The 144,179-nt window shown below is 37.0% G+C and overlaps 1 protein-coding gene across 1 annotated transcript; it reads left to right on the top strand.

Annotated features, from left to right (window-relative positions):
* Positions 1–36,449: 36,449 nt before the first annotated feature.
* Positions 36,450–97,690, top strand: LRIG3 (leucine rich repeats and immunoglobulin like domains 3). The gene is made up of 19 exons (XM_043969065.1): positions 36,450–36,830; positions 42,982–43,053; positions 43,387–43,461; positions 72,874–73,005; positions 73,749–73,892; positions 75,024–75,167; positions 75,538–75,681; positions 76,128–76,271; positions 77,603–77,683; positions 79,652–79,723; positions 82,016–82,087; positions 83,034–83,197; positions 88,372–88,692; positions 89,554–89,835; positions 91,204–91,656; positions 92,501–92,656; positions 94,118–94,261; positions 94,381–94,656; positions 96,209–97,690. Exons 1-19 carry the CDS (start codon positions 36,565–36,567, stop codon positions 96,439–96,441), a joined length of 3,375 nt encoding a protein of 1,124 aa, XP_043825000.1. The 5' UTR covers positions 36,450–36,564; the 3' UTR covers positions 96,442–97,690.
* Positions 97,691–144,179: the final 46,489 nt, after the last annotated feature.

Below are 144,179 nucleotides of genomic sequence, written 5' to 3'. Positions count from 1 at the left end.
ATCAATGGGAGCACCAAGTCTGGATTCTCTCCAGGGGTTTCATACAAAGATAAGACAGTGGCCTATTAATTAGCAAAGGTCATGCTGGTGAGGGGAAAATGGTTTCCCTATTGCTCAGGCTCCTGCCTTCTCTCATCACATCATAAAAGCCTCTTAAAAATGAAAGTACATCCATTAATGAACTTTTAAATAGGATTGGGGCTGGAAGGGTGTTTTATGGATTTTGTGTGGAGATTTTTTCTACCAATGTGAAATATGCATTTAGGACTAGAAGAACATAATCTGGAAATTTCTTAATAGTAGTCTTCAAGTACTTAGCATAGAATGATAATGCCTAAGTGTAAATTCCTTCGATAATGTCCAGTAGGCATTAATATGACACAGGCTAAACTTTTAATGCACTGATTGTATCTGATAACATCTTCTTAGAAAGACATGAGTTTTCTCAGCAGCTGAGCTATAATTTAAACCTGTTTTGCCTATATAATTGATTAAATCAGAATAACATCAGTCCTAATTGTAGTATTTTATTTATGTCTTGCCTTTGAGGAAACACCCACATTCAATATATGGTAGGCAATGAGGATTAAACATCAATAAAAATGGAACATGAAGAGCCATGAGTCTTCCAATGTTGGAAGCAAACACATTTATCCCATAGTAACATGCTGGTCTATCACCAAGAAAAGGAAATCAGGGAAGGGGAAACCTTGACAAGGCTTAAATGGCTCTACTGAAACATCTTAATCTGTTTTACAAGCTGCCACCCACTCCAGTCAGTGTAAATGAAATTCTGATACTCTACAAGCTTTTTGAATCTCCTATTTATTTGTCCCTCCAGTTCAAGCCCCTAGGACTCTCTAAAGAACTCAAATTCATACCATGTGAATACTTTCCTGCTTAATTCAGAGTTCTAAAAGGAACTTAAGGATTCAATCTCAAAGAATTTTTTTATCTGTCACATTTAAATCTATACAACACTCACCAAGCAGCATCTGAAATAAATAATAGATCATTTTTCAAGGATTATTTTGTTTAGTCTTGTATCATTGAGAATGTTGGGTATTGTACCAGGCAAATGCACAAGATAGAAAGGGATTTTAATTTTAAAAAAATACTAATCTTTTTGACAAAAGGGATAATTAGAAAATAACCTTCTTGATACAGCTTTTTTGAAATTCCCTCTAAAGCAGGATGGGGCTGTAAGTATCCACACATAAACACATAACATCTTCATTTTTTAGCACCCAGATCATTTCCCCTAAGCAGTTACCAAATCTTTTGCACATGCATAAATAATATCATCCTCAGTAAAAAGGGAATCATCTCTTCTACAACATCAAAATCAAGCAAAGTACATACTTTCAAAATGAAAATGGAAAAATCCCCCAAAGTATCAAGGTCAAATAATTGCAATATTTGAGAAAGAAGACTGGACAGTGAGAAAATCTGGGTTCAAATTCCATCTTTGCCAAAGTTTCCTGGAGTAAGCAAATTCATTTATCTGAACTGAAGTTTCCTCACTTGTAAAATAAAGAGATTGAGCTTAAACAAGAATTTGGTTTTCTCTGGATGAGGTGGCCTTCCTAACTTTCCTTTCTAGTACTGGTTCCTGCACAAATGTCCCCTAACACATTGGATCAGGAGGTGTAACTAGCTCTCCCCATCCATCAATTTCTCAGATAGGAGCCCCTGAAAAGACCATGGAAACCATATTTAAGGGGTGACAAGCCCAAAGTAATTCATGCTTTATATGGTATCCACTCACAGCTGTATTGAATTTATAGAGATGAGGTGGGGGGGAAAGGGAGGCAAAAAAGGCAACTGGAAATGTGAGGGTTGAGGAAAGCATGAGGACAGTCTCAGTTCTCTGCCTAGATAGCTCTTACCACTTAATAAATAATGACATTTATATAGCACTTCAAGGATTACCAAACACTTGTCTTATTTGAATCACACAACCCTGTTAAATGTGTACTAGAGAGATAATTATCTTCATTTGCAAAGACAAGAGAACTGAGTCTAAGAGAAGGAAAGTGACTTGTAGCTGGTGACATAAAAATTAAGTGTCAGATTCAGCCAAGTTCTGAACACTATCAACTAGACTACCTGATTTCCTTGACTCCTACCTGATATGCTACATGACACGCCAGAATCTGGGATCAAATAATACCCTCAGAAAGGGAATAAAGATCCATGAAACCATGAGTCAAGTGATATCCTAGCATCCAGGTAGTCGGTTTCACTTTTGTTTTGGTATGACTTTATACTAGTAGTTAGCACATAAGCAGCAGGCTTTTACTGTTATTTGTCCCCAAGCCTCATAAACTATGTTCCAGTAACCAGATCTCTGTTTGTTCCCCTCCCTTTACCCCAAGTTCCTTATGTTGAAGTCTTTGTATTGTTATGTGCCCAGTATCCAAGTTCCCTGATTTGTTTTCTCCAGTTCTTCCAGAGACTAGACCCCCAACCCTACTGCCAAATGTACAAATGGCTCCTTGCTACTTGGCATCTGGTCCTCCCACTGGTGGATGCCTGGACCTCTATGCTGTGTCTGTCACAAGGTTATCCAATGCTGTGTACTCCTCATTGGGTTGGATTACCCTTGCTGCTATCTCTCTGATAACAAATACTTCTTCCTGTTACTTACTTTTGGAATCTTCCTGGACCACCTGCCATACCTACAGCAGTCTGTCTAGTTTAAGGACCCAATTCTGTTCAATGATCACAAAGCCCTGGTACTGACAGAAGGGATTCATTGTTTACCAGTAGTCAATCCTAATCCCCAACCCTCAATTTATAACCATAATACTATTTAAAAAATTATTGTTTAGAGGAATACAAAGGCCATTTGCCCATATTTTTCTTTTTTACATATATAATAATTGAGGCTAAAAATGGAATGTGGGCTAAGGTCAGGAACAGAGCTGAATTATCATCAAACTAATAAACTGGTCTTCTGTTTACATTTAAATCCCTTAGGCTAATTTGTGGGTTTAGCTAAGTGATCGTGTCCTGATTATAAGTCATTTGTGGCCCTTAATAAATGAAATTGTGTTTAGAGTTCACATGTGTGTTTAAATTACACACATCCTGTATTTCACATTAGAAGCTAAACTCAGTCAACATTTTCATATGGTTAGAGTAAAAAACCCTTAGCTGTAACTCAAAGCCTCAAAACACTGTGTAGCTGCTTTATAATAGTGTTGGGGGACAAGGCTAACACCTATATTATAGACTATCTTAGACTTGGCTTTTATAGCATATAGTTGTTATTTCAAAGACATTACTTGCCAGACTTTTTATTTCCCATGGAACAATAATCTACCTTATGAGAGGGTCCTACTATATCAGCCTGTTCACTAAAACTAGATAACAGCTCATCCTCTCCGTACAAAGCAAAAGAAATTAAATCAGCTCTCTATTCTCCAATCGTAAAACATTATTCAGTCTGGAAAAGCAGGATAGAAGATTTTTCTGCCAGACTAATCCAAAAAAAACCCACCACATTTTAATATATATAGTTTGGAATGCCTGATATGATCTCCCTCTCCTCCAATAGGATTTTAAGGATTTTCCATCTCAATAGTTCTAATTAAAAGTGAAAACAGCAACTGTCTTCATAGCAGTAAAATGAACAATGGAGGGAGGCAATCTATTGCTCCCTCTGACCACAGAAGGCCTTTTGCTAGACAACATGGAGGCCTGTTCAATACTAAAAATATTTCATTAATGTATTTTGAGTCACCATGTTATACTGTTCATTGTAACTCTCTTTCTCCTAAGTATTTCCAGCAGTGGGTGGGTGAGGGGCCTAGTTACCTTGGCAGAAATATCAACAGTTCACATGTGGCAGCTAGCGCCCATGGACTAGAGGCAGTGCCAAGTCCCCAGCAATGGTAACAACTACAGCAGTGCTTGGTCTGGCACTGGTGGGCAGTGGTGATGCTCTGCTGAAACATAAAGACACACTGAAGGATGGTCAGGTTCCAGCAAAGGGAGGCAGTGGCAATACAAAGGTCTTAAAATAAGTGGGCAATACTTAAGGCCTGCCATAGAAAGCAATGTGCAAGGCTGTAGTACTCAAACTATGGGGGTAGAACTCAGGCCCTGGCATGGGGGCAGCGAGGGGAGTGATGTAGCCATTGGGTATAGCCACCCAGCAGCATCGATCCAGACCCCAGCAAAAATAGAATGGGTAGCAATATAGGCCTTGCTACAGTGGGATAGACAATGCAGTAGTGTCCAATGGCAAAGGAATAAGCACTGAGGAGGGTCCAAGTAAGAGTGGAATAGGCAGCAAGGCAAGTTCTAGTGGCAATGGACAGTGGCTAAGAACCCGGCAGCAAAGATCGGCAGAGTGGACAGGAATATGGATCCCAGAAGAGTAGACACTGGCAGGGGAAGTGACAAAGGCAGGAACCAGTGTAACCGTTCATTTTTATTAATTGGAGCTGATGGAGCTCTTCTCCATTGTTACCATTATAATACTCAGTAGTCACTAGAAAACTTCTTCCTGGGGAGGGTTTGGAGTTCCAAAAGATGGCATTGTTGGGAGGTGGCTTGCTTTTTGGAGACAGAGTGAGATCAAACTATCTACCCAACTCTCATGTAAGGAGAGGGGTAGTCCCTCAGCATAGGACTTCAAAGGGACAAAGATTTTATATTGTCTTTCCATAGGGTCCCCAAGGAAGAGGAAATCCTGACTGGTGGGATGGGGAGCACTGGGTGGTGAGTCATACAGCACATTTTATTAGCGCCAGCCTTGACACTGCTATAGGCTACATGAAAGATGATAATGACATTGCATCTCCTTTAAAACAGATAACCCCAAACGATAATGAGGATCAGTAATGATGCTGAAAATGTCATCATCTTTACTGTGGCCCTGATATCTTGGTGCTGTCCCTGCTCTTCATCGCTACTTTTCACAGAAGACTCACTACAAACTACAAAGATTTCATGTCTCTCACCACATGGACCAGATCATTCAGATGTGAAACTCAGTTCTGCCAAAATGGGGAGGAAAAACCTAGGAATTCTGGCCTTTATTCTTCATATTCTGGTGTTCTTTCAGGAGGCCATTACATTGCACATTGTCCTTTTTGGTATCTTTCTATTTTTCTTTTTCTTTGTTCTCCCCCAGTGCTGCCTATGTCAGCTCTTTGCTTCCCTCAAGTCATGGTTGTCCAAGAAGAGCCCTAAAGCCCTCTGAGGAATGGAAGGACCTTTAGAAGCCCTTTAGAAACTTATCCCAATGGGCTGAGATCTGGTAGGAATAATATCCAAAGACTCCATCTCCTATGCAGACTAAACTTTTCTTTAAAAGGTATTCAAACTATGCCTAAGAGGACCAAGGATTGAACCGTTGACATAGTTCCCTGGGGAACTAAGTACAAAAGATAGCACAAAAGCTTCTCCTTCATATTTCTATCAGATTGACAAAGAGAAAGGGAAATTGATTTGCTTCTCTTTCCTCACTGGATGCCTTTTTAAAAAAATAAAAGTATTTTATTATTTTTCAGTTACATGTAGAGATAGTTTTCAATATTTGTTTTTATAAGATTTCAAATTTCAAATTTTTCTCCCTCCCTCCCCTCCCTCCCCCCCTCACTGCATGCCTTTTGAACAACTCTTAGACAATATATAGGAGTCTCACTCTGTTTTGATTCAAAACCTGAAGCACCAGATCAACCCGAATGAGACCTGGCTGACAATAATTCACTCTTATTTCTTATTCCTAGGAGTAGACAAAACAAATACAACTCCAATTTCAACTGATAGCCTTTCATCTATTTGAAAATGGCTACCATGTGCTTCCTAGGTCTTTCCTTTTGGAAGCAAAACATCTCCAGTTTTTTAAACTGGTTTTTATATGGTCACTAGTGCACTTCACCATGCTGGTTGCCCCTTTTTTGATTGTGCTTCATCTTGGCAGTGTCCTGAATATTAAAGATCATGTCATAAGAAAAGAAGAAAAGCAGATCATATAACTGTAACAGCCATGGGTGAGGGGTGATTCTTAAACAAGGGATAGAGAGGATTACAAAAGATAAAATAAAGGATCATGAAACTGAAAAGTTTTTGCATGCATAAGATCAATCCATCACTCATAAGAATGGAAGCAGTCAAGTGTGGAAAAAAGTCTTTAAATCAAATACCTCAGATAAGGGTCTTACATCTATGATACATGGACAACTAACAGAAATATGAAACCAAAAGCCATTCCACAAGAGATAAGTGATCAAATTATATTTTAAAAGTTCTCAAAAGAATTATAAATTATTACAAAAGGATGCTCCAAATCTCTAATAAGAGAAATGAACATCAAAATTACCTTTAGGTTTTACCTCATACCCAGAAAATTGGTAAAGATGACAAAGAATACCTCCTTATACACAAAGCCTTTGCTGATTCCCCAACTACTAGTGTCCTCCCTCCCTAGTTACCTTGTATTTATGTGTACTTATTTTCCTCATACTTATTCTGTGACTATTAAAGTATCTTTCACATGGTGAATACTTAATGGATATTAACCAAATGAATGAATGAAGAGGGAGCTTATCATAATAGGTAGGAATTTTAATTTGGAGACTGTATTGTTTTGAATCTAGACTTTTCTGGTTTTAACCTGTAAGATCTTGGGAAAACCACATATTTTCTTTGGGTTTTATTTTTTTAAATGAAGGGCTTGGCTATAGAGATCTAGACCTATCTGACCCCCATTTTCCTCATTCATAAAATGAAACTAATAGGTAAAATGTAGTATGTTAAGGGTTGTTGTTAGGTTCCAGTGGGGTAATGAATGTAAAGTACTTGGAAAAATTTAGAGTGCTCTATAAATGTCAGCTATTCTCATATCTATTCTCATATCTCATATCTTCTAGCTCTAATTCTATGATGCTCAGGAAATATGACCTTTTACCTGATGCCATATTGAAAATGAGAAAGTATTTAAGACCATTCAAAGTATATTTTTAAGGTGACAGGACTAGCTTATTATCATCATCATTATTATCATTATTGTTATTATTATTATTATTGGTAATGGCTTAACTCACCTTGAAGAAAAATAAGAGAAAGTCTTTTTTCTAGTTAATAAAATAGAGGCAATATGGATGTTATCCTTATTTTATCTTAGAACATTACTAAATTTTATTCTTTTAGTATTTTTTTTGGCTAAAGCCTCAGGCTTAAAAAAAAACTAATTCTAAAGTCATTAGATCAAATTATCTTCTTTGTGCAAGATGATTAATAATTGAAAAGTAATATTTCACATTTCACCTTGAAAGGCGTATGCGTTTTTCTCTTTAGGCAATGCACATATAGGAAATCTTAAGTAATTTTCCATCTCCATTGTTAAAATGTGCCTTCATAGCTTTTACCATGGAGGCAGCTCAGCTGATGTTATAGGTAGAATAGTGGATCTGGAGTCAGGAAGATATGTGTTCAAATTCAGCCTCTGGGCCTAACTAGCTGTGTGACAATGGGCAAGACTTTCTGCCTTGGTTTCATCATCTGTAAAATAGAAAATGATAATACTAGTTCTTGCCTCATGGGGTTGTTTTGAGAATCAAATGAACTAATATAAATTTAAAGTTCTTTGCAAGCTTAATAGTGTTCTCTAAGTGTCAACTATTACCTTTAAGTTAGAAGGACGCTTTTAGGCTGTGGCATTGAAAGCGTGGCACTCATGCTGAGCAAAGGAGGACTCAAAAATCATTCATTCAATCCACCTGAATGATTGGATTGAATCCAAATAAATTGTCTATCTAGATCAGGGATTCTTTTAAAAGTATTTGGAGGTATCTTGAGAAGAGCTCAGGAGAGTCACTGCGTTTCCTCCACCATCTTGGCTCTGCTTCCTAGATCAGGAATTCTCAACCTGAGGTCCATGGACCTAAAGGGTCTTTGGATAGATTTCAAACAGTCCATAAACCTGGATAAGAAAAACAACTGTTGTTATGTCCCTATGATTGGTTTCTTTTGTAATCTAATATATTTTCTTTTATGCATTTGAAAATATTATTCTACAAAGAGGGGTCCATAGGATTCACCAGTCTGGCAAAGGGAGCAGTGGCATACAAAAAATTATGAAACCCTTATCTGGATTTTCAAGACCAAGGACTCAGCCCTTCCACTCTCTCCCTCTCCCTCCATGGCAAAGGGTTTTTGTTTGTTTGTTCATGTTTGGTTGTTGTTGTTGTTGTTATTTGGGTTTGTTTTGTTTGTTTCTACATCACTCTCTTTTAGATTAATCATCTGATATCCTCTATATAGGCATTCACTTTCCCACAAGAAAGGGAAGCTTGAGACTCAACATGTAAATAGACAATATAAGCCCCCGATTTTGGCTCTTTTCTCTCCTCGTCTGGGAGAAAAACAGATGTCTAGGAGTGAGCTGTGTGCATTTGGTCCTTTCTCTCTCTCTCCCCTTCTAATGAGGCCCCTACAATGGGAGGAATGCTGGCCAAGGCAGTGTGAAATCTTAATTTGCTTAATGAAGTGTTCTCTCTTTTCAAATGGAAACTTAGAGAAAAAGCAAATGATTTATAGGTAGTGAATGGAGGCCTCCACTGACACTTAAATGATAAAAGACAAAGAATATCAGAGACACAGAATGTCATCTGGTTGATAGCCTCTACCTAGAAATTCATGCAGATAGTAAGATGCCTTTTATAAAAACAGCCCCATTTCCAGATGTATTTTCCTCCAGTGATCATGTCACTTGTTGCATTATGAGGAAAGAATATTAATGTAGTGGCAATGATTCCTGTAGTTAGACAAATGCATCGGCCCCTTGTCCAGCGATGTAAAGGATATTTTGGTGCGATGGTGCAATAGCTCCTTATTGGTTCCTCTGACTGGGGATTGCATCAAAATGGACTCCTGTGGAGAAATGTCCTCCCTTTAATCCCCTTTACTGGATGTCACCATGGTATAGTAAATGGAGCAGTAGCCCTGTAGTTAGAGGAACTATGTTTAAATCCTACCTCTGACATTTTACTACCTATGTGACCTTGGGTAAGTCATTTAACTTCCCTGAGCCTCAGTTTACTCATCTGTAAAAATGAGGGGAGGGATTTTAATTAGATCAGGGCTTTTTAAACTTTTTCCACTTGCAACCCCTTTTCACTAGTGAAATTTTTATGCAACCCCAGGTATATAGGCATATGAAATAGGTATACAAATCACACATTTACTGCGAAATTTTTCGTGACACCCACATTCATCCTACTGAGACTTGCAACCCACAGTATAAGAAGCTAGGAATTAGATGACATCTGAAGTCACTTCCATCTCTAGATCCATTATATTATAACATAAAGATTATATGAATATGTCTAATTAATATATACCAAATAATACCTAATATATCATATCATGTACATATATAGATTATACATATATGTATATATAGAGATAAAATATAGAATTATATTTATTATATATTATTAAATATATTTATTAGATAGAGATAGAGATAGAGATAGAGATAGAGATAGAGATAGAGATAGAGATAGAGATAGAGATAGAGATAGAGATAGACATAGAGATAGAGATAGAGATAGAGATAGACATAGAGATAGAGATAGAGATAGAGATAGAGATAGAGATAGAGATAGAGATAGAGATAGAGATAGAGATAGAGATAGAGATAGAGATAGAGATAGAGATGGCTTCTGTCAGTTGCGAACAACCATGGATCATGCCTTGAAGAGCCACAGGCCACAGTGTGGCTGTGTTTTCTATTGTATCTACCCCATGAGGAGTAGCTGGAGTGTCCTCTCCAGGGCACTGGCCTGTGCGGATCAAAATGGAAAACAAGCTGTTGCCTATGCAGCAGGTTTTCCCTCTCCGCAACATTGGTGGATCCAAAGGCGAGGCAGAGCCAATACAGTCTGGCACCAGTGCCGCCGCAGCAGTTACCAGAGGGATGTGATGTCCAACATCCAACTGCCTAAGGGACTCCAACTAGTAGGATCGATCGATCGATCTATCAATCTATCTATCTATCTATCTATCTATCTATCTATCTATCTATCTATCTATCTATCTATCTATCTATCTATATTTTAGGAGAACAATACTAGAAAAGTCAGAAGGAAACTATCCTCCAAAGAGCTGATTCTCTTGAGATCCACCTAGAATCTGTGGAGAGGAAAGGATTCCTTTACCACAATCCATTCCTCATGACTCTCAGTGGCCAATCATCTTTGACATGACCTCTAGTCACAGAGACCACTAAAGTGTTGCTGTACAATCTTAGCAGAATGTGTCCAACTCTGGTGACTCCCTGTTGTAAAGCTATTTCTAGAAGATAGATCATGAATTTAAGTATCAGTCATCTGGTATAATTGCCTTTCTAATATAGAGGATTAGCTGATTTACAAAATCCTTTTCAACTCTAAAAGCCTATACATTTACCTTTAATAATTTTATATATTTTATATCTCTCTATTAACATACTCGTTCCAGACCATCCTAACATTCCCTTGAAATGGTTGCCATTTTGTATTTTTTCTCTATTGTACTTGTTATTAGATTAATTAGAGGAAAGAAGATAGAATGTTTCACTTCAAGTTAGAAAGAACCAGGTTCAACTACTACCTGACACTTATTAGTTTAAGGTCCCTAAGCAAGTCCTTTATCATTTAAGTGTCTATGAAACACCTTAAGACTTAGATCTACTAAGTCCCAGGTTGTGATCTGTCTTGCTTATACACTGACAAACTCTTCAAGGATTAAATTAATCAATTTAGGCTTTCTGGAGAAAAAAATTAGGTGAATTCACTAAAAAGGTGTCTTTGATACCTGGTTGTATACCTTTTTGTTTATTTTTCCTTCCATAACTGGTTTGTTAAACATAGAGCTATGATATCTTAGTATTTATATAATTCAACCCCCTTATTTTACAGAGGAGGAAACTGTGGCTGGCTAAGATAAATGAATTAGATGATACAAGTTCTTTTTTAAAATAATTTTTATTTATTTCATCAAACATATCCTATTTACATGTAAAAATAACAATTATTTTTTAAAGTCTGGAGTCCTAAATTCTCTCACTTTCTCCTTCTCTACTCTCCTCCTTGAAAAGACAAGCAATTCAATATTGATTATACATGTGAAGTCATTCAAAACAGATTTCCATATTAGGCAGGTTGCAAAAGAAAACAAAAACAAAATAAAACAATAACAATAAAGAGAATAAAAAAGTACACTTCAATCTGCATTCAGAGTTCATCAATTCTCTCTTTGGAGGTGAATAGCATTTTTCATCATAGGTCCTTTGGAAATGTCTTGGAACATTATCTTAATCAGAATAGCTAAGTCTTTCACAGTTGATCATCCTTAAAAATTGCTATTACTCTGTACAATGGTGTCCTGGATCTGCTCATTTTGTATGAATTCTTCTATGTTTTCCCAATTTTTTTCAAACATCTTGCTTGTCATTTCTCTTTTAAATTTTTAATCTTTCTCAATTACATGTAAAATTATTTTTGAGTTCCAAATTTTTCTCCCACTCTCCCATTGTCATTTCTTACAACAAAATGGTATTCCATCACAATTATATACCAGAGCTTGTGAAGCCGTTCTCCAATTGATAGGTACCCCCTTGATTTCCAATTCTTTGCCACCACAAAAACAACTGCTATAAATATTTTTTGTACAAATAGGTCCTTTGCACATTTCTTTGATATCTTTTGGATACAGACCTAGTAGTGGTATTGTTGGATCAAAGGGTAAACACCATTTTATAGCCCTTTGGGCATAGCTGGTACAAATTCTCACAGACAGTACATAACAGAACCAAAAAGCAACCCCAAATCTTCTGATGCCATATCTAGCACTTTCTCCATACCATACTACACATACTTTGTTTGTTTGTTTGTTTGTTTGTTTGTTTTGGGTTTTTTGGTGAGGCAATTGGGGTTAAGTGACTTGCCCAGGGTCACACAGTGAGTAAGTGTTAAGTGTCTGAGGCTGGATTTGAACTCAGGTCCTCCTGACTCCAGGGCCAGTGCTCCATCCACTGCACCATCTAGCTGCCCTGATACTACACATATTAAAGAAGTGATCTGCATGGAAAGCACAAATTAATTCAGTTTCTTCTGGCCTCTTCCTTTCCTCTCCTTTGTTTTCTACCTCCAAATCCTTACTTTTCATCAAAATGTCTGTCAAGTCATCTCATCATTCCCACAGCCATGACCTTCACCATCTTGTTCAATAGTCTTTTAACTGGCTTTTCCAATTCTAATCTTCCCCTTCTCATATTTTCCTGTATATCACAAACAGATAAATCTTTCTAAAATACTCCTTTCATCATTCAGTTCCTCTTTCCAGGAAGTTACTATGGCTCTCTTTCTAAACTGATCAAATTGGATTTAAACCTCCCTCTTGCCCATAACCCAGATTATCCACCACACTCTAGAGTAATAAAATCTTGGAGAAAGAAGGAATATTAAAGGTCACCAAGTGCATCTCTTATCTGAATCATGGTTCTTCTCCATATTACTGTCATCACCACTCACATGGATATAAAACTTTTAAGTTCCTTCTTTCCAAACCAGCCAGTAAGGTAGGTAGTACAAGTATTGTAATGCAGTTTTATGGATGAGGATCTTAGGCTCAAAGGAATTAAGCTATCTGCTTATGTTCTTAGTATATACTACACTGGTAATAGCCACAACACTCTCTTTCTCTTTAAGCTTTGCCTATGGCATGAATTAGGAGAGCAGAGTCTTGTTAACTCTTTGGTGACATTTCTTCTTAAATTCTCTTATATTTATTCCTTTAAAATTCTCCTTCCTTTACCAAGTCAGTTTCCAACACTCTCCAACCATCACCAGAACAAAGGTTATTTCCTGACACCTCTAAACAGGTACATGAAAATATCCAGGAAATCAGTGGAAACTGGCTAATCTTTATAGCCTTGGGAACACAAGTAATCTCCAATTCTCAGAATTCTGCCCATAGAAAAGTGAAAATAAAATCAAGTATGGTCATTTAATCCATTCAAATTGACCTGACTCTAATCCAGCAATATTGATCATTCCATGTTTTTCACAAGAATATTATGCAATGTTTTGCTAAATGTCTTACTCCAAGTCTCTGTCTAAGGCATTCCTCTGCTCTTTAAATACTTCACCTTCTTACTCATTTTGAAAAATGTTTGCCCCTAGTCCTGTGATTCTCTCATTCTCCTGGACTGGCAGGGGTTAATCATGTAAGTTCATTGAAGCCACATAGAGACTCACTTCAAAACTCTTCTCACTTTTCTCAGATTTTGATTCCCTATTTGTTTTGTTTTAGATAGTGCAAAGAAGTAGGAAGAGTTGTTGAATTAGAACAAAGAGACCTCGGTATGAATCTTTGGTTTCCAAGGAGCAATAACAGTCAGAAATGGCTTGATACAATGGAAGGTCAGTGGACCCATGTTTGAATTCCTCCTCATCATTGTCTCTTTGTGGCATTAGCTAGTTAGTTAATCCTTCTGAAACTCAGTGTTTCCTCCTATATATGGGGGGATTGAAGAAGCAATCTCATTATGACATGCAAAGGAAATGCCTTGGAGAGATGAGCACATGTGGATATGTACTGATTAATCTTGACTAACCTTGTGGTTGAGACTTTTTAAATTTGCCTGTAGAGCCCCAACTGTTGCCATCTTTAAAAAGGTTTAAGGAAGTTTTGGCTTCCTCTTTACTCCATTTATATCTGGGATAGTTTGGTGACTTTTTCTCTTAGAAAGTGAGAGACTGGGCAGTAAGTAAAAAGTAAAAAGGCCTTCCTTTTTTACTTTCTGAGGTCATAGTATCCTGGAGAATTGGTTCTTGTATTTTCTTTTCTTTGTTCTTTTCCATTTTAGGTGTAGGGAGTGGAGTTTCCATCTGGACTGTGGAGCCACCCCAGGCTCAAGTTACAAGAAATGACTTTTGGGAATTATCTTCAGGATCATAGTCCAGTGAAAGGTCCTATCTAGCAATTGTGCTAAATCAGGTTATGAACTGGGTAGTACCAATGCTATTTAGCAACTGAATAATGTTTTGAGCCTACTCCCCCAAAGAGTAGTGTAGGGGAAATCTTAGGTGGTTAAACTGTGATCATTAAAAATGCTCAAGAGGGGCAGCTAGGTGGCGAAGTGGATAGAGCACCAGCCCTGGATTCAGGAGGACCTGAGTTCAAATCCGGCCTCAGGCATTTGACACTTACTAGCTGTGTGACCCTGGGCAAGTCACTTAACCCCAATTGCCTCACCAAAAAAAAATGTTCAAGAGACATCGTTTCTGGGTAATTTAATCATTTTATTAATAAAGCCAGCAGCTTATTAATAAAAGGATGATCATTTGGCCATCTCTTTTAGACCAAAGATAATCATAGTGGCAGGATCACAGTTTACCCTTCAAAAAGTAGGTGTTTTGGAGTAGTGCCAATCAACTCAGTTGAATAACACAATTGGAGGTGAGCTATATTAAAATGAAAAACTAAGAGTGACATCATGTCACCCTCGGACAGAGAAACTATCTCTACACCAGAACACACACAGCTTTGGACTATTTGGGGGGGGCAATGAGGGTTAAGTGACTTGCCCAGGGTCACATAGCTAGTAAGTGTCAAGTGTCTGAGGCAGGATTTGAACTCAGGTCCTCCTGAATCCAGAGCTGGTGCTTTATCCACTGTGCCACCTAGCTACCCCTGGACTATTTATTAAAAGAATGAAACCCTACCCAAGCCTGAGCAGAACATAACAGCTTCCACCAGGGTGGAGTCTTGAACAAGAAAGTTAGTCTAATCTCAACATCAGCAATGCCCTTCAAGAAACAGAACTTTTAAAATCAGGACTTTGGAAGAAATGGAGAGCTCTGAATCTCCCCAAATTATTGGCTATTAGAAATCATTTCTCTCAAAACAGAACTAAGGTATTAGTCCCTGGCCACCTAACAATAGAAAGAACACAGTGGAGGCTGTGTGGAAGCCAATATTCACAAACCATGCAGGGTACTTGGACCCCTTAAAGGTATGTAGCCTCATTGGCTGTGATAGTGAAAGTCAGAACAGTGCTACATAAAATCAGTGCTGAGGCTTGAAGGACCCACAGGGAGGAATGTTGAACTGCACATAAATGGAATTAGACTCTGAAGAGCATCTCTTTGTAGAGTCACCATGGAATAGGTCCCTTGCAGAGAAAGTCTCCTCAGCACATAGCTCTCATCTGAACATCCCAGTCTGAATCTAGTGTTGGTAATGATAACAATCTGATTTAATCCAACCACTGGTGACCTGAAAGTAAAAGAGCTTATCTGAGCCTTGCCTTTGACTCAGGCTATTTATCTTCAAAGAATTAAATCTAAAAGCGCTGTGTGTCTATGCTTTTATTCTGAAGAATAAATTAACATTTTTTTGTTTTGATCATTCTCTTATTTTAATATTTGAAGCCTTTTGCCATTTAAATGAAGCATATGCAGTTCTTTGGAGAGGCAACAAGAGCCAGCAATGTACAGCTGACCTCAGAGTGAGGAAGACCTGAGTTCTAAACACACCTTATATACAGACTGGATTGCCCATAGGCAAGTCTATAATTTGCCTTATAGTACACTAGGACTGTAAGTTGCAAAACAGTTATTGATCTGCATTGATACAGGGAGTTTCCTCATTGAGATATTCCTGTACCAAAGAAGTCACAATTCTTTACATATCTCAAAAAAGTAACATTTTATTCTCTAAAATTAAGCACATTCCCACAGTTTGAGGGGTTTGTTTCAAATATTATGAAATTCGAAAAGCATTCAGTTTGCTGGCTAATGTCTTTAGCATTATGCTAGAATGACAAGACTTAGCATGATGTACTAGGTAGAAAATTGGCTGAGGATCTAGAAAGAACTGGGTCAAGATCCACCTCTGACATATTTGCTGAGTGACCACACAGTCACACACAAGTGGCAAATCATCACTTCTCAGTGCCCTAGCCAATTTTCTAACATTACAGAATGCAGAGTAGGTGTCCCTCGGCCTTGGGAGAGAGTTTCTTCACTAAGCAGTTCCCTATAATCCTACTCTAGACCTAGGGATGCAAGATTCAGGTTTTCATATGGTTCTTGGTAGAATTATACCACTCTTTATAGGCTACATTGCTCAAAGTTTCAGGAAAACATCTATCATGAAAACTCACAGCTGTTTTAATTCTAAATCAATGACATCACTGGGAATAACTGAAATGTTTTTCACATGTGGGAAACAGTTGCTTATATAAGTGAACTTATCAATCTTACTGGCTCAAAGAAAAAGTATAGCAAAAAAAAAAAAAAGCAAAAGGTGAGTTTTTAGTCATCATAAAACACTTCATTTTTCTAAAACCAATTTCAATAAGATTTTCAGATGCCAACATGCTTTTCCTTCACTAGCAGAAGACTTCATTTCTTTAGATGTTTAGAAGAAATAAACATTCTAAACAGACTAGTAAACCTCAGGGAAATTTCTTCAACAATTGGCTAATTTTTCCACTTACAAAAATCCAATAGGTTTTGCTTCAATTTAATATTTTGAACTCAGGCCATGAGGTAGGGCAATAGTCAGCATGTAATTCAGTGCCCTCTGGGTATTCTGAAAGAAATCTGAAATTGGTGCTAGAAAAGGTTCCAACCGTCACAGGCAAAGGCTGGCTCACTAATGGAAGCAATTATACTCAGATATTCAGAGGGGAAGAGGAGAGGCTCTAGATATGGGCTTCATGAGAAAAGTATAGAAGGGCCTAGTGTATTCTGATAGGAATAACTGGGACATATGAATATCATACACTATATAACTGCTTTTGTCCAAATACATCTTGTGATTTCTTCAACAGTATCTCATAAATCAAGTATCTTCTGCGAGTTGATGCATACAGTCCAACTCCTTTCCTTCCTTCATCTCGTAGTATAACATAAGTGAGAGGGATGGAAGAGATTATCTCTAAGGTTCCTTCCAGGCCTGGATCTTATACTTTTGTCTCAAGAAGTCTCTCATGAAAGGACTTTCAGATGTTCGGTGAGAGCTATGTCAGGGCTCCAGCATGAAGGGAAAATGGATGCAATTAGGAAGTGAGAGGTACTTCTTGACCTAGGAATTTGCTACACCTTCTCACTTAAAGGGTTCCCTCCAGTGTGCCCTCATGCTAAAAATAAAAATGGCACTGGAGCAGTGTTGACAAATGGATAGTACTGTATTTAGCATTTGTGCCATCTTTTTGGTTCATGCAGACTGGATATATAAGTTACCTTGTATATCAGCACCTGTCTTGTTCTTCTCCCGTAGAATCAGACTTCAATATTTTGATCCAGTTTGTTGGTGCAGAGAAAGCACTAGACTTGAAATTAGAAGATGTGGATTTAAGTCCCATTTCTGCTACCTCCCATCCTAAGTAAATCACTTTAAAATAATTGGTATTTATATTTTTGTTGTTTAGTTGTTTTAGTCATGTTGACTCTTCATGACCCTATTTGGGGGTTTTCTTGGCAGAGATACTGGAGTGGTTTGTCATTTCTTTCTCCAGCTCATTTTATAGATGAGGAACTGTGGCAAACAGGGTTAAGTGATGTGCTCACAGTCACACAGCTACTAAGGGTCTGAGGCCAGATTTGAACTCATTAAGATGAATCTTCCCGATTCCAAGCCCTGTGCTTTAGCCACTGCAAGCACCTAACTGCCTGATTATTATATAGGGGGTGAGCCACAGAATTTGAGAGTAAAAAGATAGCACAGTGCTCATTTAGCCCAACCTAAACATGAAAACAATTCCCATTATAACATACTCATGGAGTCTCACAGCTAGAAATTGTTAGAGGCATGATTCATACTCTTCTTCCTTATTTCAAGGTCAATACTCTATCAATTATATTATGCTGCTTCTCCTCAAAGGTTGTGTGTCCATCTCTTTAACCATTCAACTAGATAACGTCTATGTTTGTGCCCTCCTTTCCACTTTTGATATTCTGTGATTGAAGTTCAAAGACCCAAGCTTTTGTAAGTTTTGCTACTTCCTCCACTCCATAGAAACAAAACTATAACTATAATCAGACAAATTTCGCTCTTTTCCCTATTTTTAAAATAATGACAAACATTTTTATTTAAACTTTTTTAGTTCCAAACTCTATCCCTCCTTCCCTCTGTCTCCTCCCCTCCCCAGGCAACAAGCAATCAGATATAGGTTATAGATTTGAAATGATGTAAAGCCTTACCATATTAGTCATTTTGTATAAGAAAACTTGAATAAAAGAAAAACAACAGCAACAACAAAAAGAAAGTGAAAAATAGCCTGCTTCAGTCTGTGTTCAATCAATATCAGTTCTTTCTTTGGTGGTGGATAGTACATTTCATCAATAGTCCTTTGGGATTGTCTTGGATCATTATATTGCTGAGAATTCTTACATCATTCACAGTTCTTCATCAAAAAATATTGCTGTCATTGTGCACAATGTTCTTCTGGATCTGTTCACATCTCTATACATCAGTTCATATAAGTTGAACATATATAGCTTTGCTCCAGAGCACTGATCATTGGAAGTACTTATAATATATCAGTAGAATTTAGCCCCTAGTTAGTAAATAGCAATTAGTAAAAATGAGAAATTATCAGTAATTGTGAATTCCATATTCTGCCTCCTCTCTTACAAATGAATTCATTTTCAGGTTGATTTTGGAGTTCATTTCATGCTACTTAACATAATCTTACAATCGCTAGTAAGGATTTTGCCAGTATATAGTTTCTTTTTATTTTATTCTATTTTATTTTTTGTGGGGCAATGGGGGTTAAGTGACTTGCCCAGGGTCACACAGCTAGTGTCAAGTGTCTGAGGCCGGATTTGAACTCAGATCCTTCTGAATTCAGGGCTGGTACTTTATCCACTGTGCCACCTAGCTGCCCCCCAATATATAGTTGCTTTCAAATAGATTTGTGATCTTACTGATCTGGATGTTACATCCAATAATGTAGCTCATGACCCATTCATCCTTGCTTATCCTGTGTAGCTTCCAAGAATTTTCCACAGAGGTTATCCACTCTCCTAGAGGCAACCGTTGCTTTCTTCCAACATCATGGGATTAATAATGGAGCATACTCCAGCTGTCCACCTATGATCTTACTCCATTTTTACCACATGACTAGCACATCATTTCTTCCTGTCATTCAATTCCTTCGATGACCCAGTTTATTATTATTATTATTCTTTGGAGCAAATAGTTTTCATTTTTCTTTTTTTTGGAGTACTCCTTCCACCTTCACCCTTGAATGCCCTTTGGATGTTATTACATACTTGGATATCTTGTCAGGTTGTCTTTAAACCTGTTCTCTCTGCTTTATAAGATGATACAGCACATAATCACTACCCTTTGTTGTTGTTGCTGTTGTTGTTTGTTCGTTCTTCATTCTCAAAGAGGACCATGACATCAGGGTGATGTCATGACATGCAATGAATTGGATTTAGGTGAGGGAGAACTGTGCAAGATCAACAACCATACTCTCTCCTCCAGATCCATCTGGGTCCAGTGGCAAGATATACATCAGGATGACTGGAGATGGCCCTGGTTTTGTAAGGCAATTGGGGTTAAGTAATTTGCCCCGAATCACACAGCCAGCACATGTCTGAGGTGAGATTTGAACTCAGGTCCTCTTGACTCCAGGGCCAGTTCCTTATCCATTGTGCCACTTAACTGCCCCACTCTTCTTTGTGAGAGTTTACAGATGAGCTTATGTTCTAATCCAGAATTGTCTTTTATGAATCTATATCCATATCTCATGAGTGTTATGACAAAAAATAATCATCACATGATAAACAAACCTCTGGTGATAAGCTTCTACAAACTTAGTCTAGCTAGTCTTCCAACAACACACCTATAGTATATCACCCCATATGTACTGAATGTCTGTACAGCTTGGGAAGACTACATTATGGATTATGTGTTCTTGTGTGTATGTATACATGCCTGTATACATACATATATTATAGTACATGTTTTAAATATTTTTGTATACACCATATATAATATATGCACATATATTGTGATATTACACATAATATATTAAAACATATATATTATATTATACATTGTATATGTATGTGTGTATATATAGTATATATAATATACTTTTATGAAGATCCCAATACCATCCTATATCATGATGTAGAGTAATATACTATACAAAATAAATTCAGAGGATTGGTTAAAGAGTTCTTGAAGCCAGATAAAAGTAGAAATTTTATTTTCCATGTTAATCAATGTAAAGATGTTGCTCCAATTTATAGGAATGTTTGTGTCAGAAAATAACTATTATATGTGGCATCCTTTTTGGTCTTGTTTTACATTCACCCTGATTCTTTCATCTAAAGGTCAGGTTGCCCTAGGTGAACATATACTTCAGAAGGTTTACAGAGACATACACACACATGCATGTGCATACCCTCATAGCACACATAAAGGAAGAATGATAGTCCCACTTCCTTCCACAGACCAAACATGGCTGAGAGAAAACTTTCCTCTCTTCTGTGATTCTAATATGAAGAAAAAATAAGCCTGGATTGTTGCATTTTATGGGATTATAGTAGATACCAACAAATAGAGTTGAAATCTATTTTGAAGATTTACAGAATTTAATTTGCTCTCACTCTTTGAACTTTCAAAGTTCTAAAGACTGATTGTTCCAATTAACTTGCTGCATAAGTTATACTTTTATGTAGAGTACGTTGTGAAGATGTTAGCAATAGTTACTAAATATGGATTGCCTGAGGATATTTTAGTTTACTTGTAATGGAAGTAAACATTCAGCATTTGAAAGATTTCTCTAAAATTTAAGCAATTTTTCTGCTTTAGGCCAAACTTTCAGAAAAGTGTTTGTGTATGTGCAATCAATGTATTTAAATTATGCATAATTTTGTTTCTATATTCTGGGTCTTGGATCACAAGGAGCCAAGTATAATTACTTTCAAAATAGAGATTTTGACATCCACCTTGGGATGTGTATCATGCATTTGTTAACACACTAAGGGAGAGAGAAATCAAAAGATATCACGAGATTGTTTAAGTACATGTTATTGTTTCTTATAAATCTTTTGGTACTAAAAACCTAAACCAAAATCCACTTTGGGGACAGGAGGAGAGGGGGAGGACGCATCCATTAACAGTCAATATATTCATTAATGATTCTTTAAATTTACTGAAGAACACTTTCATTGAGTAAACTAAGAGCCTATCTTGAAGATACATTTTAGTTTTTAAACTATTTGTTCCACATTAAATAATATTCTTGAGAAAACTGAGCAGATATGCCTTAATTCTTTAATTGGGTGTTTAGTATTTATAACTATAAAGATAAGGACTTTGACATGAATCACATATTTAATCTTTTCTTGGTGGGGGGGGCAGGGCAATGAGGGTTAAGTGACTTGCCCAGGGTCACACAGCTAGTAAGTGTCAAGCATCTGAGGCCAGATTTGAACTCAGGTCCTGCTGAATCCAGGGCCAGTGCTTTATCCACTGTGCCACCTAGCTGCCCCCCCCACATATTTAATCTTGATGCCCATATGTGCATTAAGATGCATGTAGCATCTAAAAAGGAGAAATTGAAGACAGTTAGTATTGATGTTGATATTGAGTGAAAACTCAAGCCACAGGATTTCTAGAAAAGACAATGCTAGGAAGGGTTGTAATCAAGCCCATTTCCCTTACAGAAGACCTTGCAAAAGGTGAAGAAGGGTGCCAGAAGAAATAAAGATTTAATAAAATCAAAGAGGAACCCCAGTAAGGTCATCCATCCAGCCCAGGAACACAGAAGAAGATGGTCAGAAACTTTCAGGTATTCTCATCAGGTCTGGAGGGTGGGTGAGGCCTGAAGTTGGCATGAACTTCAGTAAACAGAGACTTAAGCTAACAGTACTGTGATCACAGCCTATTGGAGGTACAGCTGGGTAAAACAGTAGACAACAGCTCAAGGAGAGGGATTTGAACCTGAGGCCCTTTGCAGCATGTACCTCAAGGGCCCCTCACCTAAGGAGGGCCAAAATCATTGTGATTTCTATCAGAGGTATATCAGGAGACAAAATCAGATGCCAGTAAGGCATTGTGCAAGAAGAAGGAGGTGAAGATGGGCATGGGGTGTTTAGTGTGCCTCAGGACATTCCCAAGGAATAAAAAAACAGAAGAAAGATCCAAATACAATTATGAAATGCTATGGGTTAAGAGAAGCCCATAATTTCATAATAAAGTATAGGTAAAGACCAAGACAAAAGATTGGTTTAAACAGAAGTCCTCTAAGAATAGATGGAAGAAATAAAGCTAGAGATAAAGAAAAGAAAATTGGGGATTTTTAATTAAAAATTGGAATGAAATTATCTCAGAACAGAAAGTGGAAAAACCCAAGCAGTGGGCACTTTGGAAAAAAAAATAGAATGAAGCAGTGTACAGTGATTCCATTAGATGACTATCATCTATCTATCTATCTATCTATTTATATTAAGACAAAGTCAAAAGACTGAAAAAATTAGAACATGTGAAGTGCCTGCAATCAAAATCAGTTTCCCTTGTGGACTCTGGTTAAGATAATAAAAAAAAGATAGAGAACAATTCCTCTGCATAAACCCTAGCAAAAATGTGAAAAGAGGGGCAGCTAGGTGGCGCAGTAGATAGAGTACCGGCCCTGGAGTCAGGAGGACCTGAGTTCAAATCCGATCTCAGACACTTGAGACTTACTAGCTGTGTGACCCTGGGAAAGTCACTTAACCCCCATTGCCCTGCCAAAAAAAAAAAAAACCAATGTGAAAAGAACCTCAGAAAGAACAATGATAAAGAAACCAGAGAGAAGCAAATGTAAGCTTTTCCATATGGTCTACTACTATAGACAAAGAGGGCCTAAAACTGGCAGAGTCTTGTAGAGATGTTACAGCAGAAAAACCCCTCAAGGATCAAGCAAATGAAGTAGAAATTAGTGGAGGTGGGGAGGTTGACCAATGGCAAACAACAAAATCCAATAAATGAGGCAAAAGTCAGTGGACGTGAGAGAAAAGAGGTGCACCAGGGAAACCAGTTTGTGCTCTCATAAACAGTAATTGGACGCTTTAAGTCAGATCCTAGATATTGGTATGTCAGAAAAAAGTGACCCCATAGATCACTGAATAGGGAGACAGAACCTGTCAGTGCACTCATAAGAGCATTGGGTAGCCATAGTAGAAAACAAGACTGAGTTAACATGGATGGAGGCCTAAGGCCATTGTGACCTCCAACACCCGACTGGGGCTTTTCAGGGCCACAGCAGGGAATGGAAGCAACTTCTAATTGGGGAACAGGCAAGGAGGAGAAAGAGAGACCTGCCAAGGCTGTAACTTGCATTGAACCATTAGGAGAATGAGGCAGAAGCCAGGGATTGAGGCAGAGGGTAGGCTGGTACCAACCACCCCATTCCAATTGGGCAGCCAAGCTTAGATGAGGCTTACTCAATTCATTCAAGAGTCCTGGATGAGATTAACTTATATCCCAAATATGAATCCAATAACTGAAGATCAGTATATTAGCAAACAGAAGAAAATGCCCAATACCATGAATACATACTATGGGCTAAGAGAAGCTCAGAAAACAGTAGCTCCATAAATATATGAGCAAAGCTTCAAGTGGGGGGTGGGGATAGCCTGGTGACAAGGACTACACAAGGAGCTGGAAAACAATGCTTAAAAAGAGTAAATAACTTATATTGGAAATTATAAAACCTGACCCAAGTAGTGTAGTCCATTCAAAAAAATAGAATGGAGCAAACAGAACTCAAAGAAAAATTACAGCAAAATAAAATTATTCTTTCCCCATCTACTTTTTTTTTTTTTTTAGTGAAGCAATTGGGGTTAAGTGACTTGCCAAGGGTCACACAGCTAGTAAGTGTTAAGTGTCTGAGGCTGGATTTGAACTCAGGTACTCCTGACTCCAGGGCCGGTGCTCTATCCACTGCGCCACCTAGCTGCCCCCCCAAATCTACTTTTTCAAGGTTAAAAAAAGAGTTGGGGAAAAGGGGAGAAAATAATCAGATGGGATGGATGGTCCCCACCTTTTGGAAGACAGGTGATGAAATGTATGTGCAGAAATGACAGTCTTTTCAGATATAACATGTGAAAGTTTTTCTTAACTAAACTTATTTGTTACAAAGAAAGGCTTTTTTTTTTTTAGGGGAGGGAAGTTGTGAAAGGAGAATAGGCAGAGTGAGAGTGACAAAAAATAAAAGAAAGAAAAAGCATTAATAAAGAATTTTCAGTTTTTAAAAACAACAGAAGGAAATTCAGGAGGGAATTACATAAACTGGGAATGAAATTTTAAAAAACACACAGTAAAGCAAAAAATAAAAAAACCCAAATATACACAAGAATACAAATTCTGCAACTTAAAAAGAGATGAACAAAAGTGAAAACAATGACAACAAAAATCATTAAAATGTGAATAAACCTGGGGCAGCTAGGTGGCGCAGTGGATAAAGTACAGGCCCTGGATTCAGGAGGACCTGAGTTCAAATATGGCCTCAGACCCTTGACACTTACTAGCTGTGTGACCCTGGGCAAGTCACTTAACCCTCATTGCCCAGAAAAACAAAACAAAACAAAACAAAACAAAAATGTGAATAAACCTGAGTTGGATTTAAAAAAAAAAATAATACAATAAACTGTTAGCAAATTTGTTTGTTTGTTTTTTTTTAGAAAACAGAAAGCACACCAAATTACCAAAATAAAAATTAAAACAGAATTAAAAATAAATATACAAGGAAATTGTTAGAACCTATCTTGCCCAATATATATTCCAACAGACAACTTAAACAAAATGAATGTAGACTTATGAAAACAAGTCTATATTAACTTAAAAAAATAGACAATTTAAATAAGCTAATCTCAGAAAATGGAATGACTAAGAATACTGGGGTATATGTTTGTGATGGAATATTACTCTGCTACAAGAAATGATGAGCTCAAAGATTTTAGAAAAACATGGAGAGACTTGAATGAAATAATGAAGAATGAAATGACCAGAACCAAGAGAATGTAATAGTAATAGCATAGTATAGTATAGTAATAGCAAAATTGTTTTAAGAACAATTTTGAGTGACCAAGTCTTTTTTCCTATTATAAATACTCAAATTAACTGCAAAGATCCTATGAAGGAAGATGCTATCTGCTTCCAAAGAAATTATATAGGTACATACATATGTATAAGTACACGTATATATGTGCATGCATGTGCATGTATGTGTGTATGTGTGTATGTGTGTATATTTATACATGCACACTTATTTGTGTCTAATGGTAACCATCTCTAGGTTGGGGAGTAGGAAAGGGATGGGGGAAAAGGAAAAGTTACATGCATGATAACTTTGTTGTATCCTTAAAAGGAATAACAAGTTAAACAGCATAGATCTGCAGTTTTCCGGCACAATTCTCTCTCTCTTTTCTTCTTTTTCACTTTGTTAAGAAAATATGTGTTTTACTTCTTAAGTTCAGAATAAAAATAAAAATAAATAAATAGATAAGGTGACAACAAAAAAGAAAGGAGGAATTCAGTTTTGCTAATAAGGAAGTTTACTAGTGAAAAAAATAAAATAAAATGCTAGATTGGAAAAGTAGCCATAGAAAGAGATGAGAATCAGTGCATCCTCACTTTTAATGTGTTTCTGTATGAGGATGAACAAGGTGATTTTTCAAAACTCCTTCTCCCAAAATCTGAGTGGAAGACATGTTGGAAACCTGGTAAGAAATCAAGGATTCTAATTTTGAGAATGGCTGTAATGCTTTCTCTGTGACAGAGTGGAAGTCTCACATTGAAAATGTTTCCATATCTCCAAAAATCTTTTTTTTTCATTTTCTATTTTTTTTATGATAATTCTGAAAGCATATCCTGGTAGTGGTCAGAAGATTTAGAAGTATGAGCAGAGTTGCTTACACAGTAAATTTGACCACAAGTATTTTACTGAATCAGACACCTTACTAATTTGGTATTAAGATTCTACAATATTTTATATCTATATGTATATCTATATCTATATATATGTATGTATGAATAGCACTGAATAGGACCCTCACAATAGCAATAAATAACTTTACTTTGGGGTTTTGGAAATACAAATTCATTCTTAGACAAGAGTTCTGCTCGAGTATGCATTCAAAAAGTCTAGAGAAAAACATTCCACTAAAAAGTCCTCAGCAGGGACATGACTCTCTTGGGTAAATATGCTTGGTGATTCTTTTTGACCTCATGACATAAATTCTAATAGACATAGCCATACTAGAGGTAAGATAGCAAAAATTCCTTTATAGAATTTTGAGGTAAGGATTATAATTGGGAATATATGTCATGGTGACATGACATTTGGATTCGAAAACTATGCTCACCTGTTTGCAATTTTGCTAAGTTTTATTTAAAATAGTAGTTCTACATTATAACAAAAAAGTTTGTCATGCAATCTTGAGTAATCCTTGGTGAAATGTACAGAAGAGAATTATAATACTGTAGGCTTCTTGAAAGTAGGGATTATTTTATTAATTGTGTATGCCTAGAACAGTGCCTGGGATATGGTGGATACTTAATAATTGCTTTTTGATTAATTCATTTCAATTCCCTGAAAAATGAAAGAAAATAGCTCTTGTAAAAATAGATGTTTATGGTACAGAATTAGTGTTTCTGTATTCCCCACAAAGTGATATAATGATAAAGAACTTTACACTGAAGCAGACAGGTACCATTATTACACAGGGTACCCACTAAAGTTTTCTATGAATCCATTGATGCTAACTGAAGAAGGAAAGAGATTTAGAGTATTGAAAATCCCCAGTGGCCATCAAAAGGGTACAAGAATAGGGGCAGCTGGGTGGCGCAGTGGATGGAGCACCGGCCCTGGAGTCGGGAGTACCTGAGTTCAGATCCGGCCTCAGACACTTAACACTTGCTAGCTGTGTGACCCTGCGCAAGTCACTTGGCCCCAGTTGCCTCACTTAAAAATTTAAAAAAAATTTAAAAATAAAAGGGTACAAGAATTAGAGAAAACTCAGGGAATCTGCAACAAGAAAGTTTTTTTTTTTTAAAGGACCAGACTGGATTCTATTAAATAAATAAGTATAGGGTACATTGTTTTATCCTAAGGACATTCCAGGAATCTTAGTTTGACCCAAGGTGCCATCTTCCTTAGGTGTATGTCTTTAGGTGATGAGCCTTGGGAGGTGATAACTGACATAGTTGGGTTTTTTAAATTTGTTTTTGGGGGGCAATGAGGGTTAAGTGATTTTCTCAGGATCACACAGCTAGTAAGTGTCAAGTGTCTGAGGTCGGATTTGAGCTCAAGTTCTCCTGAATCCAGGGCCGGTGCTTTATCTACTGTGCCACCTAGCTTTCCCCATTTATAGTGTCTTAAAATTTGTTAATCATCATATCTATGTATCTATTTGTATCTATGTATATGTGTATACACACACACACACACATATATATATATACATGTTGGTATGTATACCTATATGGAAAGAGGGGGGAGAGGAAGGGAGAGAAAGAGGGAGGGGGAGGGAGGGAATATGAGTGTCACAAAAACTATGAGTCAGAGATTATGGCTCTTACTATCCCTGTTTTTAAGATGAGGAAACTATCTCAGAGATATCACGTGCTTAGTTCATGGTCACACAGATAATTAAGAGCCAGCACTAGGATTTACACCCAAATCTTCCTGCTTTAAATCTAGCAGTATCTTCACTATGCCAAGCTCACCATATGCTTAACTTGTGTTTAAGTGAACATTCAGATAACTGTGTTTGTTTTAAATTCAAATAATATGACACTTGTACTGCTTGAAGAAAACAGAAGGGTGGTTATCTAGCTCTGCTTTCTTTGTGTTCCTTACGTTTTCCAATGTTGGTTCTCTTTCCTACCTCCCCTTCTAACTTTCCCCCTTCCTTATGCAAGCACACACACACACACACACACACACACACACACAATACTACACTGGAGGCTGTTTTAAAATGCTTTAATGAGGCAGTAATGCCATGGTTAAAGTTACATGGTCCAGCAGCTTTGCCTTTGGCAACATTATCTGCGGGGTTTTTTGTTCTTTTCTTCCTCTTGCCTTATCACAGTTTCCCTTTTCACTGTTCACACTTTACAAAAACTGTGGCATTTGTAGCAAAGTTCTAATGACAAAAGCAAGCACTGAATGTTTTGCTTTATTCATTTCCTTAGATGTTGAAACTGACAGCTTAACACCTCTATTACATTTTATCTGTGAGTCATTGCCTTTGCCAGCACTCAAGATAAGAAAGGATCACTTGTGCCAAAAGAATGAAAGGCAGACTAGGAAGGGCAACAAAGGCTGTTATAGAAAAAAATGGACCATAATATTCTCTTTTGAAAATGAATGTGATATGTCACTCATGAAGTCAAAGATTTAAATGAGAAATGTCTTAGTGATCTGGGTTATTTCTTTTGCAAAGTAATATCAAACTTCTAGTTAACCATTGCAATGCTCAAAGGGATTTTGTGTGGATTGTGGAAATTTTCAAAACATTACTTCAATCCAATCGAACAAACTTTACTAACTGCCTACTGTCGTGATTTCTGCCTTTACCCCTCTCACGTAAAGAAATGGCCCTTGTCCATACCAAGGCAAATCCCTCTAATACCCAAGTAATCTCATTTCATCCGGTTTTTCTCCAGCAGATCGTCTCCTTTGTCATCCTCACTCTCTCAGTTATCTTCAATCTCCCCTTTTCTGCTCTGTTTCCCTACTGCCCACCAGCCTGCCCATATTTCCCATGTCTTCAAAAATACTCACTTAATCTGTCCTTCCCTGCTAGTTGTTATCATATATCTCTTCCATTTCATGCCTAAATTCCCTGTGAAAACCATATAAAGTTGGTTCCTCCATTTCCTATTCTCTCACTCTCTTAACTGTGCAAGTCTTGGCTTCTGACCTCATTGTTGAACTGGAACTACTCTCTCCAAGGTTACTAGGGATCTCTTAACTGCCAAATATAATGGCTTTTTCTCAATCCCCAGCCTTATTTATTTCTCTGAAACCTTTGACACAGTTGATCACTCTAGGTTTTTACATGCCTCTTGGTTTTGCTTCTACCTATATGAATGTTTCTTCCCAGCCTCCTTTGCCAGATCTCCATCCAGATTATGGTCACTAGCAATGCCTCCAAAGCTTTGAGCCTCTTCTTTTATCTCTCTACATTCTGTTTCTTGTTCATCTCATTACCTCCCATGTATTCAGTTATCGTCTCTATATAGATGATTCTCAGATTTATATATCTATCCCTAACCTGTATCCTTACCTGCTATCTCCATTTAGCTCCATATATCAATAGGTGATTGGAGATACCAGGTAAGGATACAGGTTAGGGATAGATATATAAATCTGAGAATCATCTATATAGAGATGATAATCACTCCGAATGCCCATATGGACTATTTGTGCTTGGCCTAGGGTAGAGCCTTCTGAACTCATATTGGTCTGATTTGCCATAGTCAGACATACTATAAATTAACCCGACGTTGTGAATCCTCATTGAGCATGAATCAACTATGGCTGATTGGGAGGAGGTGAGAAAGAAACCCCCTCCTCACCCAACAGCTATCCTTTGAAAGATGCACAAGGTGGATGACAAAGTATAATCCCCTCCTCAAAACTAGGTGCTTCTATTCATGTCACTCCTCTAGACTGTCAACAGTAATAACTCCAAAGAGCTCTCCTACTCTTTGGCTATGTGTTAGAGCTAATAAGTGTTCTTTTTATAAGCCACAGAGGGTATGGCTCATCTTCATACAGTCAGTGGCAAACTGATCCTCTAATGAAACTCCTAATGAAGTTGCAAAGTGAAGACTTTTGTTTTTGTGACATGACCTGTAGCAGGGTTTGGAGGAAATAAACGGATTATAGGTATCCTGACCAACTTCTAACTATGCATACATGAAACTTACCTAAAAGGAAATATCTCAACACTAGAAATAGCCAAAGACACTTGGTTTCCATGGATTTAATTATCCTTTTTTGTATAGATGAGTCCCAGATCTATACATCCACCCCAAGTCTTTTTTGCTAAGCTACAATCACAATCTCCAAATGCTTCTTGGTCATATTGTATGTATTATAGACACCTTAAATTCAACATGCTAAAAACAATGTCAGTGACTTAGGAGTGAGATATGGGAACCAAAAAAAATCTAATGGAATCCTGAGCTGTCATATGAGCAGCACAACTTTCAGAAACAAGGAGGTGACAGTCCAGCTGTGCTCTGCTCTCATCAGACGAAATCTGGAATATTTTGTTCAGTTTTGAGCACAAAGGCTTAAGGAAGAAGTTGGACTGTACAAAGGAGAGCAGAGGAAATCCCCATGAGGGGCCTTGAATCTGTGACATGTGAGGAGCATTGAGGGGAGCTGGGCATGTTTATCCTATAGAAAATTTAGGAGCGACATAGAAGCTATCTTCAAGACATCAAATGGCATCTATAATGGAGAGGCATTAGTTGTATTCTGTTTGGCTCTGGAGGAGATTGGGTGGAAATTGCAAAGATGCAAGTTTAGGCTGGGTGCCAAGAAAAAAACAAAACAAAACAAAAACTTTGTAACAATTACAACCGTCCAAACATGAAATGGACTTCCTCAAGAAGTGATTGGTTTCCTCTCCTTGGAGGTCTTCAAGAAGAGGCTAGATGACCATTTGATGGGAATGTCATACTGGGGATTGATTCCATTTTTGTTTGGGTTGGAAAAGATGGATGGCTGAGGTTACCTTCCAACTTTTAAATTCTGTGATTCTGTGGTTCTGTGGTTAGATGATATCAATAAAGCAGATCAAGATAATTCCCATGGTGTCCAAGCACTACAGAAGGAAATTTCCAAAGACAGCATATAATTACTGGTCCCTGATTCCTTTTCTCCATACAAATCTAGCAGTTCAAAGTATAGGTTAATCCCCAGGGCACTGAACAAATGCCCGGTTTCCTTTTGGGCTACTGAAAGTATGCCATCTTAACCCATAACAACAGAAGGGTTCAAAATTGATTAAAAAAACTCTAGTTGGCATGTGATCAGTGGACTTTAGTGACTAGTTGGCCATAGTAGATGACATAATTTAAATATAAGGCTTCCATTAAGCCCTTTACAGAAGGCTCAAACTCTTTTCTACTCCACTCTAAGAATAAGCCATCATGCATTCCAGGGTGCCCTCTATTCCTTGTTCTTACAGTGTCAGTATCGACTACAGCTCTCTGAATGTTCTCTACTTTCCACCATCTTTGGACACTATCCTCTATCTCACATACCATGCCTCTGGAGAAATGTTTATATATTTTAATTTTTTCTTTAATTATTTTTATTTATTTTGTTAAATATTTCCTAATTATGTGTAAAATTTTTTTAAACAATCATCTTTTTAAATGTGGAGTTTCTGGGGGCAGGTAGGTGGTGCAGTGAATAAATCACTGGCCTTGGATTCAGGAGGACCTGAGTCCAAATCCGGCCACAGACACTTGACACTTAACTAGCTGTGTGACCCTGGGCAAGTCACTTAACCCTCATTGCCCTACAAAAACAAAGAAAAAAAAATGTGGAGTTCCAAATTGTCTCCCTCCCTCCTGCCCTTCCCCCTTCCCTGAGAAGGCAAGAAATTTGATATTGATTATATACATGAAGTCATACAAAACATTTCCATATTAAGCCGTATTGCAAAAGAAAGCAATAAAAATAAGGGAAGTAGAAAGAAGAATGTTTCAATCTTCACTCAGAGTTCATCAATTCTTTTTCTAGAAGTAGATAAGACTTTTCATCATGGGTACTGGAATTATTTTAGATCATTATCTCAGTCATAATAGCTAGGTCTTTCACAATTAATCATCCTTAAAATATTGCTTTTACTGTGTACAATGTTCTACTGGCTCTGCTCAGATCACTTTGCATAAGTTCTTCTATGTTTTCCCAAGTTTTTCTGAAGCCATTCTTGCAATCATACACCACAACTTGCTCACCCATTCCCCAATTGATGGACATTCCCTTGTTTTCCAGTTCTTTACCACCACAAAAAGAACTGATATAACTGGTTTTCTAACAAATAGGTCCTTTCCCCTTTTCTTTGATCTCTTTGGGATACAGACCCAGTAGTGATGTTGTTGGGTCAAAGGGTATGCACACTTTTATAGCCCTTTGGGCATAGTTCCAAATTGTTCTCCACAATGATTGGACTAGTTCACAACTCCACCAACACTTCATTAGTGTCCTGATTTTTCTACATCCTCTCCAGCATTTGTCATTGTCATTTTCTGTCATGTTAACCAATCTGATTGGTATGAGGTAGTATCTTGGAGTTGTTTTAATTTGCAGAAATACTTATATATTTGTTTTGTTTTGGCGGGGCAATGTGGGTTAAGTGACTTGCCCAGGGTCACACAGCTAATAAGTGTCAAGTATCTGAGGACGGATTTGAACTCTGTTCCTCCTGAATCCAGGGCTGGTGCTTTATCCACTGTGCCACCTAGCTGCCCCCAACTTATATATATATATATATATATATATATATATATATATATATATATATATATATATATATATATATATATATATATATATTTTTTTTTTTTTTTTAAAAAATCAATGACAGGTTTTATTTAAAAAGTGGAATATAGACTCCCCCCTGCCCACCCCATTAAGATCCCTCTAAGCTCTAAAATTTTGATTCTGAGTTGTCTAAAAGCAAAAGTGTTAGGGGCTACAGAAGAAAAACAAATGCAGTCTTTATGTATCATTTACTCTTCCCTTTTTTATTCTTCTTTTGGGTCATTTTCCCATCAGTAGACAATTCCATAATTCCATGCTGTGAATTATAAGACAAGAAACCAATAGATTTTAAAAATATTTTTTGTTTTGTTTTGTTTCATTTTGAATAAACCCTGGTATTATTTATCTGGGAATAAGAACTATTACTATTCAAAGTCTCTGGCCTTCCCTTCTGGATCAGATCCAAATCAGTCCTTTCCAGGAGTTCATGCTCAAAACTGGAATTCAATGAAACACATAGAAGATGATATATCATACAACAAAAAGTTTACTTAAGAAAGTAAAGAAATTCAATAAAGATATAGTGGTAATTCAGGTTGATTCAGCACTTCACTGCCCCTGTATTTATTATGGTGACAGTGCCCATTTAGAAAGATGTGTTTATTCCTGAAGAACTAGGGATTCTGTCAAGCCTGGGGAGTACTGAATCTTCATATGATGGCTTTTTTGCAACTCAGGCAACTAGGATATCATGTCAGTAGCCCAAGAGCCAGTCTTTCTAGAGCAGCAAAGACCTAAAAGATTGCTTTTCTGCTCCTTTTAGGAGAAGCTAGACAAGCCTAAATGAAACAAGTTGTTCCTACCATATTGAACCCCTTGGTGTCAAGGTCCTAAAAACTTCTAGGTGGTCTTCCACCACTTAATAGCCTTTAGGTCATTACAAAATAACTCTGACATCAGGAATGTGCTATGTGTGATATAGGCAGAGCTGGAGAAGGAGCTTGGTGTTAATAAAAGGGGAAAAAAGAATAGCAACAATACACCAGCATACTAAATAAAAGCAATGTATTTCATGGGGATGATATCAGGGGTAATTCATGGCAGATATGACGAAAAGTGGTGACAATGATGGGAACAGTAGCAGGTCATCAGGGCCACCGTGCTCTCAGGCACAGTGACCAATCACTATTTTGTTTTTGGGTTATCTGGAGTAAGGCAGAAGAGAAATCATAACCCTCTCGAACACAACCTATCCCAGGGTTTGAGTTGAAACCAAGAACTTGCCCCATACTATTATCTATGTGGTATTCCCCGCCCACCATACAAAGCCTCCTTATCCCTGCAGTCATCATTTGGATCCAACACAAGGTCTTTGCTCCTTTAGATGACTTTGCTCCCTGTTTCGCCTAAGACTCTTCTTCCATTGAACAAAAGACCAAGGTAATCACCCTGCCATTCCTTCAAAAAAGGCAGATGGAAAACCATGTAGTATCATAATATATTGGTCTTTCAAAGGTAGACATTCTGACTGATGAAAAGAACACTTTTTTTTTTAAGTGAGGCAATGAGGGTTACGTGACTTGCCCAGGGTCACACAGCTAGTAAGTGTCAAGTGTCTGAGGGCAGATTTGAACTCAGGTACTCCTGATTCCAGGGTCGGTGCTCTATCCACTGCGCCACCTAGCTGCCCCAAAGAACACTTTTTTTAAAGAAAAAAAATTGCTTTATTCTAAGTAAAAGTGACTGTACTATCCCTTTTCCAATGAAACATGGGATCACAGCAGCAGGATCATTAAACAGAGTGTGTGTGAGATTGCTGACCTCTCCTGATATGTTCCACAAACAACTGCATGCAGTGAAAGTCATCAGGAAGCTTCCTCCAGCACCTAGACCACTAAGTCAGAGAGCTAGGGCCATTGCCTCATGAAAATCATATATTTCCTATCCCTCCAAGCTCTCTCCATCATTAAAGAGAAAATGTCTTCCACACTCCTCCTACCCTGGACTCAATAGTTTAATGGGATAGCCTACGCAATTCTAAATTTCTAATTGGTCTTGCCCACAATAACCAACACAGAGGTTGCCAGTACAATTACTAATTCTCAAGAATTTATACTGTTCATGCCCAATAATGTATACTTATCCTGATTAGTATTGATTACTGAAATTGTAATCCAGATAAGGGCGTTTTTCATCCCATTTCCTTTTCCTTGGTAGTTTTTTCCTCCAAAACCCCAATAGAAAATTGGGTGTCCCTATGGATCCATTGAAGGTGGATTAGTATAAAGTATCCAGAAGGATATATATCCTTCTGAAAATAAATTCATTTATTTGTGTATACATGTATATACACATACATTTGCACACACATACATACATATCCACATTTTGTACAAATCTATGTATACACATATATACATGCATATACATATATGTGTATACACACATATATATATATATATACACATATATACACTCATACATATACCTCTTTCCTATTCAGGCTATTATGATTCCTTTACATGTCCTGTAATCCCTTCATGGGACTACAATTGGGATACATTGAGCCTTTGTGGAATCTCAGCCTTTTTCCTAGGGCAAGGATTCTTATAACCTGGGTTCTGTGAACTTTAAAAATATTTTTTATATATGTATGTATATATGCATATATTTGAATAACTGTATTCAGTATAATTAGTTTCCTTTGTAATCCTGTGTATTTTATTTTAGGCATTTAAAAAAAAACATTCTGAGCTAGCCAAGGGCTACATTATACTGCTAAGGAAATTTGTACAATAATAAATAATTAAATATAATCAGTGTTTGTTGTAAAGGGTCCATGGCACACAAAAAGTTAGCAACCCCTTCCCTAGAGGCACTTATTTCCGTAAGTCCCTCAATTCTAGATACAAAGTGGTTCAGGACTACCAAATGGGGTCAGGTCTTCCTAGGATGCTCTAGGTCAAACTTGGAGGGGGAGAAGGGCCCTTAATACTTTCTTCTTTTCTATTCTCCCCTATAGAGAGATCCTCAACAGAAGCCAAAATCTAAGCTTAAAGTATTTTACCCAGGACTCCAGGGTGGGGCATGTAAAGTCAAAAAGTCAAATTGTGGGAAAGGAACTTGACCAGGTTCCCCTAGGACTACTGAATCTAGTCCAAGATGGGACGTGGGTCCAGAGAAGATGGATCGCTTACTGGGGAGGGAGACGATGCAGTGGAGCATTCCCTATGAGCCTAGCAACAGCTTATTTTTACACATGACTTTATTGATACACATAATAGAACAAAATTAATGTGTGGAAACTGCCTTCGAGTTTTCTTTAAGCTTGAAACGGAGGGTTTTCTCATAAAAAAAAAAAGCAGAACTGATTTAGGAATACCTCTGTCAAACTGCCCGGGGCAAAGTTAGGTACATTTATTTTTTAACTAACTCACTTTAGTCGGTTCTGAGTGCCCTGTCTCCTTGCTCTTTGGGGCAATGCGACATTCCACAGACTAAGGAATAGAAGCAATTCCCCGGTCAAACTGGGGACGTCTAGTCCAGGAGGCTAGCAAGCATCGCTTGGAATTTCCTACAATCTCAGCTCCACTTCATCCCTAGTCCCCTCCCTTTTAGCCTTGTTTTTGTCACGTGGGGGGTTCTCTCTGGCCAATAGGAAGAGGCTCCTTGGCTCCTTTGGCTCTTCATCTTAGCTCCTCGGGTTTCTCACGTTGCTGTGGGGTAGGGAGGGGGAAAAAGTTTTCTGGGGGAGGGAGCGAGCTTCGGAGCGTGTAGAAGCTCGGAGTGCAACTTTGTAGTCCTCGGAGGCTTGGTCTTCTCTTTCCTGCCTGCAGTTCGGAGACATGACCGGAGCTCGTTGTTTGGAATAAAAGAAGAAAGTGTGAGCGAGTGGGTGCGTGCGTGTGGACTCTTGTGGGCGCAGGAGTTGTTGCTGAGTCCGTGGAGTGAGTGTGCGTGTGTGAGGGTGTGTTGGTGTGATTGTGGGGCGGGGGCTGCTGAAAGTCCGGGCCAAGCGGCACAGGGAGCCGATGGGCCACTCGAGGCTCCGCGCTGCCGCCGCGCTGGGAATGGGGCTGTTGCTCCCCGGTCTGCTGGGCTTTGTGGGTTCGGCCGCAGGGCACAGCAGCAGCGGCAGCGGCAACAGCAGCAAGAGAGGCGGCGGGCACCCAGCCGACGGTGCCTCCACCTCCCCGCGGTGCCCCGCTCCCTGCCGATGCCTACAGGACCTGCTGGACTGCAGCCGCAGGAGACTGACCGAGCTCCCGGAGCCTCTCCCGCCCTGGGTAGTGCAGCTGTAAGTACTCATTCTTCCGGGACTCGGCCCTGATCGCGTTCCCGGGAATACGGCTCCAGCCCAGGTCCGTACTGGGACCGGTGCCCGGGAAGGCGCCTAGGTCTGGGCTCAGTTTCCATCCGCCGCCACAAGCAGTCTGCTGGATACTTTTATTGGGACTCTCTGGCTGGGGGTGCTGCGGTTGGGGAAAGGAGCCCCCTCACTTGGGCTCCCAATAGCGATCCTTCGAACTAGATACTCAGCCAAGAGGGACCGGGCCAGAGGCAACCTGCTGCCTCCTCAGAGCTGCTGTTTGATCCCGGGTTGGGATCCTGCGGTTAAAGTTGAATTTCTGACTAATATCGCGCCCTTCCTGGCCTTCCCATTTAGCCAGACACCAACTGGGCTCCACGTTGCAGTTGGCAATTTGCGCAGGCACTACGTGATCCTTTCTAATAGCCTTCGTGCAACAAAGGGATCTGGTTGTTCTTTGCCCCTGTTTACCATGCTGTTTGTTGGGAATTTTACATAAGGAGGCCTTTAGGCTCCTTCTCGCCTAGCGTGGTTATTAGTTCCTGGTTCATTCGCATACATGGTGGTGGAAAATCAAATGAAATTACTCAGGGCCTTAAGTAGGTGAACTGCTCTCCTTAGTGAGAAGTGTTTGGAGGAGACCGTGGGTTTAAAAAAAAAATGGGGCAAGAGCAATGTGAACTGGTCTACGATTTGGGGATTTGACATGTAAAGGCAAGGTACCTAATACTGTTGCACATGAATTGCAGAACAAGAAAATTTTAGTTATTTGGAAATCTCTCCCAATTCTTTCCTGCTGGTTTTTGAGAGTTTTGGGACCTACTTTCCTTTCCTTTCCTTTTCCCTTTTCTTCTTCTTTTTTTTAATGGGACATTATATTTTAAAGTCGTTTTCCAAGCTAAAAGGGAAAAAAAAGTGCACTTCGTAGGATCGAAATCAGGCCTACCAGATTCCTTTGTGGTGCAGAAAAAATAATTTCAGATTAAATTTAAAAAATAGTCCTTTTAATTTTTAGAAATTACAATAGTTTAAAACAGAGCATTACACTTTTGGCCATCATATTTGTTTCATAATCTTCCAGCAACTTAAAATTTAGTCTGGTTGTTAAAAAAACAACCCACTTACTTGAAAAATAATGCATTGTGTTGATCAAAATCTTAGTGCATAGAGATTTGGGGTCCTTTGGTATCATTGTAAAAAAATATTGGAAACAGTGGAAATCTGTGCTTTAGAAAGGTTTATTTTTCATCTTAATCAAGGTGATGATTAGCAGTTTTATTGATTTCACTTCAGGCTACCATGTGTAAGGTGCTTTCCTAGGCAGTGGCCATCAAAGATAGAAATGAAGACAGCACCTGCCCTCAAGGAGCATTCATTTTATTGTTCCAGAACAAGAGATAAGGTCTTTAAAAAACAGGAAGACTTCCAATTAGCTGTGGCTAATCTGTTCATTTGCCTCATCTGGAGGTCATGCTGCCTCATTCATGAAAAGTGAATGGCTCTATTGATGACATATGGAACTGAGCATTGAAATGGCTGGAGGTGGGCACCAATGAATAACCCAGGCCTGAGAAAAAGAAAATGAACTTTTCTTTTCCACAGGTAGGCTGGAAGTACTTTTCTCACCCACTGGATCTAATTAACATTGAAGAATTTCTTGTAGCCCAATTTAACTTAAGCTAGTAGATATAATCCACTTTTTTTTTCTGGGGGGGTGAAGGGGAGAGGGGTTAGGAGAACGGGGGTGAGGGGGAGGGTAAATCTGTAGCTAATCTTAAAAAGCAGCTGTGTCCCTTGGTTATAAGTTGTTAAACCAAAGGGGGTTCAATAACAATTTAAGCATTGTCTTAAAAGTGCACTGACCTAATTAGGATTTTGTTTTGCAGATAATTTGGTGGTGCACTAAAAACAAATTGCAATTTATTTGGTTAGTGCAGTCTTTAATTACATTTCCGGCCTGTAGTAAATTGTCTTTCTGCAAGTTCACATTCCTGAAACTTATGTGAAAATAAGTCCCACTTGTATAAATAAGCACAGGGTCTGTTGTCAGAAGCCCTGCTGTGATCACTCATTGGAGAGCTGTGTCATTCTTGTACTTCTGTGACTATTAACCATCTTTGTAGGTGTCACCAACCGTGTGGTCCAAATTCTTTCATGTAAATGCTTCTTTTGTTTGTGAAGAAAGCTTTAGGGGGCCCCTCTCTGCAGTTTATAAAGGAAGGGAATGGGACAACATGTGGAATCGGGTTTTGCAAACCCTTTGCTATTTTCTCATTTGAAAATCTTTGGCAGGGTGTGGGGAAGACACCTACTGCTTATATTTTGCATAATTAGAAAAGCTTGGAGGGGGTATATGGAGATAAATGTTTTGTTTCAAAGTCTGAGAGTAAGCAAAGAATTTCTTTGTTTCTCTTCATCTTATACTTGGTGTGAACAAATTAACACCTTTTCCCCTTAGGGGAATGAACTAGTGAAAGTTTGTCTTTTTTTGAGTTTTTCTGTTTTTTTAGGAGACTTACAAAATAACTTTGATAGTTGTCTTTTTGTTTTTGAGAAAGCTATCTAGTGAGTTTGCAGTTGTTTGTAACTGATGACATTTATATATATATATATATATATATATATATATATATATATGTCTATACATATATACACATGTGTGTTTGCGTGTATATGTATGTGTATGTATATATGTGTGTGTGTGTATGTGTATATATAGATATTCAATTGTAATTTTGACCTGTGATCAGTATTGATTTAGAAGCATCCTATGGGAAGAGAGGGACCAGTTGAACTGAAGCTTTAAACAAGAGTATTCTACTTAGCCCCCCTCACAGAAAGTAAAATTAATATTTGAATGAAAGTGGTTCTTTAAGAATTAAAAACTGATAAATATTTGGAAAACTTTGTTTACAACTGCCTTTAAAGTTGGACTTCAGTTTACTTCCAGAGTATGTGCTTACAAAGTGATTTGAATCTTGTTAGAATCTTGTTAGCCAGGAAGGGGTGAAGTTGTACCCTTGCCAATCTCAAGTATTATTCACTGGAATTTTAGAATTATTTACCTTATCACCTAGGAATTTTTGAGATCTCCATGAGGCTCAAGTACATGTCCAGAAGGTAGTCTCTGCTAATGTTACATATTCAGTCTTGGCCTCTTTCTACATCCTCTCAGTTTTTACCCAGGATTGGGGGGGTGGGGTGGCCTTTATGGTTTTCACAGCTGTTTTTCTGTATTTTCCAGACTAAAACTTGAACATAGCAGGCTGATTTATGAGTCACTTTGGATCACTGTCTTAAAACAGCTACAGCCTGGCTTTTTGTTTTTTAGCCTTACAGATTTCTGCTGAATTAGCAGCTCTACAGGCCCCAGTGGGATTGATTAAGAAGCTGTTGCTGGATTTGCATTTTAAAATTTGACTTGGGAGTCAGGTTTCTGAATGCTAAAAGGAAGAAAAGTCTAGCTCTAACAAAATGTTGTCAATTAAATATTTTCTTCTTGTTCACTCTCTTATAAAGTGTGGGGAGAGATTAATGAAGAACCTCTTCTCCAAGGGGCCTTAATTTCAAATATTTTGCTCTTCGAGATCTTGGTAAATATTTAAACTCTCTTTCCACCTGTTGTCCCCATCCCCCCTCCCAGCTTAACACACACACACACACACACACACACACACACACACCCCCTCAGCTTTACCACATCTCTTGTGTATTAAAAAAAAAAAGTAGACGTAGAGATGAAGTCTGTTTTCGCTTTTTGAGAAGGAATTGAAAGTGCTTATTTTTAAAAGTCCTGAAATTCTCTATCTTATAACTATTTTTGAGTATAACCCTCCATATAATATGAGCTTCCATTTAAGAGAATGTGGACAATCAGTTATGAGAGAAGTGTTTCTTAAATCTAAGCTGTAAGAAAGCTAAGTTTAGCAACTTAAAAGTTTCATGGCTTTAAGTCTTTAGTAGTAGAAAGAACTTGAGGAGAATAATCTCTCCTCTCTCTTCCTGCTCCCCATAATATGGTTTTCATAGAATACAAACCTCCAGAATAGAAGTATGGGACCAGTGTTTCCATCTTTTCCACCTGAATTAGAGAAGATGTTATCACTTGCATGCGCCCAAGTCCAAGAAAGAGGTTTCAGGCTTGAAAGGTCTGCTGTTGGGGAATCTCAATAATTTATTGATTGTAGTTTTTAAAGTGACCCTTATTCCTTGTCATTTTTGGTTGTGCAACATTAGTTAACATGGTAAGATTAAATTATATTTAAATTTTTTTTCTTCTTTGGTCAGTCACCTCCCCCCCCCAAAAGGGGGGGGGATGAATTTATTTTTACTGGAACTTAATACACACAGACCCATGCTTGTAAATTATGTTCCCTCATTTCTGTTCTCCTCTCTTTCCCTCATTTTAAACTTTGATAAGTAATGGGAAAATACAGATGTATAGTTTGATCATAACTGTAGTTATTCATTTTGACAAGCATTTTTCAACCCCTACTATGTGCACAATGACATTTAAAGGTTGTGACTATACAAAGGCACTTAAATGGCCTTAGGAGGCTGAATATTGAATTTAATTGGCCTTGCAGGTAGAGCACTGTTTTCTTTGATGCATTTTTTTTTAAATGGATAGGAAATCAGTGAATATCAATGGTGCTAAAAAAAAAAAACGAGCACAGTTTTTGCTCCAAACATAATGTGAATTGTTCTGCTCACGGTTTCCTTGATCGAATCCAGATGGATGTGTGCTTGAGCTGTAAGTGAAAGTGTCTGGCTCCACTATGGTGATCATGCACAGCAGTGGTTGTAATTGCAGGATTTTTATAGTTTAAATACTCTGCCAGATTTTTTTTTTTCTTGTTATAACCCTAGCAGAACAAATCTACTCATGTCTGTTACTGTCTGGTAGGTCCTTAGGCAAAAGTGTTTGGAATAAGACCTTAGTGGAATTTTTGAGGTGAAATGTAGAAATCCAGGTTTACACTAATATTGCTAATTCTAGGTGGGTAGAATTTGACATCCTTCTTAGGATTTTTCATATTTCTCATATGCCCACCTTAAATGAATTGTATCTTCTCCAACAAACTTTGGTTATCTACGTGGTTAATTAGCATTTTAAACATTGAAAGAATTAATCCTTCAAAAAACTGGTTAACCTAAATCGGAAGGGAACGCCTAGCCAGACTAATTTCTAGCCTGAATTTTGTGGCTTTAATAATCTGTTCAGTGGTTCCCTTTTCTTTACGCCATGTTGAAGACACCTATTCAGTATGTTTTTGTTAGATTCTCCTTGGTCCTTAAATATTCAGGTAACACTTTACAAAATGATTGAGTTTTATATCAAAAGTGACTATCCCTCTTTATCTTTTAATTATGTTATGGAAATAGATCCTATGAGGAATCTCGAAGATTTGTAGTAGGGACCTTTTTTCCCTACTTGGAAAATTCACATTTTCTATAACAAGATTTTTATAAATCATTTGTCTTGTTCAGTGGGTAATACAGTAGTTGTTTACTTTGTAGTAATTCTGTGCTTAAACTATGCATTTTAAAAAAGTAAATAAATGAGAAGGTTGGTTTGAATGATAATAGGAAAGTAAGGACTAAAGGTTCATGTATATATATGTATATGTGTGTATATTATATATATATATATTTACACAAATTTTGAGACTGTCAATAACGAAATAAATGAACCCAAGCAAACAAACATGTTTGAAAAGCAAAGTCTATTTTGTTTGGCTCGACTAAGTGCTTTAATACTTAATTTTATGGTAATAAGATTTCTTCAGAGGCTGCAGTTTCAGCAACCTGCCTAATTAGCCACTTTGCGCATGGCATGACTTCATCATATCAAGGGAGAGGAACAACCGGTTCACAAAGGGCCTGTTCACCAGGTGCCAAGAGCCATCTTTTTAAAAGTTTGTGGGTTAAAAGCATTTGAAACTGCCAACCTCCTAGACTCATTTTGTTCTCAAAGTTGGTGTTTTTGTTGTGAAGTACTGCATGGAAAATATGTGAGCAAGTTTTATATACCCTATCACATGTTGATGGAGACACCCATAATCTCAATGCAGATAGTTAATCCTTATTAAATATGGCTGGGTTTATTTATACTAACTTTATTTTTGTTACCTCACAGGGACTTAAGTCACAACAAATTGTCTTTAATCAAAGCAAGTTCTCTGAGTCACCTCCAAAGACTTCAAGAAGTGTAAGTAATAAATTATAGGTTATTTTAAACTTGGTGTTTAGATAAAGTAATATGACACACATATGCATGCATGTGTATTTGTATATATCTATGTGTGTACATGTACCTGTGTATATGTGTGCATGTGTATACATATCTATATTATGTGTATATGTATATGTTGAATATATATATAATATGCATGTGTATATGCATATATATGTATATATATATACATGCACTTAAGTAATATTACTTGAAATTTGGGGGAGCAGGATATCATTTTTAAAAGTTTAGATATTCTTCACCATATAGATGAATATCAGACTGATTTGTTTTTTATGGCATTCCTAGGAAACTGAACAACAATGAATTCGAGACCATACCTAATCTGGGATCACCAGCAGCAAATATCACTCTTCTGTCCCTGTAAGTCGATATCACTGTTCTTTGATGTAGTAGGGTAATGACCCTCTACCAAGGTACCAGGGCTTAAAGTTGTGGAAAACAACCCTGTGAGATAGTTTAGCATATTTTATGAATTGCGTAATGAAGACAGGTGCAAGTAGTTGATATATACCACCTTTAAATCAGATCATTGTGCTTTAGAACCTGTGATTGCATAGTAGCTTAAAGTTACATAACATTGTCACCATGCGGCCATATTCTTGCTTGGTCTCCAGGATTCACACAGATCACCTTCATCCTTTGTAGACACATTCAATAATGGCTATACAAACCAAGAGCCTAATTCCAGTGGTGTTTAGTGCTTGGCATTGTGCCAAGTGGAGGGAGATCAGCACTGGTTTTTGAAGAGTAATAGGAGTTAGTAATAAGCCATCATGTGTCTCCCAAAGTGGCGCCAGTAATGAAAGTCAGGATTTTGTATATAGATTTGGAAACATTGACCCAAAAGATCAAGTTATCAAGTTAAAATTGAATATGTGGTTGAGAACATAAATACTTTTGGCTACTATATTTTCTGTATAAGTTTTTCATTAAAATTAAGAATATTTTCCAGTTTCCAAACATCTAGGCCAGATTAAGTGTTTATAGTTGTACTTTTGAGATTGGTTTTGATATAGCCTTCACTTTGAAGAGTTTTTGAAATAGAATTTTTCAAATGCACGTACTTTGGTTTTTAAATAAATTCTGCAGGTGAAAGTCAGTAAACAAACATAGGAAACTCGAATCACTTTAGATAGTCTTTTAAACCAGTGAAATTAGAAAAAAAAATGGAATTTTTTTTTTTTTAGAGATCCTGGGGTTGGGGGAAACTGCAACATTCCTACTTGTTGCTCCTGGGAAAGGTGCTAGAAAGGTTGGAGTAATGCAGTAAATTTCAAGGAAGCTGTACAATTAATTAAAATGATCACTCCTCAATTGCCTACATCTGGTGATTTATAGAGGTTTGTTTTTACTGTGTGCCTAGGTCAGCTAAGTCCCTGGTGTAGCCACTGTGTCTGCACTCTTCTGTTTGAATAAGAACTAAATGACATTTGATACTGAGGTGGTTTTTCCACAGATCTGAATCAGAAAAGAATGAAAGAAAAAGCAGATGGTATTTGACCAATAAGTACTAAATTTAAAAATGAATATGGTGTGTGTGTGTATGTGTATGCATATGCATGTGTGCTGCATGCTAATTTTTGTTACTTGTTTTCTCTTTCACAATAAGCTAACACTTTTTAAAAACTTTGGGAAGTCGTAGTTTTTGTCTTTTACATATATTTAGGCAAATTTAACTCCTGGGAAGCTGCCATTTGACTCTGAAGTCCTTGCCAAGACATTGGATGATTCCTTTCAGTATTCCTTGAGGTCACTAGATACCTTATGACTGTTGTTAGAGGAACAAATCCAAAAGAATTGGTTGTGGAGAAGGTCAGAAATGGAATTTTGTAGTCTACATGGCAGTGAAAGAAAATCCAGAAATTAATTAGGGATCCTAGTGTTGTATGGGGAAGTAGCCCAGTGATCTGGTGTTTTAAAGATATAATTAGAAGTCAAAAAGTAAGGGTTTGAATCTGAAAAGTTAGATGCTTAGATTATTTTGAACTTTTGAAGTCCCCCCCCCCCCCCGCCTGCCCACATACACTTAAAATAAATTGGGATAATCATTCTCTCTTACCTTTATTTTACTCTCTCATATGGTCTCATTGATGATTTCAGTGATTATTTGACAAAGTTCAGGTAAAGAATTATTAAATAGCTCTACAAAAGCCACGGATGATTTCCCCTCCCATGTTAATGTAATAAAATTATCCAGATATCTTTATTTTCTCCTCCCAGATTGGAAGATTCAGAAAAATTTCCTTCTCTTACCTACTTTATTTATTTCTTCTGTAAACATTCTCTTTGTCCAGTGGCTTCATTAAATATTGTGAAACATGTGGATTATAAAGCATCCTAAAAGCTAGATGAAGTGCTTCCTTACAGGGACACACCTTTTCTTTAAAAGGGAAAATTGTAGCTGACAAATCCAAAAACATATTTATTTCAATTGATGTCGTATTTTGACAAAATAAAATGTGATAAGTGAATAAGTGGAATGAGGTGCTTTTTGAGAATTCATAGCATTGCTTTCAGTCTCTCCTCTCCCCACTGTATCTATATACTTGCCAGATCATTCTTTTAAAAATACTTATCTGACTGTGTCATTCTCTTGCTCAGAAACCTTTAGTGGCTCCCCATTGCTCTAGAATGAAATAACTAACTTTTTAGCCTGGCATTTAGGACCCTTCCAGTATTGCCCCCCACCATGATATCTTGAGTTTTATTTCCTACTACTTTCCTTTACGAACTAGATCCTCCATCCAAATTTGACCCTAGCAGAGATTAAGCTAGATTATATCCCAGGTATGGGGAATGGCTTTCACTGAGACTGAAAGGCTGAGTTTGCGAAACAGTAAAGAGTTCAGAGGAGTTATTTTTTAATTCTGAAAGTGTTAGGAAGCCACTGCCTGTTTTTGAGCTGAAAAGACACATGGGAAGGAGTTGTGCCTTTAGAAGATAAGTTTGGCAACTTTTTGGGAAAAGATAGATTCAAGAGGGCAGACTGCAATTAAGGAAATCAAATGGGCAGTTATAGGAGTTTTTAGGGGGCATTTGAGTGACACAATGGATAGAGATCGGGGCCTACAGTCAGAAGGACCTGAGTTCAAATCTGATCTCAGACACTTACTAGCTGGGTGACCCTGGGTAAGTCACTTCACACTTTTGGCCTCACTTTCCTCATCTGTAAAATGAGCTGGAGAAGGAAATGGTAAACCACTTCAGCATCTTTGCCAGGAATACCCCAAATGGGGCCAAGAAGAGTCAGACAAGATTGAAAAACAACTGAACAACAATTGTAAGCATTTAGGTAAGAGCTGATGAAGGGTATTGTTTGTATAAAAGAAGGGAACAGATATGAAAGAGATGTGGAGATCATTGTGGTGTAATGAACTGTCTGTTAGATTTGGAATTAGAGGACCTACCTTCCAACCCTCTGCCACTCACCTGGGTGACCTTTAGCCCATCACTTTAATACTCTTGTTCCCAGTTTCCTCTGTAAAATGAAGGGGCTAATTTATGTGATCCCATGATACTGTGAGGTAGAATCAATAAGACTGGAGAATTAACTGGATATGAGAGATGGGGGTGGGGTGGAGTGGTGAAGGTGAATTCAGAGTCAAGGATGACTGTTGTTATGAACTTCCGTAACTAGAAGAGAATGGAACCAGTGATAGAAGTGGAGATGTTCAGAGGAGGAACGGGTTGTGGATGAGATGATAATTTCTATTTTGGACATAATGAGTTTGAGATACCTGCAGGACCTCTAAGGGGACAATGTATAGCAAGCAGTTGACCAGCTAGAACTGGAGATCAGGAGAGAGAAGAGGCTAAAGATTTCAGACAACTGTTTTGCAATATATATATATATTTTGTTAAACCAAATGCATTGGTTTTCAATGGCATGAAAATTGCTATGGTTGGAAATTAACCATTAAGTTATTAGTAAAGATGATGTCATATGCAGTAAATTGCTTTTGTCTGTTTCCCTCAAAATCCAGGGACACACAATTTAATAGTTGGTGAAATGCAATTTAAGTGATAATCAGATACATTTATCCATCCATTCCCTCATTAACTACTGCTTATATTCAGCTGCTCACTTTCACCCAGTGAGCATCTCCTGTTTTACTTATATGTTTAATGCCTAATTCTAGCAATCAAGTCATTTTTGAACACCTGCTTTGGGCCCAGCAATAAGTGTAGATATTGTGAAGGAGGCATGGATATTTTATATTTGGCATAACAAAACTTGTGTTTAGAGGTAGCTAGGTGGCACAGTGGATAAAGCACCATCTCTGGATTCAGGAGGACCTGAGTTCAGATCCATCCTCAGACACTTGACACTTACCAGCTATGTGACCCTGGGCAAGTCATTTAACCCTCATTGCCCCACACGAAACAAACAGAAAAATTATGTTCAATAATTAGAGATAAATCAGTAAAGGATAGAAGGCATGATCCTCCCAGGTTTGCATGAGATCTCCCTATTTTTCAGGTAAATTTTTATTGATATCTTTTGTATTTAAATCATTACATATCTGAATGATTCTCCCTACCTTCCAGAGAGCCATCTTTTATAACAAAAAGTTTGATGTCATTTAGGGTTTCAGACTCACTTTTTTGCACAGATGCATAGAGGTAGGGAAGAGATGTTTCTTTCCTATCTCTCTTCTTTAGGGGCAAGGTTGCTACTTATAATTAATTCCATAGTATCTAGCTTTGATTGTTTTGAGTTCCCTGAGGGCAGACACTTTGTTTTGCCTTTCTCTGCATCCCCAGCACCTAGTACAGTGCCTAGCACATAATAGGTGCTTAATAAATGGTTATTGGCTGACTGTTATCATTCCTTCCACTTCCATTATTGCAACGAAGTGTGTCAGTGTATATTTTTGTAGTCATTTTGAATCAGTTTCCATAAGTATTCCCAAAAATTTTTGGGTTCAGCATTTTTATAGTGCAGTAATCATTACAATACTGTAACCTACTTAGCTATTGCTATTCTCTCATTGATAGGCATTAACTTTTTTTCCAGTTCTATGCTCTTTTTTGGGGGGGGGCAATGGGGGTTAAGTGACTTGCCCAGGGTCACACAGCTAGTAAGTGTCAAGTGTCTGAGGCTGGATTTGAACTCAGGTACTCCTGAATCCAGGGCCGGTGCTTTATCCACTGTGCCACCTAGCTGCCCCCCCCCAGTTCTATGCTCTTACCAAAAAAAAAAACCAAACCAAACAGAAAACAGAACCCCAAACAATAAGTCACTAAATATTTTGGTATATATGGGGTCTTTCTTTTTGCCTTTTTGTTTACAGTTCTATGCTGCCACCCCTCCCCCCCCACAAAAAAAGAAAAAGCCACTATGAATATTTTGGTATATTTGAGGCCTTTTTCTATGTCCTCCTTGGGGCATAGGCCTAGCAATGGAATATCTGGTATAGGCATTTTAATCATTTCCTTTGCAAAATTACAAATTCCTTTCCAGCATTGTTAAACCAATTCACAGCTCCACCAACGGTATATTAGTATTCCTTTCTTTCTCCAGCCCCTCCATCAAGAAATACTCTCATTTTTTTTTGTCATGTTTGCTACTTTGGCTGTGTATAAGGTGAAATTTGCATTTGTTTTATTAGCGGTGATTTGGAATAGACTTTCCTATAGTTTTTAGTAATTTGTAATCCCTTGGAGAACTGTCTATTCATATTCTCTGATCAATTAAGGGTTTTCTCTTTCTTGAAATTACTTTGATAACTTTGTTTATACTTTGATTTTTTTTTTTAAAGTGAGGCAATGGGGGTTAAGTGACTTGCCCAGGGTCACACAGCTAGTAAGTGTTAAGTGTCTGAGGCCGGATTTGAACCCAGGTACTCCTGACTCCAGGGCTGGTGCTCTATCCACTGTGCCACCTAGCTGCCTCTATACTTTGATTTTACTTCTCAGAGTATATGTTGTGTCATTTTCCCCCACCCTCCCCAAGCTCCCACCTCCACACACATACTCTTTGTAGAATGTAAGACCCTTAAGAATAGTGACTGTTTAAAATCTTGTCTGGGGGATTGCTTTATATATAAAACATTATAGGTTCTTATTGAGGAATTTAAACAAATAATGAAGTATTAATTCTGTAGTGCATGCAGTAGGTCATAGATGTTCAAAAGAAGGAGGTGTCATTGTGGACAAGAGTAGATAAAAAAAGTCCCACATAAGAGGAGGTAGGACTGCAGGTAGGTGGGGAATGAAGTGTGGATGAGGAGAATTTGGATAGGTAGAAAGGAAAGGAGAGGGCTTTCCAGTAGGAAGAAAGGTATGAGCTGGTTCCCTGACTCTACAGCAAAAACTGATCATGGCATGTACTGAGGACACTGAAAAATCTGACCTTACTGAAGCACAAGATTTGTGTTTGTGAAATGTGGGATCTAAAGTTGAACATAAGGATGATCCCCAAAGTTTACCTCATATTGCTAGTTTGAGGGAAAAAAAATGCCTTACAAACCTTAAATCAGGGGTTATTGTGTGTGTGTGTGATGGGCTCCCATCTCCCCCATTTGCAGTCTGGTAAAGCCAATGGACCCCTTCTCAGAATGTTTTCCAAATGCATAAAAAACATAGGATATCAAGGGAAACCAAATACAATTGAAATACAAGAAGTTCTGCAATAAAGCATCATAGAAATAAGAACTTCAACTATTGGTCTATAAAATAGACATCGTAGTATGAATTAAAGAACTAAGAACTAGGGTTTGGGAGACCTAAGTTTTCTGTTTATCCCTCTGACATTATACATGCCACTTGACCATTCTGAGGCTAGGTCTCAGGAGAAAAAAAGAACAGTAGATTTAGGCTTACAAGACTTCACTTACTTCCTATATAATTTTAAGCAAGCAACTTAGCATCATCTCTAGCCTTCAGCATCATCACTTGTATGATGAGAGGTTGGACCAGATGGACTCTATCTCTAGAGCCCCTTCAAATAGAGTGCTCAATTATGTAATACCATGCAAATGAGAGTTAAGCTGGCCTCCCTGCCAACCTCCCCAAGATTATTGAGAGGAGCACATGGTACCATCTATGTAAATCGATTGTAAAGTTGAGTGCTTATAAATGTTAGAGGATATTTTCATTCATTCATTCATTCATTCATTCACTCTGAGTGTGGGATCAAGTAGGGAATTTGGAAGCCAAGGCTGTAGATAACATGGACCTATTGTGGTTTCCTGAGAAGGACACAACGCATGTTTTAGGGCAATTATTCAGGAGTCAGCATGGGCATAGATTGAGGAGGAGATACACTGTAATCACAAAGACCAGATAAACTATTCAGTACTGCAGGTGGGAGGCCGGTAGGGACTCTAAACTTTGAGAATATGAATAGAGAAGAGGACAAACTGACAGAACTTTTAGTGCCAAGCTATAGTTGACATAAGAGGACCTAATCGAAAATGACTGAAGTAGCTCCTTTTTGTGACAGATGGAATGGTGTACCAAGGGCAGAAGGGAGAAAGATCCCAAAACAAAAAGAGTTGGCCTGTAAGGGAAGTTGTATGAGGGATACAGTGACAGGATGGAAAGAACTGGCTAAGACATATTGGCAATGTGACTGGAAAAGCCACGTAACCTCTCACTATTCCATAGGTAACTCGAAGGCTAAAAGTTGCAAAGAAGGTACAGACCTGTATTAGTGGAGGGATTTTCCTCATTTCGGAGTCCCCTATATTAGTGAAATCACAGGTCTAGGCACCATCTCTTCTCCTGTAAGGGAAAGGTATGAATGAACCTGAAATTCTGAGGTAAACAGTGAATGATGGAAAGTCAGACTCATTAGAAGTACTGATTACAAGTAAGAAAATTCAGTGTAGAAAATGTCCTCATTTAATGCAGATGGGTAATTCATCTATGACTTAGTCTTTGAATTGCCATGGAGCACTGAAAGGTAATGTGACTTGCCAGGTACCCCAGCTAAGTTGGGTGTCCCAGGCGAGGTTTTCCAATGCCAAGACTGATCATCTAGCTACTTGGCTAGCTTGTTACTTATAAGACAATTTATAGCATAGGAAATTGATTATCTGAAATTTTGAAGTAACAAAATATTCAGAAACTTTTCTGTTTCAGATTTACCTGTTGGCTTAATTGATTCAGGCAAAAACTGAGCCCAAGATGGGTGCTAATTCAGGAGCACTTTTAGCCTAGCCACACTCTTATTATTCCAGAGTCCATTTTGTAAGGCCTTTAAAACAGAAATACAAAGGAAAAAGGTGGTAATTGGGAAGGGAGGTGATACTGGCCCTGGAATCAGAGGCCCTGATTTCAAATTATGCTTCTGACACTCTGTACCTGTGTGATCTTGGGCACATCTATCAAATGAGAGGTTTGAACTGAATGGCTTCTGAAGTCTATTCCTTCTATAGATGACCTTTGATCCTGTAGTACTTTTGACCTCTGCTCCCTGCCTTTGTACCAGGTTCTGCTTTCCAGGGGTGGCATATACAACATGACCAACTTCTCCTGAGTGTGCATTGGTCATTTTATTCAACAAAAGCAGCTCCCTCCTCATATACTATAAGTCAATGAATGAGGATATAGAAGTTGACTTACAGAATATTGCTTTCCAGTTAAGTTTTCCAGATAATATTTATTTTTGTTAACCTTATTACTTTAGTGCCTCAAACATCAATGTGGGTAAGAAGTATTTTGAGACAAGAAACATTAGACAAATAGAATCTATTTCTCTTCCTGTTAATAACAACATTTTTGATTAAAAGTAGTATATTTTCATAGGGAGGGGACCTAAGTGTACAAAAATATTTATAGCAGTTCTTTTTGAGGTAACAAAGAATTGGAAATTGATGGGATGTCTGTCAGTTGAGGAATGGCTGAACAAGTTGTATATGATTGTGATGAGACACTATTGTGCTATAAGAAATGATGAGCCAGATACTTTCAGGAAAAACCTGGGAAGACTTATATGAATTGATACAAAGTGAGTGAACAAAACCAGGAGAACATTTGTACACAGTTAAGAGCAATGCTGTAAGATCATCAACAGTGAATGACTTTGTTATTTTGAACAATACAGTTACCCAAAATAATTCTGAAGGACTTATGAAAAAATGCTATTTATTTCCAGAGAATGAAGTGATGGAATCTGAATGCATGTTGAACATAATTATTTCAATTTTACTTCCTTTTTTTTGCAAGATGGCTAACATGCAAAAATGTTTTGCATGATTTCAATATGTATAATTGAAGACATTTCTTACCTTCTCAATGTGTGGGGTAGGGGTAGGAGGGAGAAAATTCAGAACTCAAAATTAAAAAAAAAAGAATGTTAAAAATGATGCAACTTTTAAAAATAACAGTGAGTTTTGATCAAATTTCATTAAACTAATTATATAATTATATAGTTGATAAAGATAGTATTCCTTTACCTGAAAAAAATGCTAAATTAGATCTAATTTGAAAAGTTTTTTTAAGATTTTTGGTGGCTGCCCGTCATTCCCTTCCACTGGGAGCTAGATGCCCTGCTGTAACCCCAATGCAATTCAGAGCTATAGCTCTTTTCCCCATTAGTGGGGAAACTTACCACAGAGATAGAAATTGTAGAAAGTGTTGACTGGTTATAAATGATGCCTGGGACTGGATAAGGGAGCTGAAATCAGAGTGTATGATATTCTGCTATCTCTGCATTGGACTACACAGGGCTTCTCAAGTAAATTGTATTAATTAGCATGCATTTCTGATGTTGTTCCAATATAACAGGTTGTTTAAAAGACAGTTTAAGAAGAAAGTGATTCAAATGAGAGCAATATAATTTGACAGAGGGTTGTGGTTTTATTTTAATAACTTGGTAGGGAGACCTCAGTTTGTATTCTCTGTACTTTAATGATATTAAAGTAATTTTTATCATTTGATACTTTTTATTGATAAATTCTCAATTCTTCAGTATGAATGCTTCTTTTAACATTCAGATCACAGTCTCTCTATTGCCTTAATATATATTCTTGACAACTCAGAGATAGGTATATCATGCTTAGAAGGTATACATGCATTTTTAGAGTGAAGGCAGGTTTTGAAATAATACTGTAGCTATGTCATAAAACTGAATAATAGGGGGCAGCTAGGTGGCACAGTGGATAGAGCTCTGGCCCTGGATTCAGAAGGGCCTGAGTTCAAATCCAACCTCAGCACTTAACACTTAGTAGCTGTGTGACACTGGGCAAGTCACTTAATCCCAATTGCCTCACCAAATATATATATATATATATATTATTCAATTTATATATATGTATATATATAAATTGAATAAAATTTATTTTTCTTTACTTAAAAAAAAGTAAATAGATGTATGTGAAGGAAGTAGTGGTGGTGAGGAACAGTGATCAACCGTCATCCTGCTCCTAGAGAAGGTTATAGTAAAGATGAACCAGTGTGAAAACATCATCACTGAAAGAAACCTAGTTTGGACATTGAGATCCTACTAATTAATGTCATTTGTATACACAGAAAGTAATTTTATGTTAGGAAAATAGTAGTCCTTCAGTTAAAAACAACAGGCATCAATTTATTTAACTAAAGTGACAAACATATTCTGAATGTTTTTCAATTAAAATATAAGTATTCAAATAAATAAGCACATGTCTTAAAATTTTTATTATTCAGATATAACGTTATTAAAAATACAAAAATAGTAAATTTCTGCTTCATCAGTATAATAAACTCATTTGAACTTTTCCCCTCTCTTTAATCATAGACTGGAAAATAAAAGATGAACTTTTTAGATTTTTGGTTTCTCTAACAGTCTCTCAATTTAAAATGAATCCAGACACTGCTTAGTCCAGATCTCTGTGTCTGTTGACACATGATTTTCCTAGGATGTGTGTATATATTTGTATGTGAATGTGTCTATGATTTCAGAAGGTCTTCTAGGAAAAAGACATCATGACAGTTTCAAATATGCTTAATTTGATCTGGGAAGAAGTGTATTTGAATGCTTACATGGCTGCTTTTACTACTTTTTCAACCTTTGTCATGCCTCTGGGCTTCAGTTTGCAAAATGTAAGACTGAGATGATCTATGACTGTGTCTTCTTGTTCTTATTGAGTTGATTTTCAGTCATGTCTGATGCTTGGTGAACTCATTTGGAGTTTTGTTGGTAGAGATGCAGTAGTGGTTTGCCATTTCCTCCTTTAGCTCATTTTAAAAGATGAGGAACTGAGGCAAACAGGGTTAAGTGACTTGCCTAGGTTCACACAGCTGGTAAGTGTCTGAGGCCAGATTTGAACTCAGGAAGATGAGTCTTCCTGCCTCCAGGCCTGGTGGTCTAATTACTGTACCACAACACTCATAGCACTATCCACTTTACAATATTATTAAGGTCAAATGAAATAGAAGGGGAAAGTATTTTGTAAGCCATAGAACCCCAATACATGTCAGTTGTGTCATCATCAATAGGTAAAATGCCATACTTTCTAAAGATCCAGTTGAAGAGCCACATGATAAAATGCATCATCTGATAGAACTTTTCAGTGAATTTGTATTGTATCTCAGCTGCCATATTTAGCAATGTGTCCTATTTACTTAAAATACTCCCTTCCCCAAGCCATAATACACAATTTGAAGGTGAAAATTTGTCTAGCTTGTTCTGCTTCAATTCTTGCCAGTTCCTCCTTTCCCCACTACTTTGAAAAAGCAACTTTTGTTGGCAAAGAATGTGCTTTAATTAAGTTGGCTATGCTTTGTTATGACTGAGACCTTTTTTATCACCTACCCTTTTAAAGCTGACCCCCTCAAAAAAATCACATACAATTTTTACAATGAAGAATTGCTTAAGGAAATGGAGACATGTTAGGAAATCTAGATTCCATTCAGCTTTGACACTAATTACTTTGAAACTTTGAGTTAAGTCACAGTTCTTGGGAATCTTGAAGATTAATGGAGGTGGTCAGTGTGGGGAGTGGAAAAGTCTAGACTAGAATATGTGCTTGCATAATTTTCTTTTATTTGACAACAAAATATTGAGTGAGAAGGAAATAGTAAGAAAATAGGTTATTTTTGTCTTTCTCTTTCTCTATATGTTTGTGCATAAATACAGATCTATGTGTTTACACAAGATGGGTATTTGAGGTGGCCACCCATGCTGTAGTGCCTCAAACTTTTCATACAAGGTATATGGACACCTACTCATTCTTTGGGCTGCCCTCACACTGACAGAGCTAGGTTCCCAGAGAATTCCCTCTACCACATAACTGCATTTAAAACCCTCAGAATCCTTGTCTTAAGCCTAGTGTGAGGGAAATATAATCACCCCTGCTTATCACTTTGGTTCTTTAGCCCCCACTAGTGTGTTTCCATTTATATAAACCTAGCTGTTGACAATGATGGTACTTTTTAGATCTTAAACATAATCGTTTATTTAACTATAAGGTAAAAGAAATAATAACAATATCACAAGTTGTTGTTGTTTGTCCATCGTTTTCAGAGAGGTCCATAACAGATGTCATGACTTTTAGAGAATTGGATTTAAGTGAGGAAGGGCTGTTCAAAGTCATCAACCTCACTCTCTCTTCCAGAACCATCTGGTTCTAGTGACAAGATATATTATCAGGACAACTGGAGATGGCCCCCAATATGACAAGTACTCATATATTAAAGCAACTTCAGGAATAGTAAATACATCATATTTCACACATAGACTTGAGTCATATTGTCCAACTAGTGCAATCACTGTTTAATGGGACAAGTAAGCACATACACAAACCTACTAAGAAAACATGTGAGTAAAGAGAACCTATTTGTTTGAGTAACTAATAACCTGGAGTTTTAAACTTCATTGTCCTCTTTCTTTCTCAGTACCTGTCCAGAAATGTTCTTTGATGAAAATAGATTAGTGCTGAACAGATGTGGCTTCTTCTATTTTGATCAACATTATGTTCAAATAACATGGTACCTCAGCCATACTTGTTAATCTGCTGGGTGACTTCTCCGATTTCTCTATTTCCCAGCTGTTTTTGTGCTTGGCTTATGGCTAGTACCTAAATTTTCATATATTTTCTTTACTCAGGTAAGTTCCATTGATTCCATGATCCTAAAATCATCCATATTTCCACAATTATTTTTGTAAAAGTTCTTTAATTCTTAATCTACAAGTCACTGAAAAATACTGTATTTTATATTTACTTCAGTGTCTTCCAGCTGGTTTCATTCAAGGTGACCACCTACTGTCTCAGAACTCTGAGACTACTTTAGTAACTGCTTTTTTTTTTTCTTAAAGAACACTGATCATCTATCTATGCCCTAGACAAGTGAACTCTCAATTTAGACTTAATTCAGCAATTGTTTTTACCAGTAGCAGGCTAGTGCCACAGGTTAGTGAATTGTCACTAGCTTACACAGACACACACACAGACACACACACACACACACACATGCATGCATACATGCACACAGTCACAAATGCACAATACACTTGTACTGTATATGTATGTTATTTATGCGTATAGTTATGCTATATAGGATACAATTTATATAATTAGAAGATATCATTTCTATTCTATAATGGTCCTTTTGAATTATAAATCCAGAGCATCAAAGAATTTTCAAAGTTTAAGGAACCTTAGGAGTCATTTGGTATAGGTTCCTTCCTAAAGGTCCTTTCTGATGCAACATTCCTCAATAGGCATTTATTAAGTACTAATTATGTACATGCACTGTGCTAAGTGCTAGGAAGACAAAGGTGAAACAAGATACATACCTCTTCTCAAGGAGCTTACAGTCTAATAGACAGTAAGATAAAGACCCAGATGATTATATTAAAAGTGAGACTGGCAGCCTCCCTCAAAACAGAACAGGATAGGGGCAGCTAGATGGCACAGTAGTTAAAGCACTGGCCCTGGATTCAGGAGTACCTGAGTTCAAATCCGGCCTCAGACATTTGACACTTACTAGCTGTGTGACCCTGGGCAGGTCACTTAACCCCCATTGCCTGCAAAAACAAAAACAAAAAACAACTGAACAACAAAACAGAACAGGATTTATTTTAACAAAAACAAACTTAAAAAAAAAAACACAAACAGGATCAGTAGGATCAAGGGAAAGGAAATAAAATGGGGAAAGGAAAATTATACAACCTGAAAAATACCACCGCCCAGGAATCAACTGAGAATACACATCAGAGCTCCTGTCACCTTCTAGCTTCCAGCTAGAATGCCAGAAAAACCAAAAAACCAAAAAACCAAACAAAACAAACAAAAAAAACCTTCCTTCCTCCCAACAGCCCCCAGCCAATTGGATGGTCGCTATGACAGTCACATGTCTGCCCTCACTAGGCTTCCAATCATTATAATTTTGCCAGGCCCATGTAGGCATCAGTGAGAGGTGATGATATGAGGTGCCAGCACCATGGCAATGGCTACAACCAGTGGGTAAAGCACTGTGTGGTTTGTGGAGCCCCAGGCCAGTGCTGAGGCATAAAAACCTCAAATAACAATTAATTCTTTACATTCCCCCCTTTGTTTCATCGAGAAACACGGGGTGTTTCCTTGATGGAACAATAAATAATAAACAATAAGTAAAATATTTAAAAATAACAATATCATAACCAATGCTAGCAAACAATATACTAATAACAATATAGGAAGGGGAAATACATATTAGAGATGATGTATATAGTAACTGAAGGATAAACAAAAACCAAAAATGTCCATTTAAAGTCCTTAAAATCTTGTCTTCAAAGGAGGGTGACCAAAAAGCATCTCATAAGGAGAAATGTGGAGTTCCCCTCTTGGTCTACTGCACAGATAGAATAATGCCAAGGGTAGAACATCAGGCCATTTCAAATGGATTTCAGTACATAATTTGCCAATCATGTTCTTAAGCTCTTTATTCATACATTCAACTTGACCTGAGCTTTGAGGGTGGTAAAGAGTATGAAATCTAGAAGTTACACCCAAGAAAGAATAAATCTGGGAGAGAATTGAATCGGTAAAATGTGTACCTCTATCAGAGTCAATGTATGCTGATGGCCCAAAGCGAGGAACAATCTCTTTAAGGAGAGCTTTTGCCATGAAGCCAGCAATTGCACGCCAAGGCATAAAAACCTCAAATAACAATTAATTCTTTACACTATGTTGATAGTAGCTTTCTTATACATAAATGTTTTAATAGACTTTAGAATGAACGTGAAATAACTAATTTAAAATTCACTCTTCTACAAGTCACTGGGTTATACTGAAAAGGGTCCTCAAGTTACAGTCTGAAGGTGTTAAGTTGATTCTTAGCCCAGCTTTTTAATTCATGACATACCTTTCTATTCTAAATATATATTGCTTAGATATAGGAGTTCTTAATCTCTTTTGTCTGTCCTGGCCCTCTTTGTCTCTATCTTGTCAAAAGAATTCTTTAAATGCATAAAACACATAATATCATAAAGTATAGTTATCAATGGTTAAAAAAACACACACACACACACAACAAATTCACAGACCAGAAGTTAACACCTCCTGGCCTAGAGAGGGTACCCTTAGGTATCTCTCTGAGTCAGCTTCCTCATCAGTTTTTACCCCTATAAAATGAAGCCAGTTTTTATTTGTCCTGCTCACTCCATTACTGGAATATTTTGAGGGAAGTGCTTTGTAAAATGTAAAGCTTTGTGTAAATGTAAACTGCTTTTGTTTCAGCTTCTGAAATTAATGTCATACTAACTCCTGGTAACCTTGAGGTTAGTCTATAAAAGGCCATTTTATAGAGCAAGCTAAAATATCTGGTAAATAATTATTCAAAAATTATATGTCCTTCAGCAGTCTTATTCACCTGTGTCTTTATATAAAGGACTAACCATTTAATTTTACACTTCTGAATCAAAGAAGAGTTGGATGTTAGATGTACTTAGAATAGCCCTTTGACCCTTATGTTTAAAGTATGATTTGATTGACACGTGAAAACTTTTTTGATTGTCCCTAGGAGCTCTGTATCAAAACCATGGATATCTTTATTGTGCATATGGATGCTAAATGGTAATTATCTTTTTTGTTAACCTGGCTTCTAGTTGAAAGGAAGTAGAATGGACTTCTATTTTTACATGTCTCTTTTAAAAAAAAATACCCTTTGGAATCATTTAAATCCTAATCATGAATCTGGCTCCTTTGCAGAGGTTTTCTCAGGTGGCAGCATCCTTTGATGCCACTGGGCCAGCCTAAACAAGTTTTCTTTTAATGAGTCTTCTTAATTGTCTTTAAAGCATAGTGAGGAAGAGAGCTTATTTTTATCTACACTAGAGAGGTCCTTTCTTGACAAATCTCTGTATTGAAGAAAATTCTTGCTACTTTGGATTCAAATAGCTCTTATTCTGTATGAATTTATTTTATGGAGAAATTTGCATTTGATATAAAACATATATATTACATATAAAAAAACTTCACACATGTGTGTATATTTACACACTTATATGTATAGAAAGAGCATCTACATATTCATACACACATACATGTGTGTGAATGGATGTATATACACACACATAAATGAAACCTGGAGTGTGTACGTGGCAACTTCATGACTTCTTTAACAATTTGTAATTCTTTTATACATGGTGCTGCCTACTTGCAATCCATGTATAGAAAACAAGCATTTCCAAATAAGCAGGCAAACTGCACCAATTAATATATGTATTTGTATTTGCATGTTATCAGTTTATGAAAAATTATCATTGGCTTCACCAGTTTATAATTTGCATTAATTATTGGACTTTTGGGATATAGCTAAATAAATAGTGGGTCATTGAATGATGGAAAGAAGCCTTAAAATGAACTTGCTTTGAATGCAAATACACACATATACACACATACACACAACTTTTAGAGAGGTTACTACATGTGCATGTTTCCTTCTTAAAAGCTAGAATTGCACATCTTGGCATGTTACAGCTGAAAGGCCTAAGGCTGTGTCTTGTCTTGTGCAATAGGTACGAGACAGTTGCCAGGTGTTGACAGTTATTTCTTATTTATATAGACGCTGTAATTTCGTTGGTTGAGGAATGTCTTTGTGAAAGAACCTGTCATTCTAGTTCTTCAGTTACAAATAGAATGCTGGATGCTGTTTTCTTCCTTGGGTCCCCATAAAAAGAGTTGATAATTCGTTTTCATCTTAACACTCCCCCTAAAAAGACTTTGGAAGGACTTAACCCAAAAGAGGGCCATCTCTTGCTTTCTGGTATCTCATGATGAGTTGATGGAATGCTTGTTTCTTCAGGTTAATAACTGGTCAGGAAAGTAGTTTCATGATGGTTTTTTTTCCCAGTTAGCTAGTCATTTAACCCATACTTAGAGGCAGTGTAGGTGATTTGAGGATCCCTAAACTATAAGTCTTATTCAGAAGAATTAGAAAACATCTTATACATGAGAGTAACATACACATCCGTTTTAGGGCGGTGATTCACAGAAGCTTATCAGAAATTGGCCTTTGATAATAGACAAGGTATCTCTTGCCTCTTATTGGTTCTATGACCTTGATGAGTTCTCAGATTTCTTGGGTCTGTGGTTTTCCCATCTGTAAATTGTAGGAGCTGGACTCTAAAGCTCCTTCCAGAACTAAAATTCTGTTGTTCTCTGGAGTTGATTTGTATTGCCAAAGGGTTTTTGCAGAAACTGCTAAGTCATTGCCTTTGTCTAGCCCCAGCTAGTACTTAGTCAAGTCTTTCTCTGACTCTTTGAACATGACCTTGAAACACCATGTTTCCGTTGGTCTGCTCTTCATTTTGTAAAACCAGCATTGTGATTTATCCAGTGATATTTGTGTCAGAGTGGTATTTATTTACCCAAATTGGTCTTGAAAATATGTGAGGTTTTTTTAAACATTTGGATTTTTAGTATGAGAATATTTGAGAAGTTTTACTTGAGATTGCATTTACAAAACTCAAACATGCCGATTCTTAACTGCTTTTAAAAGAGGCTTTTAAACTATCACTGTCACATTTTCATAATGTTTGGTTTGTCATTTTTATGACTCTTTCATAGGATGTGCATAAACATATGCTTGTTTTTTAGAATTTTGTTATTCCAAGTGTCATCTTACCTTATTGGTAGATATAAATAAATTGATGCTGTTTGCTAGGGAAAAAAGGACACTCATTTATAACTAGTGATATTAATAATTTAATACCTTTCTCCTCAAGTAATGATATTTGTGTATTGGAAGGTTATTTTCCTGTTCTCCTATCCCCTGTAGAATCTGAATATATGAGTCAGAGTTCATATACAGAACATACACAGTGTATATATATGTATATATATATATATATATATACACATAATATATACATATATATATATATGTATGTATGTATCCCCTCTCTTTTCTGCCCCCACAGAAAAGCCATAAACACTTTCATAAGGATTTTGAGCTTTGCTCTGAAAAAACAACCCAAGGCCAACCTCTTGGCATTTGCCACACAATACAGGGGCAGAATTACTTCTGAAGACTTGCATCCATATTAACTGGCTCCTATCTCTATGTAGATTTAATTGCTTTTTGTTTTCTTTTGCTTTCATTCCTGACACAAGCTGAGAACTCATTTTTGCTGTTGTTGTTATCATTTTCCCAATGATAAATTCATAGATGAGTGTCCATACAACCCAACACCCAGAATCATAGATGAGATTCTCCACATTTCTCCCTTCTTGTTAGCCAAGCTGGAGACAATTGGGAACCATCCCAGTCACACATACTCATCTCCCTAAATCAGTTACTGCACTGAAGATCTGAAATAGAGGTGGTAGATGACACTTTGTTTTGAGTTCCAAATTCTAACCCAACCCCCACCACAGATGGTAAGCATTCAGATATAGGTTATACATGTGTAATCATGTAAAGCATTTCTAGATTAGTCATAGAAAAAGAAATCCCATTTAAAATAACTAGACAACGTAAAATACTTGGGAGTCCACCTGCAAAGACAAACTCAAGAACTATATGTTCACATAATTACAAAACACTTTTCATACAAATAAAGTCAGATCTAAACAATTAGAAAAGTAGTAATTGTTCATGCTTAGGCTGAGCCAATATAATAAAAAAATGACAGTTCTATCTAAATTAATCTGTTTATTCAGTGCTATACCACCTGATTTTTAAAATGAGAAATTATGTTTTCTTTTGGTCTACTTATTGAATTAGCCCTAGTGTTGCTCAGTTGGCTAGGGAACCTCCATATCAAGTAATTTTTCTTTTGCTTAGAGGCATCTGAGAGGTAGATCCCTCTCACCATTTCTTTTCTTTCTTTTTCTTTTCTTTCTTTCTTTTTTTTTTTTGGTGAGGCATTTGGGGTTAAGTGACTTGCCCAAGGTCACACAGCTAGTAAATATCAAGTGTCTGAGACCAGATTTGAGCTCAGGTCTTCCTGAATCCAGGGTCGGTGCTTTATCCACTGCGGCACCTAGCTGCCCCCTCCTCTCACCATTTCTAATGTTAGGTCCCCTGTTATTGTTACCAGAGAAGTTAAGCAAAATGGTAAACTGTACCAGAGCATACATATTGGCAAAGTTGGCAAAAAATACTTTTTTAAATAAAAGCCCCATTTGTACATTGCCTCTATTGTGAAGTAGGAAATAAAGGTCCCTAGCTGTCAGGGCACCCACTCCTTACTATATCTTCCCTGGCTCAGAGTTGCTGTCCACTCAATCACTTGAATTTACCTGATTCAGGGCTTCAGCTAAAGTGTTCCCCAAACTGCCTTGTCTTTGCAATGAGCCAGTCTAACAATATCCCCAATAAGTGTGAACACTTGTTTTTGATTAGTGTCCATAGAATTTACTTCAGTCAAGAAAATTAAGATTCTGTATATCATTCAGTAGATATCTTTTTATTAAAATAAGATTGTATTTAGCATATTTTTTCTACTCCATCTGTCATTTCCCCATATTTATATTTTAGTTTGCTCCCTCTGCTTTTCTGCAAATCAGAAAGGGTGCAGTTCTTTCAACACAGAGCTTTTTTTGTTGTTTTGTTTTCCTGTTATGCCTGTAATTTTGAGCTTCTCATGACAGAGGTCTTGTTTTGTTATATGTATCACTCACAGTGTCGACTACAATCAGTGTCTTTTAGATAGATACTCAGCAAAGATTTTCTGAATGAATGGATGAATTCTGTAGATAGGTCCTTTTAATCTGCTTTGTAAGGACTGGGTACATCAGTTAACACAAGTTTGCTTGGTCTTTCATGGTATTTCTTAAATTTTGGTCCTTCTTGTGTTGTAGTCTAGATGTTTTTAATCACAAATACTCCCCTTCCCAAGGGTTTCGTAGAGAATGTTTAGTAGGTCTGTAAAACTTTAAAAAAAAACTATTTGAAAAGCTATTTCAATAAAAATTAATTTCCTTTGAAATGTTATGCATTTAAAAACATGATCCCAGGAAGATGTGCGTAGGTTTTATCAGACTGGCAGCAGAGTCCACGACACACAAAAAGGGTAAGAATGTGTTTTATTCTATTTTTATATCCTTTGGAAAACTTGTTCTGTTTCAGAGACTTGTTTTCAAGATATGGATCTTTAATTCCATATTTCAAGCCATTTGTTGGAAATAAAGGGGGCAGAAGAGACATATAGCCATCTCTCAGTTATTCAGAAACCTTTTATCCATTACTGTCCACTGGTTTATGTTTGGTCATCACCCGAATTTCTTCTTTCACAGAAGTATGTGTCTGTGTGCTGAAGCATCAGAAGAGCAGAAATTCAGAACTGACTATGTTTGTTGCTTGTTACCAAAACTGCTATGTGGATCAAGTTCAAATCATTGGCTAAAATAAGCTCCTTTGATGAACTCTGGTTTTTATGAACTATTTTATGGAGACCTGTCAGTTAGAATATAAAATTGAATTATTTTTAGAAATTAAGGGATAGTCAATGGACAGTTGATTGTAGCACCCTAGCAGTTTTTCTTGCTTATAGGTCCCTTTCTCTTGTAGCCATATGATCACATTGGGTGGTGGGCTGCAGCAGGAGGGAGGACTTAGCAGAGAGATCCTAAAAGAACTAGGAATTTTTATTATCTCTTGTCCCATTAAAAAATAGAAACTTCCTGTTCTCCTTGAATATCCTTACCTATTCCCCACTTCCATCCCAATCTTAGTATATGGCCATCAGATGATAATTATACTGTGTCTTGGTAATTATTTTGAACTTAATGTGCTTCATAAAATTGACATCACCAAAATATTCTAGCTGTTTAGGGTAGAGGAATTGAAATATGTACCCATCATGTCTTTGAATAAAAATAACACAATTGTTTACTTGATACTTGGTATCGATCTAGCTAGCGATTGAATATTAAGTATTAAAAAGTGGTCTAGTTACTTAGCTTTTTAATATGATGTTTCCAGCAATTTAAGATAAGGATTTAAGCGCTATTCTGGGAGAGGAAGTGTGGTGCATAGAGACAGGTACAGGTGACCAGCTGTGTAAGCCTGCTAGTTGGATCAGGAATCAGGAAGCACAATCTGGTCTTAACTTCTTAGTGAGCTGTGTGACCCTGAGCAAGTCACTTTAGCTCTGTCTGCTTCTTTTTCCTCAATTGTAAAATGTGGATCAAAATAGCACCTACCCACCAAGGGTTGTTGGGAGGATCAAATGAGTTCTGTAAAATGCAAAAGCTATAAAAATGTCTGTTGTTAAATAGCTGGGGAGCCACCTCCTGGAATCATAGGAGCCCTTCTTGCTTTGCACTTTGGGGATTTGAGCAACTTTGATTTTGTCGTCTTCTTTATTTTCCTCTTGCACCCCTTGGTGGGAAGCAAGGCTCCCCCACATACACCACTGAGCTGGGCCATGTCAAGTGGCATCTTGCCAGTTAGTTGGAGAACTAATTTGAAGCTGGTGTTTCGATTTTATTCCCCATTCCATCAAGACAGACTAAAAATTTTGTGATACAGGGACCATTCTCCTGCCAGTTTTAAGGAATTTTTGTTTTATGGGGCAGAGCTGACACAAAGACAGCCCTGTGTAAGGCGCGTCTATAACTGAATACTTTTCACACTGCAAATTAGGAGGCGTGCAGTTCAGGAAATTGTTGGCTTTGGCTGGAGCACACTTTTACTGCAAGGAAAATTTTATTCGTCAGTCAAGTAATTGGCAGTTTTAATACCTTGTTAATAATTACCTTATAAACAAACTAATGTATAAACTAAGGCTAGTATGTCCTGATATCTACCTTGGAGCTTTTATTTGGCCCATGTGACAGACACCTGTGGGTTCTTTTTCTCTTTCCTTCCAATATGCTAATTTATTCCCTTTGTCATTAGAAAAAACACTTTTAGCTAGACATTATTATGTTTTTTATCATTGTTATGTGGTGGTAACTGTGCCAGCCCAAGCCTGGGGGGTCAAAATCTTTTCAGAACTTGAGAGAAGAGAGTGGTTGGGGAGGGGGTTTTGGCCTGGATTGCACATTGAAGGACATTCTGGTAATCTAAGCATTTGTATTACACATTTAAGAGGAAAAAAAATTGGCCTCTCTCCCCCAAGTCTGGTTAATTTTAACCAACACCTCCTGACCCCAGATCCTGTGGTTTGTCTTTTGAATTGAGTCCTTTTCACTGGCATCTAAATTCACTAATTGTATCAATCCTGTTTCTCCATACCTCACAGCTAGATCAAGGAGGCTTGTTTCCTGGCAGAGCCAACCCTGAGAAATAGGCAGAACTCAAGCAGGTCACACCTGGCATTCATTTATCATTTGAATCTAAAGAAATATTTGTTTAGGGTTTGTCGAAATCTGAAGGTCTTGATGATACATGATTTTCACTTAGTACGAATGAGAAATAGGAGAGGTACGGAATTCATCGAAAAGGTTGGCTTATGCCTTTTATTTGTATTTCATGTTCACTTCTGAAAAGCTACCTACCTCCCTCTACTTCCTACTCTGAGAGCCCTCCTTTGTAACAAAGTTTCACAAATAGAGGAGAGAAGGAAGTTCAGCAAAACCAGTCGTGACATTGTCTGTGTCTAGAAGTCTTGGGATATTCTATACCCATTGTTCCCACCCTTGGCTAGAAAGGGAGGGAGTTGCATTTTTCTCAACAGTTTCTGGGTCAGAGCTTTGTCAGTCATTAAACTTACACATTTGGTTCAGTTTTGTTTTATTATTCTTTTTGCTTACACTATTGTAGTTGTTTGTGTACATTGTTCTCCTGCTTCTACTCACTAACTTTTTTAAATGCATAAAATTCAAAGACTATAAAGGAGCATCTAAATAGTTGGATAGAATTTTCAGCCCTTCCATCTACAAATATAAATTAGCAGCAAAAGTGTAGTTGGATGGAAATTGATCCCAGTTTTAGAGCTCATCAGAGAAAATTCTGCCATCTTTGGCAATATCTTTCAGTGTCAGTACTCAGAAAATTATTTCTATGTATAGTATATATTAATTGCTTCTTGCTGAATTATAAAAATACAGTTATTCTTTTTAACCTTCTAATAGTCTGCCAGGGGTCTTCAAATGGTTTTTAATCACATATCCTCTCTAAAAATTTTTTTGACCATGTACCCCCAATCACTGAAACAAACAAACCAATGAATATAATTAAGATAAGATACACACGTGTATATATACACACATATGTATACATGTGCATATATATCAGATTTACAAACCATATACATGTACTAGTGTCCTAATGTTGTAAGCATATGTACACATACAAAATAAAAACATAAAAAATGAGATAAATATGAAGTCAGTATTTTTAAAAATACTTTTTATTTTAATGGTACAAAAATGTTTGACTCTCACTCTCTTGAGGGTAAAGTGTATTCCAGGCATAGGAAATATACAAATGTGTGGAGGTAAGAGAAAACATTACAGATTTGGGGAAGACCTAGTAGTCTAGTTAGAACATAGTTAAATAATGGGAAATAATGTCGGAAAGGTAAAAGGATTAGTCAAAAATGCTTTTTGCACATTGAGCTTGTGATGGCCGCAATACAGAACATTAGTGATAGCTCATCAGCATGTCTCAGAATGCTCATCCCTCAGCACCACCATAAGGGGTTTGCCTATGTCCCTCTCACCTTACAAAGCTCAGCTTCAAGCTTCAGATCCACCTGACACCCCACAGACCCCAGAGTGTGGAGTATTACAGAAAACATATAGGTGTTTGGGAGGAAAAGAGGAGGGAAACCTAGTGTGAGCAGGGCTATCCTTCCAACCATGCCTGCTGGTCATGCAGTGCTGGAATTCACTTGACCCTCATCTCTTCCTTGGATCTTTTCTTTAATGATCAGCTCAGATACCCTTTTCTTTGTGAAGCCTTCTTTAATTCTTTAGAATCTTTTTTCTGGATGTTTGATTCCCTTCCCCCCCATCCCAGCCATCTTTTTGTATTATAGTTATGTGACATGTAAATCACCCATGTAGCATGTATAAATGGGTCCACAGAGTGACGGTACACACTGGGAGGTCATCCCTCTTCAGCCTGCCATTCAGCTCAAGGCTATGTAATTTACTAATAGCAAGTTTTATAGGAATCTAGGATTGTGATGGATAATTTATTGCTTTTTTAATAAATTTGCAACCTTTTCTCATTAGCTAAACACAAGACCCATTCCAATTCATTAAAAATTCATTTTCATTGAAGCCTCCTTTCCCATTTACTAAGATTACTCATATTTCTGTTTAAATAAATATTAGGTACCATATATAATTTGTTTTCCCTTATTATTTATGTTTATTTTTTTGTATTACATATAATGAGAGCTATAATAAATAAAAATATAGTGTTTTTATATGTGTACATATATATATATATATACATATATAAAACTATTTATAATATTTTGGCTTTAATCAATGCTCTTGCCACAGGCACTGAAAACCTTTAAAATACTGATATTTGACTCAACTTGTCTGGAAATTCAGTCTCAAATTGTTCAACTTTAGATAATTTTATTATTGTAGTTGTTTAGTTGTTTCAGTTGTGTCTGACTCTTTGTGACCCCATTTGGGATTTTCTTGGCAAAGATAATGGAGTGGTTCTCCATTTCCTTTTCCAGCTTATTTTATTTATGAGTAACTGAGGCAAACAGGATTAAGGGACTTGCCTAGGGTCACACAGTTAGTAAGTGTATGAGGCCAGATTTTAATTGGGAAGATTAATTTTTCCAATTCCAGGCCCGGCACTCTATCCACTGTACCACCTAGCTCCCTAGACAATGATTAAAGTCTCTTTTATATCATTGTTCTTTCTTTTTGTTCTCTATTCAATGAACAAAAGAAGTATTCTTTCCAAAATAGGCTATACTGCTAGACTTCCCAGAAACTCTTCTTAAAGTACAATTTATAACACCACTGTTAAAATAGTTCCAACAGGGAGAAGTTTCTCCTCACTTCCTTCCTTTCTTCACTACAAATTCATGTCAATTCATTTTTCAAGTGTTGCTTCCATGTGCTACACCACGGCTTTTCTCCCAATAGTCTGTCTGCTTGTGAAATTACATTAAACAATAGCTTAACCCTTAACTGGCTCTAATAAAGACAATAGTAATCTCCCTGAGGTATAAATTCAAAAGGGGAATTATGCTTACCTATATGCATGTCATCATCTCTTCAGTATAGGAAGATAGGAATTATTTGCTATTTTTTGTATCCCCAGGGCATTACACATAGAAGGTGCTTAATAAATATTTAATTGAAATAAAACTCTCAATACTATTAAAATAACAATAGCTATTTGATGTCAAGTAATATTAGACACCAAGAGCAGGTAGGTGGTACAGTAGATAAAGCGCTGGACTCGGGGTGAGGAAGACTCATCTTCCTGAATTCAAATCTGGCCTCAGGCACTTACTAGCTATGTGTCCCTGGGCAAGTCCCATAACCCTGTTTGCCTCAGTTTGCTCATCTGTAAACAAGCTGGAGAAAGGAAATGCCAAACCACTCCAGTATCTTTACCAAGAAAATCCCAAATGAGGTCATGAAGAGTCAGACGTGACTGAAATGACTGAACAACAAAAAATTTGGCACCAAATATTTACAAGACATTAATAGTCTTTATTTCATTTTTTGCTTTATCACCATCATAGGACTCGCTTTCTTCTCTGCAATTAATTTGAAACAGACTAGGCATAACTCTCATTTAGCTGCATTTTATTTGTTGGGCAAAGAAGCAGATGATGACTAGGTGAGTTCATATAATTGGTTATTTATAGGCTTCAGATATATTCTGGAACAGGGAAGGCTGGGAGGTCAGTACATATTCAACCCAATCTCCTGTTACCATCTGCATATACAGTTCTGTACTGTACTTTGAGAATAGATGATGAGAGTGATAACCATCAAGCATTGTAAAAGAAGAAGGATGATCCAGGAACATTCACTAGACTTAGGCAGTAATGTAGATCATTATATGTACTTTAGAAGAACTTTCAACCAAATGATTTAAAATACTTCAATTTCTTAACATTTTCTCTAATTTGGGATTTTATTATAATCCCAATTCCTTTAACCTTTCATATGGGAATACATGATGCATATTTTCAGAATCTGTAGTTTTTGTCAGCATAAGCAATTCCTTCCATCTATGTAGATTGAAACTTTGGTTTTGGAGTTAATTTCCTGGAGCATTACCTAAGACAGAGAGGTTAAGTGAGTGGCTTAGTGTCACCCTGCTAACAAACAGCAGATCTGGGGTTTGAATCTAGATTTTTTGACTCCAAGCCTAATACCTCTAGCTTCTACAATGTATGACCTCTTAATCTTCTTTTCCCTGCTCTGATGTCTAGATACACTCCTTTTTCCTAAGTTATTCTGTTCTTGGTGATATACCTTTATAAATATGTTGGATCTACTCTTGTAAAATGACATTCAAGTTAATAGAAGAAGCCCTGGGGGTAGCTAGGTGGTGCAGTGGATAAAGCACTGGCCCTGGATTCAGGAGGACCTGAGTTCAAATCTGGCCTCAGACATTTGACACTTACTAGTTGTCTGACCTTGGGCAAGTCATTTAACCCTCATTGCCCTGCAAAAAAAAATTTTTTTTAATTAAAAATTAAAAAATAGAACAAGCCCTTCCCCTACCTGAATCCATCCAAGCATGATAAGGATGAAACATAAACCAATTTCAACCCCCTATTCTATTGGATTTGTTTTTCTTTTAAGCTGCTCCACTAAGGGACCTGGGTTAATTATGACTTGCTGAATATTTTCAGTCCACTGCATTTGCATACATGGTCTAGTATTTAAACCTTAATGACTGTTGATGCTATAAGTGATATTTTTTTTTGCCTGCTTGTGGCTGCCAAGGTAGAAGAATGTGCCTTTCTGGAATGTCTTGACCAGTTCCCAGAGTATACCTGGTGGTTTTGAAGATGATGTAAAATGGCAGAGCAAGCACATGGCTGCTTTTTACTAATACAGCATACCTTTAGGAAAAAAAAAAGACAAAGAAGCTCATAAAAAAGACTGACAACATAAAAAAGAGGAGATAGAAGTGACAAAGTCATCTTTACTTTGCCAATTTTAATTGACAGAAGCAAATTATTTAATACCATAAATCATAGTTGTAGAGCCAGGAAGGTAGCCTTAGAGGCATTTAGTACAATCCCTTTACTTTAGGGTTGAAGAAATTGAGACCTAGCTAGCATAAGTGACTTGCCAAAGGTCACCCAGGTGGATGTGAAGCTAGGTACTCCCAGCCTCTTTGTATTATCCCACACTACCTGTTATGGTTGCAAGGGTTCTCACTGTCTGAATAAGAACTCTTCTATAGCATACCAGGAGAGTGGTCATCCATCCAGCTCTTGCTTAAAGACCTCCAGTGAGGGGGAACTGAGATCCCACTGAGACAGACCATTCCACTTGTGGATATCTCATTTTTAAGAAGGTTTCTCATAAGTTAAATTTGCCTCTTGCAGTGTCTATCCATGACTCTTAAATTTTGCCATCTTTGGCCCTGGGACAGTCCTGTCTAGATCTTCTCTCCAGGATAAATATCCCCAATTCCATCAATTGATTATCGTATGAGAACTTAAGGCCTTGTTATGTTCATGGTGGTTTCCTTGGAACAATAGCTTTTATCTGCAGTTCTTTAATATTTTATGTTTAACAAAGAGTGTTTATATGTTATCTCATGTATTTCCATTTTATAGATGTAGAAACTGGAATAAGTTGAGTAAGGTGTCCAAACCTAGGGTTAAATAGCTTTTAAGCAGCAGAGTTATGATTTAAATACTGTTGCTTTGAATCCAAATCAAGTATTCTTCCTATTATATAGACAGCTGACCAGAGAAGACATTTATTAAAGTCTGGGCTGCAAAGCCATATTGAACTAAACAGAAGACCAATGAGATCTCATTACAACAGACTGTGGGAAATGATTGGGACTAGGAGCCAAGAAAAAAAGAGGGATGAATCTATTGTTAAAGGAACTGGGTAGAAAAGGAGTTAGATTTTATCTTAAAGTTATTGGGTTTTAAGAAATAAGAAACTTTACTGATAAAAGTTTTGCAATCTGGTAAAAAATTGTGATGGGCTGATGCTAGGCAAGTACCCTAGACTTTGGGAATTCCCTGATTTCTAGTATCTTAACTACTGCTATATGTTTCCCCAAGATCAGCATAGGATTGCTTCTTTCTGACTTATATAGCTGTTCCTGAGGGAGTGAGGTGTAATTGGAGAAGCACAGAACTTGATCAGAAAACCTGGACTGGGGGTGTGGGGAACAGCTCTGTCCCTTGGTGGCTACAGGACCTTGAACATATCACCTTAACCTTTTGGGCCTCACTTTTCCCAAATGTAAAATGAGGGTAATAATATTTTTGCACTACTTACTTCACAGTGTTGTTTTTTTAAGGAGGTTAGGGTGGGGTAGGAGGATATTTTTTAAGCTTGAAAACTCTTTTTAAACGTGAATTGTTAATACACTAAGTATGTCAGCTCTTTATGATCTCACTCAATACAGATTTCTAACTATATTTGCCTTCTTGTATAATTTTTAGGACTCGTATCCTCCCATAATTACCTTTTGTAGATTATCCATCAAGACAGAGACTACCTTCCATTTTAGATTATTTAGCCTTCCCTTGGTACTAGTTTGTAAATTTTGTGCTGTCCATATTTTATCCCTTACTCTCTCTAATGAGCAGCCTACTATCTTTTTCAATCATGTCTTTCCTGGATAGTATAATTAAGATGCTTTCCCTGTAAAATCATCATTGGTAATGTTCTTCAGCTTTATTTGGCCCACTGCACATATCTCTCCTCTTCATTGACATTTGAGTCATCAACAATTTTGGTTCTTCAGAGACTATACAGTTCCATGATTAGTAACTATTGAACATTACTGGAAGAAAAGAGTTGTTTGGATAGATGAATTTTGTATCAGTGAGCAGCACTGTGCTATTTCTCCCATATATAGTCTAGTTTGCTTTTACTTCCTATTTAATTATGGGCCTAATTCATTGTCCATTTGCATTATCTATCTAAGACATGTATTCTGACCTACATCAATGTGTTGATCATCCAGTTGAGTGTAATAGCCTGGAGAGTAGATCATCCACTTGGTTATTCTCATTTAGGTTATTAGGTCAGTCATTCTGAGGGATTATGAGTCCCTGTAATACTGCAACATTGTGAAAACAGAAAATTTGTACTATCAGTAGACAACATGATACCATTTGGTTGACCATAGCAACTTAAAAACTGTGATAATAGTAATAAAGGTAAGTAATATATGTAAAACATTTTGTCATCTGTAAAGTACCATAGAGGGTGAGCAGTTAATCATATTATAATCAACCATGATATCTTTAAATTCCAGGGCCAACAATAAAATTAGTCAAATTTTACCTGAACAACTAAAACCATTTCAATCACTGGAAACATTAGATCTAAGCAGCAACAATATTTCAGAGCTCAAAACCACATTTCCATCTCTACAGCTCAAATATCTGTAAGTATTTCTTCAAAGTTTTTTTTTAATTTAGCAATACCCACAATATAAAATTTGTGATCATTTCACTAAATCATCCTCTACTATTATAAGTGGTTTAATTTTGATTTCTGCTACTGTAAAGGTAATCAATTGAATTAAGTTAAAAATTGATAAATTTCTTATACCTATTCATACCTTTTTTGGCTTGTAGCAAGCAACAGGATTCAAGGGGATCCAATTTGGGGAGTGGGAAAAATCTTCACAAAATTTTCTTATGAATTAAATGAACTCAGTCTACTACATTGGGTATACCAACCTCTGCATAATGTACTGATCAGTTTGTATTATTTTATGCCTTCCAAAGTGTTAAATTGCTCTTATTACTTAAAGTTGTTAATGTAAGATTTCTTTCTCACCTAGTTGTCTCCCACATACCCAGAATTAGGCTAGACTAATGGTTCTCAAATTAGTGGTTGTCAGAGTTTTTGGTCTTAGGATCCCTTCCTCAAAAATTATTGAGGACTTCAAAGAGCTTTGATGTGAGTTGCTGCATCCATTTATATTTCCTCTAATAGAAATTAAAACATTTTAGTATCATTATGAAAATAGTTTAGACTAGAAGAAATTAACAAATACCTCTTGTGTCCAGGGGCAATAGCCTTAAACTCAATAGGAATTCTCCTTACCTGCAGAAGACTTTTTTTTCTTTCATAGACAAAACCAAAAAGGGTGGCATTCATCTACAAACTTCCTTTCAACAGGTATATAAATAGTAACCCAATCAGATCCATGGAAGCTGGTTCCTTTGACAATTTGGCTAACACTCTTCAGGTGCTGAAACTGAACAGGAACAAAATCTCAACTATTCCCCCAAAGATGTTTAAACTGCCTCATCTGCAACATCTGTAAGTATAATATGCCTTTTAACTTATTTTTCTCCTTTACAATTCTCAGAGCTCCATGAGTAAATAGTCATATGTCAGAAATGTCTTAGATGCCAAGGGATGGACTGTTTCCTTCAAATTGTCTCATAGTGCAAATGTTATTTTTTTATTTTATTTTTTTGTGGGGCAATGGTTGTCAAGTGATTTGCCCAGGGTCACACAGCTAGTAAGTGTCAAGTGTCTGAGGCCAGATTTGAACTCAGGTACTCCTGAGTCCAGGGCCGGTGCTTTTTCCACTGTGCCACCTAGCCGCCCCCTGCAAATGTTACTTTCTAACTTAAAGAATAACTATTGTCAGTACTGAACAAAGGGAAAAAACAAGTTTCAAGTCTTCCTATTGAAAAAAAAAACAAGGATGCTCTCCAGCCTATTAAAAAAAACAATGATGTTTTATTGAAGTAACAGAAAACATCTTTCTCATGTGCTTATTGTTTTAAATAACATTTTTCAAAACTAGAGTAATCAGTGACCTAAGATTTGACAGGATAAACTTGCTTGATCCACTGGGCTACATGGAATGATTACAATGTTTTCATTTCAAAACCAATTCTGAATTTTTACAAATGGCTTTGAGTTTATCTTCATGGACCAAAATTTTATTTTAATGTAATTTTGTTATAATTTAATATATTTACTTGTCCTGTGATTTCAAACTCTTACAAATTCTTTCCAATAAAATGTTTAGGTATTTAAAAATTAAAATTAAAAGATACAAAGTACTTTATTTTTAATACCTCAGAAGAGCCATGATTTGATCATCATTGGCACCCTTTCCAACCAGTTCATATTCAGACTCTTAGCTGATGGTTCATGATTTGTTTGCCAGAAATATTTATCACTTTGATAGCTCCAAACTTCAGGCGCAGTATAGGCTGGTTCTTGTTATTGAACCCATATTAAGATTTGTAGAGCCTGTCAGAGCTTGTGCTTTATTGAGGCCTCCTTTGAGAACCCAGAATCATGTTGGGAACCATGTTATGTAACTGGAATTTTGTGAAGGGCAGCTCTTTCTTACTGGTGTCTAAATAGTAAGGTAATACCCGCTGATACTGATTGTGTAAACTAAATACGCACATTTTGTATCCCTTACAGGGAGTTGAATCGCAATAAGATTAAAAAAGTGGATGGACTCACCTTCCAAGGTCTTGGTGCTCTGAAATCACTGAAAATGCAAAGAAATGGAATAAACAGACTTATGGATGGAGCTTTCTGGGGACTTAGCAATATGGAGATTTTGTATGTTTGAATGATCACAGTTTCCTTTTAGAATTTCTAGTACTAGAATTGTGGAAAATAATTATTAAAGCTGGAAGGGAACTTAAGAGCTATGTTCCATATCTCTTCCAGAGGACATTATATTTAATGTCTATTTATTTTATTTTCATTAGTGTTTCAGGTATTAGTAATGATAATTCGTAAACATGTATTTTCCTCTCCTTTGATCTCTTCATAACCAAACTAATTTTTTGTATACTTGGATACCAAGTACCTAACAACAACAAAGAAATGTGTCTGTTGTAATCAGATATGTCTCCAATATGTATGTGACAAGGCAGTAACAAAACGAATGCTTGAGTCCTGTCTTTGATTCTCATTGTGAATATAGGCAATTGGACCATAACAACCTAACAGAGATCACCAAAGGCTGGCTTTATGGGTTGCTGATGTTGCAGGAGCTCCATCTTAGCCAAAATGCCATTCACAGGATCAGCTCTGATGCCTGGGAATTCTGCCAAAAACTCAGTGAGCTGTGAGTTGACTTTTATTCTCTTCAGTACAGAGTTCATGCCAAAACAAGAGCTTCTTAACACTGATCTGTGAGCTTTTGCTTAACTAAGTTTCCAAGGTTACAACAACCACCTTCCCTCCCCCCTCCCTCCCAGCATCCATTCCTTACTACCATTCTCCTTTCTTTCCTCTCTCAGTCTCCCAATTGTATTGTGATAAGTTGAAGCCAAGTGTGTCTCTTTAATTGTGGTGATGCATGTGCTGAAATATTGCCACGGTCATTTTCAAATGAAAAGAATCTCATTTGTTTAATTTGCTCGGATCAGAAATCATGCACAAGCTCAGTATTATTAAGGATAATTTTATGAGGATTATTGTTATAATAGCTATCTGCAAAAAATAAAGCATTGTGTTGAATTGAATAAGGAACATGTTATTAACATTGACTCAATTATTTTGCCTCTGCAGTGACCTGACTTTCAATCACTTAGCAAGGTTAGATGATTCAAGTTTCGTTGGCTTAAGCTTACTAAATACTCTCCACATTGGAAACAACAAAGTCAGCTACATTGCTGATTGTGCCTTCCGGGGGCTTTCCAGTTTACAGACATTGTAAGTTACACATTTTGTGTTCAGTACATGAACTTAATTGGTTTTCAAATGTGCCCACTTATTTCCAAGCAGCTTTTCTTTGTTGTGAAGGAAATGTGTACAACCTCAGATATAGTGTCTTAATCTTTCCCAGATCAGTTTCATTAAAACAGATCCACTGGATCCATATGTGTTTCTTAAAAAGATTAAATCCAACAATGATGAGATTGTTCTTGGTGATTACAGCGTTATCCTAATCTCAAGGAAGTTGATGTAAATGTCTCAAGAGGAAAACGATTTTAAAACCTCTCATTTTTCCTTATAAGAATTATAAATTTTATAAAAATAACCAAAGGCATAAATATTATGGGACCGCTAAAGGAAAAAGAATCATTCTCTGTCTTTAGAGAGAAATGAAACTTAACTTTATTGAACATTTAAAAATATCTTAAGTTAATTTACCTTATATAATTTACTTTTGTTTTTTGTACATTAGAAACATTTTGTTATGTTCACCATTTGAAACGTTGCCTAATTGAAAGATACTTTGTATGCTTTGGCATGCTCTGGCTTGTGTGGTTGGAACAGTGGTTTTAATGTTTAACCAACTTTTTGGAACATCTAGGATTTTAGTATTCACCTAGTCATCTAGATATATACACATTAATAAGGAGCTAGGAAGCCCCTGACTGATTTTGCTCTGGACAAAGGTTTATTAAATTTTGTTAATGTGCATATAACTGCTACATAGTAGGGAGAGTGCTGGACTTCCTTAATATCTCTGTGACTCTCGTCATGTCAGCCAATATGTCTACCTCATTTCTTTAATCTGTAATTTGAGGATAATAATAATTATCTTCTAGGGTCCTTGGTAGGCTTAAATGAGATTCTATCTATAAAACATTATAATAGTGAAATAATAATAATGATATCATTTCTCTAAGACAAAGATTATCAATATGCTTTTGTATCTGTTATCTCATTTGATTTTCACAAGAACCCTATGAGGTATGTGCTAATATACTCACTTTACAGATAAGGAAATGGAGGCAGAGAGAAATTAAGTGACTCATCCAGGATACATCAATGTCCTCCTGATTCCAAGTCCCACAATAAATCTACTATGCCTAAAATGTTAGCTATCATTATAACCAGTAGAATGAAAACTCCTTGAGAGCAAGGATTTTTTTTTTCTATCCCCTTATAGTCAGTAGATGTGTAATAGATGCTTGTTGAATTGAATAGCCTTTGATTTGTGATTAAATCTCTGAGGATCATAGCTGTTTCTTCCTGAGATACAGATGTGCCTCAGTTCTTCCACCCCTCACCATAAAATGCTTTGTTTTCCATAGGGATCTAAAAAACAATGAAATCTCATGGACCATTGAAGATATGAATGGTGCTTTCTCAGGCCTTGACAAACTTCGTAGGCTGTGAGTCTGATTTCTTTCATGACTTGCTTCAGTCTTTCACCAAAAGAAATACATTATTGAATGAAGTCAGTACCATAATAAACATCTGAAACAATTTATAACTAGTTGCTTATTGTTCCCCTTCCTTCTTCCCAAAGCAGTTCTATACACAATTACAGGAGCATTATATATTCCTTCTTAGGTTCAAAAGCAAGACAGCATCAAAAGCATTTATGAAACACTTATCCTTATGTCATATGTTTATATCTCTAGAACATAAATTGATTGGTAATATTATCCTTTGTATAGCCACCAAAATAATCTTCCTATTCACACTCCCTCATTCAAAAGCATTCAGTGACTTATTTGTTTTATAAAATGTACCTTTTGTAGGCCCTGTACTCTCCTGGTAGATTTCTTTCCCATTCCTCCCATCACACAGTGTGTTAGAATGAAATTGTGTTGTAAGTTGTTTGCCCACTTTCTCAACATTTCTACAGGTCCTTTCTTATAGCTGGAATGCACACCTACTACATCTTTACGAATCAAAATCCTATGTTTTCCAAGGCCCAACTCTGATGCCATTTCTATACAATCACCTCACCCCTCCTGGTAGAAGCTGAGTGATTGCTCCAGTTTGAAATTTCTTGTGGCATATGTCTAGACCCTACTTTTTAAAAGAAAAAAAATTTTATTGTTAACAACACATTAACATCGACCAAAATGAAGATTTAATGATATAAAGAGCAAGAATGAAGATTGTGTAGAAAAATGAAATTTTGTTACCTACTTTTTTCAAGTATGTGTGTGTGTATAAGTAGATACATACATACGCATATACACAGAGCGTTAAACAGATCATCTTACCCCCATCTGGAGGACCCTGGGCCACTTCTAGTGAAGAAGGCAGGCTCTGGCAATCTCTATTGCTGCCCATCCCAAAGAATGTTCCATGTCACACATTCTGCAGAGAGGAAAACAGTTCTCTCTTTTTAAAGGCTGCTTCATGGGTGGCTCATTCCAGCTTAGTGGTCAATAGGGGGATTGCTTCATTATCTCAAAGCACAAAGTACTACACAGGTGATGAGTCACAGTGAACTTAGCCCAAGGTTCAGCAGATCACTAGGTTCCATTGCATACATATACATGCACACGTATACACACATTCACACAATTTAGCAAAGTAGTAACAATTTCACATGTAACTGTATCTTTTGTTTTTAAAGTTCACATGCCATCAAATTGCTTACTCTCTTAGGGAGGAGAAGGGAGGGAAGGGAGAAAAATGTGGAACTCAAAATCTAATTTTTAAAATGAATATTACAATTTGTCTTTATGTGTAATTGGGAAAAATAAAATACCATTAAGAAAATAAAGTTCACACATGTATCTCCCTCTCCCTTCATGCAGATTATAAACTCCCAAAGGCTGAGTAGTGGTGTTTTTTATCCCTGTATCCTCAGCACTGGGAAGTACTTTGCACAAAGTGGGTACTTAATATTATCAATTGAATTGAATTCATATAAAAAGTTTATGAATTCAACATTTTGCAACCTTTATACATGATGTGATTGTTCATAAAGTTTCAGAGAGTTAATTGTCAGAGCGCAGAATTACAGTAATCCCGGCAAGGTTTTTTAAAAAGCAATCCAGTAAAGAATCACAAGATGATTATATGATGCCTTGGCATGGGGGAAAATGTTATATTCATAAAATTTCTATCTTCCTAAATTGTAAAGTATTAACCATTATGTTTGAGAGCCCACACCAAATCTATCAAATTATTTATTTGTAAAATGTTTTGTTTTTAACTTATTATTTTATTTGGTTTTAATTTATTATTTTACATTAATTAAAATGAGTACAATGGATGAAATGATGATGTTTGTTTCAATTTCTAGAATAGAATTAGGAAAAACTGTTTGGGGCTTTGCTATAATTTTTAAAAATTGGTTAGAATTCTCAAAATAATTTTTTATTTGTTTTTAGGATTCTCCAAGGAAATCGGATCAGATCTATTACCAAAAAAGCATTTTCTGGCTTAGATGCACTGGAACACCTGTAAGTAAGAGGAGTCTTGTTCATTTCTCACTGTAGGAAATTTTAAAACCTATTATTTCTGACTCACTGTTACAGAAACAAACAAAAAAGATAATTTTTCACAATATAATAAAATGGTGACTATAGACAAATCTCCCAACCTCTCTGGGCCTCAGGTCTTTTCTGTAAAATGAAAGTTTGGATGCAGTAGTCTCTAAATTTTTCTCAAGGACTAAATTTCAGAACCATTTGCTTATCCATTTGCTACAGCTATTCCCTGAGGTTGTTATAAGGATAGAGACTTACCAGGAATAGTAATGTAGATTCTTTTTTAAAGTGTACCTTTTTGAATGTGCAAAAGGTAAAACATGAAAATAAGTGAAATATAGATTGTCACGTTTATTTACTCCCCCTTATAGGACAGTTCTTCAGATTGACTTTACTATGCAAACAATGTAATGTAGGAGGCAATTTGGTAAAAAGAAAAGTGGGGGGGAATGGTGCAAAAAGTAATTTAGTATTCTTTTTATTTTTCTGTGTTGTATATCTAGCTGCTGTTCATATAGCTAGCTTCCTTTATTCCTCCATAGCTCCACAATTTAGTTGCAAATAAAAGTGAACCTGCTTAAAAGCAGAAAAAGGCTTGGAAGTAATAGATCCATTTCTCACAAATAAAGCCTAAAGAGCTACAAAGAATTCTTTTTGGTTCAGCTTTAAGAAAAGACTTTGTTTCCACTCCTCACCCTGCCCCCAAACTGGGAACTATGCCATTGTCTGAATTATATAGCTGATCCCAAGAAAACAATTCTGCTTTTGTATAGCTCAAATTTTTAGGAAGTTTTCCTTTATCTTAAACTGAAAACTGCTGCTTCCTTGTCATTTTAGTCCATTGGTCCTTGTTTCGGCTGTTGAAGACAAGCAGTACCTAATTTTTCTAGGCCCTCTTCTGCTTAACTCTCCAAGTATTTTAAAGTTCCTTATCACGCCCATTGTATCTTATCTTCTCCCGGTCAAATATGCCCAATTCCTTCATTTGATCTGTGTGGAGGGGTTCTAAATTCTTGAATTCTGATCATGTTTCTCTGCAAGTCTACTGACTTGTCATTGTCTTTAAAATTTGGCACCCATGCTTACACACATAGTATTCCATATGTGGTTTGAACAGGACAGTGAAACTGATACCCTGTCACCTCCTTTGCTTTGGATGCTAAATTAATAAAATTTAAGGTTATGTTAGCTTTTGACTGCCATATCACACTCTTGACTTGTGCTTAGAGTATAGTCTTGTTAAAATTTCCAAATTTTATTCTAAACCAACAGCTATTTAGCCATGCCTCCCTCATCTTGTCATTAAAATTTTTGAAATATAGTAGAGGTATTTAAATCTAGTCCTAATCCTTTTTGTTATTCTGTCCCACTGTTCTAGCCTATTGATATCTTTTTAGATCACAATTCTGTCATCCACAAATTATGGACAATGCTTAGCTTTCTTTTGGGGCAGCTAGGTGGTACAGTGGATGGAGTGCTGGCCCTCAAGTAAGGGAAACTCATCTTCCTGAGTTCAAATCTAGTCTCAGACATTTACTGCTTGCGTGACCCTGAACAAGTGACTTAACCCTGTTTCCCTCAGTTTCCTCACCTATAAAATGAGCTAGAGAAGTAAATGGCAAACCTCTCCAGTATCTTTATCAAGAAAACCCCAAATGAGGTCATGAAGGGTCAGCATAACTGTAAAAGGACTCAGCAACAACAACAAACTTTGTGTTACCTGCAAATTTGAGAAGCTGGCCTTCTCAATCTAAATAATTCTTAAAACTGTTGAACTGGATCCAGAACAAATCTCTATGTTACTATACTTGTGAATTCCCATACTGCCATCCATCTATCCAGTACATCTCTATATTTTATATACAAGGTAGCATGGTGGCACCTTGGAATGAACACCAGGTCTAACCAAGCCAAAGAACATAGTTTCCATTCCCAGTTCTGTTTGCTGTGTATCCTTATACAAGGCAATCGAACTTTCTGTTCCTCAGTGTCCTCCTGGACTAGATGACCTCAGAAATTCCACCTGCTTTTTAATCTGTGATCCTTGATAATGTGTCAAAGACTGCTGAAGCCCAGATACATAATGATGGTGGCATTTCTGTTATTTGTCAGTTTAGGAACTTCATCCAAGAAAGGAGATTAGGTCCGGCATGACTTGTTCCCCAACTTCCCATCTGCACAGAAACAATGCCTAATCTGTTCTAGAATTTTACCAGGAATCTATGTTGGTGCACCATATTTATTTTTTTGTATACCTCTTTTCAGAGACCTGAGCAACAATGCAATCATGTCCTTACAAGGAAACACGTTTTCACAAATGAAGAAACTTCAAGAATTGTAAGCTTTTATTTTCCTTTCAAATTGTTCTAAGAAGTACATAAAAATAGGACATGTCACTGGGTTTAAATGAGATCAAATGAAATAATATTTCTAAATTACTTTGTCAAACCTTAAAGGACTACACAAATGTCAGCTATTTTTCTTCATGATATTATTGTCCTAGACCATAAGAAGCAGCATGGCATAATGGAAAGAAAGCTAGCCTTGGAACCAGGAAGACCTGGGTTCAGGTTCTGTTTCTGACACATAACTGGCTGAGAAACTCTGGACAAAGCACATAACTTCTCAGTGAGCAAGGCAACTCACTGTGACATTAAGTTGCAGAGAAGGTGCTGACTTGTATTGGTTAATTAGAGGAAATTTCCCCATCCAGTAATTTCCTATACCAGGAAAATCCTTATACCAGATCTGTTCCTTCTGCCTATCATTGTTTTTCTAGATAATGTAACTAGACCGCCATGGTCCAAATATTATTATTTCTACTGTAAGATACTTTGGCTGATCTATTCTTTATCACTCTAGCTACTTGCTCCAAAAATAAGAGTTACTACTCACCCATTCCTGTCTATCCTTTGAGACTTGTTTGTGTCACATAAGAAATTGAGGTGGAGACTTGAGGGGAAGATGATTGAAATGATTGGTGTGACTTGGCTAGACTCCTGAGTTTGACTGTAGATTCTAATAAATCAGGCACCACAGCTGTAGGCAGAACTTCTCTGAAGCGAATGTTTTGTATTATCAGCATTTACACCAAGTCAAGGGACCAAAAATTAACTACACATATTGTTCCTTCATAATAAAGATGACCTATAGAAAGTTTCTGACTTGGATACGCATTTTTAGCTTTACAGTGCATCTGATTGTTATTATTTATTTGCGCTTGGTTGGCTTGCAGAGATATGGATTTCATAAGGAAAAACTTGAATGTAATTACTCTCCTCAGGCATTTAAATACATCGAGTCTTCTATGTGATTGCCAGCTAAAGTGGCTCCCACAGTGGGTGGCAGAAAACAACTTTCAGACCTCAGTCAATGCCAGTTGTGCCCATCCTCAGCAGCTAAAAGGAAGAAGTATTTTTGCTGTGAGTCCAGATGGCTTTGTTTGTGGTGAGTGTGATTTTTCTCTTTCTATCCTAGCTGTCCTCTCCCTGTCCAATATAAGAATATTGTTTGCAAAATAATCCCTCTCCTTTTATCAGCTCATTTATTATTCTTTTGCAATTCTGAGATGAGTTACTAGACTTTCATTTATTCTATAGATGGGAAGGTTTTAAAATTTTTTTAATGCCACTTATTCCATCTTTACATGGTGTGATAAAGATTATTAGCTTGTGGCTTGTACAATGTCATAAAAAACGTACAGAACTTTTGGGAGGATGTAAATGTGTATGAAATATTAAATTACATATATATACACATATGTATATTTTCCTTATAAACATTTTGTTATATTTAAATGTGTATACATTTGTGTATATACAGATATGTGTATAGTTATATAATTGAATCTATTTACATGTGTATACTTATGAGTATATCTATATAGTTAAATGTATATACATGTGTGTGTATAGCTATACTTTAAAATATATCAAAATGCATATATATGGCGTTATATACACATACATTTTATCAGTGTATAGAAATTTTCTCAGTGTATAGAGATATATACATATACACATGTGTATATATAAAAATTTAATATTTCATGCAATGAGATAATATATTGAAGTGGTCATGTTTTGTAACTAAAAAATGAGTAGATATGGAACTGTATAAGTTTAATGTAGAAATTTCTGTCACCTAAAGTAAGAACTTATATTTGTAAAAGACTTGTCCTGAAATTGATTGGGTTTGGTCATTATAGAGGAGGAGGAGAGAGAAAAGGTGTGGAGGGGGGCTTGCATAATAATTTTATTATATATTTAAAAGGAATAGCAATTTGTACACAATAGATTTCGGGTTCATATGATATTATGCTGTGTTATGGAAATGCTTGTTCTATAAAATAAAATTTAAAATAAATAACTTAGTTGTAAAAAGAAAGCTGAGAGTATACCCATCACCCTTCACACTTGCTGCATGACCAACCCATCTTCTCTTGCTGTCATATAATTCCTTGATGACATCTGTTTCTCTCATTTTTTTTTTTTGGTGAGGTAATTGGGGTTAAGTGACTTGCCTAGGGTCATACAGCTAGTATGCATTAAGTGTCTGAGGCTGAATTTGAACTCAGGTCCTCCTGACTTCAGGGCTGGTCCTCTATCCACTGCGCCACCTAGCTGCCCCTGTTTCTCTCATTTGTTGAAGTTCCTCATTAGTTATTGAAGGCTCTTCACAAACACTTTGTCTTTTTCCATTGGCCTCTTTGCACTGATATTCATCATCAATGCTTCAAAGATTGTTGTATTACGTGTGTTGTTGCCATATAGCAACATTGATAGGATTTGGATATTAAAAAGATGGTGGGCCTTTGATTTCATGGTCATTCCTTTGGAAATAGAATTTCCAACAGTAGTCTAGCCAATTTTCCTTCTCTGTTTTATTCTACAACATTTTGTCCAACTCCACTGCCTTTCCCAAAAGTAGCTAGATGAATAGACAGAGAGACAGACAAATACTATGTGCTAGGCATTCAAATACATGTTATCATCTGGACTTTAGGAATCCTTTATCGACTTTGTCTTTCCCATGTGGGTGGTTAGGTCAGACTCCTTGGAATGATTCCAGATGTGTTCCAGGAGATTCCACATTGTACTGAGACTCGAATGCAAATAGCACAATGTCATCCACATACATGAGCATTTGCAATACCTTACCATTAACAAGGTATCCCTTTTTAATTTGGACTTTACACTGGATCTCCTTCATCACTGTGGAGAATACTATGCATTACATTTGATGTTTAGGATCAGTGATCATTGAACAAGGTAGTTTCTGTTACCTCTTTCAAGGAATCTTGAATGATTTGAATGTATGCATGGTTGTAACCTTGGTGAACAAGAACCTGTAAGGTGTCATGGCATTTTGATTTGCTAAAATTACTTTTTCATATTCAACAAACAGTAAGCACAATAAAATCTTAAATTTTCTACATCTTGCAGTCATTCATGAAATAGGAACAATGTGGTCTATTGATGAATCTTATTCGATTGAGGAGATCCTTTTTTACTGTATAAATGACTCATAATTGTTTTTTTAAATAGGAGTACACATAGATCATGTCAACTAGGTGGCACAGTGGATAGAGCACTTGGCTTAGAATCAGGATAACTCATGTTCATGAGCTCAAATCAGACACTAGCTGTGTGACCCTGGGCGAGTCACTTAGCCCTATTTGTTTCAGTTTCCTCATCTGTAAATTGACCTGGAGAAAGGAATGACAAACCACTCTAGTATCTCTGCCAAGAAAACCCCAAATGAGATCATGAAGAGTTAGATACAACTGAAGTAAATAAACAACAAAAGCATATATTGGTAGTTGCTAATTTTTTCTGTTGTCTTTTATTCTTATTAATAAGGTCTGAGGTTTTTTTCCTATGTCCTTGGTATCCTTCCCTCTTGTTACCTTGTACATCAGTCCCACAGTGCTCCCACAGTTGTGTTGCCTCCATCAAGGATATCTTCTATCCACTTTGTTGTATCCAGTTACTTTCTCTGTTTCTGTTCTATTTAGTACCACTTCTACCATCTCTGCAAGCAAATGTAGGACTATGATATTAGGGTCCCAGTATGCAGGTTTCACCTTCATTGTTGGAGAAACCAATTTGTTACAATTTTTTAAATAAATCTTTTCCATTTCATCCATTTATTGTATTCCTTCCATTTTTATCCTTAAATCCCCTTCGAATGATTTTCTTAGTTGAATGTCTTGCCAAGCTTTCTTTAAACTGGTTTTACCCTCTACTATTTCTTTTTTGTGAGATAATATTGTTTATAAAGGTCCATCATCTTTCTTTGTAAGATGTTACAAACAAGTTTATGTTCTGAGTGTTGCCTTTGGCAGCCACTTATCTCCATTTGACATGTAAGTCACATGTTTACTTGCTAAGGCACTTTCTGTGATTTTTTTGATATGCCTGTTGATTTATTGACATAAATTAAACTAGATTATAAATTTCTTATCATCAGAGTCAATGTCCTTTCTGTTGCTAATTTCCCATGAGGCAAAGATAGGGACAAATGTATGTGAATCCATGGTTCAAGAAAAAAACAAGGGAAGCTAAAGACCAATGTAATGCCTTTTGGCCATCAACGCTTTCTTCAAAAACAAAAACAAAAACACAAAAACAAACTGATTGGCACCAGACATGACAAACGCCAAATAACATTATCTAAAAAGAATGAAACATCATATTTTAACAGAGATTAGATAAGACTTCTTGTTGATACAGGAGTTAGTCATCAGTCAGTTGTCTGTGTACATCAGACCATCAACTCATCAGAGATAGGATCAGAATTTAGAAAAATTTAGAAGAAAGAATAATAATGAGAAAGAAATATGCCTACAATGGACATAGCTCAATCCTGAACTCCTTAAGGAAGCAATGTGAAGTGAAAATCATGGATAAATGAATTTTATATTAACAGTTAACCAGGGGGCTTTTTGATACCTCCTCATTGTATATTTGAGCATTGAGTTAGATATGTAGAAGAGTGATCAAATCCCTACTTGTCAGGAAAAATTAATCTTGGTCACGGCAAGCCATTTGTGAGACTTTAAGTGTAACTGAATTATTAGAGCCCCAAATTAGTTATGTTTCTGAAAGTATTGCATGGGGATTGGAATAATCAAAAGTATTCTCTTTGGGGTTTAGCTGTTCCTGGGAAACTTAAGTTCGAAAAGTTAATTTTGTGGGGGGAAGAAAATAAAAAAACTGAAAATAGCTGCTTATAATGAAGAGCTGCATGAATGTAATTATGGTGTTTCCCTTACAGTACCATGGAGTGGTATGATTGATTGAGTTTTAAATCCTCCCCTCTGAGATGACTTGTCTTACCATTGTCGGGATGTTTGTTTTTCATGGTAGTATGCTTATTGTTTAAGTGGTGGTATGCCTAAATGACTGGATATGGTGTCAAATGTGTTTTGTTAAATGTGAAACCAGTTCCTAACACCAGACAAATTCTGTTTTTATTTGCCTAACTCCGTCATATGGAAATCATGATAGTGATTATGACTTTAAGAGACTAGAGGCATTAGGAATGGCAATCATGACTTGAGGGCAGTTTCTTAGTTTCTTTCTAAAAATTATGTAAAGTAAAATTATTTCCATCAAGGGGTTGGCTGTGTATTTTCTGATAGCCATAAAGTTACATCCTCTTAGCATCTAGTATCAGAAAGGCTGGGTGGTACACTGGCCTAGAGTCTGTGCCCCAGAGAATATAGCATCATATCTGACACATAGGACGTGCTCCTGAAATGCTTGTTGATTGATTGGTTGATTGATTGCCTCCTGGAGTTGTTTCAAGGGTCAAATGAGATTGTATATATAAAAAGCATTAGCTAAGTGTAAACTGAGGCAAAAAAGGTTAAGTGACTTGCTCAGGGTCACATGACTACTAAGTGACTGAGGCCAGATTTGAACTCTGGAATATGAGTCTTCCTGACTCCAGATCTGACATATTACCCATTGTGCCACCTAACTGCCTTCCAACATCAAAAATGCTATTATAAGTGTCAAATGAGATTGTCTATGAAAAAGTGTTTTAGAAATATTAGTTATTATTACTGGTTGGTTAAAAAAAAGTCCTAATCTCTTTTGCCTCCAAGTGAACTCAATTAGAAAACATTGTATCTCATCATCTACTACTGCTAGCAACCAGTTCCTTAGCTAAACTGTTAAATGGCTGTCCTCATCACCTAGAACACTCTGTCTGCAATTCCACTGACTGACCACCCTGGCTTCCTTTAAGTCTCAACTAAAATCCTATTTTATTTACAATGTCTTCCCTCTTTTAATTATTTCCTAATTATTCTACATATAGTTTGTTTATATTTGTATGTTGTCTCTCCCATTAGATTGTAAGCTCCTTGAGGCTAGAGAACTGTCTTTTGCCTCTTTTGTATCCCTAGTGCTTAACAGATTGCCCGGAACATAGTAGGCCCTTAATAAATGTTGATTCATTGATTGAATTTAAAAAAAAATAATACAAGCAAAATCCTAGGCCCTGCAAGTCTACTCTATAAATATTTCATTGGTATATGTATTTGAATAGCTCATGGTCTTTGGACACTTACATCCTTAATTTTTATATTTATTCTCTGTTTATTTTGATAGATGATTTTCCTAAACCCCAGATCACAGTCCAGCCAGAGACCCAGTCGGCAATAAAAGGCTCCAACTTGAGCTTCATCTGCTCTGCCGCTAGTAGCAGTGACTCCCCGATGACATTCGCTTGGAAAAAAGATAATGAACTACTCCATGATGCTGAAATGGAAAATTATGCCCACCTCCGGGCCCAGGGAGGTGAAGTCATGGAGTACACCACCATTCTTCGCCTGCGCAATGTTCAGTTTACAACTGAAGGGAAATACCAGTGTGTCATTTCTAATCACTTTGGTTCATCGTACTCTGTCAAAGCCAAGCTAACCGTAAATAGTATGTGATTCTCTTCTTCTTTTTGTATTTAGAGACTTAATTGTTTTTAGAAAAGTCTGCCTCTTTCCTTTTTTCTGACCCTTGTCATTCTTACTCCCAACTTGCAATGCCTTGATGTGATTTCAGTGGCCGATGTTGCCATCTTAATGTCCTGTTCTTACAGGTCATCGTGTTCCCATTTATAAAGTTAGCCTTATTACATAGATCTTTGTAGCTAACCACTTAGAAAGGAGGAGTGTTAATTTAAGAGAAGGAAAATAAATCTAGCTTGGAATCATGACATTTTGGGTCTGAAAGAGACCTCAACAAACAGATGACCGAATCGCAGATTGGGAAGGGCCTTCAGAGGTCATCTCATCCAACTTGTAGTTGACTAAGAATTCTTTCTCTAGCATCCCCAGCAAAACCTTCTCTTAAAGATCTCTTGCAGTGGGAAACATCTTAAGGCAAATCTAATTGGTAGAAAGTATTTCCTTTTATTGAGTCTGAATTTTCTCTCTTTACAGCCTCCACGCATGGCTCTTAGACCTATACTCTAGGCCATGCAAACAATCCAAATGCCCTTAAATTGCAAGAGAAATATCTGAAAAAATTCTAAATATGGGAGTCGGAAGATATGGATTTAATTCCTAGCTCTTCTTAGTCATATGACTTTGGGTTAGTCACTTAACCTTGCTGAGCATACTTTTATTTAATGTATAAAATGGAGATAATTTTTTATTTTCCCTGAGTATATCATAGGGCTATTTTGAGAACCAGGGGATGTGACATTGCTTTAAAACTAGGCCAACCAGATCAGAATGTAAGGTGAAATGATGAATAGGATGGTGAAGGTACTAACATGTGTCTTTCTGATTTTAGTGCTTCCTTCATTTACAAAGATCCCCATGGACCTTACAGTCCGGGCTGGAGCAATGGCCCGTTTAGAATGTGCTGCCATTGGACACCCAGCACCACAGATTGCTTGGCAGAAAGATGGTGGCACAGACTTTCCAGCAGCTCGGGAAAGACGTATGCATGTTATGCCAGAGGATGATGTGTTCTTTATTGTGGACGTGAAAATAGAGGATGTTGGTGTTTATAGCTGTACTGCCCAGAACAGTGCTGGGAGTATATCAGCAAATGCAACACTGACTGTCTTGGGTGAGTTGAACCTTATGATTCTGAACCCAGGTGACTATGATACTGAGCAGGTACAGAACTACAGTGAATTGGCCATTTCCCAGAAAATCCTTGAGAATGACTTAGATGGAAAGATTTTAGGGTAGTGTGCTACCTTTTGAAAGGGCTGTGTCCAGGAAGGATGCCTGCCCTCTTTTTTTTTTTTTTCCTTTTTTTGTTCAAAATGCTGTGCAATCTCTTAAAATCATCTTCACTGTTATATGTGGCTTTGCATGATGAAAAAAGGTTAATTCTGGGTTGAGAAAGTTGGCTAATGACCAAAAGTAGGGGCAGCTAGGTAACAGTCCAGAAGACTCATCTTCATGAATTCAAATCTGGCCTCAGACACTTACCTAGCTGTGTGACCCTGAGCAGGTTATTTAATTTTGTTTGCCTTAGTTTCCTCATCAGTAAAATGAGCTGAAAAAAGAAATGGCAAAGCACTCCAATATCTTTGCCAAGAAAACCCCAAATGGGGTCCCAAAGAGCTGGAGACAACTAAAATTATTGAAGAACTAAAAGCAAATTATTAAGAGATCTAGCTCTACTCATTTCTGTCTCCACATATTGTTGTGGAAATTAATATGGTCCTTTTTTTGTCTTCTTAAAGCAAAGTGCCTTATAAACCTTACCTATGCAAATGTAAGTTGCTTTTATTAATAATATTATTCTTGTTCATGAGAGGCAGTATGGCTAGAGAGCTGGTCTGGGAATGAGGAAAACCTGGATCCAAGGCTCACTTCCAACACTCACTAGCTGTGAGAAATAGTACAGTAAAGTATGAACAAAAGATGATCATTCAGAGGAAGTGTAGCTCTTAGAGAAATAACTAAACTAACCCCAAATTAGATAATTGGTTTTAAGAATTTATTTTCAGTACCATGAAAAATGATTATCAGTATTTCCTTGTGAGACTGGCCCAGCAGAAAGTTTCCATATAAAAACTGACCACTTGGATTAAATCAGTGAGCAAATCTAATATTAACTTATTTTCCTACACATTTTAACTCAAATACTAATAAGATTTCACCTTATCTTTGTCCCATTTCCATTGCTCTGGAGTGAAAACAACAAAATACAACAAAATGAGTTGGATCATGGAGGTTAGCTGAGATAAAAGTAATAAATATTCTACCTTATTATATATTAGCCTGGTTAAGGTGTGCTAGTGAATGATGGAAGTGTAATGTAACAACAAATGTTATTTACTTGCAGATTGAAATAAACATTCACTTGTTGAATGTTACAATTTAGTTTAAGATAAATCCTCTTACTGAACCTAGTGGTATAGAAAATGTACACGTGTGAGAAACTGGGGGGAAAAAACCCAATCAATCAATGTCATTTCAGAAACTCCATCATTTCTGCGACCACTATTGGATCGAACTGTGACGAAAGGGGAGACAGCTGTCTTGCAGTGCATTGCTGGTGGTAGCCCCCCACCCAAGTTGAACTGGACTAAAGATGAAAGTCCTCTGATTGTAACAGAACGGCATTTTTTTGCTGCGGGAAATCAGCTGCTGATAATCGTGGACACAGATACAGAGGATGCTGGGAAGTACACTTGTGAAATGTCTAACACGCTCGGAACTGAAAGAGGGAATGTTCATCTTAGTGTAATTCCCACTCCCACCTGTGATTCTCCCCAGAATGCTGCCCCATCATTGGATGATGATGGATGGGCCACCGTGGGAGTTGTGATCATAGCAGTGGTTTGCTGTGTGGTGGGCACTTCCTTAGTGTGGGTGGTCATCATATACCACACAAGGAGGAGAAATGAAGATTGCAGCATTACAAACACAGGTGCGTAAATAGAAGCTTGGCACCAGGTACGGCAGTCATGTGTGTTTGTGGTTCTGGAGTAATTTTCTTCTTCCAACATATTTGTATATCTCTGTGTCTCATTCAGTCAGAAGGGTGACTCATTTGTTTCAGTATGTGGAAATGTGACCAGTGAAAAACAGCATCACTACCAATATCCTTCTCCCTGTCTCCAGCCCAAAATGCATTTGTATTTGACTTTCACATACATTTCAAAGCACACATTGAAACGCAGCATAATATTTTATCATCAGTGTCAGAAAATAGGAGGGTCCCTACCTATGTTATAAGGACTTAAAGCATTTCATCAGACTCTTACCATGTGGTCTTTGCTTGGAGGGGGAATTTAATTTGGCTTATTGTACATCTAAGTCCTGGATTGTTAGTTTAAGTCACATGGAAGAGAAAATCTTCATTTGATTTAACATTTTTTTTCAGGAAGAGGACTATAAGATTAAGTGAGATAATCCAAGGTTAACTTTTAAATCAGCTTCTGTTTTCTAAATAATCATAGCCCCTTAGCTTACTCAAGAGAGAATAACTTGATCTAAACCAGTTTTACGAGAAAAACTTAGTCCTCATTTCCTTAAACCTTTATTTAAAAGTTTAGAAATCATCATAATATTGACTGTTGTTGAGAAGGAGATTAATGGGCGTTGCAACCATATTTGGGATTTTAAATATGTCATTTATAATATTATGTTATTTATAAGTATATATTAATAGAATTATGAGTAACATATGTGAGATGATTATATCACATAATTATAATGTTTCATAACATATATGTATTTAATCCCTGCTCTGTGTGTGTTTTTTGTCACAGATGAAACAAATCTACCAGCTGATATCCCGAGTTATTTGTCATCCCAGGGAACATTAGCTGAAAGACAGGATGGGTACGGCTCATCAGAAAATGGGAGCCATCACCAATTTATCACTTCTTCAGGGGGTGGCTATCTTTTACAACGTGACAGCAATGGTAGGTATTTGAAATAAAAATGGATGTTTGACTAAGTGCTTCACCAAGCACCGAAGCACAGAAATTTAGTATCTAGCCCAAGGTCACTGGTATAAAGCTGAGTTACATAATCTTTCTCTTTCCTCTATTAGGAAATCTTTCATTGTGTCCATCAATACCAAGACAAGTTAGACTAAGTGAACTTAATTTCCTTCATACAACATTGAGAGTCCCTACTTTTATCATCTTAAATTTTTTTAGGCTATGACCACATTGTTTAAATATGAGTGTCAGTTACTAAATGTAGCTAATCTGTACCTATTCTCTAGTAACCACTAGGAATAAAAAATTATGTAGTCCTATCCTTCAAAGAGCTCCTGTTCTTTAGAAGACAGTGTGTACACATATAAATAAATACAGAATGTATACCCCACAAATATAAGTTAATTTCAGAAAAGAGGAGGCATTAGTAGCTGTGGGTAATCCCAAAAGGTGTCATATTAGACTCTACAGTTGAACTTTCAAGGAACTTAGGGATGATGAAAGACAGTGGGCAGTGAATTTGAAATTTAAATGATAGGCTACACACGGACACAGAGACAGGAGTTGAGATATCCTGTGTCAGGGATAGCAAATAGGTTGATTTGACTGGACCAGAGAATATGTGAAAAGGGATGATGAGTAAAAGGTCTGGAAAAGTAGACTGGATCCAGACTGGGAAATGTTGTATATGATAAACCCAGGACTTCATATTTTATCTTAGAGGAAGTACTGATAGCTATCAATCCCCTACTAATTTACTGGATTACCATCATTCTTTTAGTAAGAAGAAACTAATTCTGATTCAGCTTTCATCAAAGGAAACAGGGAAGTCCAGTGGGAAGAACATTGGCCCTTGAGTAAGGGGACTTGGATTCAGATCCTACTGCTAAATCATCAGTGACCTCAGAGAAATCACTTACCTAGATAACTTGTGAGGTCTCTTCTGTATCTAAATCTGTGATCAGTGGTGACTTCACTAACAATCCCATCCTATTCTTGAACTTCAATAAGTGGTCGTAAATTTGCCCCAGTGATACAACAAAGGTGTTATTTATGATGATTTAACCAAAATGTTCTCTTCTTATCTAGGGGTGGGGGAAACACCCAAATAGGAAAATATTTCTTTGTAGTAGGTGGGTGACTGATTTAGGTTTGGGAAAACCTGATGAGTTCAAATCTGGCCTCAGGCATTTACTAGCTGTGTGACCCTGGGCAAGTCACTTAATCTCTGTTTGCCTCAGTTTCCTCATCTATAAAATGGGGATAATAACAGTACCTATCTCTAATAGCACCTATCTCCCAGGATTGTTGTGGGGATCAAATGACATGATTATCGTAAAGACTGTAAAGCACATGGCACAGCATCTAGCACATAGTAGGCACTATATAAATATTAGCTATTCTGATGATAATGATGATATATATCTTTCTGTTTTCAAGGCACTTGTCATATGGATAATAGCAGTGAAACAGACATGGAAGGTGTCACAGATCCATTCTTATGCCACTACCTGGGAACAACAGGCACTGTGTATCTGAAGGGGACTGTCTATGGCTCTGATTCTTTTGATACCTACCGCCCAAGTATGTAGATTTATATAGCTTGAGTTGAGATTGAATTATTCCAGTGGAATTCCTAGTAGTGCTAACTCTCAGAACTGAAATTTCTAATGTGTTCTTTTTTTTTTCTTTTTAATTTAAAGGTTGCAGCCCAGACCCAAGAACTACTTGCTTGGATCATTACGAGTCTACTTATGTAAAGAAAAAAGAGTGCTACCCGTGTTCACATGCCTCAGAGGAATCCTGTGACCAAAATATGAGTAGTGTTGGAATGCCATCCCCCATGAGCAAATTAATCAACTCTGTCTACATTCAAAACGAAGGATCTGGGATCAAAAGCTTGTCTCAAAACAAAAATGCTGCGGATTTTAATGCAATCCAAGAACCATCATCTACTGCATCCAGTAATGCTTTCATGGGTGAGTTTCTTAGCTGAATTAAGCCATCGAGGGAGTAAAGCCCTTAGCTTATGTGCCAGGAATACAGTAGAAAAAGTAAATGCCAGACTTGTGAAAAATGATGGTATATTTAGAGTTGGAATGTACTTTAGAGGTCATCTTATTGACAGATAAGGAAACTGAGGCCCCAGCAGTCTAAGTGACTTGTCCAAGGTCATAAAGGTAGTATGAGGAAAAACCAAGATTTTAATAATAACTCTAGTATGCCTTTTCCTACATTATGATTTTCATTATGGAGAAATAAATTCATTTATGATAATGTTAATGTTTTTTAGGCAGATTTAAAGGAGAGGAATTTGGGTTTTTTTTGTTTTTTTTTACTTTGTTATACACTTAATCTAGATTTGAGAGACAGATTTTAGGAGATTTCTGGGAAGCACTGTGTGTGGTATCCCCAAAGAGATGAGAGTTCAGGGAGTGGCTTAGGAGCTCAGCCCTTCAACCATGTGGAAAAAGTGGTTTTGGGCTACAAAGTGCTTTGGGGTGGAGCTGAGTGTACAGCATGACTGTGGTTTTGGGATGTCTACTAGCTAATAACTGAACCCACAGAAGAAGGGTGGAAAACAACGGGTCTACCTAGCAAGAATTGCTAGCGAGAGAAGTTTGAGTCCCTTCTGGCAGAGAAGACCATCGGAGCTGAATGCCAGCAACTGGGATGTAGGTTTTGGTGTTTTTAGTTTAGTCAAATATTAATGAAAGTTGAGAGAACATAAAAAAAAAAATTCATCCACTAAGTGGGTGGGAGTAAGAAGGATGAAAAACACATCTAATTTCCAGTGTATAGGTTAATGCCACCCATATTGTCTGTCTACTAGGGGATAATCACCCCAGAGGTAGTGTCATTGAAAATTACTATTTAAGGGGGCAGCTAGATGGCACAATAGATAAAGCACCGGCCCTGGATTCAGGAGGACTTGAGTTCAAATCCAGCCTCAGACACTTGAGACTTACTAGCTGTGTGACCCTGGGCAAGTCACTTAACCCTCATTGTCCTGCCCCCCCCTTTTTTTTAATTACTATTTAAGAGATTTGGAACAGTAAAAAATTTGAATCTTTGTATGTTTAAACCTTAAAGGACTATGTAAATGTGAGCTATGTAGGTAGATCTGGGATTTCATTGGTTAGGTTCTCCTTCCACCAGTCCAGATCCCAAGCACTCTATGCTCCCTCACACTGTCCTTCCATTTTTGGAGGCCTTCTGCTTACCCTTTTTCATATTGTTTTGTTTTTTAATTGATTCTCATTCTTGATACTTAATTTTCCCATTTCCTTTTCTTGAAAGTTGCCCTTTATAGCACTTTTGGAATCAAGGTCAGCAGTGATAATCTATTGCGCACATGCACGCGCACACACACACACATACACACACCTTTTCATTTCCCTTCCGGTAACACACAATTTTTATTCTTCTGAGAGAGGAACTCTTCCGAGTTCCACAATCCAAAGTCATATTGCATCAGTAGGACAATTTATTATCATAATCATTTTTGTTTATATGTGTTCTTCATTACAGGAAGAACATTTGGAAAGCCTCTTGGAAAGCCTCAACTGGATGCTTTTTCAAACCGTGGACAGACAAAAACTTTACATACAAACGCTCATGACTCCCAAGACTTTTCCTCTGAATTAGAAGAAGATGGGAGAGAGAGGACAGTCTTTCAAGGAGAAAATCACACACAGACCTATGAACAGGTCTTAGAAGGCTATAGGACTCCTACTTTTCAGTTTTATGACCTGGACACATAGCTGCACTGGCACTAACTGTTGAGTGGAACCAAAGAAATCTTCTAACATACTACCTCAAGCAGACTTTTATTTAAAAGAAAGAAAATCCTAAGACCTTAAAAGGAAACTAAAATTTTAAAGGATACCCCCAAATGCCTATTTATACAAATTTTAAAAACTGCCAAAAATGTTATAAAATTTTATACAGGGAATAACTTTCATATAAGAATATCATTTTAAAATATTTTATAGCTTTGTTTTATGCAAAATTGTATCTTTTGTAAATTAATGGTATAAATATCATGACTATTTTATGTATTTTTATAACGCCAGATTTCTTTTTTATTGAAAATGAGTACTAAAGCCTTAAAAAAAAAAACAAACCAACACACTCTTATCCCTTCTAGGAATGGAGGTGACTCAATTTTTTTTTTCCACACAGGACATGTAGTTAAGTGTGGGTCCATGTGGTTCCAAAGGCCATTCAGATAAAGAGAAATAAGAGGAATTACTGTACAAAATTTGGTTTGTAACTAACATCTTTGGAACTCATTCTTAACAATTTTTATTCCAAGTATTTTCCACCTCACTAATGAATATTCTATTTGCTGCATTAATGAGTCTCTAAATGTACATGATAGAAGTTTGTTGATGAAGGGTATGTAGTCGTGATACACCAGAAATGGTCAAAAGCACTTTGCTATCCCACTGATGCATTTATGCCCCAGTTTAAATTTTACTGAAAGCACTTTTACATTCATCAAACATCTAGGAAGGGGATGGTGGTCATGGGTTGCATTTTTTAAATTTTTTATCCATTTTTTTACAGATGAGGAAACTGAGGCATACAGATGTTAAGTGATTTGCCTAGCATCACACTAGGAAGTATATGATGGCAGATTGTAACTCAACTCTGCTTGATTCTAGGTTCAGTACTTTATCAACACTGTTCCACCTACTTCTCTCTTCTAAATGAATAAGGTATCTCTTGAATGGGATGTCTTATCTGAATGATTCTACACTTGCACAGTCACCAAAGTGGTCTTCACGGTTTCCTAGAATTCTAAGGAGAAATTGTTGCTAATAGTATCCTTATGCTTTGAAAACCAAATACTGACTCCAGTCCTTAAAACAACAGATGATGCAGTCAACAAATCAAAAAATAAAAAGTGATCCATTTAAAATATTTGGTTTTTAGCAGTGGGGCTAGAGTCAGGAAGTCCCATCTTCAAATATGGCCTCAGATGCTTACTCGCTGTGTGACTGTAGGCAAGTCATTTAAACTTCCGTGCCTCAGTTTCCTCATCTGTAAAATGAACTGGAGAAGGAAATGGTAAGCCACTCCAGTATCTTTGCCAAGAAAACCCCAAATAGTATCAAGAAGAGTCGGGCATGATTGAACAATAACAACAAGTATTCGAATGTGGAAATGAGAAAAGAAGACGACGTAAAAAATGAATGTAATTTTGTGTTTTACAAAATAAGTTTCAATAGGTGGAAGTGGTTAAAAGAAGCAACTCATTAAATATGATAATTCCAAAACTTGTGAGTTTTGTTTTTGTTTGGTAAATTCTTAGTGGTTTTTTAGAGTTTAAAAATCAAGCCTCTTGCCAAAGATCTATTAATATTAATACCAAAAAAAGTCACTAGTACAGCAGATGCACATTTCTAAGCCGTAGTACTTTGAAGGTGCAAATTTATGTACTTGTCAGGCTTCTTTGAAACCAAATGGAAAGCAGCTGCTGAGCTAGTGTACATCATACAAATGCTTTTCAGAGGAAAAGTTGGAAGCAAAAGGTTTCCCTGCTTAATGGAGCTGAGTTTTAGAACTTGGTTGTTTATAAGCCAGAAACCTGGCACCCAGATTGCAGTATAACCTTCCCCCTTTTATTTAGACACTAGAATAGTCATACAGGAAGTTGATACTTACTTAAACCACCAGGGACTAAGTGCAGAGAATGGATTTTACATGCCTCATCTTATCATATTTCCAGATTTTCTAAATATTGCCATTAATTTGTCTTCATTATTGCCAGACGTGGTGACGGATATTGATAGGGGTATCATTCTATGATTATGAATTTCACTGTGAAGGATTGTTCCCAGACTTAAACAAAAGTTAAATTTCATAAAAATTAGGTTTATCCTGTAAATTCATACAATTCTGCTTCCTTGTTTATACATTTTTAACCTTTTGGATCAATGGTAGTACCAAAGATCTAGAATAAGATTTGGAAAATAAATTTTGCTTTGCTCCTTATAAAAGAGTGTTTTTTAATTGTACAAGTTCACATGGAATTATTAGTCAAGATTTATCATGTGGTCCATAGCTGAAAGTAGCCTCCTAAAAGATTCTGGGTTTTAATTGCACACATATACAAGTCAATTGATCACTCAACTGGAGCCTTATTTAGTGGATTAAATGGAGTGTTCTCATTTGTATTAAAAAAAAGTTTTTGTCTCTTGAAATAAGACCAATTCAATCATCTTGATGAATATGTAGATATCCTTTACCTTGTTCTTTATGATATCATAGGTCATACTGATGGAGGGAAGAAGAAAATTTCTCTATGTTAGGTACCAATCTCATGCTCAAATTGATAATGGCATCCTTATTAATATAGGTAATCTTTCTGATCATTTGATTCACGATCACTATGCCTGCCTTTCCTGTGTGAGCCTTGCTCATGTCTTCTTGTGAATTCACAGGGAATCCACCCAAACATTCTGGGGCCTCCCTCATTTTCTCATGACATCAAAAGAACACCAGCAGGCAACTTCTCCATCCGTTATCCCTTGCTCCCACCACCATGACCTGCCCATCTTTTTCATCTGTGCACTTTTGACGAAAACCTTTATACCATTTCTTAGACTTAATTCCTCATTTGTTACGTGTTGCATGCAGCCTGCTGACACCCACCTTAAGCATCCTCATTGCCATTTGCATGCTTCTCAATTTAAATCATTTGGAGACTATAGAGAGGCCTATTTGGAGACATGTTACATAAATTACAGTTAATGCAAAACCGTAAGAATATCGGTATTTGAAACTTTTCAGTTTCCCAAAGGCAATAATATAGCCCATTCTTCTGCTCAGTTCTGGGCCCTATTTATTACGTAATTAAAACCTGTGAGGGGGCAGCTAGGTGGCACAGTAGATAAAGCACCAGTCCTGGATTCAGGAGGACCTAAGTTCAGATCTGGCCTCAGACACTTGACACTTACTAGCTGTGTGACCCTGGGCATGTCACTTAACCATCATTGCCCTGCAAAAAAAAACAAAAGAAACCAAACCAAACCAAACCAAACCAAACAAAACAAAAAAAAAAATCCTGTGGTTTTCTGTCCAAGGAATTCTCTGTAGTATGCAGGTAAGCATCACAAAAGTACTAATTCTATCAGTGATAATTCAAAGTGCTTTTCTAATTTGTTGGAAGAAAATAGGTTTTTAATTCTAATGCTCTTTGATTTAAAGAAGCAAATATCTATATCAATTTACAGGTTTTTTTTTTCCCCCGGCTATATTTACAAGGGTATATACCCAAACTTGCCTTTCAAGATAGTGATGGTTTATGCCCCTTTATTTGAAGGTCAAAATCAAAAAGAAAACATGGTTGTCTCATCCTCACAGCCCTGGGGAGTGAAGCCCTTATACTATTCTGCTGTATGAAGTAGTTTTCTGCTCCTTTAGTGGTGGTGGTACCTCGTGGATATATTGCTGGCATTTTCTAGTTCTTTGACCTTGGGCAAGTCATGTCGCATCTGGGTTCAGTTAAAGGAGGGGATTCAAAAAGATGTTCTCTTAAGATTCCTTCCAACCTTAACAATCTATGAGTCTAAATGCAGCTGTAAACTCTTTGTTCTCTCGATCCACATTCCTATGATCAGCAGCATGTGGAATCCTATAATGGGATCATTTAGACCTTTGGAAATGATCTTCTGCAGCATTCTGTTGGCACATTGAGCTAAGCAGTGTTCTGCCAAAATAAAATTACAAGCTTCAAAGGGTGTACAGTTCCTTAATTCATTAAATGATTGCAATATTCTTTTAAAATATCTCTTCCAGTATTTACCTCTCCGAAAGCCAAATAAGCTGACAAATATGCCTGAAGCAGAATATAGATGGGCTTTTTGTTTTAGCATATTTATGTATGCCCATATACATGCACAGGTTTTACTCTTGGGTTACAGGATTGTTTTTTCATTATCAGAAATTTCCAAAGAAAATATTTCCTCTAAGGGGACAGCTAGGTGGTGAAGTGGATAAAACACTGGCCCTGGATTCAGGAGGATCTGAGTTCAAATCAGGCCTCAGACACTTAACATATACTAGCTGTGTGACCCTGGGCAAGTCACTTAACCCTCATTGCTCCCCACCCCCCAAAAAAGCAATCAAACAAACAAAAAACAATTATTTCTCATGTTATCCAATCAACGCAAATATTCCCTCTAAACAATACAGATTAGCACTATTTGTGTAATTTCTAATCTTGTGGTTTAGAGGCACCAAAAAAATAAAGTAGTATAAGCTATACTATGTTACAGAAAGCACTTGAACTCAGTTCTTTCTGATTTCAAGAACATCTTTCCACTACACTGCCTCTCACTCTTGTTTTTTGTTTTTGTTTTGTTTTGTCTTTTTTGTTTTGTTTTTGTTTTTTGTTTGTTTTTTTTTAGTGAGGCAATTGGGGTTAAGTGACTTTCCCAGGGTCAATGTGTCTGATGCCGGATTTGAACTCAGTACTCCTGACTCCAGGGCCGGTGCTCTATCCACTGTGCCACCTAGCTGCCCCCTTGTTTTGGTTTTTAACCAGGTTTTAAAACTTCTCAGGTTTACTTATTGTACTCTTTAATGTTACATGAATAGCTCAGCATTTAGATTTTTTTTTTTTGCCCAGAGGACAAATCTACCCACATTTTATTAAATTGTCCCAAGAGCAATCTTCTCTACTACTTAGTCAGTTTTGACATTTGAATAGCCATACTAGTTTGGATTAAAAGGTTTGCTTTTGATTACATGAGAGTCTGTCTATTCTTTCCAAGCTAACATTTGACTTGTAAAGGGATGTATTAAAGTGACATTGTGGATTGAAATGTATCCCATTTCTGGCAACCGTACCCACTGTTAAGACCTAGATTATAAGTACATTTTTTCTTTCTCTCCCTATTTTTTTCTTTTTTAGTTTTAAGGACTTTAATATTGGGCTCTGTTATGCCAAGAATTAACTATTCAATTTTGGGCTTATTTCATTCAATAAGCACTTAGTCAATGTCTACTATGTATCAGCCACCTCGCTTGATTGTGGGCATGCAAAAGCAAAAATAAAAGGTCTCTTCATTAAAGGATCATCTCCAACCATTGTAATCAAAGTTGTTCAGTCCTTTCATTGATCAGGTCTTAGTCATTGATCTTTATGTATCCAATGCCTCATTTTAGCATGGCCATAGGCCTGTGCTCTCTCGCTGTACAAACATTTTTTCAGATCCTCTAAAAGTTGAAAAGCCTATATGTGTGTGTGTTTGTGTGTGCATGTACATGCATGTGTATGCGTAGTTATATATACATTTATACATATGTATATACATATACATATATATGTATATATATACTCCCTCAGATATTCATAGGGTTCCAAATTTGGAGTTCAGAAGGGGTTGTAGAAATCAAGTTTAACTCCCTTATTTTAGATATGTAGAGAAACCGAGGCCAAGAGATGTCATTTGCCTATGATTTCACAAACACTAAATAAAAAGGCCAGAATTTCAAACTATTATTTTTTACTCCATTTCCAAAGCTCTTTCTCCTTTGCTCCAAGTCCCTTTTAAATTTTGTCACTTAATATCAACACAACATCCCTGATGTTATCTGATATGAAACATTACTGGTTTCATAACTTGCTCATTTAAGCAAAGCTGTCAACTTTTTTGGCAGCCATATACATTGCCAAATAAGGGTTAAATTTGCCATCGACCAAATAAATATCAGGTTTGTCTGCTCATCCCAGATACTATCAAATAGTGATAGCTCCTTTATTCTATACCTGAATATCCAATTTTAAAAATTTTAACCATTTGGAAATATACTTCTTATTAAATTTAATCATGGAAGATGTTGGCTATTATTGTTATAAGTGATACTTAATGTTTTGTAGTTTAGAAAGCACATAATAGAATATGATACAAGTTTGTTCACTGGAAGGGCCCTTTAGAAGTCATATAGTTCAACCCACAGGTTTAAGAGATGAGGAGACTGAGGCCAAGAGATGTTAAATGATTTAGTCAAGGTCACATAGTCTGACCAATATATGAGTCTTTTCAGTCTTGCTTTACTTATCTCTTAAACTTAGAGTTTGTTCTAGATGACCCCTAAAGATCTCTTCCAGCTTTACACCTATTGTTCTAACAACAGGCTTGTAAGTAGTTTTTGTGTTTTTATTATTTTTTATTCTCCAAAAGTGGAAATAATGTTCTATTGCTCTAGTTCACAGCAGAAGTCAGTTATAGAGTCTGGATATGAACCTAGATCCTCTGATTCTGATTTGAGTACTCTTTTCACTCCTCACATAGCCTCATTTTGTCCTTCAGGTTGTTAATTATCCTTCATGGTTTCTGATCTTCTAAAACTTCAATAAGCAAACCTCCTATTTTATTTTTGAACAATTTGTTTTCCCTAATTTTATGTAAAAACAATTTTGACATTTTTTAACAATTGATTTCTAATTCTCTTCACCCCCTCATTGAGAAGGCAAATAATTTGATGTTATATATGTGTAGTCATGCAAAATATATTTCCATATTAGTCATGTAGTTCAAGAAAACACAGACCATGGGGCAAATAGGTGGCACAGTGAATAGAGCACCAGACCTGAGTTCAAATCCGGCCTCATAATCTAGCTGTATGACCCTGGGAAAGTCACTTAACCTCAATTGCCTCACTAAAAAAAAAAGAAAGAAAGAAAACACAGACCAAAAATAAAAGCCTCCAAAAAAAATAAAGTAAAAAATAAAGCATGCTTCAATCTACATTCAGACTTCATCAGTTCTTTCTCTGGGGATGGAAAGCATTTTTCCATGATAAGTCCTTAGAAATTGTCTTGGATTATTATATTGCTGAGAATAGCCAAGGTATTCCGTTGATTATTGTACACTATTGCTATTCCTGCATATAGTGCTATCTTAGTTCTGCTAATTTCACTTTGCATCAGTTCATGTAAGTCTTTCCAGCTTTTTCTGAGAGTACTCCATTCATTTATTAAAACACAACAGTATTCTATCACAATCATATGCCACAACATGTTCAACCATTCCCCAATTGATGGGCATCCCCTCGATTTCCAATTCTTTGCCACCACCAAAAGAACTGCTGTAAATATTTGTGTACATATAGGTCCTTTTCCTTTTTTATTTTTATCTATTTGGGATATAGACCTAGTATTGGTATTGCTGGATCAAAGTATATGCAAGGTTTTAAAGCCTTTTGGGAATAGTTCCAAATTGCTCTTTAGAATGGTTGAATCAATTCACAATTCCACCAACAAGGCATTCATTGTCTCAATTTTCTCACATCTCCTCCAACATTTGCCATTTTCATTTTCTATTATATTAGCAAATCTGATAGGTATGGGGTGGTACATCAGAGTTGTTTTAATTTGCATTTATCTAATCAATAGTGATTTAGAGCATTTTTAAAAATTGACTACAGTTTTGATTACTTTGAAAATTGCCTGTTCAGAGAGCAGCTAGGTGGCGCAGTAGATAAAGAACTGGCCCTAAAGTCAGGAGGACCTGAGTTCAAATCTGCCCTCAGACACTTGACACTTTCTAGCTGTGTGACCACTTTTTAGCTGTGTGACCCTAGGCAAGTCACTTAACTCTCATTGCCCTGCAAAAACAAAAATTCCTGTTCAAATCCTATCACCACTTATCAATTGGGGAATGACACTTATTTTTATAAATTTAAGTCAGTTCTCTATATATTTCAGAAATGAGGCCTTTATCAGAGAAACTTGCTGCAATATTTTTATAGTTATGATTACTCTATATTTCCCTACAACCTATTTTCCCAGTTTGTGCTATTCTCTCTCTCCTTTCACCCTGTTGATCTTCAAGTATTTTGCTTCTGACTACTGCCTCACCCAATCTTCTCTCCCTTCTATTATGCCCCTTCTCTTATTCCCTTTCTCTGCTATTTTCCTGTAGGGTAAGAGATTTCTATACTTAACTCACTGTGTATGTTATTCCCTCTATGAGCTAATAACAATGAAAATTTAAGATTCAAGCAATTCCCCACCCACCATCTTCCCCACCACTATAAAAACTCTTTTGTGCCTCTTTTATATGAGATAATTTACCCATTCTACCGCTCTTTTTCTCTCTCTTCCAGTGTATTCTTCTTTCTTACCCCTTAATTTAATTTTTTTAGATATCACCCCATTATATTCAACTCATCTGTGGTTCTACCTATGTATACTTCTAACTACCCAAATAATTTTTAGGAGCTGTATTATCTTCACATATAGGAATATAAAAAGCTTAACCAAATGATTTATCTTTCCTGTGTTTATCTTTTTATACTTCTCTTGATTCTTACATTTGAAAGTCAAATTTTCCATTCAGCTCTGGTCTTTTTATCAGGAATGCTTGAAAGTTTTATATGTCTTTGAATATCTATTCTTTTCCCTGAAGGATTATACTGTTTTGCTGGGTAGATGAATTTTGGTTGTAATCCTAGCATCTTTGCCCTCTGGATGATCATATTCCAAGTCTTCTGATCCTTTAATGTGGAAGCTGCTAAATCTTGTGTTAGACTGACTATGATATTTAAATGTTGTTTTTTTTTCTGGCCACTTGCAATATTTTCTACTTGATCTGGGAACTCTGGAATTCAGCTATAATATTCCTAGAAATTTTCATTTTTGGAATCTCTTTCAAGAGGTTATTGGTATATTCTTTCAATTTCTCTTTTACCCTATTGGGACAGTTTTCCTTTATAATTTTTTGGGGGACAGGGAATAATGTCTAACCTCTTTTTTTTTTTTTTAGTAAGGCAATTGGGGTTAAGTGACTTGCCCAGGGTCACACAGCTGGTAAGTGTTAAGTGTCTGAGGTTGGATTTGAACTCAGGTCCGCCTGACTCCAGGACTAGTGCTCTATCCACTGTACCACCTAGCTGCCCCTAACCTATTTTTGATCATGGCTTTCAGGTAGTCCAATAATTCTTAAATCATCTCTCCTCAATCTATTTTCCAGGTCAGTTGTTTTTTAATAAGATATTTCACATTCTCTTCTATTTTTTTTCATTCTTTTGATTTTGTTTTATTGTTCCTTGATGACTCATAAAGTCACATGGAATCATAAGCTTCCACTTGCCCAATTCTAATTTTTAAGGAATTATTTTCTTCAGTGAGCTTTTGTACCTCTTTTTCCACTTGGACAATTATGCTTTTTAAGAAGTTCTCTTCACTGGATTTTTGTGCATCTTTTTCTATTTGGTCTATACTATTTTTAAGGTGTTATTTTCTTTATTTTTTTTTTGTGCCTACTTTACCAAGCTATCTAACCTTGCAGGTGGGTAGGAGGGGAAGGGGATAAGGAGGGAGGGGTGAAAGAAGGGAAGGTAGATTGGGGGAGGGGGAGTCAGAAGCAAAACACTTTTGAGAAGGGATAAGATGAAAGAAGAGAGAAAATAAAGTAAATATCATAGGGGAGGGAATAGGATGGAGGGAAACAGTTAACAATAGTAACTGTGAAAAAAATTTTGAAGCTGAGAAAGAATAATGTAAGGTGGTGGTGGTGGTGATGGTGATGGTAGTGGTGGTGGTGATGCTGATGATGAAGAAACATGTGGTACTTACTTTGCTGGGCTACTGTGAAGAAAATTCTTTGTCAAGTATAAGGTACTATATAAATGTTATGTATTACTGTTGCTGCAAGAATCAACCTCATGGGTATATTGTAAGGAAATCTCTCTTTAAAATACTATAGAAACATAGTTTACTATAAAAAATGATGAGCAGGATGCTATCAGAAAAACCTGGAAAGACCTGCATGAGCTGATGCAACATGAAACATACTGTATAAAAAATAATAGCAATACTGCCAGACAATCTGCTGTGAATTACTTGGTTATTTTCAGCAATGCAATGATTCAAGACAACTCTGAAGGTCTTTTGAAAAATACAGTCCATCTACAGAGAGAGATCTGATAGTTTCTGAATGCAGATTGAAGCACATTTTTTTGTTAGTTCCTTTATCTGAAGTTTTGTTTATATCTGTTTCCTTTCATAGCCTGGCTAATGTGGAAATTTTTTTCATGTCTTTTTTCTCATGGCTTGCCTGCATCAGTCTCATTTTTTTCCTCTACTTCTCTTACTTTATCTTCAAAGTCCTTTTGGAGTGCCTCTATGGCCTGAGACCAATTCATATTTTTCTTGGAAGCTTTAGATGTAGGAGCCCTGACATTTCTATTCTCTTCTGAGGGTGTACCTGGATCTTCCTTGTCACCAAATAAACTTTCTATGGTCCACATCTTTCCCTGCTCATCTTTCCAGTCTTTTCCTTGACTTTTACCTCCTTCTTAAAGTGGGGCACTGCTTTCAGGATACACTGCCCCAAGCTTCAGGGGGTCCCAGGTGTTACATTTTAAGGAGAGGCATGTTCTGCACTCTCCTGACCTGTGCTGTGGTCTGAAGATAACTCAAGGCCTACTTGCTCTTCAACCAAAAAACAAAATTTTTCTTTCACTGGGTTGATAGCTCCAGTGAGCCTGTACCCCTCTCCCACCTGGGTTGCTGCCACTCAAGGCTACTTCTTAGTTTCTAGCAGGGGTAAAACCACCAAGTTCTTCCTCAGCACCAGCAGAGACCCCTGTAATCTCCCCCTGCCCAACTACTCAGCCCTCTCACCTGACAATGAGCTTAGTTCCAGAAGACCCTGACCCTGCAACCAATTCAGAGGCTCCAGAGGTCTCTTTTATTAGTGCAGCCTGACTGCAGACGGGATCTGTGCCAGCTCGACCTCAGGGTTGGGTTCCACTCCCACCCCAGCACAAAAGACCCCTCCTAACCAACCTTCTAAGCCATCTTTGGCTCTGGTTGTAGCAGTTTTGACGTTGTTGAGGTTTTTTTGGAGTTTGTGTTTCAATCTTCTCTGTCACCATACTTACTTTCTATGGTGAGGTTATTTTTTTGTTGTTTGCTCATTTTCCAGCCTATTTATGTATCTTTAACTATATGTTAAGGTGGGGTCTGCTGCCAGGTTAAAGGAGTCACATGCCAAACTCTGGGTCTTTCTTTCTGCTGCTTTCAGAATTAATTCTGGAAGTCTGTAAGTTTTTAGTTCTTCTAAGTTAGAGGAAGGAATGGATGTGATAGAGATCTCATGAGCTTTACTTTTTTATGAACCAGGCAAGGGACAGCTGACTATGTACAAACATACACACACACACACACACACAGCATTTGGGGTAGAAATATATTGAATACTGGGGGCAGCAAGGTGGCACAGTAGATAAAGCACTGACCCTGAATTCAGGAGGATCTGAGTTCAAATCTGTCCTCAGACACTTGATACATGCTAGCTGTGTGATCCTGGGCAAAACACATAACCCTCATTGTCCTGCCAAGAAAGAAACAAAGAAACAAAGAAACAGAGAGAGAGAGAGAGAGAAAGGAAGGAAGGAAGGAAGGAAGGAAGGAAGGAAGGAAGGAAGGAAGGAAGGAAGGAAGGAAGGAAGGAAGGAAGAAATATATTGAATACAACTGGAAAAATATGGTAAAGTGTAGATGTTAAAGTAAGAGGAAAAAGTAAAAGAAATATCTGGAGGCAGTTAGGTAGTGTAGTGGATAAAGCACCGGCCCTGGATTCAGGAAGACCTCAGTTCAAATCTGGCCTCAGACACCTGACACTTACTAGCTGTATGACTCTTGGGCAAGTCACTTAACCCTCATTGCCTTGCAAAAAAATGAAAGAAAGAAAGAAAGAAAGAAAGAAAGAAAGAAAGAAAGAGAGAGAGAGAGAGAGAGAGAGAGAAAGAAAGGAAGGAAGGAAGGAAGGAAGGAAGGAAGGAAGGAAGGAAGGAAGGAAGGAAGGAAGGAAGGAAGGAAGGAAGGAAGGAAGGAAGGAAGGAAGGAAGGAAGGAAGAAAGGAAGGAAGGAAGGAAGAAAGAAAGGAAGAGACAGATTTGTTTTAAAAGGGATATTTTTCAGCAAAATATAAGAACCAGTAATTGTTATCTAGGATGAGTAAAGAGACAAGGGGCATCAGACCACTTCAATTATAGGTTCCTAAAGTTTATTACATTCCCTTTTTTCATTGCCTTCTTTTTCTTTTTGATGATGGACAAGTGGAGAAAGAGGTAAAATTATGACAATATAATAGTCATAACTGAGGATACAAAGAAGATGGACTTGAACATGTAACAAAAAAGAGTATCAGAATAGGTTAAAAATAGAATCCAATAGAATATTTGTTCAATAGAGAAATTTGAAATATAAAGATATGCACAGCATTAAAATGAGGGGCTTGAAAAGGAATGTACTCTAAGTCAAATGAACTCTTAAAAAAATATGGGTTTCTGGGCAGCTAGGTAGAGCACTGGCCCTAAACTTGAGTTCAAATCTGGGTTCAGACACTTACTAAATAAAAGAATGAGCAAGTCACTTAACCCTTATTGTCTCCAAAAAGCAAAAACAAAAAGCAAATTAAAAAAAACAAAACATGGGAAGTAATTATGAGCTCAAACAAGGCAACAGGAAAGTGAAAAAAACAAACAAAACTAGACATGGTTAAAAGAGAAAAATAGAAAAACTATATTAATTTTAAAGTTACCATAAAAATTAAATAATATAAATGTTTTTATGTGCAACTGTGAGGGAAAAAATCCATCCTCTTCTCAATAATTATCAGGAACTCAGCAGTGAAGTGACAAAGGCTTTATTTTCTTCTCATGAGAAGGATGCACCCTAGTGTGCAGCTAGTGGGTGCCCAGAAAGGGGGCACACAGGCCCTGTTTTATACCCTATTCCCTAACATGAATAGACCCTCCCCTTTTTCATCACTGGTGGGGTTACAATCTACACGCAAAAACTAGCTAATCGGAATGCAGTATTCGCACCCCTCTTCCTTGTATGGGCATAACTCAGGAGTGGACCTTATACTTCCTTATATGGACACAACTCTGGAGCAGACTTTATTGAGACCAGGGCTCCTTGAACCATGTGACCTTGCTAACCTGAGGGGAAGGAAGGGATCTGAGACCTTTGTCCTACAAAGAGGTCAGGGGGAATAGGACTAACTGTTATATCCACAATGAGAGGAGACAACTACTCATTTCTCATAGCAACCATCTTTTTTTATTGTACTATATTCTGGAAATGCTTGTTTTATTCCATAAATTCAAAAAATAATTAATTAAAATTATACAAATTCTTAATATATATACAACAAATGGTATAGCATCTAAGTACATAAAGGAAATGTTAATCTGTTTATTGATCTGTGGGAAGATCCATTTTCCAGTTTCAAGGGACTGGATTACTAGACTGTACTCCATGAATTTAGATTTCATGATTTTATGATTCTTTCTTAATATCTCCCAAAGGGGTCTAGCCCAGGACGTCATACACAGTAGGTACCTCCAACATATTTATGGCTTTCTTTGTTGAGTATAGACTTAAACCTGCATTGTAGTAGGATTGATAGTTGTTAGTTATAAAAAGGACCATTATTAAGCTAGCATGTTTTCCTAAGGGGGAAGGTGTATCTGTGGAATCTCCTATCATAGTGGAATGAGCTCTGAATTTCTACACAAAGAGTAGTGCTTAAATCCCAGATCTGCTACTTACTTCCTGTGTGGCCTTGGAAAGTCAGTTCAACCTCTCTATTCTTAACTTTCCTTTGTCAAATGAGGGAGGTGGGGCTAGATAATTGCTAAGGATCATTTCAGGTCAAAACCCATATTACCAACCTCACTGGAGTGCAGAGCCATCAGCAGGTAAGGGAGTAGAGTAAGTGATACTCAAGTGTGTGCTGGTAAATGTTTAACAAGTAGATCTCTGAGGGAAAAGCTGTATGTAGGACACACTTTGAAATTTAATCTACATTATTAAGACTGTCTTCATTCCTGTATTAGAACTGGATGATCAACAAAACAATAACTCAAGCTCTGATCTGTAGTGTTTGCCAATTTCAAAAGTTTGAATGTTCATGCTGAAAATTTAACAATTGGCTCTCATGAGGAGGTCTGAGCTGGCTCCAGAAAAACCCTGATTATGCTTCAAGATCCTACCCAGTGTTGCATTTTTAAGATTGCTACAACTATTTCAGGAAGAATGAAAGACTAAAAAAAAGATTCAAAATTGACCTGGCTTTATTCCAACTAAGCTGTGAAGTCCAGTTTAAATTCTTTTTCTTCCATCGAGCTTTCCATGATCACTTCTTACATGTAAGGATCTTCCCTTGAGGATCCCATATAGCACCTCTTGAATGCACTTAACATGAAGTAATTGTGTCTTACAGTAATATTGTGTTTCTGTCTTATCCCTCTCCTAAATGCTCCATAAAGACAGGGCTACAATTTTACCTAAATGTTGTATCTCTGCAATCTTGGCACAGTACTGTGCACAATTAGGAACCTAACTACGTGTTTTTTTTTTTAAAAACTAATAAATATTGTTAATAAATCAATAGAAAGGGGCAGCTAGGTGGTGCAGTGGATAGAGCACTGGCCTTGAGTCAGGAGGACCTGAGTTCAAATTTGACCTCAGACGCTTGACACTTACTAGCTGTGTGACCCTGAGCAAGTCACTTAACCCCAATTGTCTCACTAAAACAACAACAACAAAAGCAATCAATGGAAAGTTAATAACATGGATATAGGACAAGTATCTGGTTTTTTTTCTTTCCATCTATACTATGTTTTATTTCTTTTCCAGTGCCTTCTCCCAATTTGGACCTCTCTTTCGACCAGATGTTTCTAAATGGGCTGTACTGATTTATGTTTATACTCAGAGGCAGAGGGGTTGGAGAGGGTATGGTATATTTAGAAAGGAGACATTATGCCAACTTTGTGTTTATTTTAAATGAAGTCTGTCACAAAGGAGACGTTTTTCCTCAGGAAAAAAAAATCTGCCTCCATGAGCCAGGTGTTCCTTATAGCTAAGTTAAAACATGTCTGTGAAAATCTTAACATACTCTACCCCACAACAAGTAATAAAAGTTTCTGTTGGCATTTGTCAACTTATCTGTGATTTTAAACCTGTTGCTTATTTCTAGCTCTGTTTGTAAATCTCCTTCCTTCACAAGTTGCCCACTTCATTCCATATAACTTTCTGCTTCTTCACTATTCCAAACTAAATCAATCAAGGGCCTGACAGGGTCTGCACCTTTCCACAAAGTGCCTTATTTGCTGGTTCTGGATCTCTTGAATCTGTAGACAATTTTCTTCTCTGCCAGAGGTCTTATTTCTTTAAGTTGCTTCCAGCCTCAAGTGACTATGTCTCTGTATCCATGTCTCTCTTGAGTGTATGTTGCATTTTTGCTCCCTTCGACTGTTCCTCACACTTCCAAACTCATTCCTCATGTGCTAGATGGGGAGTCTTCTGGACAAGTAGCTCTGTTGTTAGGTGTTGTAGCCAATGGGAAACAATGGAAAAAGAGGAGAACAAAGTCTATTCCTCCCTTTCAAGAGGGAAGAACTAGGTTTCCCCCAACTCCTACTTTTTGCCTCCATTGCCTCTGAGTTGTGACTCTTAAGGATTAATCTGGAGTAAGCTCAATCATGGAATGTCCAAGGACTTACCTTTTTCTGACTCTCTTAAGGGACTTGGTGCTCCTTTTAAAGGAATTACCTGGCAAGGCTTTATTTTTTTACAATTAGTTTAATTCCTCCTTATATACTCTTCTGGGGGTAAATAGGTGCTGGCTTTTTGAGGAATAGCTCCTTTACACTAAAAATATCTATGAATTAATCTGCCAAGGCATACTGGAGTCTTGTATAAATACTTATTTAAAAAACTTCTAAAAATAATGAATGACAAATAAATGAAGGGATAAATGTTTTGGAACACATGGATTCTTAGAAAATGCAGGGATGCCTGTCAATTGGGGAACGGCTAAACAAGTTGTGGTATAAGATTGTGAAAGAATGCTATTATGCTATAAGATATGATACCCAATGATTTTAGCAAAACATAGACTTACACAAAATAATGAAGAGTGAAATGTGAAGAATGAGGAGAATGTTGTATAAAGTTACAGCAATATTGTTTGTTTTTGTTTTTGTTTTTTTGGTGGGGCAATGAGGGTTGAGTGACTTGCCCAAGGTCACACAGTTAGTCAAGTGTCTGAGACCGGATTTCAACTTGGGTACTCCTGAATGAAGGGCAGGTGCTTTATCCACTATGCCACCTAGCTGCCCTCAGCAGCAATATTGTTTTAAGAACCACTGAGCAACTGTCATTTTGACTATTCTAAATAACCAAATTAATTAAAAAGGAATTATGAAGGAAGATGTTATCTGCATCCAAAGAAAGAACTGATAAATAGATGAAGGGAATTGTTTACATATATAAACATATATGTATATTGTGCGTGTGTGTATATATATATATATATATATATATATATATATATATACATATAATGTGTGTGTATATATAAACCACAACAAGCAACAGCTACAAACATTTCCCCTATAATCTTGACATATCGGACATATACACTCTGACAAGTACAAATGGTATCCATGGGGGGCAGCTAGGTCCCATAGTGGATAGAGCACTGGCCTTGGAGTCAGGAGGACCTGAGTTCAAATCCAGCCTCAGACACTTAACACTTACTAGCTGTGTGACCCTGGGCAAGTCACTTAACCCCAATTGCCTTACCAAAAAATTTTGTTAAAAAACCACAAATGGTATCCATGGTAAAAGTGAGAAGTATATTGCTTATAAGGCAAAAATGCAAGGAACACAATTGGTTAAGGTTACTCACTACTCCAAAATGTCAGAGATTCATTGTGCCCTCTTTCTTGTGAATCCTTCCCAAAGTCATCCCCTGGGCATAAAATCTCCATTGGAAATCCTGCTTAGCTGGATTTCCAGGGTTGGCTCCTCAAGGGTACAATGCCTGTCATGAGTACATAGCTAGCCCTCTTCTCTGCCAGGAGTCTAACACCTTGAAGCTGCTTCTAGCTCAGAATAACTCTCTATATATATCTGTTTATGAATTGAATGCATCTGACCCAGCAACTATGTCTTTAACTTTCTCAAACTTACTCTTCAGTTGCTTCATGGGGTATCACCCTATTGACTGTGGTGCTAGATACCATAGCTTCCCTCCTTCCTACTCCCCAAAGAGTTTTATTTCTCCATATGCTGGCTCATAACATGAAATGTCTCAAAGTCACTGAGCTGTGTCTTTTAAGGTTCATCCATGGTTGTAGTCTTGCTCACTTTTATATCAATTAGAAAGAGATGTGTTTATAACTTTGTAAAGGGATAAAAAGGGTAATCTGTAATTGCATCTTGTAACTACATCACTTGAATTGGAGGTGGGGACCAATTCTCTCTCCCCTCATGGTCTTCTAACAATTAAACTTTTCTGTCCCTAGCAAATCACTGGGGGTATTTTTTTTTAGCAAAATCTGTAATTATTGGGTATTAACAGATAATTAGAAAATTGCTAAATTTAATTATTTTGAGGATCAAACATTCATGTCACTCATATCAGCTTCTGTACAGGTAAAGGGGACAGTAATGCAACATACATTCATTTTTAAGTGTACAAAAATGTAAATAGTACCTCAGAGATAGTGACATGGTTCATAACAGAAAATGTATATAATACTGACTGTCCATTTACACTCTAAATATAAAGGAATAGTGATAGGAAAGGGACAGCTAGGTGATGCAGTGGATAGAGTGCTGGGCCTGGAGTCCACAAAACCTGAGTTCAAATCAGGCTTCAGACACTTACCAGCTGTGTGACTCTGGGCAAGTCACTTAAGCATCTTTGCCTCAGTTTTCTCATCTTTAAAATGATCTGGAAAAGTAAATGGCAAACTACTCTAGAATTTTGCCCAAAAAAGTCCCAAATTGGGTCATGAAGAGTCAGAAATGACTCAAAATGAGGGGAGGAAGAAATGAAAGGAAGGAAAGAAACAAAAATTTAAGTGCTTACTATATGCTAGGCACTTTGCTACGTACTTGGGTTACTAATACAAGAGAAAAGACAGTCATTTCAATAGAGGAGAGACAACATACATAAAAGGGATCTGAAAAGAGTGCCAGGATGGTGGAGGGGTAGGTTTTGAAGCTACTGGATATGGGGGCATAGTTTTGAAGTTCAGGAATCGGGAAAAGAGCCAGGAGGGGAATGAAAGATGACTGGCCTAGACTAATCACAGGATGGAGGCTCCAGGAGAAACTCATGAATGAGAGAAGGGTGCCTGCTTGAGAGAAGGATATCCCAGGGTGAGAAGACCACAGAATAGTTGGATGTATCAGGGAGAGTAGTCTCTAGAAAACTGAGGGAAATTCAAGGTGAGACAGCATCCAAAGCATCATTCTGAAGTCCAGAAGTCAGGAGGAGAGACAGGCAGGGAATGGCTAAACCAGTGCTGGTACTTGAATGTAAAAGAATGTTGTTGTTCCGAGAGAATGGATGAATACAATGAATACGGAGAGAAGCATGGGAAGATATATGAAATAACAAAAAGTGAAGGAAGCAGAACCAAGGAACCAATATGTACAGTGGCTACAGGCAGTGGAAAGAACAATCATAAAATAAAGCAGAAGGCTTTGAAATCATAGCAAACAAGTTTTACTCTGAAGAAGAGATGTGAGAATGCATTTATTTCCACTTCTTTGTAGACTTGGCATATTTTAGATGGAGAACATTATGTGTCATGCAAGATTTTTTTAATGTGTTGATTACTTTTGTTGAACTGCTTTCCCCCTCTTTTTTGCTCACTGTTTATAAGGGTATGGCTCTCTCTGGGAGAGGAGGGGTCTGTTGAGAAATATAGATGTAAACTGACTTCAATATAGGCAATAACAGATTTTGATTACAGTAGGATTTATGTTCCTTAATGGAAGGAATGTTTAGTTTTTTAGCATGGGGCCTCAAAGAAAATAGTAATGCTGGTTGAATTGAATTGAAAATCGAATACTCAGCAAGTCTTGGACACAGAGATCTTGAAGTCAGTGAGTATATTTGTTAAACACCCAGGGACAAAATATATATTATTTTGGGGAAAGATATTACAAAGGAAAAATACATTGATATATCAAAATATGTTCTATGCACATAGAAATAGCACTAATACTGGAAATCCATTCAATTTCTGGTTCATTGAATTGTAGAATCTCATAGATGAAAGAACCAGTTTGCTCCAATTTATATCATAGGAATGAAATTGATTATACACTTATTTCTTAACAAGATGATGCTGGGTAATCTGAAATATGAGGGAGCAAACGTATTACAAAATACATTTTGTATGTGAAGCTAAGATGGAAGAGAAGCATTAAGAAGCATACCTCATACACACCCAAGAACTCTTCCATAGAGGTCTAGAAAATGTACCAGACTGAGTACTGATTGGAAAATCCAAGAGAAAAAAATCATGAGTCATTTTTTTTTCCCATGACAAGGGAGCATAGGAAGATGGAGAGGCTTGCAGACACTAGGGACAAAGTCTAGCCAGAAATGGTTGAGAAGAACATTTCAGATCAGGATAAAGCTGTGTACAAAGGCAAGAAGTCTCAGACCTGACACAAAAGGGGATAATGTTGTGTAAGGTACAAGTACAGCTACTAGCTGGAAGATGTCACTTAATACCTAGTTCCACATCACAGATCCAGGGCAGATAGAGAAGGGGATCTATGTCTACAAGTGGCATTACAAGATAAAGAGAGGTTGTGGGCCCTAGGCTAAGTTCTGACCTAAAAACAAATTCAGAAGTAAGAAGCAACTGTGTAGTTGGGACCCCTCCAATGCACTGGGGTCTCAGTTTCACCAGACCACAAAATCTAAAGCCTATAACAAAATAACCAGATCAGTAATCTCAGATCAAAGGGAATTTATAGTTCTGCTGGTCTTAACTAGTAGAGTTTTTGAGCTGGCTGATAGCAGCTCAGCTCAGCAGCATTCTACTGGAATTCTAAATGGTCCAAACCCACAGGCATGTTGCTCATACCCAAATTCAGTCATAAACTTTGCAGGCTGAGACTAGGAGGGCATTGAACAAACTTTGCTGTGAATCAGATAACATTGGTAGCACTCAAAGCTTTCAGTCCCCCAGCCTGAGCTATCCCTGAGATGATATAATAGCACCATTCAATTCTTCAAGAAAGCAGCAACAAAAACCATCCAGATCTTCCCCTCACAAGTGCTCAGAGCCCAGTGCTAACAAAAGTCTGAAGTCAGGAATTAGACTAGAAGAATGAGCAACCAAAAAAGAAACCCAGTATAAAAAACTATTATGGTGACAGTTACACTCAAGACAGAAACCCAGAAGGGCAGAGTACCACCAAAACAGCTACCAAAAGACCTCTCAAATTAAAACACAGTTTGGGCACAAGTTCAACTAGAATTTCTAGAAGAGATGAAGCCCAAGTTTAAAAAATGTTTTCATAAATGAGAGCTTAAGAGAAAGAAATTGGAAAATAAATGAGAGCTATGGAAGAAAAAATTTGGAAATAAAAAAAGAGAACCTTGCCCAAGCAATAAAATCCTTGAAAATTAACATGGATCTTAGCAATCAGAGAAGAAAAAGGAATTAAAGGAATTAGAATAGACTAGGAGGAAACAAAACTATCACTCTTTGCAGATGATATGATGGTATACTTAGAGAATCCTAGAGAATCAACTTAAAAATTACTTGAAACAATTAAAAACTTTAGCAAAGTAGCTGGATATAAAATAAATCCACATAAATCATCAGCATTTCTATAAATGACCAACAAAGTCCAGCAGCAAGAGATAGAAAGAGAAATTCTATTTAAAGTAACAGTAGATAATATAGAATACTTGGGAGTCTACTTGCCAAGACAAACCCAGGAACTCTATGAACACAATTACCAAACACTTTTCATACAAATCAAATTAGATCTAAATAATTGGAAAGATATCAATTGCTCATGGATAGGCAGAGCTAATATAGTAAAAATGACAATTCTACCTAAATTAATTTACTTATTCAGTGCCATACCAATCAGACTACTTAAAATTATTTTATAGAGCCAGAAAAAATAATAACAGCAGCTAGGTGTCACAGTGGATAAAGCACTGGCCCTGGATTCAGGAGGACCTGAGTTCAAATCTGACCTCAGACACTTGACACTTACTAGCTGTGTGACCTTGGGTAAGTCACTTAACCCCAATTGCCTCACTAAAAAAAAAACAACCCACAAACAAACAGACAAAAAAACCAAAATTCATCTGGAAAAACAAAAAGTCAAGAATGTCAAGGGAAATAATGAAAAAAATGCACAGGAAGGTGGGTTAGCTGTACCAAATCTGGAACTTTACTATAAAGCGGCAGTCATCACAACTATCTGGTACTGGCTAAGAAATAGAGTAGAGGATCAATGGAATAGGCTAGGCACAGGAGACACAGTAGCATATGACATTAGTAATGTAGTGTTTGATAAACCCAAAGACTCCAGCTTCTGGGATAGGAACTCAGTATTTGACAAAAGCTGCTGGGAAAACTGGAAGATAGTATGGCAGAAATGAGGCATAGACCAACATCTTACAACTTATACTAAAATAAGGTCAAAATGGGTACATGATTTAGACATAAGAGGTGATAATATAGGTAAATCAGGAGAGGAAGGCATAGTCTACCTTTCAGATCTTTGGAAAGGAGAACAGTTTATGACCAAACAAGAGATAAAGAATATTATGAAATGCAAAATGGATGATTTTGATTACATTAAGTTAAAAAGTTTTTGTACAAACAAAAGCAATGCATCCAAAATTAGAAGGGAGGCAGAAAGCTGGTAAACAATTTTTATGGCCAGCACTTCTGATAAAGGTCTCATTTCTAAAATATATAGGGAACTAAATCAAACTTATATGAATCCAAGTCATTCCCCAATTGAGAAATGGTCAAAGGGTATGAACAGGCAGTTTTCTGATTAAGAAATCAAAGCTATCTATTCCCATATGAAAAAATGCTCTAAATCACTATTGATTAGAGTGGTACAAATTAAAACAACTCTGAGGTACCACCTGACAGCTATCAAATTGGCTAATATGACAAAAAAGGAAAATAATAAATGTTGGAGAAGCTGTGGGAAAATTGGAACACTAATGCATTGTTGGTGGGGCTGTGAACTGATCCAACCATTCTGGAGAGCAATTTGGAATTATGCTCAAAGGGCTATAAAGCTGTGCATACCCTTTGACCCAGCAATACCACTTTTGGGTCTTTTTTCCCAAAGAGATCATAAAAAAGGGAAAAGGACCCAAATGTACAAAATTATTTATAGCTGCTCTTTTTGTGGTGGCAAGGAATTGGAAATTGAGGGGTTGCCCATCAACTGGGGAATGGCTGAACAAGTTGTGGTATATGAATGTAATGGACTACTATTGTGCTGTAAGAAACGATGAGCAGCAGGAGTTCAGAGAAACCTGGAAGGACTTGCATGAACTGATGATGAGTGAGATGAGCAGAATCAGAAGAACATTGTACACAGTATCATCAACATGGTGTGTTGATCTACTGTGATGGACTAGATTCTTCTCACCAATGCAATGGTACAGAAGAGTTCCAGGGGACCCATGATGGAAGGGGATCTCCAAATCCAGGAAAAAAAAAACCTATGGTGTATAGATGGTGATTGAACCATACTATTTCTTTTGTTTTTGGTGCTGTTGTTTTTCTATTTTGAGGTTTTTCCTCATTGCTCTGATTCTTCTCTTATAATATGACTAATACAGAAATATGTTTAATGTTATTTTATATATATATATATATATATATATATATATATATATATATATATATATATATATATATATATATATATATATAAAACCTATATCAGAATACCTGCTGTCTAGGGGAGGGGGGAGGGGGGATGGAGGGAGGGAGGGAGAAAAGTCTGAAATTGGAAAGCTTGTATAAACAAATGTTGAGAACTATCTTTACATGTAACTGGAAAAAAATAAAATACTTGTATCAGAAAAAAAAGAAAATTAACATTGATCAAATAGGAGTTAAGGACTCCATGAGAAATATTACAACAAAGTCAAAAGACCAAAGAAACAGAAGAAAAAAAGTTATTTCATAGCAAAAACAAAATCTGAAAAACATATCAAGGAGAGATAATTCAAGACTCATTGGACTACCTAAGCAACATAAGCCGAAAAAGACCCTAGATAATGATATTTCAAGATATCATAAAAGGAAACTTCCCAAATCTCTTAGAACCAGAAGATAAAGTGGAAATTAAAAAATCCATGTCACCTACTGAAATAAACACCAAAATAAAAATTACCAGGAACATTAGAACAAAATGCAGAACTTTCAGGTCAAAGAAAAAATTCTGCAGACAACCAGAAAGAAAGAATACAAATATAAACAATTTAGCAACCACCACTATAAAAGTGTAGGATGTTTGAAATGTGTTATTCCAAAAGGCAAAATATATAGAATTACAACCAAGAATAACTTACCCAGAAAAATCGAATATGATGCTATAGAGGAAAAAAATGAATCTCTAATGAAACAGAACTTTTAAGCATTCTTGATGAAAAGACCAGAACTATGTAGAAATTTTGAAATATAAATGTAGGAATCAAGAGAAATATAACAAAGATAGACTATTTATATTTTAATATGGTGAGGTGATGCACATGTATCCTCAGGACTCTTTCATCATCAGGTATCATAGAAGTAATCTATCAGACAGAAAATCTAAGATTGCTTCTGATATATTTTGATGATCATAAAAAGAAGAATGCAAAGGGAAGAGGAATACATTTTGAAATGGGAGGGAGAAATGGAAAAGATTATCTAACATAATTGGGATGCACAAGTAGGAGTCTATACAAACACACACACACACATGCACACATACACAGAGAGAGAGAGAGAGAGAGAGAGAGAGAGAGAGAGAGAGAGAGAGAGAGAGAGAGAGAGAGAGAATTGGGGACAGAAATCCCTTTCACTTAACAAGGAAACAAGAGAAAGGGGAGTGGTGAAATGGGGGAATGAGGGGGAAAATGGATTAAAGGAAGCTTTAGTCATAAGCAAAACAACCTCTGAGTGGGGGGGGGGTTCAATCTCAAAGAGGAGCTTAAAAGAGAAGAAAGGACTCATGATGAAACATGCCAGCTTCCTCCAGATAGAGAGGTTATAGACTCAGGGAGCACAGCGATAGATAGATCGATAGATATGGATATGGATATAGAGATAGAGATAGAGATAGAGATAGAGATAGAGATAGAGATAGAGATAGAGATAGAGATAGAGATAGAGATAGAGATAGAGATAGAGATAGAGATAGAGATAGAGATAGAGATAGAGATAGAGATAGAGATAGAGATAGAGATAGAGATAGAGATAGAGATAGAGATAGAGATAGAGATAGAGATAGAGATAGAGATAGAGATAGAGATAGAGATAGAGATAGAGATAGAGATAGAGATAGAGATAGAGATAGAGATGACATACTTTCCCCAAGATAGGTTCATCACCAGAAATCTCATCATTAGGGAAGTTGCCTCAGCTTTGATACTCAACACCTCCTCAGTACCCTCAGTTGTGCTTTCTTCTCTGACTTGGGAGGCAAGAGGGCAGAATAAATTCCTCCCCAAACTTCCCTTTATAGAGGGCTCAGAATGTCCAACTCTTCATTTTCCACCACCACCAGGAGGAGAAAGAGGAGGAGGAGGAGGTTTTGACTCCAGAAACATCCTGTCCTATGGAAAACCTCCCTTTTTTTAGCTTCCTTTGGGCTATAGTCTTCCCACATGAGGTTGTAAACTTCTTGAGGTCAGGGACTCTTTTGCTTATTTGTAGCCACACTGCTTAGCACAGTTATGGGCACATGGTAGGTTTTAATAAATGTTTATTGTCTATTAACTATTGACATGGCCAGTGAGGGAAATAATTTTGCTTGATTATGAAGATTTATTAAAATGATTTTGCTTGTCTTTTTCCCATGTTGTGGGAGTGGGAGAGAGAAAACAGATTTATGTTAATCAAAAAAGTAAATTAATGAAAAACAAAACATATTTTGCCCTTGGCCCCAGAGGACTCAAAGATAGTACATGTCTTATTGTAACTAAAAGTCACCATTGCCCTAAAGAGTGAGAGAGAGCCCTGTATCAGCTCCCCAGCTGTTTATTCTTATTCCAAATGTCATGTTGTCCATTAAAGGTAATATTCTGTAGGCTATACATCAGGGGCTACCACACACCCTCTCTTTTCCCCTATAATGTTTTTTTTATATAAATCATGAATTTAATAATAATAATGAAAACAACAACAGCAGTTAGCATTTCTATAGTGTTTCAGTAGGATGTGGATTTCAGCTGAAGGAAACATCATAGAAATTCCCTGTTGTTTCTAGGATAAAATTAAAAATCTTCTCCTTGGAATTTGAAGCCTCTCATCTTTTTATCCAGTCATTTTATTTTCCTTCACTTTACAGGCTTCCCATTTAAGCGAGTCTGGCTTAGTAGCTGGTTATTCCCGTTATATAGCATCTCATCTCCAGCCTTTACCGCTTTGCACAGACCTTTGTTCATATAGTCTATGTTTGGAATGACCCACCGTTGCCTCCTCTCCCTCAGCCTCACAGAGTCCTTCAAAGCATAGCTCAGATGCCAAATCCTACATGAGCTCTTTCCTGATCCCCCCTTTTTAATTAATTTATATTACTTTGTATATAACTTTTACTTACTTTTTGTACATGTGTGGTATCCCCTACCTATACTTCCCAATAAAAGTGAATTCCTGAAGGGCAGGGATTTTCCATTTTGATCTTTCCTGAGAACCTGGAACAAATCCATAGACATGATTCATTGTTTCCCTTCGTGCTTGAAGAGGAACAAAATGATATCACTACATAACAGTGTGTGACTGTGGTTCATCAGACCGATATGAGGGGGAAAGGCTCTAGAAAGGCAAGGCACAGAGATGGCACTGACTTGGTTTTTCTCTGACTCAGTGTATTTTCACTTAGCAAGTGGCAGGCACTGTCATCTTAAGATATCACAGATGACACCAGAGAAATCATTTATTCAAATTAGCTTTAACAAGAAGGAGCCACAGTTGATGCTGACTTCATTGATTCACATTCAGCTTCATAAATATATTTACCAAACCATATGAAACAATTTTTGCCAGGATGAGAGGGAGACAGACTATCTTCCCAGACAGAAACTAGAGAAACACTATTTCCCTGATGCACATATGTTCTTTTCCCCTCATCTCAGTAACAAACATTTTCCTTGAAATCATAAATGGGTGGTAATCCTGATGGGGAGACCATATGTGGAAATACTTTCAAACAAATCAACTGAACCTGAAAAGGTCAGTGGGCTGGAAACCAGACACTCAAGTGTATCTTCTCCCAGAGATTTTGTCCAGCTTGTAGAGGGAACCAAAACCTAGAGGTCTCTGAGACACAAGCAAGTGTCTCAGAGACCAAGACTCAGCAAGTGACAAGTGCATTCAAATTATTTTTCCCTCTGCATCTTTGCACAGGCTTCCCCCGACACCTGGGATATTCTTTCACCCTATTTACCCATCTTGGAATTCTTAACTTCTTGCAAGAATTGCCTCAATTGCTGTCTCCTAAGTCTTTTGAGATGCACTTAGCTGTTAGTGCTTCTTTCTCCATGCCCAAATTATTTTTTAGTTAATTTATGTAGAACTTGTATCAGCATTCATATTTCTTTTGTTCTTTAGAAAATAAATTCCCTCATGGAAGGGACTATTTCTGTTTTTATTTAGTGTCTCCTAGCTCATAGTAGATAATAAATGTTTGTTAAATTGTACTGAATCGGGGGCAGCTAGGTGGTGCTGTGGATAAAGCGCTGGTCCTGGATTCAGGAGGACCTGAGTTCAAATCTCACCTCAGATACATGACACTAGCTTTGTGACTCTGGGAAAGTCACTTAACCCTCATTGCCCCACCAAAAAATAAATAAATAAATTGTACTGAATCTAATCCTAGCTTTCATTTGTTTTTCAGTCATGTCTGATGCCTCACGAGCTCACGGACCATAGTATACCAATACCATCCATAGGGTTTTCTTAAGAAAGATACTGTAGTGGTTTGCCATTTCCTTCTCCAGCTCATTTTACAGATGAAGAAAGTAAGGCAAAAGGGGTTACGTGACTTGCTTAGGGTCACAGAGTTAGTATGTGACTGAGGCCAGATTTGAACTCATGAAAAGGAGTCTTCCTGATGCCAGGTCTGACACTCTACCCTTTGTGCCACCTAGCTGTCCCAGCATGACAATAGTAATTTAAATTTCCAGAAATTGACAAAGCACTTTCCTCACAGCACCCCTGTGAGGTTCATAAGTTCAGAAAAGTTATGTGAGAATCCTAGAGGCAAGCAGAACAGGTCTCATCTCCCCTATTTTATAGATGGTATAACAGAGGCTCAGCAAGATGGCAATTTGCCTAAAGGGACTTTGCTATGAAGTGAAGCATGAGAGCCTTTATTTGGATTCAGATCTTTAGGTCATCATTGACTTGTTCTGCCTGGGCTCCCATAAGATATGTTCCCCAGGAGTCACTAAGCTGGCAGAACCACCAGGGTTGGGGGCTGTGAGTAACTCGAGTACAACTCAGCTAGGAGTGGTGTGTGGGTGGCATGCCATAGTCATGAAAAGAAGTTCTCTTGAATGAAGTTCTTTGGTGAAACAAATTGTTACCTGCTGATGTCCCAGCATGATCCCTCCTGCTGATGCCTCAATCATGTTTCCCGATTTAATCCCTTACAGACAGCTCCTGGTTTAGAGTTGCTGGTGGGTCCTTTGTCTCATGTCTCATCATTTGTTTACCCAAGGGGCCCTCAGGTTCGAGTCTAGCACAACATTCTGTTACCTTTTCATAACATAGCATGAACCATTTTTTCCCAGCCAGGTGGGTTCCTTTTGAGGAAAGTGAGGCAAGACCCCATGGCCATTAGAGGTCTTTGGTCTGAGAGAGATGCCATAGACCTCCTTTTATTAATACCCTGCCGGCCATATCAATAAAATGATTAAATTACCCAGAAACTATGTCTCTCATTTTTTAATCATCACATGTGGAAATGTTTTACATGATCACACATGCATAATCTATATCAGATTGCTTGCTATCTTGGGTAAGGGGAGGGGACAGAGGGAGGGAGAAAAATTTAGAACTCAAAATCATAAAAACTGAATGCTAAAAAATGTCTTTACATTTAATTGGAAAAATACTATTTAAAAAATTGCTCATAGATATATAGATATAACCTATATCAGATTACCTGCTGTCTAGGGGAGGGGGAGGGAGGGGAGGGAGGGAGAAAAATCTGAAATTGTAAAGCCTGTATAAACAAAAGTTGAGAACTATCTTTACATGTAATGGAAAAAATAAAATACCTTATATGTAAAAAAAAAAATTGCTCATATTACTAGTGTCTAGTTATGCCTTATAGTCTAGGGCAGGGATTCTTAAACTTTTCCCACTTGGGATCCCTTTTTACCTGAAAAATTTTTATGTGACCCTAGATATATAGGTAAATAAACTAGGTCATTTTACTGTTGCCGAATTTTTTGCAACCCCTACATTCAGTTATGCAACCTCATATGGGGTTGGGCTCACAGTTTAAGAAGCTAGAGTCTAGGGGACTATTTTGAACAAGCACAAAATGAATTAATGCATGAATGAAAAAAATTGAAGACTTACTTTGTACAAAGCATTGTGTTAAGCACTGGGAAGAGAAAAGAGAAAAGCCAAATAGTCCCTGTTTTCAAGGAACTCCCATTCTAATGAGGGATACAACTGATAAAAAGGAAGATTAAAAAGGTTTATGTCAGAATGGAATGAGGCAGTTAGGGAAGAAATTAAAAAGCCTGGAAAGTGAAGAGAGAGCTAGGAGTGAAGCAAGCATGACCTTGCAACTCAGGAAATGAGTTAAAGTCTAGGTAGGACTCAATAAGTGTGTTTTAGTAGTGTCTAGGAAGATAGGCCTTTCTCCAACAAGATGATTCCCTTCATTGGTGTTTGTGGGGCCAGGCTAGAAGCAGGAATATTGGTTTGGGTTATTCCTAGGGCCCAAGTGTTTAGGGTCTTGAGCTATCTCCATTGGAATAAGAGGAAACATGGTGGTGGAAATGGTGGCTGTAGTTTGATTCACCTGGCAAATGTTCTCTCGTTTGACCCTCAAGGTGCCTTCCTGCCTCAATTAGATGGGCTTGTCTTTCCTATGAATGACAGTTGATTTTTGGTGAAGCATCTTAGTATATGAGAAGCCATTTAAACTGTGGGACCTCTCTTTTTCCATCCTATGCCTGCAAGTCTTTGCTTTCTCTTGAAAAATGCCTGCAGTTGTTTCTTTGAATGAAGAAGTATACTCATTCTAGATACTGTTCATCAACTTCCCCAGCATCTGCCTTCTTTAAGAATATTTTTATTGCACAGAATTCAATTATGATCTCTATGCAGCTGATTCTCAAATATATCTATCTAACCCTAACTTGGACATCAAAAATGCATGTCTTACAGACATCTTGAAATCAACATGTCTCAGTTTGCATTTGTTGCCTTTCCCTAACTTCTGAACATTCCTATTATTGTCTACCACCATCCTTCAAGTAACCCAGGCTTGTAAGCTAAGAGGCTTCAAGTCCTCATTCTCTCTCACCTCACCTCTGTCAGTAATTTGTTGCCAAGTCTTGTCAGTTTTTCCTTTATGATCTCTTGTATACAGGCTTTTCTCTCCTCTAACTGCCACCACATTGGTGCAAGCTTTCATCACCTCATGTATGGATACTGTAATAGCCTTGTGAGCATCTCCCATTCAAGTCTCTCAACATTTAAATCCAAGCTACACTCAGCTGTCAAATCCATATCCCTACAGGTCTATGTAACCATCTCCACTAATTTGATAAACTCAAGTGGTTTCCTGTCACCTCCCAGATAAAATATAAAATCATCTGGCTTTCAAAACCTTTACAACATGCTCCTCACCTACCTTTCCAGTTTTTGCATGTATTACTTCTCTCCCCTTCCTCCCCCCCACCCAATATATTCTTTGATCCAGTAATGCAGATCTCCTTGTTGTTCTTTGAATAAGACAAAGCATGTCTCTATTCTGTGCATTTTCATTGGCTGTACTCCATTCCTAAAATTCTCGTGCTCCGCTTCTCTGCTCCTGGCTTCCCTGTCTTCCTGCAAGTCCCAGCTAAAATTCTACCTTCTACAATAAGCATTTCCTGAACCCCTTTAACACTAGTTAGTTCCTTCCCTGAATCAATGATGTCCAGTTTACCCTGTATATTATTTGTTTGTTCATAGTTTGCATGTTGTCTCTCTCATTTCATTGAAATTAGGGACTATCTTTACCTTTCTTTGTAGTCCTAGTGCTTAGCACAGTGTTTGGCACATAGTAGGTATTTAATAGATAACTGTTTACTTATTGAAGGCACCAGTATTTAAAATGTTCAAGAGAATTAATTTGAAAACTTTTCTGGTCCAGGAATTTTCCCCTCCCCATTTTGGTCATTCATTTACGATTTGTTTGATTCCTTTTTCTGAAACTGGATTGTTTAAGATCTCTATTTCAAAACCCATATTTCTATATGAACATTCTTCCCATTGTACTATAAGGCCATGAATTATGAAATACTACAGTAAACATTCTTTAAATAAGAAGCAAAATCATGGGGGACTCACAGTAAAAGCACATGGCAAACATGGGCTTCAGCATATTACAAATGGTTTTTCAACATGTCACAAGAAATAATCCAGTGGCATTGTCAAAGTGATATCTGACTAGTAAAGGAGGTGGACCAGTCATGGTACAAAAATAAAGAATAATATTATACCCAGAAGAGTAGAAAAGATTACAAAAGCCTAAAATAGCGATCATTAGGGCAGCTGTAGGAGAATGGCCACACTAATAGAATATTTGTGGAGCTATGGTGTGGTCTAACCACTCTGGAAAGCAAATTGGAATTATCTGGGAGACAATATGTGCCATTTAAATTTTATACACATACATATATAAGAATATATATATGTATATGTGTATGTGTATATGTACATGCATGTGTATATGTGTGTATGTATGTATATGTATGCACATATAAAATATATAAACAGAATAAATACATAGAACAAATGTGCTCTATTTATATATTCATATAGGCTTTATATGTATAAATATGCACATCTACATATATATGTACATAGCTGGTAAAAGAGGGAACTTTGAGGGGATCAGGAAAGAGAAAAATGTAGGTAGCAGTGCTTATGCTGTGTAGTGAAGGAAGTTAAGAATATATGAGATATAACTGAGAAGGAGTACATTCCATGCACATGGGGCAGAAAAGTCATAAAAATTGGAAATGAAGTGGCATGTATTAGTCTAATTTGATTGGACTATAGAACATACATAAGGGAAAAATGTTTAAGAAGACTTGAAAAGTAATAAGGGTTTAAAAGGCTTTTTTCTTTAAATGTCAAACAGAGGAGTTTATCTTTTATCCTAGAGGTAATAAAGAGCCACTGAAATTAATTGAGTAGGGAAATGGTATGGTCAGAACTGCACTTTAGGATAATCACTTAGGAAGCCATGTAGATGATGGATCAGAGTGCAGAAGAAGTTGAAGCAGGGAAACCAATCAGAAGACTATTGTAATAGTCAAGGGAAGAAAACAAATGTGGTGCCTGTATGAGGGGAGACAAGGGGATGTGAGATTTTTTGGAGGGAGGTAGGAATTATAACATTTGGCAACTGATTAGCTATGAAAGGGCAATGAGAATGTGGATTTGAGGAAAACACCAAGGCTGCAAATCATGGGATTAAAAGGATAGTGGTAAGGTGCTTTGTAGTAATAGGAAAGTTTGGAAGAGATAGGGGTTTAGAGGAATGATAATGAATTCTGTTGAGTTTGGGATACCTACTGGGCATCTGGTTATAAATTCCTTGATTGTACTTATTTCCATTTCAACATCCACATTTTTACCTGAATTTTCTTCTAGTCATGAATCCTAGAATACATCAGTATTTAAAAAAGCAAAACCATGGGGTATCCACAGTAGAAAGACAAATTGTGAACATAGGCTACAGTATATTACAAATGATTACAAGAAGTGACATAGTGACATTATTAACATTAAGTAATTAATTATGATTTGGGGTTTTCATAACCTTATTTTTGCTTTATTATGGTCAGACTGAAAAAAATGTAAGCTTTAAAGCCTAAGAGAAGATGGGTATGTACTTTGAGAGATAATTGAACAAACAAGAGGAACTCTGACTACAGGGAACATTTATTGAAACTAAGTAAACCTCCCTTAATAGCTCCCCCATGCCAACATGGACTTGGCCATATTATAATGGTGATAGCCCATGTGGGTGTGCTGAGCCAATTGGAGACTCAGCATGGCTAAGAACCACCCCCTCCAGTGGGAGAGACAGAAGCAGTTGGAGGGAGAAGAGAGTGGATTCTGAGAGAAACAGGGAAGGAAGGTAGGAGACAGAGGAGCTATTGGTGTTTGTCCTTAGGACCAAAACAGAAGAGACTGCAAGCTAATTCTCCTTATAGCTATGGATTTTGGGCAGTGGTGAGTTTGTGTTTTTTGAAGCAAAGATAGCTCTTTGGAGCTAGCCGGGCTGGAGGCAGATTCAGGGTGCATGGGGCCTTTTATCCCCAGAGATTTAGGTTCCCTAGCTCTATTAACGTGACTTGTGTTTTGAATTTGTTCCCATTAATAAACCTGTTTTGTTTTTCAAAAGAGGCTGTTTCCTTTCTTACCCCAATACTATGGCGTGCCACCTACTTAACTCTTCCCATACTAAATTTGGCCCTTACAACATGATTTCTGATGAGTAAAAGGAAGAGTTTGTTACAAAAGAAGATATATGTAGGGGGAAAAGTGTGAAAAAAAAAGGAATAAAGAAAAGTGTATGAATGCAAGAGTAAAAAATACATAGAATAAACAAAAAAAGAAACCCAGGAGACAAATATAACAATTTGAACTGTTACATTTAATATATATGTGTATATTAAATTACTAATATGTAATTTACTAAACTTAATAAAACACAAGTAACAGGACATAAGTTCATGGTTTTCTATGTAATCTTTTTGTTCTTTGTTTATTGAAATGTTCACATTAAGTTCATGTTTAAATGTGTATATATAATTTTAGATTATGTATATATAATATAAAGAGTAAAGGATCATTGAACATTAGGTAGCCCATGTGGGGCACTGGTATCCTCATAATGTTAGGAAAACTGGAGAAATATATCTAATTTATTCTTCTTCTCCAGAGGATTTATGGGAGGATATAGACAAGAATCTGACCACAAGAAAATACATCAATAGGTTGTGATCTTTACTAACATCTGTGAAATCACAGATGCATTAAAGTACACTGCTTAATATTACCAATTATCATTCCCTATGTATCTATACTATATGTGTATATGACCCACTAGATATATGGAAATAATGGAATTTGGCAGATACTCAAAGGCTCACCTGGATATTAATTTAAACTGATTGAATTAAGTGAGAGTGAATGACTTTGCTAATTAGCCTACTTCAAGTTACTTCGATTGTAACCATACCTGGCTGACCCTTAAGGAGGTATTGTTCTCAGAAGCTAGGGACTTTGAACTCAACTTGAGACCACCTTCAAGTCCAGTGAACCAATGGATTTGGATGACACTAGCCAATCAACTTGAAGCAGTGTATAAGGACTGCCTCTGCTCCAGACCTATAAAAACCTTCCACACTCAGTTTGAGGGGTAGTTCGTGGTTGAAGCAGGCTCATGGTGGAGGATTTGAGGAAGAACCTGACCAGGCAGGAACTCTAGGCTAGAGAGGCCTTTTCTTAACTTTCTGATGTCCATGTAAATACCTGGTATGCTTTAATAAATACTTAATGCCCAAAGACTGGTGCTAAAAGCTCCTAATTTAAGGTGACCACTCATTAGATTTTAGAGATCATAGCTAGAATTTTAGCCCCTCACAACAGCACACAGTTATTTGAATAAGGACAAGTCATTTAATCTATCAGTACCTCCAGTCACTAAGACTATAAATTAAATAAAAGTTTCCAGTCTGAATCTATGGAGGAAATTTCCACAACAGGAGAGCTCAGGGGTGGCAGTGCGGGGGAGGAATCTATACCTATGGTTGCAATGGCATAAGGATTTCCTGATGAAAAAACTCTTTCTATCAATGTGTCCATTGTCTGCTCTGAAACTTACTACTAGAGAGTTGTCTGAGACATTGAGAGGGAGAATGACTTGTCCAGGGTCACAAATAGTGTATGTGTTACAGATGAGTTATATTTGAAGAAAAGTCTTCTTGAATCTGAGATTCTCTATAGACTATGTCATATTGTATCTTATAAAGACTCACATAAACACTTGTGTATGTGTGTATGTATGTATGCACATGCATGTACGTGCATACTATATTTTTTCTGCAAATATTGAGGTTGCATGATTGGGTGAATAGAGTCCTAGGTTTTGAGTCAGGAAGTCTTGGGTTCAAATCCTACCTTTGACACTTTAATGTTAGCTGTGCTACTATAGGTGACTTATTTAAATTTTTAAAAATCCCCCCAAGTACTTTGCAAACTCTTTGAGCTATGGGAAAAATCATCTTAATTTGTAGATTCAGAGAATAGTATAGTCCCTTGCCCAGTATATGGGCTCAATAAATGTCTTTTGATTGATTCACTTTCCCAGTACCACCTTGCTAACTGAGGAATTACTTTATATTGAAGAGATTTCCAATTTGATGCTGCAGAGCCATACTGTATCTGTACTATATCTTTGTCATTCATTTCTCCTTCCTTCCTCCCCCGCCCCCACCTCTGACTTCATTTAGCCCTTTGCAGCCGGGTGGTATAATAAATCTTAATTAATGATAATGAACTTTTTAATCAGTAATTTACAAAGGAAATGATTATTGTTTTAAGTCACAGGGGAGACACTATTTCCTATTGGAACCAGTGAGAAATTTTACTTATGAAGAAAATTATACACAGAGTGGGGAGTGATAAATCTAATCTCTATAGCTTTCCCAAGGAAAAAAAATAGCATGGATTCAAGAGGAAGAGAGACCCCTATTGTCTGTGAATTACACTTTAGATTTTCTTGTCTTACTTCCCTTGCTTCCTGTGCTGACTTATGTGAGGCTGTCACTGATATGTTTCCCCTTGTATCAACAGGTATTTGTGAGGATCATTGAGAGAAGGCAATGCTTATAGCTGCATCTGTTTATAACTGCAGTGAAGATTAATTAGAATTATTAGCAGTCTTTTTGTGGCATCAAAGAACTTAAAGAAGGTGCCCATCAATTGAAGAAATTGTGGTATATGGTGAATATAATGGCCTATTACTGTACCATAAAAGATTATATTACTCATAGCAATTAAATCAGAGGTTTAGTGTCTCCCTATCCAAAGAAGGGAGGAAGAGGAGAGGAGAGGAGAGGAGAGGAGAGGAGAGGAGAGGAGAGGAGAGGAGAGGAGAGGAGAGGAGAGGAGAGGAGAGGAGAGGAGAGGAGAGGAGAGGAAATTGTCGATTATATCTGGTCAGTGGGTTATACATTGTCAGTGCCAGTGGTTTGACTTGTTTTCCTTAAATGTATTTCCTTGTTATGAGGGAAAGTTCTGTGGTAGGTAGAATAATTGGAAACTGAAAATAATGTAAAAAAAGAAGAAACAGTATTTCTACAATATAGTTGTTAAAAATTGAGAAGAACTGCATCCAAATAATGGAAAATCTGTTGAAGCAGGTATTCCTCAACTATGAAGAGTAACTATGAATTATAAAGTAATAATTTCATTAAAAGATCCATGTGAAAGCTGACATCTTTAGATAAAATTACAGCCCTGTAATTCACCAGAAAAAAAAGAAAGCTCTAAGTTTTATGCCATGTGTGACCTATATAAAAAGTAACTTCTCCTTAAAGGTCATCATCAACAGTAGGAAAAAAATGCTCCTTTTTATGTGGTCACTCTGTACTTTTTGAAAAGATTATTTCCATGGAATGGGTAGAAGTAAATGAGAGAGAAGAGTGAAACCTTAAGTGATTTTATTCATATTTCTGTGAGGAAGCTAAATAAAGCACCCAGACTCCTGTGGCAGGGACTGTGACACCTGATGGAGTCTTTGGATCCCTCTGAATTTTGGACAGTGTTGTATACTGTCTTATTAAGAATTGTTAGCAAAAAAAGAAAGAAAAAGAAAAAAAATTTTAAAAAGAACTGGTGGCTGACATCAGAATAATTTTGCAAACCTATACTTGCTTTAGTCATTAATGTATGTAAGAGGATCCTGGTTTTAACTATTTTTACTAGATCTTGGAGAAAAAATTTCATGGGGAAAATTTGTGGAGGCTTAAATCGATTTTTGTCCCCAGGGCCAACATTTCAGTGGAAATGAATGTTCCTAATTTCAAGATTTTGGTGGTGAGGGACTGTGTTCATTGGTAGGGAATGCAGTATTCCCTTGTCTTAGATAGTGTTCATGAGTTTCCAGGAATAAAACAATTCATCACCCAGTGGGCAATATCCTGTTGGTGAACTCTCTGAACGTAGACTGATCCTCACATAGTATAGTCTTGCTGGACCTAAAAGACTATATTGGTCAGCTCTGTTGACACTGACATATCCTCAAGAACCCAGAACCCCTCCAATCCAAGATAAGTTACCAGAAAAAGAAATTAATAGGAGAATTAACAAAGGGAAAAATAAATTAATCAACCAGTACATATTAAGTTCTTATTATGTTATCAGGTACTGTGCTAAGCACTGGGAGGTACAAAGAAAAAGCAAAGTTCCTGCCTTCAAGGACTAGTAGGAGAGATAGAATGTTTAAAAATAGGTATATGAAAAATATATACAGAGGAGATGGAAAGTGACTTAAGGCATGAAGATGCTAGTAGGTAGGGGGACTGGGAAAAGTCTCCTATGCAAGGTGAAGTGAGTCTTGAAGGAAGAGAGGAATTCTGTGAGGCAGAGGGGAGAAAGAATTTTATTCCAAGCATAGGGAAAGCCAATGTAAAATTCTGTAAACAGGAAAAAGAAGGAAAGAAGGAAGGAAGGAAGGAAGGAAGGAAGGAAGGAAGGAAGGAAGGAAGGAAGGAAGGAAGGAAGGAAGGAAGGAAGGAAGGAAGGAAGGAAGGAAGGAAGGAAGGAAGGAAGGAAGGAAGGAAGGAAGGAAGGAAGGAAGGAAGGAAGGAAGGAAGGAAGGAAGGAAGGAAGGAAGGAAGGAAGGAAGGAAAGAAGGAAGGAAGGAAGGAAGGAAGGAAGGAAGGAAGGAAGGAAGGAAGGAAGGAAGGAAGGAAGGAAGGAAAGAAGGAAGATGTATTTATTAAGCACATCATTTTTCACTATTGTGTCTTTCAAAAAAAATGTTTCTATTTACAGTTAATTATTTTGTCCTATTATGGTCTAAGTCTTAGTTCTTTGTCTCTGAACTTATTTCAGAAATTCACCTGCCCTGAGTTGTTTAAAAATCCACTTCTCCTGCTAATCACTGTTCTATCTTTGGGGGATGTAGATGGGCACTAGGGAGTCTGGTCCAGTATCTTTGCATGACTAAGGTATCCCCCAAGGTTGTCTGATTTGTTCACCAAAGAAGGCTGGTCCATTATCACTAACTCTGCAGGCTTAAGAGGGAGAGAATTTGGAACTCAAAATTTTACTATGTGAATCTTAAAAAAATCAAATGTAATTGGGAAATATTTAATGAAATAAATATTTTTTTTAAAAAATGAATATCCATTTCCCATGTTTTGTATGAGTTAGCATGTATAACTGACACATTGCTTGCCTTCTCAAGGGATACATAAAGGGCAAGAGGAAAGGAGAGAATTTGGAACTGAAAATTAAAAATAAAAGAATGTTAAACATTTAAAAATGTAATTGGGAAATATTTAACAAGATAAATGAATACATTGTGTATATCTCTATCTCCATCTCCATCTCTCTCTATCTCTATCTCTATCTACCTAACCATCCATCTATCTATCTATCTAATCTGTCATCTATCTATAGAATATCCATTTCTGATGCTGAATCATTTGTCAGTGCTAACAACTATGCAGTATTCTCAGAATGAACTCACTGAATCTCATTTTCCTCCTTTGCAAAATGGTGGTAGGTGATCTGATAGGTTCAATTCACAGTTAATGCTCAAAGGTTCTATGAATAGCTAGTCTGACATCAACATGTAGCTCTAAACAATGAAGGAGACTGCAGAAAAGGCTGAGCAATGGAGGAAAGGCTAAAAGGGGGGGCAAATAGTTTTTTATTGGAAGAAAAAGCTTCTTTGCAATGTGAGTTATCTAGCTCAGAATAAACCACTTCAGGAAGTAGTTAATTTCTCTCCACAGAGGTCTTCAAAGAAAGGTTGTATGAATACTTGGGTTGTAGGAATTCTTAGTCAAGGAATAAGTTGGACTACATGACCTCTGAAGTCTTTTCAAACACTCTTCTATATTTCTGTAAAATTCTAGGAATTAAACTTTCTTTTTTTAAAAAAATATTCTTATTTCAAACTTAAACATCAAAAATAAAAAAGAGCATTCTCATATATACAGAATACTAAGAGAAGATTGCATTGGGAACTGTGAATCAAGAAGCTACACTTACAAAAATTATTATTATTACTTCCATTTGGACAACCAGAAGGTCTTGTTACAACTTGCCATTCAGAAGTATCATTTCCTACATGATTCTGGGCTCAATGGCATTGTCAGGAATTATTGTATAAGAAAACTGATTTTTCAGTTTTTTAAAGAGTCACTCCAGCAAACTGTAAAGAGTGAGAAAAGTAATTATTCTCCTCTACTGAGGAGGTAAAATGATGAGAGTAAATGAAACAACTATATGAATCAGACACAGTAGAGTTTTGATCTTTTAATTTACCTGAACAAAGTCAATGATGGTATATTTTATACCATAGCAAAACTGAATTGCTAATTCCCTTGAGGGGAAGGGACAAATGATAAATGAAGATGTCTTTTTATTTTCTTTATTTTCTTTTCTTACTTTGGAGTTTTCCCATTTTTAGTGTTAGGTTTAGTTTGCCTAATATTATTGGTATTTTTCTAGATAAAATCATTTAATTAATCTAAAATGGGTATAGCTTTAGTTTTACTGAAATTCCTGTCTTCCCATAAACTGGGAAAGTGATGGCATGTTTTAACGAAAGGACTCCTGCATCCGGATATTGAGATTCTAATCCCAACACTACCAGGAAATGACTATGAGAGTTTGGATCTTTATCCTAGATCGTATCTATAAAATGAGTGAGTTGGACTAGGCTATTTCTAAGAGATTTTACGCCTTTTTAACAATGTCTAGGATCATTTTATGGGTCTTTGTTATTTTAAGATTATTTTCTGAACATTCATTAGACAATGACCCGAAGTTTCTACCTGTAACAAAGGCCCAACCTTTTAATACTGATTGGTGTTGGGCAGCTAGGTGGCACAGTGGATAACAGCACTGGCCCTGGATTCAGGAGTACCTGAGTTCAAATCCTGCCTCAGACACTTGACACTTACTAGCTGTGTGACCCTGGGCAAGTCACTTAACTCCAATTGCCTCACTAAAAAAAAAATACTGATTGGTGTTCTTGTATAGGTTTAAATCATGGTATATATCAGTCTCTGAATAAGTGAAATTGAAAATCACCCAAAGAATCAGTTAAGTTAAATGGTGGGCATCATCAAGTTATAACCTATTGCAAACAAGAAATTAGGAAATAAAATCAATATAAAGCATGTCACCAAAGAAATGTATGAGCAAAAGAGAAGATGAGTTCTTCTCATGACAGGAGTTAAGAATGATCATTGGGTAGCCTGGGTGTTCTATTGGTACTCTCAAAATCTCCATGAAGTACATTTAGACTGAGGCAGCTATCTCAGTTCCCACATGCATTGACTGGTCAAGTCCCCGGGAAAAAAAAAAAAAGCTGGATAATTTTCTTCTCAAAGTTCCAGAGGTTAATCCTGAAGGATTTGGTTATTTCTTTTTTTGTTTGTTTTTTTAAGTGAGGCAATTGGGGTTAAGTGACTTGCCCAGGGTTACACAGCTAGTGTTAAGTGTCTGAGGCTGGATTTGAACTCAGATACTTCTGACTCCATGGCCAGTGCTCTATCCACTGCACCACCTAGCTTCCCCCTTGGTTATTTCTTTGTAATAAACTTCATTAGTCCCCCCCATAGTGTGCTTCCCACCATGGCTTAAAGATGAGTATTTACTAAGGTGGTAAAGTTGATAAAAAATTTCTTTAAAAGGTATGTAACATGATCTTCCACAACAAGGAAATAAATAAATTGGAGAAGTAAGCCCTAGTTTAGAAAGGATATGTGGCCAAAGGACTTTATTTATTTATTTTTGCTGGAATCCTCAAGATATCCTCCTACTGGGCTTTTTGTAGAGATATGAATGTATATCCACTCCATCCTTTGCTCCCAGTGTCATTAGATCTTCCAATGATACTGTTAAAACATACTGATGGGAAGATGAGAAGTCCTCCAAACCTCTGAAATTCATGTAGTTCTGTACCAGTCAAAGGAGTAGGGGAAGAGACTAATATGAAGACTGAGATTGGGGGCTCCCCACTCTCCTCCAAACAATCAATCCCTTCTCAGGGTTTTAGTTGGGATGCTCTTTCTTCTCTGCTTGAATCTCTCAGATTCTAAATTTGCTCTCACCAGTTCTTTGTTTTTCTACAGGTTCCACAGCATGAAATGAGTTTTCCTCAGCCAATTCAAATAATCTCCCTGTTCAATGTTGATCAACACTGCAGTTGATTAAGGATTATAATTAAAAGATTGAGACTAAATGCTATGATTTAAAGGTGTTAGTTGAGAATACTTCCAGGGTGGAGCCAAGATGGCAGAGGAAAGGCAGTGAGCTCTCTAGAAGCAGAAGCTAAAATAGAAATTGAAAGAATCCACTAATCACCTCCAGGAAGAGATCCCCAAAGGAAAACTCCTAGGAATATTACAGCCAAATTCCAGAGCTTTCAGGTCAAGGAGAAAATATTGCAAGCTGCCAAAAAGTAAGAATTCAAGTACTGTGGAGCCCAGTCAGGATAGCACAAAATCTAGCAGCTTCTACATTAAAGGACCGGATGGCATGGAATATGATATCCTAGAGGGCAAAGGAATTGGGATTACAACCAAGAATCAGCTACCCAGGACAACTGACCATAATCTTTCAGAGGAAAAATGGGACTTTAATGAAAAAGAGGACTTTCAGGTATTCATGATGAAAAGACCTGAACTGAATGGAAAATTTGACTTTTAAATACAAGACCCTAGAGAACCATAAAAAATTGAAGTTGGGAGACATACCTGGGGTCATTCAGTGGGTGACTGTCTTGTGTCTGAGGCTGGGTTTTGGCTGGGATCCCCCTGGGTCCAGGGTGGATGTTTTATCCACTGTGTCACCTAGCTGCCCCATGATGACATCTTTAGGGTTAAATTGAGGGGTAAGGGGAATGCAGAGGCAAAATCCTACATTAAAGAAACAGGGAAAGGCTTATGGAGTGGGGGAAGAGTTCAGGGAGAAGCAGGGCTGTATATGAATTTTACACTCATCAGAAAAGGCTCAAAGACCTTAAACTCATGAGATTTGCCTCAAGGAGGGACTAACAGACACACCCAACTGGGTGGAGTAATCTCTCTAACCCTGCAGGAAAATAGGAGGGGAAGGGGATAAAGAGAGAGAGGCAAAAGAAGGAAGGGCAGAGTGGGGGAGGGGACAGACAGAAGCAAATCCCTTTGGAAGAGGGATAGAATGAAAGAAGATGGATAATAGAATAAACATCATGGAGAAGGGAATAGGATGGAAGGAAAACAGCTAACAATGGTAATCATGAAAAAGAGAAAAGGGGGAAAAATTATACAAAAAACATTTATAGCAATTCTTTGTGGTGGCTAAGAATTGAGAATCAAGGGAATGTCCATCAATTGAGGAATGACTGAAGAAGTTGTGGTATATGACTGTGGTGGAATGGTCTTGTGCTATAGGAAATGACAAATAGGATGATCCCAGAAAAACCTGGAAAGACTAATGAACATCAATGTATAGTGAAGTGAGCAGAGCTGGGAGGATATTGTGCATAGTGACAGCAGTGTTCAATGAGCAATTGTGAATGACTTAACCACTCTCAGCAATGCAATGATCCAAGACAATCCCAAGGGACTAATGACAAAGCTTACTATCCACTGCCATAGAAAGAACTGATAAAAGGAACACTTGTGGGCTGTACATATATAACTTGGTTGTGGTCTTGTGGAGGGGAGAGTAAAGGGAGGGAGGGAGGGAGAAAAATTTGGAACTCTAAATCTTGTGAAAATGAATGTTGAAAACTACCCTTACATATAACTGGAAAAAATAAAATAAATGTTTGTTGTATTTGAAAATAAATAAATGAATAAAGGTGTTAGTTGATTACTTTTACCCAATTAATTGTACCACAGGATAGCATTTTATCACTTCCTTTAAGTGACTTTATGAGGGTGGGTTGAAGATGAATTTATTCAATCAATCCTTGCCCTTAGAAAGACTGAGTGCTCTAATGGCCTTATCACAGCATCAAGAAAAAATTAGAAAGTCCCTAGATCAATGGTTGGGCCCCTGGTGAGAAATTTAAGGGAACACACAGAGAAGCTTTTTCCCCAGAATGGTCAAGCTTGCATGAATTGTTATGTGCATCATTGTAGAGAATATGTACTTTATTAAGAGGAATGTGCACTTCATTGAGATAATAGGTCCATTTGAGTATTTTAAGTGTTTACCTTATGTCTCTGGGCAAGACTGAGGTCTCCCAAGGTAAACTTAAAAATTGGAGGGTTTTGTTGTTGTTTAGCCATTTTCAGTAATGTCTGACTCTTCTTGACCCCATTTAGGGTTTCCTTGGCAAGGATACTGCAGTGGTTTGGTATTTTCCTTCTCCAGCTCATTTTGCAGATGAAGAAACAGACAAATGGTTAAGTGACTTTCCCAGGGTCACCCAGCTAGTATCTGAAGTCAGATTTGAACTCAGGAAAATGATTCTTCCTGATTCCAAGCCTGGCTTTCTCTCCACTGTGTCACCTAGCTACCCCTAGCTGGAGGGTGGCTAGCTGCAATAATAAGCAGTCAACACGTTCCGCTTTCAGACTTACCCTAGCCCTATGAATTTTTAGAAACTTTAATGATGATAGATTGCTCATATATAAGTGCTTATAAACCTAATCAGATATTATCTTTTTTTCCAGGCTGAATGTGAAATAAGAATTTTCTACTTTAATTCTAAAATTATTTGAGGTTTAGTGCATAGAGAGCTAGATTTGAAACCAGAAGGACCTGAGTTTGAGTCTGGCTTTGTGACCCTTGACAAGTTACTTAACCTCTTAAGCAACTCTCTAAAATTATAAATCTCAGAGAAAATGCCTGCTAAATCAGTACTGGTAATTCTTTCTTACAGTAGATCTCTATACCAATAAATCTAATCTCCATCCTTAATACCAAAAATTGGCTAAGAAATGAATAGATTAAAGCACACATGGAATAATGAAATGAATTAAATACTGAGTCTGATCTAATATGATGCAACCTAATCCAATACAGTCCAATGAGAAGTCACTAAACACTTACTATGTGAATGTAAATCACTGTAGCCGATCCCAGAGTTAAAAACCAGAAAATCGAAAAATAGCCATTGTCCTCAAGTAGCTTACATTTAACTAGAGGAATAAAACATGTAAACAGAAGAATAAATATAAGATAATTTGAGGAGAGAGCACTAATATTTTCATGTAAGACCACTGCATTTTTGTTAAGAGGCCAGTTGGATTATATTTGCTGTATTTTACAGCATACTTTTGAAAAAAATTCTCTCTTTGCCTACATTTTCTCAAAAGAAAGAAAACTTAATGAAAGTTTAAACACACAAAGCAAAGTGATATTAATAATTAGATCAAGCTTTCATGGCCCACATTAGGAATTCTACCTTCACTATTTGTTCCTTATACCTGGTGGCCTGAACACTTTGCCCTTAAAAGAATTAAAAAGGGCCTTCAGGAATGTCAAAATTACATGCCAAGAGTTTGTTGACTAGAATTTTATTACCAAGCAGGTAATGAGGCCTGAACTACAAACCAAGCATGGCAAAAATACTTGCTTAAACTACATATGAGAAAATAGCTTCAATTACTGCTCTGAGGAACCCTGAATTATGTAGATTAAGAGTCAAATCAAAAGAGTGTGAATTCCTGGATTTGCTCAATTTAATTTGAGGCACTATTTTGGGATATTTTAATGAATATTTCATCTAGCACATATTGATTAGTTAGGTAAAATGTCACAAATACTTTATGCTTCTGGAAATTCTTATGACTTTATGCCTATCACCTAGAGAAATAAAGAAAAGATAAGGTCTTTTTAATATCTAGATTGAATTGAAATCAGTAATTGGTTTGGACCCTGAAGGAGGGCTTTTGCTAAAATGATGATGGTAATGACAACAGCTCACATTAATGTTGCATTTTAAATTTCATAAAGCACTGAAACCCTGATTTTTTTCTCTTAAATATGTAGCTGCTAATATTAAGGAGTTTTGCAAAGATATTATGTTATAGTGGCTAGATAACTAGGCTTAGAGTGAGGAAGACCTGGGTTCAAATTTCACCTTAGACATTTACTAACTGCAACCCTGAATAAATTCTCCCTTTTAGATGATAGTAATATGCTACCGGTTAGACTTTTTAACCACTGGAGTCATTTTCACTTCTGAAATTCAGGAACTTTGTGTATTGGGCTTGTATAAGTCATTCATAGACAGCGATCTGCATTGGTAGATGGAGTTTCCATGTTAGGAGTTCATTTACAAAATCTCACATGGGTACAAACTTCTGAATATCATGGTGCTACAGTTTTCTTGGACACATACATTTGAGTTTCATCATTCCTTTGTCCTCTGACCCCATGTTCCTTTTAAGTGAGCTAGCCATGTAATAAAGTCTTTTGGGCACTCATTTAGACATGGTTCATGGCAAACTCACCTTCATCCAAAATTGGCTTAAAGAAAATAATCTTGGGGTAAAGAAAGATATAGAAGTGTAGATTTTATTTCAATATACAGAAAATAAAAATTCCTAACAATTAGACCTAGCCAAAAATAAAATCGTTTCGCTCAGGAAAGAAGGAATTCCCCATCACTGGAGGTCTTCTGTTCAATTGTATCCGACTCTTCTTGAACCCATTTGAGGGTTTCTTTTCAGAGATACTTGAGTGGTTTGCATTTCCTTCTCTAGTTCATTTTACAAATGAGGAAACTGAGGTGAACAGGTTTAAAGTGACTTGACCAGGGTCACATAGCTAGTAAGTGTGTGAGAACAGATTTCAACTCAGGAAGATGAGTTTTCCTGACTCCAGGACTGGCACTCTGTGTACTATGGCACTACTTAGCAGTCCCTGGAGGTCTTCTAGAGAAGGTTAAGTAACCAGTTTTTGATCATGTCTAGAGGGCACTCAAATTTTGAGTGACTTATTTAATTGCAATTATTTGGTGGTTTTCCCCTTTAATATAAAGTCTACATTTACCTCTTTGTGACTTTCCATGTTCCTGGCTGTGGCCTTCTTGGACAAGCAGAAGAATTGTGATCTTTCTTCCACTTAAAGACAACTATCACATCCATTCTAAGTCTTTTCTCTAAGTTTCCCAATTTCTTCAGCTTGTGGTCAAATGTCATTATCTCAAGACCCTTCATCATCCTGGTTGCCAGCTACTGAATACTCTTCAGCTTTACTCTTGGTAAAATGTGTTGCTCAGAGCTGAACAGTATATTATAAACCAACAAAAATGCAGCCGGATTATCATCTCCCACTGTCACAGTGTATAGAGTACTGGACTTGGACTCAGGAAGACCAGGGTTTGAAACCCATTTCTGACACTTTTTAGCCTTGAGACTGTTCAAGTCACTTAATATCTCTAATCCTCAATTTCTGAATCTACAAAACAAAGATGATAATAATAATAGTAGTACCTACTTCACAAGGGTGTTTTGAGGATCAAGTGAAATAATGGATATAAAGACTTAATGTATTATGTAGATGGAATGTGACTCCCCAACCTTGCCTCTTGTGTTTAATATCTGTAAGACCATAGGCAAGTCACTTAACCCCACTAAGCTTTGGTTTCTGCATCTATAAAAGATAATAGATCACAGAGTTGTTTTGGGGCTAAATGAAATTTTATCTTTATTTCTATTCATAAAGTGCTTTGAAAACTTAAAAAAGACCTTCTTGTAGTCTAAGGTCTCATTAGCTCTTTCAGGTGCCATATTATACTGTTGACACATTAATAATTAATTCCATTGAAACCACAAGATCATTTGTAGATAAAGTGCCCTCTAGCATGCTTGTAAAGTTGATTTTTTTAAATTAAAGTTGAACACTTTATAGATATTCCTAATCAATCTTAACTTATTAAATTTAGTCCAATATTTTAGACTGTCACACTGTTTGGGGAGCTTGATTTTGTTATCCAACATGCTAGCTATCTTTCCCAGTTTTGGTTCATCTGAAAATATGGTAAGTATCCATTGAGCCAAATATTAAAGTCATTGATAAAATGTCATTGATGGAATGTTAATCAGCATTAGACCAAACTCAGATTCTCTATTAACAACCTTTTCGGAGTTAACATTCATTGGTTGGCTATTGTTTTTCCTGCTCAAAGAGGACCAAAATGGCATCACTATTTTGGGGTCAAGGTCTAGTGCCCCCCAATTGTGACTAATCTGACCAATATGAGCTCAGAAGGCTCTACCACAGATCAGGCATAAATAGTCCATATGAACATCTGGAGTAGAGATGTTTCTAAATTTATACATCTCACACTGCTTTTGAGCTGCTAAATTACTAATGAATAGAGTCATCTATTCAACTAGTTCTAAGTGCATCTCATTCTACTATTGTCAGGCTCCTAGCTTCTTAAACTTTGAACAAGGGGACAACTAGGTGGAGCAATGGATAGAGCACTGGCCCTGAATTCAGGAGGACTTCAGTTCAAATCTGGCCTCATATACTTGACACTTACTAGCTGTGTGACCTTGGGCAAGTCACTTAACCCTCATTGCCCTGCAAAAACAAAAACAAAACAAAACAAAACAAAAAACCTGTGAGCCATGATCCAATATGGGGTCATGTAACTGAATGTGGGGGTTGTAAAAAATTTGCAACAGTAAAAGGTTATGTAGACTTATTTAATATACCTATATACCTGGGGTTGTTTAAAAATTTCTTGGGCAAAAAGGGGTTGCAAGTAGAAAAAGTTTAAGAAGCCCTAGTCTAGCTGACATTTTCAAGAATAGCTGGACAGACTTTGTCAATCTCTCTGCCAAAATCTAGGCAAACTATGAGTATAGAAACCCCTTAACTACCATTCCAATACACCTGTTCTACAACAACAACAAAGGAAATGAGAACTTTGCTATGACCTATTCATGAGAAACTATCCTCTGCTGGCTTTATGATTACTACTTTCTTTTCT

This window comes from Dromiciops gliroides, chromosome 5, assembly GCF_019393635.1.
Source record: "Dromiciops gliroides isolate mDroGli1 chromosome 5, mDroGli1.pri, whole genome shotgun sequence".
In the NCBI taxonomy this organism is placed as follows: Eukaryota; Metazoa; Chordata; class Mammalia; order Microbiotheria; family Microbiotheriidae; genus Dromiciops; species Dromiciops gliroides.
The sequence above is the reverse complement of the archived record's forward strand: the minus strand, read 5'-3'. Positions and strand labels throughout refer to the sequence as shown.

Excerpts from the sequence above, each read along its gene's own strand:
- LRIG3 (XM_043969065.1), top strand. The coding sequence starts at position 36,565 with ATGGGCCACTCGAGGCTCCGCGCTGCCGCCGCGCTGGGAATGGGGCTG. Across the intron at positions 43,054-43,386 it reads CTCCAAAGACTTCAAGAAGT|GAAACTGAACAACAATGAAT; the intron begins GTAAGTAATAAA and ends TGGCATTCCTAG. Across the intron at positions 75,168-75,537 it reads CTTAGCAATATGGAGATTTT|GCAATTGGACCATAACAACC; the intron begins GTATGTTTGAAT and ends TTGTGAATATAG.